At 38.1% G+C, this 144,179-nt stretch overlaps 6 protein-coding genes and 2 pseudogenes across 8 annotated transcripts; 2 read left to right on the top strand and 6 right to left on the bottom strand.

Moving 5' to 3' along the window:
- Window positions 1-11,736: 11,736 nt before the first annotated feature.
- On the top strand, window positions 11,737-19,721 carry LOC143614587 (two-component response regulator ORR26-like; annotated as a pseudogene). The gene is made up of 6 exons (XR_013150309.1): window positions 11,737-12,103; window positions 12,894-13,052; window positions 13,710-14,104; window positions 14,228-14,230; window positions 18,378-18,451; window positions 18,850-19,721. The product of XR_013150309.1 is annotated as a two-component response regulator ORR26-like (transcript).
- Window positions 19,722-20,130: 409 nt separating this feature from the next.
- LOC143614585 (uncharacterized) lies at window positions 20,131-31,857 on the bottom strand. Its single transcript, XM_077087980.1, has 13 exons — window positions 31,764-31,857; window positions 23,881-24,104; window positions 22,118-23,083; window positions 21,914-22,027; window positions 21,668-21,729; window positions 21,491-21,583; window positions 21,299-21,391; window positions 21,120-21,212; window positions 20,966-21,034; window positions 20,776-20,881; window positions 20,655-20,690; window positions 20,467-20,568; window positions 20,131-20,251 (listed from the first exon to the last, which is right to left on the bottom strand). The coding sequence occupies exons 2-13, from the start codon at window positions 23,965-23,967 to the stop codon at window positions 20,141-20,143; spliced, it is 1,932 nt and encodes a 643-aa protein (XP_076944095.1). The 5' UTR covers window positions 23,968-24,104; window positions 31,764-31,857; the 3' UTR covers window positions 20,131-20,140.
- A 36,704-nt stretch (window positions 31,858-68,561) lies between these two features.
- Window positions 68,562-72,528, bottom strand: LOC143614590 (protein Iojap-related, mitochondrial-like). The gene is made up of 4 exons (XM_077087986.1): window positions 72,152-72,528; window positions 69,069-69,156; window positions 68,879-68,971; window positions 68,562-68,799 (listed from the first exon to the last, which is right to left on the bottom strand). Exons 1-4 carry the CDS (start codon window positions 72,419-72,421, stop codon window positions 68,795-68,797), a joined length of 456 nt encoding a protein of 151 aa, XP_076944101.1. The 5' UTR covers window positions 72,422-72,528; the 3' UTR covers window positions 68,562-68,794.
- Window positions 72,529-75,852: 3,324 nt separating this feature from the next.
- LOC143614589 (uncharacterized) lies at window positions 75,853-81,696 on the top strand. 2 transcript variants are annotated; one of them, XM_077087984.1, is made up of 6 exons: window positions 75,853-76,468; window positions 76,986-77,094; window positions 77,301-77,421; window positions 78,115-78,753; window positions 79,466-80,765; window positions 81,004-81,696. In XM_077087984.1, the coding sequence occupies exons 1-6, from the start codon at window positions 76,273-76,275 to the stop codon at window positions 81,453-81,455; spliced, it is 2,817 nt and encodes a 938-aa protein (XP_076944099.1). In that variant the 5' UTR covers window positions 75,853-76,272; the 3' UTR covers window positions 81,456-81,696. The 2 variants fall into 2 exon arrangements, with proteins under 2 accessions (XP_076944099.1, XP_076944100.1); XM_077087985.1 differs by having other exon boundaries at window positions 76,363-76,468; window positions 76,990-77,094.
- A 707-nt stretch (window positions 81,697-82,403) lies between these two features.
- On the bottom strand, window positions 82,404-83,951 carry LOC143614581 (UDP-glucosyltransferase 29 pseudogene; annotated as a pseudogene).
- Window positions 83,952-87,613: 3,662 nt separating this feature from the next.
- Window positions 87,614-89,099, bottom strand: LOC143614580 (putative pre-mRNA-splicing factor ATP-dependent RNA helicase DEAH4). The gene is made up of 5 exons (XM_077087977.1): window positions 89,043-89,099; window positions 88,858-88,927; window positions 88,416-88,576; window positions 88,046-88,221; window positions 87,614-87,962 (listed from the first exon to the last, which is right to left on the bottom strand). Exons 1-5 carry the CDS (start codon window positions 89,097-89,099, stop codon window positions 87,815-87,817), a joined length of 612 nt encoding a protein of 203 aa, XP_076944092.1. The 3' UTR covers window positions 87,614-87,814.
- A 9,562-nt stretch (window positions 89,100-98,661) lies between these two features.
- On the bottom strand, window positions 98,662-102,777 carry LOC143614584 (65-kDa microtubule-associated protein 8-like). The gene is made up of 10 exons (XM_077087979.1): window positions 102,539-102,777; window positions 101,991-102,194; window positions 101,653-101,910; window positions 101,225-101,437; window positions 100,930-101,073; window positions 100,628-100,787; window positions 100,153-100,304; window positions 99,906-100,067; window positions 99,049-99,126; window positions 98,662-98,961 (listed from the first exon to the last, which is right to left on the bottom strand). Exons 1-10 carry the CDS (start codon window positions 102,620-102,622, stop codon window positions 98,662-98,664), a joined length of 1,755 nt encoding a protein of 584 aa, XP_076944094.1. The 5' UTR covers window positions 102,623-102,777.
- A 1,279-nt stretch (window positions 102,778-104,056) lies between these two features.
- Window positions 104,057-106,222, bottom strand: LOC143614588 (BIIDXI-like protein At5g11420). The gene is made up of 3 exons (XM_077087983.1): window positions 106,162-106,222; window positions 105,101-105,625; window positions 104,057-104,798 (listed from the first exon to the last, which is right to left on the bottom strand). Exons 1-3 carry the CDS (start codon window positions 106,220-106,222, stop codon window positions 104,203-104,205), a joined length of 1,182 nt encoding a protein of 393 aa, XP_076944098.1. The 3' UTR covers window positions 104,057-104,202.
- Window positions 106,223-144,179: the final 37,957 nt, after the last annotated feature.

Here is a 144,179-nt window from a genome sequence, read left to right as displayed (position 1 = left end):
TGGATCCAAACGCTATTAAAAAAAAGTTAATGAATATAATAGAATTTTGGTATTGATTTATATTAGAAAATAAGAGTGTGTTTGTTGGTTTGGGTGGGTTTGTTAAAACTTGTGATTTTTATTTATAAAAAATGATTTGTGTTTTTAATTAATTTTTTATAGTGTCTATATGTTTAAGGAATTAGGCTTTTTTTTATACATTTAAATAACTTAAGCCCCAATTGTTTTATAACATGTATAGGTAATTCATTAATCAGACTTAAACTTACGCTCGTAATACGATTTTGTTTATTGTTAATATAATTATTGACTATTCTTGACAAAAAAAAAAGTTATAAATAATGTTGGTAAAAAGTTACAATTTTTATGGATGTTTTGTTATATATTTATTAGATTTAATATATTAAAATGTTAAAATGAAGTTCTATTGCTAAATATCGTTTTCTTATCATTATTAAACACTTAATTGTGCGTGTGTTTTTATCATTTTTTTTCTTCTAAATAAAAGTGTGTGGCTTGGCTAAATATATACCTTGTGTATTTGGATTGTGTTAGTTGACAATAATTAATTAAGAAATAAGATGTCATTCATTGGGTTGGAATAAGATTTATACCACCACTTTTAATATTTTTACTATTTTTATTTTTAACTTTTACAATAAAGTAACAAAAAAAAAATTATTACTAAATTACTTTTGTCACTCTTTGATTTTTTAACCAAAAGTCCAAAACACTTTACTTTGGAAATAATACTAATATTTATTTATTTTTTTTTAAAAAAAGTCAAAATAATACAACTTCATTACCATTAATTTAAAACATTATATATATACAACAATTTGAACTGAAAAATAGTAATTATATTAAAACGAAGGCAATCGAGTAACAAACTACAACTATTAATTTAAGTTGGTTATAAGTGGTTGTAATTTGTGACTAAAATAGAGAGAGAAAAAATAATGCTCATGAGTAAATTTAGAGAAACAACATTCACACTCTATATTTTTTAATATTTGTAAAAATGATTGTGATTGAGGGAGAAAAAAAATGTAATAATGAAGGTAAAATAAATATTGTTTAAATGAAAAAAAGAGAGAAAAGATAGTGATTTCTAATAAGAAGGTTTATTAATAATGTAATAGGTATGTGTTATTTTTTTATATAATAACCCTGATATAATAAATACAATTAGAATGTTTAATAGTTAATATGATAAGTAACTTGTACATGTGAGCACTTAATGTGTCATACTTCCAAGTTTATAACAAAATAAAATAATTTTTACAACATATTCACTTAGGCTTACAAGTCTAGTAAAACTCGACGTGTAACACTTGATTCTCAAGTTTGTTTATCAAATAAGTTCTAACTTGGGATTGACTTGAACTCGAGGTCATTTAAGCTCAATCTCAAGTGTCTTACGAGAAATTCGACTTGTTTACACCAGCACTTACTCACATAATCAGATAAACCTTTCAAATATAAATTACATCCACTCTCAAAACTATTTATCTAATATAATAGGACACCTCAAACGTATTTGGCTTTCTTGCAAAAGTATATTATTTATTGGTAATAAAAATCAATCTGAAATATGTTGCTTTTAAAGCTATTATTACTTAAAATATGTAAGAATATTGAATGGATGCCCCACATAGCTATGTTTGGTCATTAGTTGGATGGTCCCAATATTTTCATCACAACTTTAAACCTAACCTCAATCATTTCCATCTTTTTTATAGTAACAAAAATAATAAATGGTATCATTGAACAAGTCAATATACCCATTCATTTCAACTCAAATAAGTTTGGCACTTCCTTAAACCTAACAACCAGCTAGATTTAATGTTAGTGACCTACATAATTTCATTTCCATCTGTTTTACTTTGAAAAGGAAATAATAAGGTTTATTTGGTTTTATAATTTTAATATTTTTTTTACCAAGTGAATAAATTGGTTGTAAACAAGTAGTTATTGAAATATGTTGGTTTATGCATTGTTAAGTTTTACCTTGAGGCAATGTGGAGTTTTCTTTATTAGATATGTACAAAACAGTTACGTTTAAAATGTAAAAAGAATAAAAGATGATGGCCGTTTCTTTTAATTATTTAAACTTTGCTAAAATTAGTCAACTAAGTTTATGTTATGGTGAAAAACACTTTTACGAACATATAAAATAAACGGGTTAAAAGGGTCAACACGTGAACAAGTCAAATCGACTCAAACATGACCGGTTTTGCTAAATGGGTTTGACTTTTAAGATTATGATTATAAATCTTAATTTAAAAAGAACAGGCTTAGAAGTGTAAAAAAACCGGTTTTAGGAAAACCGAACCGAACCGGTTTGAGTTTAAAACCGGTTTCACCCAAACCGAACCGCCAGTTTCAGGATCGGTTCCCCTTAAGATCTACCAAATCGGTTTAAAACCAAACCGGTAAACCGGTCGAACCGACGTGACCAGGTCGGCCTATCTTGCTTCTAAACCGGTTTATAAACCGAACCGGTTTGATTCAAACCGGTTTTGACCAGCCGTTGACCAAACCGGTTCGGTTTGGGTTTAAAACCGGTTTTGTACACCTCTAAACAGGATCATGGCATAATATCGGGCTCAAAATTAGGCCTAACTGGACTTGAGCACAACCATAGGCCATTGTTTAAATTCTTGGACTGAAATGACTGATGAATTTACCTTTGGGCCTTAATGGGCCTATTTTTGTGATCAGTTTCAGGCTCATTTGCTCATTTTTACATGTAAGTATAGTTTCTTGAAGTTAAAATTATGTGGATCACATGAACATAATATCAACTGTCAATTTCATGCCCATTTTGTAGATGAAGCTTAAATAAGGTGCACCCGGGAGAATTACGGGTTTTGACCCGTGGAAATTATTTGATTGATCCGATCACTCTAGCGCACGAGTAAAAAAAATCTTTGATACTTACATCAAGTCATCAAGAGCTTGCCATTTATCGTTCCATTTATTCTTGTATGAATATATGATCCATATCACTTAATAAATAAGCTAAACATTTGCTATAACTATATTGTTTCTTTGTTGGGCTTTTAAACATAACATAGCAACCACAACACAACATGACACATCTTAACATTATCATGGGCCATCATTTCTATTGTGGGCTTTTATGATAAAATAGAATTGGCAAATGGTGACGTCATGAGTCATGTAATCAACTCATTTTAATTTCATGTCAAATTTGAACACTACACTTAATGATAAAAATAAACATTTAAATCTATTTAGTTAATGACAAAATCGAGTGTTAAAAATCCTTCAAACGTGTATTCATTATAATATTATAAGTCAGGTTCGATATGAGGGTAAGTAGGGCGGGGAAATGGTGAAGTCCCTACTCAACTCTCATCGACGATAAAAGGAAACAATTTTTTTTCAGAATAATATGTTATATGCTTGTGTTATTTACTAGTTGACTCTTTTTAGAATTTTATATCCGTATTTTGTTATGATTTGGTGTGACTATTTTTATCCGATGTGTTATAAGTCTAGTAACAAGTTTATATAAATATATGTGTGTGTATTGTTTGTTTTAATATTTATTTATTTTTTGAATTTATATTTTTTTATTGTATGAAAGTTAATAATATACTTATGGTTTGATAATAAATTGTTTCACAAATAAATGAGATATTATAACCCGGTTTAAAAGCTATATGGTTTTGATGAGACCCAAGACCCGTTTATTTTTTTTACTATAAAATTGGTTTTTAATTATAAATAATATTTATGAAAGTTAATAATATACTTATGGTTTGATGAGACCCAAGACCCATTTATTTTTTTTACTATCAAATTGGTTTTTTAATTTAAATAATATATATATATATATATTTATTTAAAATAAATAAGATATTAATTTTTATTATATCCTATTTTATAGGATTTTTACATCAATAAATTGGTGAGAATAATTTTTAATTTAATGAGATGTTATAACCCGTTTAAGGAATATCTGGGTTTGGTAATACTCATACCCATGAATTCGGGTCAAATGCATGAGAAGCCTCCATTTAAAAATCAAGCAAATCTAGTGACTCCAAAAAAAGGGGGAGCGACTACATCGTGACATATAGGATTTTTATGTCTTCGTTTATATATATTATAGATGTGTATTTATTTATATATTGGTAAGTAGAGAACAAACACATGAGGACACAAAGACAACCATATAAAAAGGTTGAGAGATGAAATTCTAAATTTTTATTAAATTAATTAAAAGTGAATTCCACTTCACTGATGAGGAATTGTGTTCATCCTTTCAATTTGTTAACAAGTCCTCAATTATTCACCCCACCCTCATTTTTTTATTTGTTTTTAATAAATAATTTATTTTCAAGAAACAAAAAGGACTTTTTGATAGTGGGCATTTTCCCTTTAAAGCCAATATAAATGTCTTTTGAAAGTCCCATTCTCCATACCCCACTCTATAAAGTTAATCCCCTTAAAACAATCCTCCTATTTGCTTCAAAATCAATACTTATATCAAGAATAAGTAATTTATAATGTCTAATTGATTAAAAAATTTTCATAACTTTAAAATATTTATATTAAAAATGGACCAACTATTGAACTGGCAGCTATGGTGAACAAACTATTCTTAAAAACTAGTTGGCCAATAAAAGAAAAGGTAATCATTAACGAATTTGCATCAGGTTTACTTCGATTTTTACTGATTTTATTCGATTCACTCAAAACATTTTATCGGCTTTCAAAACGCCACTTTAACTTGTGTATTATATATGGAGAAAGCCATTGCATTAGGGGAGTGGGAAAGTAGTTGCATTAAAATTTGGAATAGTTATTTGATTATGGTACTCCCTTAGTGTAGTTATTGTGCTTTAATTTATTTCAAAGAAAATGTTATAGCTTATTACAACTTACAAGAACTAGTGCTTCTTTAAACAAAATAATAATGTCTATGTTTTTCTAATTTGTTCATATGCAAAAAATATATTTAAATAAAAACACACATGTTAGAGGTAAGAGTCCTTATGCTGAGGGGTGTGGGGGGCTCTAATGGGGGTGCGAGTGGGGGCTCCAGCCAATAATATTATGACGTGTGGCAGAGAGAGAAACTGGATAAGGGGGGTGTTGGAGCCCCCGTTGGAGCCCCTGGCCCTGGTGTGGAGGGGCTCCAGCAGGGGCTCCAGCGGATTTTTTTTTTATTTTTTTATAAATATATTCAAAAAACGTATTATTAAAAAAACTCATAAATTATTAAAAAAAACACACATTAAAAAAAATACATTAATATCTAAAAATAAAATAAAAATAAAAGTACTAAAAAAAACATTATTCTTATTCTTCGGCTTGGTCTTCTTCGATCAACCTCTTTCGGATACGTTCCTTTTGCTTTTCCATTAGCAATTGATCGACCGGATTTAGGTTACTAAAGTCTCTAGTAAGGAAGTCCAAATCTCTCATTCGACTTTTTTCCTTTTTGTCATTAGAGACCACCTCCATGGTTTTGTTGAATTTATTGAGGGATTCAACAAGATCGACAATGTTTACGGCTCCCCCCTCAGCCGGTTTTTTCCCCTTGGCGTCCCTTCCCAATGGCCGCCTCCTCGGCGGTGAAGACGTTTCCTCCCCCGCAATGTTTAGGTCGAATCCAACGCGGCAATCCGACCCGGCGGAAGTGCTATACGCTCCAGACGAACTAGTTTTAGTCCGTTTCGGCCCTACTTCCGCATCAAGGTCCGGCGCCACCAGCTCAACCCACTTGGAACACCTTTTCAACCTCTCCCACAACTTTAAATCGTCCCACGTCTTCACCATCCCATACCTCCGCAAACACTCCTGCCTCCACTCTTCGACCGTGAAATTGTAAACCGCCAAATCATCACTGCCACTTGGTCTCATACGACCGGCGTTCCTGTTGAAAAGATTAGTAAACAAGCCGACAAATTTTCTGATTTCGGACCACCGACCCGAAATCATATCGGCGTTTCGCTCTGTACTCCCAACGAGCGTATAGAACGTCTCACTAACCTTTGTCCAAAAAACCTTGCTTTTTTGGTAGTCGGCTGCAAAATAAATAATTAAATTAGATTTCCAGTTAACTTTTTTATTTAACTTTTTTTATTAAAAATCATTTTAAAAACGTTAAAACAATTACCGCAACGCCGATCCTCAGAAATGACTATCCAAGCCCGACACAAGGCTTCCTTCTCATCCGATGACCACTGAGTGGTTTTCCGTTTCGTCCTCGGAGTCGAAGCCGGTCCCGGCCCTTCCGTTGCAAGTTGTTTTTTCCGGTGGACGCGTCTTCTTGCTCCCGTAGCATCACCGTGTGATTCTTGTGTCTCTGGAACAACAAAGTTAGGAGACGGTTGTATGTTGGATGGTTGAAAGCCGGATGTTTCTTGCGGCCCCGAATAAAACATCGGTTGGTCTGGTGACGACCATAAATCGTCGTCAATATAATCTGAATCTAGGTTTGGGTACCAATTTCCAGACATTTTTTTAAAAAAAAGTTGGGAAGATGGGTTGAAATGGGTTTTATTTTTAAGTTGTGTTTTGATATGGTTGATATGAAGTTGTGTATTATATAGGACATTTTTTAAAAAAATCTTTTTTTAATTCTCCTCCAACGGCTCTTTTGCCTTCCAACGTTCACTTTTCTCTCTCTTCTCCCGCGACCACACTCACGCCTGCCTGGGGGCTCGCGCTCGCGCCCGGTTCGCGCCCCGGTTCGCGCCCCGGTTCGCGCCCCGGTGGTGTGGGGTTAGCGCCTGGGGGCGCGAGCGGAGGGGCTCTCGCGCCCAGGTTAGCGCCCCACACCCCTCAGCCTTACACGTTGACAATCCAAGCATTCAGATTTGAAATTGATATCATAGTACACCATTTAACGCAATCAGAAAATCAAATCAAATATGTTTTTTGGAAATGAAATAAATTTTACACAATAGACATAATAAAAAAATTCTCAAAATAAGTATTTTTAAAAACAAGTTTATAGTTTTAGATATAATTTGCAAAGAATTTCATAAATATGCATTTTAAACTAATCGTGACGACTAGATTTTTGGTGTCAACGAGTAGTTTACAAAACTAGTCATAACGACTATTTTAGGCTAAGAAAAATTCAGGGACGAATATTTTGAAGCACTAAACTTGTCGAGGTGATTATTTTAGGTAAAAAAAATATAGTTTAGACGTGTTTTTTTTTATGAATTTTTTGGTATTTTTCTTAATATTATATTATTATATGTAATTTTACTCATAATTGGTTTTCTTTTATAACTATTAAAATATAAAGTTTTACTAAAATCCAAATACAACGTTGAGACATGCTTTTTTTATCTATGCTCTGACATAAATTTTATTCAAAACCAAGCGGGTAAAAAAAACTTCGATATGAATTTGACCTGCTCAATTTTGATTAAATTATTATCTTAATAGAATAACCATTATTTGACAATAAAAGTGAATATAATGTGTTAAAAGGTCACTTCAATGTAGAAGCATGCTTTCTAATTTAATGAAAATTCATCTTAATGCACACTAAGTACGTTTGTGGCAAGTTTAAGCTCTAATCAATGTCAAATCATGTCGAGAATCCTCGCTAATGACACAGTTACGTCAAATCATGTTGGGGATCCCACAAAACGATTGAAATTATGTCGAATAGACGAGGAAACTTGCTTGGCCAACTTACTTAGACTAATATTTTTTTTTATAATTTATAAATTATGTATGAAAAGGTACGGAAATGCCTTAAATTAAATAATCATACATAAGAAGTTTGATTGTCATTGGCATTTATTTTATCCTTGGTACACCATTAAACACATTGTTAATGCCATTAATCAAGGATTATTTATTTTGGTTGGACTAATTAGAGCTGGAAACCTAGCTTAGCTAAAAGTTAATTATTCCCTAATTAGTGGATTATGCAAAGTGAAAGAGACAAAAAATACAAAAAAATATTATGCAACATAAAGTTTAATAAAAGGATCTCCTCCATTCAAGTTGGAAAAACCAAATAAATAAATCAAACTACAAACAAAATTGTAACTATACAAAAGAACATAGTGTGTTTTTCTAACGAACATCAAATAAAGCCCATGCCAAAAGGCGATTTTATACGCTTGCGATCGCAAATAACACTGGGTAGCCCAAACCAAACATCTCCTGTTTCAGGGAAAACCCACCGCACAAAGGACCACTGTGATAAAAGCCGGTTGGAATTGGATTCGAAGTTGAGACCTTGCAGTCTCTAGCTGAAATCAAATACAAGTTGGAAAAACCATATAAAGAAATCAAACTACAAACAAAACTGTAACTATACAAAAGAACATAGTGTTATTTTTATAACAAACATCGAATAAAGCCCGACTATCTGGCTAATGGCAAAAGGCGCTTTTATACGCTTGCGATTGCAGACAACACTTGGTAGCCCAAACCAAACATCTCCTATTTTGGGGAAAACCCACCGCCCGAAGGGCCACTGCGGTGAAAGCCGATTGGAATTGGATTTGAACTTGACACCTTGAAGTCTTTAGCCCAAGTCTTCACTTTCCCTCCTATGCTAGTTTAACTAAAACTCATTTATATATTTAATATTATTTAAGGGTAGGTTTTTCATTTATTATATGTAGTTATGTGATTGCATATACGTAATCACAAATTTACATATATATGTAATAATCAAGTTACAAATATGTAATCATAAAATTACTGTAACAAATGATAAAACTACCACCATATAGTATTAAGTATATAAAAAGAAAAAGAAAGATACCCATGAAAATAACTGAGAATAAAAATAATATATTAAGTTTTATTTAATAAGGTGTATGGTTATTGTTGCTAATAGAAATGTAGATAAAGATAGGAGTTGAATGTGTGAATGGCCATAGGCTTAGTGTGGGATAACATGACTCAACATTTCACTTTATTTAAGCATTGGAAACCTACTCTACTTACTTTTAAACCCAACATTAACCATGATTCGCACTCACCTTCATTAATATATAAACCCAATATTCAAAATGGCCATAAGGAATCAACACCAATGTTAATTTGTAATCCTGAAGTGACATATTGTTAGGAAAGTATGAACTTGTTATAATTTGTAACATAGCTATCTATGTAATTTCATGATATGAAAGTTTTAAAATCTTTACCATAATGATAAAAAGTTTTATAACAAAGCATAATATAAATTTGTTATAATTTGTAACATAACATAGTTTTAAAACCATATGCTAACTATACTTATATTCTACTTTTGTATGACAAAACTATGAATATGAATCTTAATGAAATACAAAGTGGTAGAACAACATATTACACGAATATAGCTCGTATACGTATCATCTACGTACCTTGATATAAAATTCAACACGATAAAAGAGAAACGTGGATAAAGAAGCGTTTTAATCACGTGTGATGACAAAGTTACATCATTCTTATCATTCTTATGTAGTAATATTAACACAATAGAGTATAACATTACCTTATAAATATTTTTATTGATTTTCATTTTATATAAAGACACATGTCAAATGTTTAATACCTACTAGTGTTGCTTGTCCATCTTAATTGTTATCACACAACTTTTAGGCATAGATGGTACTAGGGTAGCAACTAGTTGCCACAACTTAGATCTTGACACCTCAATGTTCTACACACCTTTTTTTAATGTTTTTTTTTTCCTAATAATATATATGAGAGAATAAGCATTTGGTGGTTGATCCATTTTGAGTTTTGATTTATGTCTAAAGCTATTTTTATTATAGATTACTCGCTTGAGCGTTAGATTGTGTTTTCGAACCTTCGGTCTCGAGCTTCCTTCTAACGAGTTCTTCATGTGTCGCATGTGACTTGACATCAAAACGACCCATTTTCCCTTGTATCTGCCAAGTCATCCCTATAATGAAATCTCCATTAACCCCTTCTTTATAATTTAATGGTTTTCATCTTTTTTTTTTTCACTTCATCCCGTTCTTTAAAATAGAGATGAGAATTAGGAACTCAATTTTTATTCTCCATAGTCCATATTTAAAAACCCATTGTTCATTCCCTATTAATCAAACACCATATTTTACGGGAAAGACAGAGAAAGGGAAATAAGATAATAATATATATATATTATTTAATTATATAGAATGAATATTGGGAATTAGAAGAAGAATATTTTTAAAAGATTAATAAAATTTTAAAAATCTAAGATTACATTATTATATATATTAAATAGGAGATTCAATCCTCCTCACAAAATTACTATTCAATTTACTATTCAATATTTTAATATTTTATTAATTATTAATAAATCATTAAACACTAATTCCCTAATTTTATAAATACAAATGATGGTTTTTATTTTTTTCATTTTACTTCTTTTTTAAACTAATTAAAATGTTTAACAAATTATATTTTGATACACTAAATTTGGGTAAGTATCGACGTTACATGTTTTATTTGTCGGTTGGTTAAACGATTTTCTTAAACTTTGATTACTAATATTTTATAGTAATTTTGTGCAAGTATCAGGTTGCATGCTACATACTAAATTTGGGAAGTATCGGCTTTACATGTATCGGTTTTACAATGACCGCAACTTTTTTCATTAGTTAAAAATATCCAATCGTTGCATGGTTTTCGTTGCAACATTTGATACCTCGCCTTAGAATATTTTTTCGGCTTACTAATTTATGTTTATGAATTTGTGTTGGTACCGATGATACTAACCTAATTTGTGTTAATTCACAACTGTAACGTGCAGGTTTTTTTGGTTCTACATATGATATGATTTGTTGTATTTTGGTATTGGCGAGTTTATTTCTTTTGTTTAACTTCGATGTCGTAACTTGATACAGACTGCTTCGCGTCAACTTGCAATGATTTTATAATTCTACTTATGTTTTTTGTTCGATTTAATGGTCCCGTCGCGAAGCGCGGGTCCCAAAATCCTAGTATATAACTAAAATACAACTTCTATTGTTTAGTTCTTTAGGGTTTTGTTGCATAAATTTTAAATATTTAACTTTTAACCCCTCAAATATAATTAAAAGACAACTTCTATAGTTTAGTTCTTTAGAGTTTTATCACAAGTTTTAAATATTTAACTTTTGACCCCTCAAATATAATTAAAAGACAACTTCTATAGCTTAGTTATTTTGAGTTTTGCCAATAAGTTTCAAACTTTTATCTTTTAGTCTCTCAACTTTGGTAATGAAACTATTTTTTATTCAACTTTTGTCACAAAACTTTTATCCTTTTAACTTTGGCCACAAAAATTTACACTTTTAAACTTTTAAGAACTTTTAGACTTTCAACTTTGACAACAAAAGTTTCATACTATTACAACAAAACTTTTAGACTTTCAACTTTGACCACAAAAACTTTACACTTTCACAATAAAACTTTTAGAATTTCAACTTTGACCACAAAACTTTTACGATAACAAATCGAACCAATACCAACCACCATTTTCCCGCCGCGTACCCTCCTCTACACGCACTAGCTTTCGATCATGTAATGCGCAAAACGCGGTCCACCGCAACGCGCGGGTACAAATACTTGTTTTAATTAAACCATATGGATGGTGGAATATATATTATTGGTAGTTTATACAATATGAAGGATGTAGATAGCACAAACCACAATCTTAAAGTGTGTAAATAAAATATTCTTTATTATTATTATTATTATTATTATTATTATTATTATTATTATTATTATTATTATTAACACAGGGGACCGTTATTAACTGCTAGCTTGCTACTGGCACCAAATATTCTTCTCCTTGTGTTTATTAATAATCTGAGCACAAACTTCACTTGATAATCTCCAAACTCTCAACACTCCCTCAGTATTAATCCGAGCTCGGGTTTGGAATAACTACCCGTTCGCTAAAGATCTTGGTGTTTATTTGATCACAAAGTTGTTATATACTTATATATATATTTGTCTTAGCTGATGACTGAAGGATTACATGGATTCTCATCGCCTAGAGCGGATGTTTTTCCCGCTGGTCTTCGTGTTCTTGTCGTTGACGATGATCCTACTTGGTTGAAAATTCTTGAGAAGATGCTAAAGAAGTGCTCCTATGAAGGTTCTTGTTTCTTCACTATTATTATTATTATTATTATTATTATTATTATTATTTTGATTTGTTTTAGGTTATGTAATATGTATACAAGTTTATATGAGTGAATCTGAATAATAGTGTGTGTGTGTGTTTATGCATACATCATTATAATTATGAATTATTTTTGGTTTTGATGTGTATGGAGCATAAATATTAAATACAACTCTAATTAAGTTTTGGACAAAAAAATGAGATTTTAGGTGTTATTATATGCATGATTAATAGGTGTATTATTTTATGAGTCAGTCAATCAATTTTTTTAATTTCTCATGCAAAGTTTGTTTTATTAAAGAAAAAATTTCAAAATTGATTAAAGATGATGAAAAAGTTTACAAAATGTTATACATAATATTAAGTTTCAATAATATTATGATCCTAGACACTCTTTTACATGTTACTTTTTCAATATGCTTAATTGCCTTCTAAATTATGATATGATGGTTTTACAATATATACTTACTAGTTTATGGTTGTCAGACACTATGATAACTTGATTGGAATGTTTTGAGGTAGACAAGTTTCTTTTTTGTAATATTGATGCTCTATGTTTTGAGAATTTGAGCATCTGATACATATTTGAGGTGATGTTTCCTCTATTGGGCTTGGGCTCACTTTGGGCCTAGCCAACTTCAGCCCATTAGTTTTCTAGGCATAACTTGTTATAGCATTTATGTTCACAAAGTTATATTATTGTTACTTTGTTAATATATGTATATGGTGATGTTTAATTTCTTGTTGATTATTGTTGTTTCAGTTACTACATGTGGACTAGCTATCGAGGCGTTGGATCTGCTTAGTGAGCGAAAAGACGGGTTTGACATAGTTATTAGTGATGTTAACATGCCTGACAATGACATGGATGGTTTCAAGCTTTTAGAGCATGTTGGACTTGAGATGGACCTTCCCGTCATAAGTCAGTTAACTCTATACATTAATACACAAATACACTATATTAATTATGACCAGTAAAATATACGCGTCGTATATGCCTATATGAGCTGTATAGAGCTATATGAGTCATATATTTATTACTTTGATTGTAACTTAATTTTAATAGGATTTCTTAACAAATCCTAAAAAATATACCATAATTTTTGTCATAGGCGTCTATACGATTTGTATAGGCCCGAGGCTCTATACAAGACATCAGGGCTTATACACTTCGAATAGAGCTATTCACCTTGCGTAGGTAACAGAATATGTTTGATACCTTTGTACCTATACGCCTTGTAAAAGCCTATACATGTTGTATACTTGTCCTTGAGAGCTGCATAGAGCTATATGAGTCGTATATTTATTACTTTGATCTTTTATAATTGAAAAAAAATTGTAACTTAATTTTAATAGGATTTATTAATATATCCTATAAAAATATACTATAATTTTTGTTATAGGCGCCTATACGATTTGTATAGGCCCGAGGCTCTATACTAGACTTTGTATAGAGCTATTCACCTTGTATTGGTGTAGGTAACACGATATGTTTGATACCTTTGTGCCTATACGCCTTGTATAGGCCCTGATAGGCTGGTGTCTGAATATGACATCCCTTTTAATAAATTCTATGCAGTGATGTCGGTTGATGGTGAAACAAGCCGAGTTATGAGAGGTGTACAACATGGTGCATGTGACTATCTTTTAAACCGATTCGAATGAAGGAGTTAAGGAACATATGGCAGCATGTATACCGAAAGAAGATACACGAGGTGAAAGATAGCGAAAGTCATGAAGGACTTGAAGAGATTCTAATGATGAGGAATGTATCTGAACAACAATCTGATGACGGATACTTGTTTTGCGGAGGTGATATGGCACCGGGTAGTAGGAAAAGAAAAGATTTGGAACATAATAAGTATGAAGAGAAAGACTTTGCTGATCATTCGTCGGTCAAGAAAGCGCGCGTTGTTTGGACCGTTGATCTTCATCAGAAGTTTGTCAAAGCAGTCAATCTTATTGGTTTCGAAAGTGAGTTCGGATTTTAAATTATTTTTTATATTATTGTTTTGTCCCGTTTAGGCCATTATACTGTAATATTTACAAGTTCGCTTAATGAACCAAACGGGACAAAAAAACGTATTATGTACTAAGAAAGTACAATGACTAAAATCGGACAAAATACATTGTTTTTTTATTTTTTTAAAAAAACCCTTATGGTTTCCATAAAACTTAAGGTATAAAATTGTTTGCATAATTTATGGCAGAAGTTGTGTCAAAGCACGAAATGAATCTAACCTGATCCATGACGATGCTTCCACGGATTTTCGAGATGAACGAACCACGTCTTGATCTTCTTCTTCCTCGGCTGCGCCTGAGACCTGCAATGCTGAGACCTGCAAATGGTTTCGGGGGTGTGGAGGCGACTGCTAAGATATCCTGAGGATTTCTTGTTCACAGACACAAAAATATGGTGATGGCTCTTACTGAGAATTTGCCAACCCTTGATAAGGAGATGGAGACCTCCTTATATAGGGAGCCTCATGGCCACCATCATGATACCCTAATGGGCCTAGCCCAGTTAGGGTTACCTCCACAAAACCCCCTCGGCCCAAAAACAAATGTATTAGCCCATATAATAAAATAAGCCAAACATAATAGATTTAGGGTCATAGAACCGGGTTTTAGTACCATACCCCTACAAGCCCCCCCAAGTCCAGTGTTGCTCCTGGGCGCGCAAGCGTCTAGGTGGAGCGCTGGACTTTATAAGGTGTGAGGCGGTTTTTTCCCTTTTCTTTGGCCTTGTCTTATTGTCTGAGTTTTGAGAGGTTTTCTTCATGATGGTGACATGTTGTAATAAAAGCCTGCGCGCGAGGCGACTTACAAGCTATAATAATAATGAAGCTCGCGCGTGAGGCGACTTACGAGCTATAATAATAATGGAGCTGGCGCGAGAAGCGACTTACGAGTTATAATAATAATGGAGCTGGCGCGAGAAGCGACTTACGAGTAAACTAATAATAATGCCTGCGCGCGAGAGGCGTCTTACGAGCTTAGAATAATAAAAGCCTGCGCGCGAGAGGCGTCTTATGAGCTTTGAGAATAATAATTGAGCTGGCGCGTGAGGCGACTTACGAGCTGTGAAAGTAATAAAGCTTGCGCGCGAGAGGCGTCTTATGAGCTATAAGAATAATAATTGAGCTGGCGCGTGAGGCGACTTACGAGCTGTGAAAGTAATAAAACTGGCGCGTGCGGCGACTTACGAGCCTGTAGAATAATGAGAGCCTGCGCGCATGGCGACTTACGAGCTGTAATAATAAAGAAGCTGGCGCGCGAGGCGACTTACGAGCTGTAATAATAAAGAAGCTGGCGCGCGAGGCGACTTACGAGCTTGTAGAATAATGAAGCTGGCGCGTGAGGCGGCTTACGAGCTATAATAATAGAGCCTGCGCGAGTGGCGACTTACGAGCTAAGAATAATAAAGCCTGCGCGCGAGAGGCGTCTTACGAGCTGAGAATAATAAAAGCCTGCGCGCGAGGGGCGTCTTACAAGCTGTAGCATAATAAAGCCTGCGCATGAGGCGTCTTACGAGCTAAGAATAAAAGCCTGCGCGCGAGAGGCGTCTTACGAGCTTTGAGAATAATAATGCCTGCGCGCGAGGCGTCTTACGAGCTGTGAAAGTAATAAAGGCCTGCGCGTGAGGCGACTTACGGGCTGTAAGAATAATAACAGCTTGCGCGCGAGGCGTCTTATGAGCTGTGAATAATAAAGCCTGCGCGTGAGGCGACTTACGGGCTGTAAGAATAATAACAGCTTGCGCGCGAGGCGTCTTATGGGCTGTGTGAATAATAAAGCCTGCGCGTGAGGCGACTTACGGGCTGTAAGAATAATAACAGCTTGCGCGCGAGGCGTCTTATGAGCTGTGAATAATAAAGCCTGCGCGTGAGGCGACTTACGGGCTGTAAGAATAATAACAGCTTGCGCACGAGGCGTCTTATGAGCTGTGAATAATAAAGCCTGCGCGTGAGGCGACTTACGGGCTACTTTATGTCACGCGCCACATGCAGATGTTGCATGCACGTGCGCGTAGACTTTGGTTTTGTGTTATGCGCCACGCGCAGATGTTGCGTGCGCGTGCGTGTAGATTGTGACATGTGCGAGCATGTGATGCGTAAGCATGTGATGCGTAAGCATGTGTAATATGCGTGAGCATATGTGATGCATGAACACATGGTATGAGGATTCCCAATCCCTAAGTTTGGCGTGTAGCCATATGGGATCTTAGGAGGATTCCCAACCTTGCAGTTTGGCATGTGTAATATGCGTGAGCATATGTGATGCGTGAACACATGGTATGAGGATTCCCAACCCCTAAGTTTGGCGAGTAGCCATATGGGATCTTAGGAGGATTCCCAACCTTGCAGTTTGGCATGTGTAATATGCGTGAGCATATGTGATGCGTGAACACATGGTATGAGGATTCCCAACCCCTAAGTTTGGCGTGTAGCCATATGGGATCTTAGGAGGATTCCCAACCTTGAAGTTTGGCGCGTAGCCATATGGGATATTAGGAGGATTCCCAACCTTGGCGCGTAGCCATATGGGATATTAGGAGGATTCCCAACCTTGACACGTAGCCATATGGGATATTAGGAGGATTCCCAACCTTGAAGTTTGGCGCGTAGCCATATAGGATATTAGGAGGATTCCCAACCTTGAAGTTTGGCGCGTAGCCATATGGGATATTAGGAGGATTCCCAACCTTGGCCCGTAGCCATATGGGATATTAGGAGGATTCCCAACCTTGGCGCGTAGCCATATGGGATATTAGGAGGATTCCCAACCTTGGCGCGTAGCCGTATGGGATATTAGGAGGATTCCCAACCTTGGCGCGTAGCCATATGGGATACTAGGAGGATTCCCAACCTTAGCGCGTAGCCATATGGGATATTAGGAGGATTCCCAACCTTGGCGCGTAGCCATATGGGATATTAGGAGGATTCCCAACCTTGGCGCGTAGCCATATGGGATATTAGGAGGATTCCCAACCTTGAAGTTTGGCGCGTAGCCATATGGGATATTAGGAGGATTCCCAACCTTGGCGCGTAGCCATATGGGATATTAGGAGGATTCCCAACCTTGGCGCGTAGCCATATGGGATATTAGGAGGATTCCCAACCTTGAAGTTTGGCGCGTAGCCATATAGGATATTAGGAGGATTCCCAACCTTGGCGCGTAGCCATATGGGATATTAGGAGGATTCCCAACCTTGAAGTTTGGCGCGTAGCCATATGGGATATTAGGAGGATTCCCAACCTTGAAGTTTGGCGCGTAGCCTGATGCGCGCATGCACGGCGATAGAGTGGTGACTCGCAAGTGCGTGTGCATGGCGGAGGTCTCTTGCGCAAAACCCAGATGGTGGATTCCGCGGCGGCACGTGCACGGCTGCGGAGTGAGAACCCCCGGGCGTGCGTACATGGCGGCGGAAGTCTAGTAACTTCTGGATCTGCAATTTAAGAGTCAGATCTGCAACTTTAGACCTAAAATCCAGGTCTGTAATCTAGACCTAGATCTGTAAATCAGATCTGGACAGATCTGAAGATTCGGAGCAGATTTAAAACCATCACAGATTCGGAGATCCTGAATCACAGATTCACAGATTCGGAGATCTGATCATTCGAATCACGGATTTTCCTTCTTGCCCAGATCTGGAAGCCTCTTTTTAGATCTATGGATCTTTTTGAGCTTTAAATAGAACAAGCTTTGAAGCCTTTTTCTGTAAACTTCCAGATCTGCGTTTTTCTTGGGAGAGATCTGACAGCCGAGATGAAGATCGAAGGGCAGTTCGTTGCCGTCCCACGGATGGCGCCAATGTCAAAGCACGAAATGAATCTAACCTGATCCATGACGATGCTTCCACGGATTTTCGAGATGAACGAACCACGTCTTGATCTTCTTCTTCCTCGGCTGCGCCTGAGACCTGCAATGCTGAGACCTGCAAATGGTTTCGGGGGTGTGGAGGCGACTGCTAAGATATCCTGAGGATTTCTTGTTCACAGACACAAAAATATGGTGGTGGCTCTTACTGAGAATTTGCCAACCCTTGATAAGGAGATGGATACCTCCTTATATAGGGAGCCTCATGGCCACCATCATGATACCCTAATGGGCCTAGCCCAGTTAGGGTTACCTCCACAAAACCCCCTCGGCCCAAAAACAAATGTATTAGCCCATATAATAAAATAAGCCAAACATAATAGATTTAGGGTCGTAGAACCGGGTTTTAGTACCATACCCCTACAAGTTGGTCCCAAGAAAATACTCGACCTGATGAACATGCCATGGCTAACGAGAGGAAACGTTGCAAGCCACTTGCAGGTATTTCTTCAACTCTTGGCAACTGTTATGCTTACACCTTTTTATTTGTTTTATTAATATATGATAATTTACGTGTCGTTCACTCAAGTATTCAACTTTTTTCATTAACGTCGCATATGCAATAAAATTTAAAACTTACTTTATAGGTCACCCAAATACGTATCGAGTTTGTAGACCACTTTATACTAAACTTGACCAAAAAAAATGGTAAATGACAAAAATATTTTTAAATTTTTTAAAAAGACAAAAATACCCTCAGTTACCAATCTATCAAACATTTTTCGGGTTTTTTTCATCATCTTGCATGGTTTTAGCAGCATATGGTATAAGTTGAATTATTAGGTAGCTTTCACAATATTATAACCGGTTTTCTCATAAATTGTTTTTAAATAGTGCAGAAATATCGTCTCTTACTTAACAAGATTACAAAAAGATGATCTTAAAACTTCGTCTAGCGGGCCAAAATATCCGGATATTAATCCACGAGATGCAACCGATAAAGGTTCAGAACCTATAAAAATTCAACAAAATGAAGCCGTTAGCAGCCACCGAACCACCAATCCTACAATCCATGAAGTTGATGTCAAAGGTAATAATGCTGCATTGCAGACAATAAAGCCCAAGAAAATAATAACCGGTTATGCAGCCAAGACTAGTATCCACCCGTTCGAGTCAACTCAGTACTCGCAGTTTAACTCAGTGTTACCGACTTAGTACTCTTGGGGTGGCAGTTTTAAAGAAATACAATTCAAACAAGAAAACAACAACAACAGCAACGCTCCACAGTTTCAAGTACACAACGGTTGTTTCACCGGGCCCGGGCTGCCAGCTCAACAGAACACGAGCATACCAAGTTTCCAACCGCCTGATCCGGTCATCGGTCCAACATGGAGCATGAAACAAGACCCTTGTACCGAACAAACTTCGATAAACACGATAAACAACATGGAACTGTCGCCTTTTTTGCTTCAAGGTCAACATTGTTCGTCGACAAACGTTGACCATCAAAACAAAGGCGTGACAATGACCGAGTTTAACGATCAAGATTTCATAAACGATGCAATAAAATTTGACTACGACTATGAGTATTCTGACTTATGGGAATATCCCGTAATAGGTCAAGGACTGTTCATAGTCTGATGACTTGCCAAGTCATCGTTCACGTCATCATATGAAACCGAGGTGTGCTACTAATTTTGTTTGGGGTACATAAATTGATGATCCTTTGAAACAAATTAAGATAGAAACTTGTTTGTTAAAAGATAGAATAATAATAATAATAATACTACTTTACACTTTGCATACAAAATATTAAAATAACCATTATATCTAACCCTTGATAAATGATGTTAAACAAGCAATATGTAACACCCTCAGTGTTTTAAAAAAAAATAGTGGATGTGATATTATTTCTTTAAACATTTTGTTATTAGTTGTTAAGTTCAAAAATACATGTTACGCGTATCTGCTTTTTATACTAGAGTTTTCTTCAACATTCTCGTAAATGCTACGTTTTGAAAGACTGTTGTTATATTATTTGATTATTTATTTAAAAGCCTACATATCTTAAAACATTAAGCAAGTATGCATCATCTTATTGCATTATAAGAAATATAACGAATTTCGGGTGTCGAACGCTCGACAAATCTCAACACTTGCAAAAAAAACATTATTTTTCTATGACATCAATCAATGTGATTTCTTACTTGGCAAACAAGCCATGGAACTACTTAAACTTTTCTTATTTATTTCTATAAAATTCTTTCCAAGCTTTTGTGGGCGCTTTCGTGTTGGTTCAACCTGCATAATCCAAAAAAACGGTTAATGCATAAACACAAAAACACTTATTGAGTGTGTCAATGTATAAAATAAGTTTTTTTTTATTTTAAACCGACTATTTTGTAAGACTGTTTAAAAACAACGGATTTAAAATTACCATTTTACCCTTAGGATGAAAATTTTAACCAATTTTCGCAATCAGATAATGGATGTATAGCCTTTTTTTGTTCTTTTACCTTCTGTAGCTTATTAGATGGACCTTTTGTTTCACTTGTACTCGTTTTAGCTTCCAGAGCCGTGCTCCAACGCAACTTTCTATCGTCACCCTTAGCTTTTTCCTGTAGAATAAAACTAATTTGTCACAACTGAAGGTTATTTTAGACATTTTACCAAACATGAGAGACTGTATATTGGTTTAAAATACCTTCAGTTTTGTTTTTTCTTCTAGCTTCTGAGAGAACTGTATCATAAAAAATAAATAAATAAAAAATCATGAACACAGAAATATTAGTTTTGGTTTAGTAATTATATGATTACAGACTAACCTGTTTTCTTTTTGCTGCTCTTTCATCACTTTTAAATGTAAATGATGATGGCACGGTAACGGATCTTGGTTTCTTTGTAGACGCGGTTAATGCTGCTTCTGTATGACTTGTATGACTGGTGTAACATATTTCTTGTTATTATTAGGGAATATTAAAGTATAAAACATGTAACATTGATGAAGGTTCTTACTTTGTGGAATGGGACTTCAAGACAACCTTTTTATTGCCATTGACCAAACGGTCAAGTAGCGGTTTTGACCTGTAAAAAATTATAGCAACTTTTTATACAATATTCAACTTTTTTTTTAAAGATTATTTTAGGATTTTGAAATGAATTAGTTTACCATTTGATTTCTGATCTTGGGAGTGGCTGAGTATTTTTCTTCAAGACAACTGTTTTGTTGGCATTGACCGAGCGGTCAACTAGCGGTTTAGACCTGTAAAATATTATAGTAACTTTTTATACAATAAAATTCAACTTCCTTTTAAGAATATTTTAGGATTTTGAAATAAATAAGTTTACCTTTTGTTATCTGATATTGAGAGTGGCTGAGTATTTTTCTTCAAGACAGCTGTATTGTTGGCATTGACCGTTCGGTCAAGTAGTGGTTTGGACCTATAAAAAATGTAAAAAAATAAACTATATTAAAATTTTAAACGATAAAATTCGACTTCTTTTAAGCATATTTTAGGACTTTGAAATAAACTATTTTACCGTTTGTTTTCTGATCTTGTGAGCGCCTGAGTACTTTTCTTCAAGACAACTGTTTCGTTGACGTTGACCGAATAGTCAAATAGTGGCTTAGACCTGTAGATTTAGTGTAAATTTTTATAAGATAAAATTTGACTTCTTTTAAAATATATTTTTGAATTTGGAAATGAATTACTTCACCTTTTCTTTTCTGATTTAGGAAGTGGCTGAGTGTTTTTCTTTACCACATTCACCGAAGACATCTGCAAATCAAAACAAATGATCCATTGATAATCATTAAGCGTGGCAAAATGGGTAGGTTGGTCAACTAACTGGTCAAACTAGGTTCAGGTCAAAATGGGCTCGCTTTGAAACGGACAGTAGTAATAATAATAATAATAATAATAATAATAAAATTAAAGTTTCAAAGAAAGAAAGTTATATTACCTTGGGATTGTGCTTAAAGATTTGATTTTTAGGGAGAATTTCAGGGATTAGCGCTTTTCTACTTGACGATTTAACCGAAGAAATATCAGTTTTTGTGTGCCCTGATATTTTATCCTACAAAAGCAACATCATTTAACATTAGCAAAAACATTAGTCAATATCAAGAACATAATGAGCATAGTGTATAGCATACATATTACATACCTTGATATGTCTTTTCTTATTTTTGTCCACATGACTAGACTGCTTTAAAACCTCTAAACAATGATTCTCCGAGGTAACATTCCCGGTTGATATATTTTCCTGTTCCATTTGTTCACCACTCGAGATGATGTCATCAATATTCGCAACTTCTGCGAAAACTAGATTAGTAGCACATGAAGAAAATTCTTTCTTAGATGTTATTTCCCCTTCTGCCCCTTTGTTACTCGACACATTTTCATCAACATTGTCAACTTCTGAGTAAGCATTCTCGGTTTCTACGAGTACGAGGTTGGTCAAAGGTGAGCGGACATTTTCGTTTGATGATACTTCCCGTTTTGCCCCTCTGTCACTTAATACTAAAGGTGAGGAAACATTTGCAGTTGATGTTTTTTCCTGTTTCATTCGTCCACCACTCGTGATAATGTCATCAGCATTCCGTTTTTCCGATAAAACTAGATTGATCAAAGGTGAGCGGACATCTTCGTTTGATGATATTTCCCGTTTTGCCCCTCTGTTACTTAAAACTATAGGTGAGGAAACATTTGCAGTTGATGCTTTTTCGTGTTTCATTCGTCCACCACTCGAGATGATGTTATCAACATTTCGTTTTTCCGAGAGAACTAGATTATTACTAGGTGATGAAACATCTTGGTTCGATGTTATTTCCGATGCTGCAACTCTGTTAGCAACCGTAGGAGACTGGTTTTCTCGTTTATTTGTTAGAGGGGGGTAATTAGGGCGTCGGTTTTCCTTGTTAAATGATTTTGAAGATTTTTTGGATGCAGATTTATTAAAGTAAGCCTCAAAAAAGGCTTTTCTTTCGGCAACAACGCCCGGTCTAGAGTGTTTTTGAACATCTTCTAGGATTCGGTTATGAGAAAATGAAGACCATTTTTCCCAATCCAATGGCTCGTTCACGAACCGCCCGAATGAAACCGAAGTTGTTAAAGCTCTAAGTGGGTCTCCCTGCATTCGGTAGTGATGTATTGTAGTCAATAACCGGTTTCATTGACCATCCAAAAAAAGTCAAAGTTGGAGTTTTTCACAAGAAAGTTGCAATGAATATTACATATATACGCACTGAATCTTGAGCAAAATCCAAAAAATTTTCAGCATTCGGATAGTGGTGCATCAAGTGGTGCAAACGAGCCGAGCCATTTTTCCTTTTGTTTTATTATTATTATAATAATATGTGTGTGTGTAATATATATGTATATATATATATACATATATATTACACACATATTATTATAATAATAATAATAATACAACAAAAGGCAAAATGGGTGACGAGAATTCATCGCCCCCCCACCCACACATGTCGCCGGGGGGGGGGGGGGGGGTTGTGTAACAAAAAAATCTCCCCAAAACTAACCATTTTGTTGCCCACTGCAGGCAGCCTAACAGATAATGCAAGAATCTAAATTCAGGCAAAAGAGCACAGGTATAATAAATTATAATTATATAATAGTCAACACTTAACAATTACAAATTACAACCTTTGACTCTAATAAAGTCAAATCCTCATAAACACTAGAAATTAAGAATCTTGATTTAAACCCATCAATTGTAAACCCTACAAATGAACTAATTTCAGTTTTTATATTTTCAATAATATCTTGACAATTCTCGATAATAATAATAATAATACATAAACCCTAACTCCAATTATGCTAGAAAAGAAAAAAACAATAAATAAAAACCAAGAAAACCCTATAAACAAATCAAAAATACCAAATTAATTAATTAATTAATGAACTAACCTCTTTGAACTCGCGAGAAGCGAATACCGGTTGCGAAACCGAACGCATTAAGCAAGGAGCTGCTGCTGGTTCTTCACCCATTGCCATTATTAAACAGAAATGAAACCAAATTGAAACCAACGTCTTTGTGTTTAATTTTCTGATTTGTTTGTTTTAAAGAGTAATTGTTAAATAAGAATATCTAGATTGATTATTAATTGTGGGACCCACTCATTTCACAACGGCTATAAATGTTTATAAAATTTAGAGATTTTGCATTCAGTCCATAACTTTTGTTTTAAGGTTAATTTTTAACATAACCAAGCTAACACCAATTAAATGTAAAGTAAGTATGTTGGGTTCTAAATTTATAATAAGTTTATAAAACTAGACTTATATTGTAACGGGTCTAGATACTTTAACTGAATATATAAGTGAACGCGAATGAACAAGCTAAACCAACGAACACGAGCATAAACGAACGTTCACGGACATAAATAAGTGAATGGTTTACTGCAAAGTATAGAAAAGATTTCGTTTATGCAGCTTTTTTATGTACATACTGATTGTGGTGTGACCTGATAATGATATCTACAAAAAGTTTTAAAGTTTCTACATCGTAAAAATAATATTATTTACCTTATTACTGCATCATTTTGCATACCTTTTTTTTTGTCAGAACCTTCAAAATATTATGTTTAAACGTTCTGAAACAAAACTAAAGTGCTTTAAACGTTCTGACCAAAAAAGAGAAACTTTAAACGTTCTAATACGTTCAACGAAGTTCTGGGTGTTCAAAAAACAATGAACATCTTTAAACGTTCTAAGAAGTTCTGGTTGTTAAAAAAAGTTTAGAAGTTCCGATAAAGTTTAGAAGTTCTGGGTGTTAAAAAAAGTTTAGAAGTTCTGGTAAGTTTAGAAGTTCTAAGAAGTTCTAGGTGTTCAGAACTTCTAAAACTAACAAAAAAAAATTAAATACCTGTAAACATGAAATTGAACACTGAAATCACTTCATATAATCTCATAATCATCAAACAATCGTCAATCGACCGTTAATTTGATATTGATTCGATCATATGAACAAAATATGGAACGTCTGCAACTGGGTTTCTGCAAATGGCGCTTAAAACTTTAAACGTTCAGTTAAAACCCATCACTCAAAACTCAAATTTGATCAATTGAAACTTCAAATTGATGATTAATTGGACCAATTTCAAAGTTTAATTGGTCAATTAGTTCAACAATTTCAATTTCAATTGGTCAATTTTATCAAACAGGTCGTGACGGAGGAAGATGGTGTACGGTGGACGGAATCATTGGATGGTGGACCGTGGACAGGATCGTTGGATGGTGACGGATTGCTGAACGGACATGTTGAAGGTGGACGAAATCGATGGGAGCAACGATTTGATGAATATAACAATATTTCCATCGCGTGTTATTTGAAATCGACGGGGATGCGAGTCGCGTACGTAATGTACGATTAGGGATTATTGTATTGGATCATTTATCTATATATATATATATATATGTATATATATATGAAGCCCATGCTCGTTTATTAAACAAGCTTAGCTCTAGCATCAAGTTTTTATTTGACTTGAAGGACTTTATCTGCTTTGACCAAGCCAGCTAACCCGAATGACCCGACTGGTTTTTTTGAGCAGTTTCTTGGCGTCCATAACCAACTCATTCAAGCGATAGCCAACATCGTGTCAATTAAAGCAGCAACCGAAACAACTAACAAAGAGTTAAAAGACACTGAGATATTTCATGAGAAAACAACCATCCTGCGAACGCAAGCCAACAAAAGTCAATAGTCATGGGAATAAAAGTCAACATCACCCGGTAGCTTGAACGATACGATTAAATTCGATTCATGGAGTTGTTGGAAAAGTCAAAGTCAAATGGGAAAAAAATACATCAATTATTATTCATTTGGGCTTTCGGTTTTTTTTTTATGGGTGTAGAGGTAGGGTCCCGAACCCCCGGTATGACCACTTACTTATTACATAAGTGTTATATTTGTTATGTTATTATTTGTTTACTAACTAAGGCCCAATGGGCCGGGGGGTTGTGGAGGTAGCCCCTAACCGGGCTTGGCCCATTACGGTTAGGGTTCATGATGGTTGCCATGGAGTCTCCTATGTAAGGACCTTCATATCTCATTTGAAAGGATCCTTTCTTGGACTCTTGGCCTCCACCAATATTTTTGTGTCTGAAAAAAGAGTTTACTCTTAGCAGTCACCTCCACTCCCCCCCGGTCTTTCCATGGCAGGTCTCGAGCTACAGGAGAAGAAGATTGAGATGCGGGTTCACATGTGTACCAAAACTGAAGAGAACATCCATCTGACCCAGGAGGGGTGAGATCTCATGTTCCTTCAATAACCCAGCGTGGGGAATACTTAACCATTACCCTCGGACTAACGTGTTAGACCTTGAGGGGTGGTTTTGTGTTTCTTCAATGGGTTTGATATTTTTCGGTACCGAAGACCGAAGGTTTTTGTTAAAAACAAACATAAAAAGCGGGGCGTGGGTTTTGTGTTGGGTTTCATGCAATTAAAATTTTTGTTTTATTATCATTTAGTTACGCGTATCTATCTATCTACACACTCGTTGTAACAGTCTAGGTTTGAATTTTTGTGAAAATTAATTAAATTAACATCGTAATATATATTAGGGGTGTGGAAGTTTCGGGTCGGTTCGATTATTAGCATTAGCCCAACCTAACCGATCATTTATCGGTTAATAACCAGTATGAAACAGAGTAAAAAATGCTTGAAAATATTTAAAAAAATGTTTTTGGTTCGGTTTCGGTTATTGCTCACCCCTAATTTATATTCGTTATTGAATGGTGGCATTTTGAGAACGAGCGAACCTGATCGAGCCCAAGTCCCAAATACGGATCACACCCGCGTCAATAACCGTTGTGTATTTTGAAGTCCACCCTCACCCTCACTCTCACGCTCACTCTACCTCTCTCACACACAAATCACAAATGGCCGAGGAAAAGCTATAAGCAGGGTTTGGGAAGGGTGGGATGTAGGCGCACCACACCCATATCCAATGGGATAGAGAGGTGGCTTTCAGAGAGACCCTCAGCTCTTGACTACATATGTATGCAGCAATAAAAAAATCAAAGTTCAACTATAGTATAATTGCAAACTAAACCACAGCTGCATGTGGACTTGTGTTAGCTGGATTTCTCGGAGGCGTTTTGACCTCACAACTTTTCAAGCTGATGATGGAATCTGATCCCGGTGAACTCCGTTTAATGGAGAAAGTGAAACTGCTTGAAGAGAAAGACGAGGCAACAACTGCTTGGATCCTAGAACTTGAGGTGAAGCTTCGGGACTTGATGGCTGCTGGTGTGCCAAGGAAGTAAGCCGTGGAGTGACCGAGACTTCAAGGTATCTTTTACTTACATAATTAAAATGGAAATTGTCTTCTCCGTAATTTCCTTAACTTGTATAAAATGTCACGGAATTGGTAGTTAACATAAATAAGTTTGTAATGTAATTGAACGATTTCTTGTATTTTAGACATGAAATTTGTACAAATAAGTTTGTAACAGAAAGTTTGCTGAAATTTAAATATAATTTACATGATTTGTATATTACTATGTCATAAAAGTAAGTTGAAATTTAAAGTTCAAGCAGAAATTACAAGAGTCAACTTGCTAAATCAGATTCAGTTATTTAGATGGTGATTAAATTATTTGAATTTGAAAAATCAATTAATTGAATAGCACATAACGCAAAAACTTTTGACCCTTTAAATAATTTGACAAGTTTTGTTATTTGAAAATGGTTTTTCCAAGGACTAAAACATTTGTATAAAACGTTACGAAATTTGCAGTTAACACATAAATAACTAAATAAGTTGACATTTAAAGTTCGAACAGAATTTTTGAAAGAGTCAACTTGCTAAAGTTAGAGATCTATAGTTGGTGTGTACACTGTACTATTTATAAATGATATTTAATTATATAAAAGGTCATAAAAATGAATTTGAGAATGATTTTAATTAAGTAGGGTAATAATGCTATAACACGTAACTTACTGCAAATTGCAATGAAATTAGATGAGCTCGGTATCATTCCAGTACCGAGCCTGAATTTATCAAAACTTGGTATCGGTAAGGGTATCGAAAATTCTTGGTTTGTACCGGTATCGTAGGCAATAATTTGGTAAATTCCAACACCGATACTGATTGGAACCGAACCCGAATTATTCGATCCTATTTTGTTAAATGGTTTATGTATCGGTACTGCAATACCCGTACCATTTGCTCATCCCTAATTCTAGGAAACAAATTTGGCAATTTGCTTATTAATAACAATTCATATGTATATTTTTACAAATTAAGATCATGGAAAAATCAAAATCAAAATCCAAATCATGTACGTGTTTACCATAAAGAGCACTCGTCAAGGTTTCTTGGGGGCGGTCTCCTTATCAGTAAAACCGCCTAGATCAAGGTCCGGAAAAGTTGTTCCAATATTACCAAGTGCAAGGGAGTAGTCAGTATCTACCCCCATAACACTAGCGCTTCGCAAGATGTGGTCTTGCAATTTCCACGACTGGGCCTGGAAGCCACAAAGGCATATGCAGAGACATCCTCAGCCGAGAAAATTCCTAAGCCTCCGCAACGCATAGTAGGGGTGTGCAGTTTTCGGGTCAGACCGAAAATACCCAATAACCGACCCGAATGTTCATAACCCGGTCCATAATCGGTTCTATATTATAAGAAAAATCGGTTTCGGTCTTGGGTTTGGTTTTAGACTGAAGAATTCACACAAAACCCGAACCGGACCGATCGTAAATCCACTTATAGCTCATCTGTAAATTGTATGAGGGGAGGGTAGATTGAAGGAGCCAGTTGTGAGAGAGGAATATAGATATTTTGTGATACTTGTTTGAAGAAAAGAAGCGGAGACCATTCTGTAAGTGAACCATGAGAACTGTGGCAAAGAAGATGTTTTAGACGGTAGTGATAACCAAGAATGTTTGGATAGAGTTGTTAAAGTAGAAGAAGCTAAAGAAACTTTGGAAAACATAACGACTGATTGAAACTTGATATAATAGTTAAAAGATGAAATTATTAAAATATATTGTAGGGTGACGTGCATTATGTTTGAAAATTGAAACACGCAATTTACTAAAACTCTTTAGAGCATTCTCATCCCACTCTCTATCCCAATCTCTATAATTAAACTAAAAAACACTATATTTCTCTCTCATGTTCAGTTAAATAATATTTTTTATACCTTTATCGTTACAGTTTTCTCTCTCCTTTACTCGCAACCAATCCAACAAATATTAAAAAATAAATAGAGGCAAACAATGTTCCTCAAATATTTCTCCAAATTTACAAAAAATCGCTACATTTTTCTCTCCACCCTATAATTTATACTCACAATCACTCAAAACCCCACCCTGTAATTTGCAAACTCCCCACACATGATTATAGGGGATGGGATGAGAATACTCTTAATACCCTACTTTTATGTCCACATATTTCAATTAATTGTAGTTGTAGATACTTTACAAAAAAAGATAGCTGAGGACTTGGATTCTAATATTCTTTTTTATTTTATAGTTTCACTAGTTTTTATCCCCAGTAGTACGGGGGTTGTATTTCTTTTTCGTGTCTAATATTTATATTTTTTGGATTTTAATTTTATTTACTGTAAGAATGTTAATAATATACTTAGGGTTTGATGATGAAAGAGTTTCACAAATAAATGAGATGTTATAACCTGTTTAAAAGATATGTGTTTGGTATAACTCATGACCCCACTTATTTTTTTACTATAGGATTGTTACTTAATATAAAAAATATAATTTTCTTAAAAAAATTAGATATTAAATTTTAGTATGTCCCTATTTTATAAGATTTTCATATCAAGGTGAGATTATATTTTAATATAATGTGATGTTATAACGCGTTTAAGGTTATCTGGGTTAGTGAGACCCATACCCGTGAATTCGGGTCAAATGCATGTGTAGTCTTCATTTATAAATAAAACAATCTGGTGACTTGAGAGAATGTATGAAGCAATTAGAGAGCATTTAAGGAATTCGTTTATATATATTTAAGATTAAAATTCTTAGTTATATAGTTTTTTATCCTTTTTTTTTGCGCGCAACATGTATTGCAAATTATTTACATCCTCATGTGTTGCTTTACATTATTCGTTTATAATATTTATATATTTTTTTTGATTTTAGTTTTATTTATTGTTAGAAAGTTAATAATATACTTAGGAATTGATGATAAAAGGGTTTCGCAAATAAATAAGATGTTATACTCGGTTTAAAAGTTATATAGGTTTAGTGAGACCATGGCCCATTTATTTTTTTTACTACAAAATTGTTTTGTTAATTATAAATAATATATATTTTTTAAAATGGATATTAATTTTTAGTATATTCCTATTTTATAGGATTTTTCATATAAAATAATTGATGAGATTAATTTTTAATATAATGAGATGTTATAACCCGTTTAAGGGCTATCTGGGTTTGGTGAGACCCATACCCATGAATTCGGGTCAAAATGCATGAGAAACCTTTATTTAAGAATAAAGAAATCAGGTGGCTTCCATAATAGGGGGGAGCGACCACATCGCGACACTTAGAATTTTTGGATTTTCGTTTATATATGTTAAAGATTTAATTTCTTTCAATGTTTACTTTAATTATTATAAGTTCTTATATGTAATATGGAAATAGTGATTTTATTTGAAATAAATTATCACGGAAGATAACATACACTTTATGTGAAACAAACCTAATTATATTATTATGTTACATTTACGTTTAAATAGAAATATAACAAATATTAATTGTATTAAATAGATATTTAAAAAGAAAAAAATGAAATTATTATGGGAATACATTTTGATATGCTAATTTTACAGCCTTTTTCTTTTGTGTTTTCAATGTCTTATTAAATTAAAACTTATCCCCCGTATCTCACTATTATAAAGTACAAAATTCATATTTTCTCTTTTATTGTTTATCACCTATTCACTTCTCTTCTCAACCACTACTCAAGAAACATAATCTGCTAGCCACCGATCTTGCAAAACCATTAAAAACCCATGGCAACATCGAACCAGGCCGGAAAGTCATTAAGAAACCTTAAAAGCCGTCATATTGCTTGTTCTTGTTATCATTCGATCTCTTCTTCTCAACTGACATTGATGCATGTATCATGTTTGAACCATGCACAAATCGGATCCTCATAATTCATCAGACGAGCTATGAGTGGGGATCTGATGTTTATATTAGATTGCACCATCACAAAGCTTTATACAATCGGTCTCGGTCATTTATAGGTAACCGGAGAGACCGTCATCGAAGTAACCGAGAAACCGGTTACAATATTAGGTCCAGCCATCGGTTCTATTTTTGCTGCCTTTTCGGGTACCGGGTCGGTTCGGTTATTGGTATTTGTGCAGCCCTAACGCATAGGGAAGGAAGCCAACCTCCACTAAAGGTCCCCAAAATACGGTCCTCCACACATAACAATATCTTCAATTGCCCCCGCAGGCCCGCATCAAAGATGGCCACAGCCTCTTTGACATGTTCAGGTTGACAGGTCCGGAGCCCAAACACTAACTTAGCAACCCTCATGCACGAACGCAACAAAATGAGCTCACTTTGGGGGTCCCTAAGGTCCGGCAGGCGTTTCATAAGTTCAACCGCCCTCAAAGCTCTTTTATTTGACAAAGACCGAATGAGTTATATTGTGAGAGGAAAAGTTTTATAAGTTACAATGTTATAACTTATTAACTTAATGAAAAGTTATAAGGAAGTAAAATAAAGAATTTCAAACACCCCTAAGTAACAATATCATGATTGATTATTAATTGTGGGACCCACTCATATCACAACAGCTATAAATTTATAAAATTTTGCATTCTAGTCCATAACTTTTGTTTAAGGTTAGTTTTGAAGAAAAATTGAGAGTGTATTTGTTCAAATTTTTTCGTAATATACGTGACAAGGGTTTAAATCATATAAGTGACAAAAAAAAATTGTGCAATTTAAGATATAAAATAATAATAATAAATAAAAATATTTGTTTATGTTGAAAAGAATATAAAGTTTTTAACTCGTTGGTATTCCACAATCCATGTTTAGTTTTATATCGATTACATTTGAAATGAACCGAACCGAAATGGTAGACATGGTTATAAAATTGTGGGCCCCACTCATATCACAACGGCTATAAATTTATAAAATTTTAGAGATTTTGCATTCTAGTCCATTACTTTTGTTTAAGGTTAATTTTGAAGACAAATTGATAGTGAATTTTAACATAACCAAGCTAACACCAATTAAATGTAAAGTAAGTATGTTGGGTTCTAAAATTATAAAACTAGATTTATATTGTAACGATACTTTAAATGAATATATAAGTGAACGTAAATGAACAAGTTAAACCAACAGATATGAGCATAAACAAACGTTCATAGACATAAATAAGCGAATGATTTATGCAAAGTATAGAAAAGATTTTGTTTTTGCAACTATTTAGGTACATACTAATTGTGGTGTGACCTAATATCTACAAAAAGTTTTAAAGCTTCTCCGGCGGATTTCTTCGACCCCGTACGGACGTCCGAGAGGCCGAGGCCGTCCGTCTTCACAGCCGGAACGGGGGGGGGGGGGGATGCTGTTCACCTTAGATCTCGGAGAGCTGTTCCAACAAGTGGTTCATGCTACAACTATGAGGAGGATCAGGAATGGTTAGTTTTAATTTAATACTTATTTTATTTAATTTAAACTTAGTTAGGTATTAATTAGGGTTTTCAATATGTATAGAAGCTTCTAAGGAGGAGGAGGTGGTTGTGTTACCAGTTCCTTCTGTTGCCGCCGGTAACAGTAGCAGGAGGTTGCCTATTGTCTCTGGAGGTAAGTAGTTTCAATTTTAATTTTAATGTTAGGGTTAATTATTATTATTATTATAAGCTATTCTAATTGCAAACTAAACCGTAGCTGCAGGTGGACTTGTGTTAGCTGGATTTCTTGGAGGCGTATTAACCTCACAACTTTTCAAGCTAATGAAGAAATCCCGGTTAACTCCGGTTAATGGAGAAGGTGAAACTGCTTGAAGACAAAGACGAGGCTACAACTGCTAGGGTCCAGGACCTTGAGGTGAAGCTTCGAGACTTGATGGCTGCTGGTGTGCCAAGGAAGGAAGCCGTGGAGTGACCGACCGACTTCAAGGTATCATCTCTACTTTTACTTACATAATTAGTGTAGGTTGGTTGTTTTGAGGATATGATTGATGGTTGACTTGATGAGTTGATTTACTACCTTTAGAACAAGTTAATAGCTCGTCGTGCGAGCCCTCCACTATGTCAAAAGCGAGAGAAACCCCATCCCTCTATTTCCTTTTTTCGTCCCCATGTCGCCGGTGTGGTGACATGGGGACGAAAAAAAGGGGGATCCTATCAACTTGTTCCGACTTGAGATAATAAGCTCATGAGCTTGGTCTTACTTCACTGTCAAGAAACGAAAGAAGACTTCCATCTCCAAATTTAACTCAAACGTAGCTCCCCTTTTATTTTGGTGTGAAGTAGTGTCAAACCAAAATACCCAACAAGCATTACCTCTCCCTGAAAAGGAGGTGATCCAGCCGCATCTTCCAGTACGGCTACCTTGTTACGACTTCACTCCAGTCACTAGCACTGCCTTCGGTATCCCCCTCCTTGTGGTTAAGATAACGACTTCGGGCATGGCCAGCTCCATAGTGTGACGGGGGGGTCTGTACAAGGCCCGGGAACGGATTCACCGCCGTATGGCTGACTTTGATAATACTGCATACTATAATAATGTTGTGTGGTCTAAACTGTACGTTAACAACTAAACTGGCTAGTTTTACGTTCAACAACGAAAATTACAAAAACCCTTCATACCATTGTTACTAGTAGAGCTGCAATTAGAGGTCATGATTGTCGTTTGATTATTTATTTATTTATTGTTAGTTGGATCAATGGCACACCGTTTTTTTTTGAAAGAATGAATGTATTGTTGATATTTGAATGCTCGTTTACATGCCACTTCATTGCACATTGTTTGGATGTTTTTGATTTGATTTTGAACGCCGGAAAAAAAACATGAAGAAACATTTTCCGGCAGCGGTGAGCAAAAGTCTAATGTGTTGTTACTTTTATGAAGTTGAATATAAATAGGAGTGAACACAAAGTACTATAGTACTATACTAATAGGGTTGAGTTATAATAAGAATATTAGTTTTCCTAGGAAAGATAGGAAATAATCTTGTCAATTCATTTGAGATTTGAATGGTTGAGATTAGATTAAAGATATCAACAAGTGTAAAACAAGGGTAAGGGCATAATAGGGATAACACATTTGTTGACTTTCTCTCTCCACATGCAAGACACATGTCAAATCCTCCCATCATTTTAAAACGTCCATAACTTTTTTATACGACATTTTTTTTTCAAAATAATTTCACCATAAAAACGAGTGTTTTTTTATCTTTTATATGAGTACCATATTGCTTTATAAAAATAAATAAAAAATTCGTGGGTTTTTACAAGGTGTGTTTTATCATAATTGTGTTTTACAAAATTGTGTTATACAAGTGTGTTTTATTTTTCATAGTGTTTTTTGCATTATGTTTTTTACATTATGTTATTTAATTGTGTTTTCATTGTGTTTTTGTCATTATGTTTTTATTTTCATAGTGTTTATTCCATTGTGTTTTTGGCATTGTGTCTTTTTCATAGTGTTTTATTTTTCCGGAGAAATTTCCGAAGACTTTTCCGGCAAGGTGGTGGCGGTGGGTGGTGGTAGTTGCAGAAGATGAGTGAAAATTTAAGTGACTTTTAATTAAGTGTGCTTTAATTAAGTACGTTTTTGAAATTAAATTAAGTGGGTTTCAATATTAAGGTAGTAGACTAAAATATCCTCCTTCCTAGCTTTTTTAGGAAAACCAAACTTCTTATTTGATCTTTTCTCTATACTATTATATGTATATGAATGTTGATAGGGTTAATTTATTTTTATTGATTGTATTCGTTTGTTTAAATAAAAATACATGTCCCTGCCACATTTTGTTTTCTACCTAAATGAAAAGTCCTTTACAAAGTCTCAAAAATGATGTGGACATGTAATAGCCACATAGGTCCAACTTTTGCAAAAGTAAGTTTCTTCATTTTCCTAATAATTATTATTATAAATTGATTTAAATTGTGTATGGTGGTGGTTTTACCATATTTTCTATTTTTAAATTATTACTTTACATAATTATTTTGTATTTTTATAATTTTATGTGGTGAAATTTATGTAAAGAAACATGTTTTTGGTAAAGAATCGAAATCAAGTATCAAGAATTCATCAAAGTCGTTTAAAATTAAAATACCAATAAAAGCATTTGAGAGCAAACTGAATATGTGGGTGTTAAAAATGTAGCATTTTTACGACAATTTCAATCTATGGGCCTTGTAGATTAAATTTTCAAGTTACTACATCAATTTAAAAAACTAATGACTTATGTACTTTAACGAAAATAAAACATATCTATTACGACCTCCAAAATAAAAAAGTTCTTGGACCCGGATAGCAATTCTGAAAATTTAATTCTTGGACCCGGATAGCACGATTATAAACAGTTGTTTGAAACTTCATTACTTTGGGGTTTTTTAAACTCAAAATCACGATTATAAACAGTTGTTTGAAACTTTAATTCTTAGACTCGGATAGCAATTCTGAAAATTTTCAGATATTTCGGATACCCGAAACTATAAATTAAGTTATTTTTAATGAATACATTTTTTATTTCAAGCTTTTTGTTAGAAATTTGTTTCTCATTACAGGTTCACTATAATGCTTTATACTCACATTTGATAACTTGGTCATAAACATTAGAGATTTGTTTGTTGGTTACATATTTGTTATAAGAATTTCAGATAACAATTTTACGATCCAAACATCCGAATTCAGATATCATAGATTTCGGATTTGGATTCGGGTAGTAAAGTTACCGTTCAAAATTATAGGATACCCGACTTTGAACTCCCTTACCTGTATAGATTTAGCCTATTCGATACATGTGTCGTTACCAAGATTTTTGGGATTCCGTATTCGGTACAATCGAGTATGGATACGGGTATTTGCCTATTTTGTACCCATCTTGAACATGTAGAGGTTTATTTGTTTTTTAGTATTATGTTTTGGTTGTGATATTATTTATGTCGTTATTGTACTGGTGTACCAGTTTAACACTTTAACCAATTTGATGCCCGTTATCGTACTGGCGTACCAGTTTAACACTTTAACCAATTTGATGCCCGCGTGCGTACCGATATTTAGAACGATTCAACTAATTTGTTACTCGTACCGGTACCATGGTCATTAGAGTTTTGAAAAAAAAAAAAACATATTCATATTTTATCTCTGTCTTGTACTTACACTTATCTTTATAGTTAGATTGTTCAATTACTAGTGATAAATCGGTCTGATCAAAACGTTTGTTGTTTTTCTGATAGACGGATTCAACAACAAATGCGGTTTATTAGGATTTGTCGAGCAAACCTACAATGGCGTCTTATTTAACATCATTCGAGGAAGGAGCTATGAATATATTATGATGTTTTACTAAGCTTTAAAAGGTGAGTTCAATACGGAATTGAAACTTAACTTTCTTGTCAAGTTGATATTTCTATCATTGGTAATACATGACTTGTAAATTAAATTTTTGGTACCGATACCGAAGACAAAAGTCAGAAAATACCGGTACCCGAACTATACCGGTACCAAAAACTCAAAAGGTTGGTACTGGTTCGGTACCGTTACTCGTTTCCTCGTCCCTAATACACCACGAATTAGTATAGCCTTAACGAGCCTAATGTGGGTTTTATGTTTCAACTTTCTTGGACTTCTAGTTCTATATATTAACTAGTATTTTAACCCCCTCGTTGCAGGGGTGGTGGCGGTCGAGTTGTGTGTAAAAAAAGGAAAAAAGTTGATCCTAAGTGACTCTTCCAAATAAGATACATAAAAATACAAATGGAAAGGTCTCCTAACATGAAAGGATATGAATCGGTTGTAACTATTAATCGACCCGTTAGTGGGCCCGTTTCAGGCCCGTCTTGATCTAGAATGCCGGTTAGACCGCGTTCTACGAAAGGTAGATGCCAATGAAGACATTAGCCGTGATCTCCAAGCAACGTTTCAACTGAATCTTTTTTATTTGTAAAACTTTAGTGTTTCACATAAAACCAACAGTTGTCAATATGGGCCTTTGAACCTAATGAACATAATATGGTGGTTATATCAACTAATTCCTTAGATAAACAGATTTCAATCCTTCCAATATACTTCTTGAATGCAATAAATTCCAATTGAAAGCAACTTATGTATTTGCATCTTTTAGAAGCAGCAAACTGCAAATTCAAGCTTTTAAGTATTGAGAAACTTGAAACAGCCTTTTCTGTTTAAACATAACCTTGCCACTAAATGTCACTTATCGCCTTCAAAAAATTTTGTTAGTAAAGGCTTAAGGTGACACATAAGAAAAAATGAAAACTAACATAATTTAACTGACACGCCCGCATTGTGGCGGTGGTGTTAGGCCATTACGAAAAATAACCTGTTTTATCAACACAAAATCTTATCTCTACGACCGAGAATCAACACAAACACACAAAAACTTATCTGTATGACCAAGAAACAACACAAACACACAAAACTTATCTGAATGACCAAGAAACAACACAAGCAGACACGTCATCATCATAGCCTTTATCATCCAAAATGATGTAATGAAAACCAAAAAACCAACGAACGATCGAAGTTCGTCTTTCAGATTCACATGGCTGCACTAACAAAGTACGTACAAAAAAATAAACATCAACCGACAGCACACAAAGTAGAGGCAAACCAAATCATATATCATTAAATTAACCAACAACAGTCAAAGAAGAGTCAAAACCAAATCAAATTTACACTAAACTTTGCGAAATCTTGACTCTAAAACGAACATCCAACACAAACTAAAAAACTTGACGCAGGGTTTAGTCGAGGCTCAGATCCGCTACACGGCTGCAACATAGGTTGCAGCACCAGAAACCGGAACATCATCACAACCAGAAACCGGAACATCATCACAACAACGTTCCTTTAGCGCTCTCGGCCCTGACGCGGTTCAGTTCCTTAAGCGGGTTCAGCAGGTGGTCAGCAGTAACTCTGCCCATGCTAAAGGGAACGTTGTGTTTAGTAGGGTAGGGTTTGCTATTCAGAAGGGGGTAACGGCACAGCTTGTTGCCCGTCTATCTGCCGTAAGTTTGTAATTGTCCCGGTGTAAATTTTAATTAATTTATGTTTTGTTCTTAAAAAAAAAAAACCATAGAGAACAATGACATATTCATCAACAAACATTGCAATCAGACACCCATTATAGACCCTGTCACCTCCAGCAAAAGTCACTGGGAAATCGAGTTACCAGCAAATCCGGTCGTCGTGGACGTCCACCGACATTGGTGAACATGAGGATTCAAACAGCAGGAAAAATCCACAATCAGACCACTGCCATCATGAGACAACCGTCACATCCCCCATAGTCTTATACATCAAAAACACTTACCACATCATGGAGATTTATATAATTACATTTTCGTCGGGGCTATCATATTAAGATTTCATAATTGAGAACCTTCTTGTAAAAGAGTCATACCTACAACTGATGATAGAAGAGAACATGCAGACACAATTAAATCTACGAAACAGGTACCATCATAGCCATATCCGACCACAGTCTGCCGTAACCATCGCCACCGCCACCAGGAGTTCGGAAATCGAACCCGGCAACAGTGACAATTAGTGAAGACGGTCCTCACGGTGGTGTGTGAAAGCGATGAAAAATATATATATATATTTCATACCGCAAAGTCTCGAGCCGATCATTGGCTCGTTTAAGATGATGTAAATGAGCTCGATAAGTTTTAAATATATTACTGTACATAATAAACAAGCCAAGCTTGAGCTTTAGAAAAAGATTTTAAAATGAGTTTTGTTGAATAAACATTTGTGTTTTGTTGAATTTAGTTTATGTATATAATGTAATAGGAGTATTGTGGGCATTTTAATATTTGGCAGGCCTAAAAAATCTCGAATCACTTATATTTTTCACGAGTCCAATCAAATCATCAAGTTTTACTGAAAAGGAAACATGTTGATTGTGTTAAACGGTTTGAAACTCACCCAACGTGTATATATAATAAATAAATAAATAAATAAATAAATACATTATTTTATTATAACATCTACGTTCTATTTAGCACGTTAATAATTATTAGCTATTTCTAATTGTAAACTATACCGCAGCAGCAGCAGCAGCAGCAGCCTGTGGACTTATGTTGGTCGGATTCCTTGGAGGCATTATGAGTTCCCACATTCTCAAGCTGATGACATCTGAGCCCGATAAAACTCCTGAAGAACTCAGTTTAATTGAGAAAGTGCAAATGCTTGAAGCGAGAGATGAAGCTACAAGTGCTAAGATCGAGGCCCTCAAGATGAAGCTCCGGGATTTGATTGCTGGTGTGCCAGTGAAGGAAACCATGGTGTGCCAGTTGCCCCACCAATGCCCCTGTTGCCCCTAGGCCTACCGGCAAAATGCTAGCTATTATGTTAAATATTGCTTCTCCCGTCAAATGTTTGCATAAGCACGGATATATTCATGGGGATTTAAATCCACTAATGTATACCTAATATGTTTCAACCAAGACAACCCGTTCGCCGATTATATTCATGGGGATGTAAATGCCACTAATGTATACCTAACATGTTTCAACCAAGACAACCCGTTCGCAATAATCGGAGAGGTTGGTATAAGAAGTATGCACCCGCACGATCGAGGCACGCTCGAATTTCGAGCGCTTGAAGTCATTAATGGAGCTTCTCCAAACAAAGCTTCAGACATGTACAATCTGGGATGTGTACTTTATTATTGCATCACTCGGGATGAAATGTTTTTTGGTAATCAACATTACATACGCGACTTCCATGCGGTTCGAAACAATTTTAGTCTTGACAAACTAAACATATTTCCAGAAGCACATCATCTCATTTTCAACATAATGTCTTATTATCAAGATGACATGTACATATTTACAATTTTAGTCTTGACAAGCTCGTTTAATAAACGAGCCCCCCGTGCCCGAGCTTCACTCATCAAGCTCGAACCGGCTCCCAAGCCCATTTATATAACCTTATACATATATATATACACACATATATATAATTATTAATTTATATTAATACATAATGTTATGAAAAATAACTAAATAAGATATTATGTTATATATAAAATTAATTTGACAAATAAATATAACAAAAAACATTTATATATATATATATAGAGAGAGAGAGAGAGATAGATTAATTAATTAATAGTAATTGAGCCGAGCTTGAGCTCTAGACCATTGACTTTTTGGTCAAAATTGACTAAAAAAAACTATCCAACAGAAAAATCAAAATTGCAATTATTTTTTTCCCCCATTTTTATAATTTTAAATGCGATTAAACTACCCTTTTCAACTGAAACTCGTTCTATCTTTTTGACTAGCCTTTTATCTGAACAAATTTGTTATACTTCTGAACAAATTGATATACCTATATGAATTAGGCTAGATTCCTCAAGAGCAGTAAAACATCCGATGTTTTGGGATAACAGCGAACATATGAAGTTTTGGATTTGTACTTCACTGACTGTTTCTCTACACATTTGGTGAATGTGTATCACTTCATGAAAGCTCATTTGGCAATTGAGATGAAAGATGAGGGATTCGAACTGTAAACAGTTGTTGTTATTGGAAATTATACGTAAATTAGGATATGTTGAGAAATGTTGTATTTAGCGGGGTTGACCTTTATAGTATGTTTGACCTTTTTTAGCAGCTTTGACCGATTGCAGAAATATGTGTATGACTTTTAGATATATTAGAGCATTCTCAGCCTATTTCGTATATTTGTGTGAGGAGGTTTTGTAAATTATATGGTATGATTATGAGTGGTTGTGAGTAGAGGAGAGAGAAAATGTTATATGGAAAGTTAAATTTGAGGTTTCACTGTTCATATCGGTATAATATTTTAATATTTTCTAAAAGTGATTGTGAGTGAAAGAGAAAGAGAAGATAATGATAAATGTATAAAAGATAATATTTAATTAAACATGAGAGAGAAAATACAGTGATTTTTAATATAATTATATGATATATATGGATATATGGTAGGGAATGAGCTTGGAATGCTCTTAGAGCCTTTTCAACCCACCCCCTAAAATGATGTGAGAGGATTTTGTAATTTATATGGTAAAGTTATGAGTGGTTGTGAGTGCAATTATATGTGTAGAGAGAAAATGTAGTGATTTTTGTAAATTTGAGGAAACTTTGTTTGTCGCTATTTATTTTTTTGATGTGTTGATATTGGTTGTGAGTAGATGTGAAAGAAACTGTAATGATAATGGTATAAAAAATTATTATTTAATTAAATATGAAAAAAATCTAGTGTTTTCTAGTGTAATCAATGGATTAGCGTAGATTTTCAGTTGCTAATGGTGAAATGGTTTCAACTATAAGTGAGTCTGAGCTTCACTTATGTTAAATGCTCCCTTAAGAACGGATTTCGATCAACTTATTCTATTTGTAACATTTTTTTACAACTTAATGTATTGTCAATCTTATCTTCAGATTTTAAGTTGCTCTTACCTTGGGACTGAACTACAAGTCATTTGACTCTTAAAAGTCAAAAGTGGCCAGAAAGAAGGCTTTTGAATTTTGATTACTACTATATAATCCAAGTCAAGTTGTAATCAATTACAAATTACAAGACCTTTAATGTAATTATATGATATATATGGATATATGGTAGAGAATGGGTTGGGAATGCTATTCCCTATATTTGTGTGAGAGAGTTTTGTAAATTATGCGGTATGGTTATGAGTGGTTGTAAGTAGAGGAAATAGAAAATGTTATATGAGAAAATTAAATTTGGGGTTTCACTGTTCATACCGTATAATATTTTAACATATTTTAAAAGTGGTTGTGAGTGAAAGAGAGAGAAAATATAATGATAAATGCATAAAAAGTATTATTTAATTAAACATGAGAGAGAAAATACAATGATTTTTAGTGTAATTATATGATATATATGGATATATGATAGGGAATGGGTTGGGAATGCTCTTAGTTCAGTTTTACTTACATTACCTACAATAAAAGACTTAATAGTTAAAAAAAGGTTTTTGATGAACTGGTTTGACATCCAAATTTATTTCTCCTTATGAATATCTCATAATTTAAGATAATCAAATCATCAAAAATGTTTTATTCTCGAGAAACTTACCAAAAACAACTTAATTATACTAAGCAAGCGTAACTTACCAATGTTTGAAAGGATTACACAGATCAGATCCCAATGTCTAACATATAGCATGTCATCCAACCTTTTCTGCATCAAAAAGTCGAACAATCAACTGTTAAACTACGGCTTTCTATTAGCCATTTAGATTTTTAAATACCTTTGCAACTGTTTCCAAGAATCTGATGTGTCATGACATAGTGGAGAACGCCATGCACCTCCCGTTTATTAGAATTGTTTGTCAAACAAGCAAACTATTTGCAATAGCATTTACGCGACCACAATAATGTTGATTGAAATTCACTAGTCACCAAAACTTATACAAGAAAGTGGCACCATTGTGAATGATGCCTAGAGCTACAAGGTGATTGATGGATTCATGTAGTGGCATGTCATGCCCACAAGTATAAGGCGGACCTTTTATTTTCCAAGCATCCATCTGTTCATTATAACAAAAAGTTACTCATTACTAAAACAATGATAGTAACAAAAAGATTTATAATTTTACACAAACGTTCCCGAGAAAATCATTAAAAAAAACAATGCACGCATTCAAGTTAATTGTGGTTAAAATGAAATTACATAATTACCCCTTCTTGTAGCGTAATTTTGGTAACATTACTCTCACATCACAACATCTTCTACTTACGGTGAGTGTTTATTAACTTATTATTACAACTTCACACAATATACACACAATGACTCGTTTTATCAACGGTCATTTAAGTCTCACAACTTGTAAGTTGTAACTGTAGAGGTAGGGTACCAAAAAGACCCAAATACCCTTAAGTACCACCCGCGGGCCACAGAGAATCCTCTTATAAACCACCCGCGGGGCACATGGACCACCCGCATATCACGAATGAGGAGGAACGTCCTCACAACATGCGCGGAAACATCCTGGCATCCTCAAAAGTCGTCCGCAGGACGGGACGTCTGTCCGCTTAAACATTCGGAAGACAATGCCAGAGGGACAGCTGTCATCACTCAATACTCTCTAGAAGAAAGTTCATGATTCTTACTTGGGGAATACGTGACTGAACAGCCAATAAATAAAGGACACTTGGCCAGTTTGTTATAACCGTGCACATGGCCAGGGTGCAATCCATCCTATCATTAGACGACGTGTGTCCAGGTTGTTATACCCATGCACATGGGACGTATAGCTCAACCTATCGCAAGAAGACACGTGTCCAGACAGTTATCAAAGATCTTCTAGAAGAAGACAGCTGGCCCAATCATCTTCCTACACCCTTCGGCTATAAACGCCTTGTCAAACGGTATGAGGTATTCATTCACTCACTTGCATTCTGACTACACTTAGTCTGTTTACTTCAGTACTTTCTTCATTTACGAACGTTACTGATTCTCACGCCGGAGGGTGGTTACAGGAAGACCCCCCCTCTTGTCATTCCTGTAACGAGACTCACGGTGTCTGTTTTGCAGGTTCTGGCCATTTGACTTTAGAAAGTCACACTCATATCATTGGTAGTAATTATCGTATCTTACCCTGTAGACTCATTGGATCCAGGAACCATACCCGGGGAGTGGATCCGTGTTTCTTCATTGGCGCCATCCATTTTTGGTGTTAGAACAACAATAATTTTCGTTGGTTTTTCGGTTCGTTTGATATGAGTGACATTCCTGAAGGGCCGACGGGAACCCCTGCACCAGATTCGCGTGTAACTAACACAGAAGCACCTCCGGGTCTCAGTGTTTTTGCACGGATTACGACTCCAAGTGGTCGTACTCTTGAACGTGTCACAGCTCCGGGGTCACGAATCACCAATGTAACACCTGGGGAGTTTACCCTAGAAAGTGTTACAGCACTGACCGGCCTCACTCCCACAGACATGGGACGTGCTTCGGCACCGGAAGGTTCCAATCTGGGTAACCTCAGACGAATTACAGAATAGACTTGCCGAAGCCGACCATTATTCGATCCAGAGAACGATACGGTCGATTCTGACAGGGCGAGATCTCAACAACGTAACTCTAGATCCAGAGGAACGTTAACCCCTGAAGAGTGGCTCCACGTGCAACAACAAAGTTTGATGGCTGAATACGAGCGTAGAAAACGTAACGAACGACTTCACGCTCGCACTTTGGATTATGAGGAACCCCCTACGAGATCTCCTTCTCCTCCATCAATAGTGAGAGGAAGTCAGATTCGTTACAGCCAACCGGCGGAGCCAGAGTTTGGCGAATTACCAAGGCTACGCCCTCGTCCTCGCATAGACATGCGGATACCATCTTATTTGGATGAGTTTGATAGTTACGATTCATCTTACCACCCGGGAGATTACAGTATGTATACTGGGGATAGTAGGATGAGCTCACAGGCGAGGAGCAGTCGTCCGCATGGCATAATCCGCCACACTGAATACCACAGCAATGCTGAACGTGACTTCACTAAACCATACCACCCTGCGGCTTTCGCTGAAAAGTCAAATTTCATAGCAAGTATTGCTACAACACCTTTTCATGTCAATGCTAAAATACCTACATCGGTAGGTAAATACAATGGTATGACTGATCCAAGTGATCATCTCCAGAACTTTGTGGCGGTAGGCGGTGTTAGTGGTTGGACGCTTCCCTATTGGTGTCACATATTCGCGTTGACACTAACAGGGGCAGCAAGAGAATGGTTCGAAAAGTTACCTGAAGGTGAAATTTCTAGCTGGGACGATTTGGTGAAGAAATTTTCTCAACAGTTCAGTCAACAGAAGAAACATACTCGAGACCAATCAGAAATTTTAGACGTCGTTCGTCGCGATAACGAGTCTATATAAGATTTTATCACCAGGTTTAATGATGAGAGCATGAACATCGGTGGTATAAGCAAAGACATGCTTCGGGGTGCCTTCCTAAAAAACGTCAGATGTGATGATTTAGTCTGCACACTTACGGGCAGAGATGGAATGCCAAAAGAGTGGGACGATCTCATGACTGCAGCAAAAGTGTATGCGAACACCGAGAAAACGTTATGAAGTGGTAATTCAAAGCAAAAATTTAAAGTCGAGTTTCAAACCCCGAGACGAAATAGACAGGTGAAAGGCCCTATCTGGTCAAGACTTCAGCCAAATACGGAAGCACCAAAACCATTTGATGCACGATCCCTCATAGGCAATAAAAACAAAACGGGACCCTCCAACCGAGGCCCCAATAATTGGACTCCTCTTTCAAAGACTCCCGCCGAAATTCTCACCACGGAGAATGTGAATTTTAAAAAACCGCAGCCACTGACGAGAAGATCATTCCTTGACCCGAAAAAGCGATGTTCGTATCATGATGACATTGGTCATAATATGAATTAATGCAGAACATTAAAAAATGAAATTGAAGCAGCTGTAAAGTCTGGAAAACTTGGACACTTGGTAAAAGGTGGAAAACCTGACAATGGTAAAGCTCCCGCACGGGATATCCAAGGTCCGAGTAAAAAGCAAGTCAGAGATTTAAACGTCCATATGATACAAGGCGGGTATGATATAAGAAAAAAGAGGAAGCAGTCTGATGATGAGGAATGGAAGAATGAGCCAGTGATTTTTCCTCGAATCAAAGGGGTCCCGAATAACAAAAACCCCTTGATCATCACTGCTCAATTCGGACATTATCGTTCCCAATACGTCTTCTTTGAAACCGGTAGTACTTCGGACATTATGTATGAACAATGTTTTGAACAGCTTGATGAGGACGATAAGGAAAGATTAAAACCCATCCACGCTCCAGTATCGGGATTCGGAGGGGAAATAATGCATCCGCGAGGGGTAATCTCATTCCCAGTCACCTTAAGTGATGGAATTCATTCTAGGACAGAAGAGGTCGAATTTCTGGTTTTACCAGCAACATCAAAGCATGACATTATTCTTGGACGAGAAGCGATTGGTGACTTCAATGCTCACCCGTCCACAGCACACGGTGCAGTAGGAGTCCCAACTCACACCGGCATAGCAATAATTTATGTTAATCGACACTGCTTTGCAACAGAGAGCTCAAAACCTAGCAAGATTCCAAAACAAACTATGAGGACTGAACCAGAGAAATGGGTTTTGAACAAAAAATTTCCTGATCAAACTGTAACAATAGGACCTGCTATTTCCGAGATAGTACGGACTTTCTTGAAACAGTTATTGTCAAAGAATGTTGATGTTTTCGCATGGCAACCCGCGGATATGACCGGCGTCCCGAGGAATATTGCGGAACACAAGTTAAGAGTAAACCCGTTGTTTACGCCAGTTGTTCAGAAACAACGTAAGATGGGTCCGGAACAAACAAAAGCAATGAATGAGCAAGTCCAGAACCTCTTACAAGCTGGAATCATCCGCCCAATTCGTTATCAGACATGGGTTGCCAATCCAGTTATTGTCCCCAAAAGCAATGGGTCATGGCGGATGTGTATCGATTTCAAAGATCTAAATAAAGCATGTCCCAAAGATTGTTATCCCTTACCCGAAATAGATCTCAAGGTTGATGCGGTGGCACCATTCAAATTCAAATGCTTCCTGGACGCCTACAAGGGCTACCATCAGATCCGCATGGCAGCGGGCGACGAGGACAAAATAGCATTTCGCACTGATCATGGCACCTTTTGCTACAAAATGATGCCTTTCGGACTAAAGAATGCGGGAGCCACATATCAACGATTAATGGACATAGCGTTCAAAGATCAAATTGGTCGAAATTTAGAAGTGTATATGGATGATCTCGTAATAAAAAGTGTTGAGGAAGACCAAATGTTGAGGGATATCGAGAAACTTTCGAAACTCTGAGGAGCATCAATATGAAGTTGAATCTGGCCAAATGTTCATTTGGAATGGAAGAGGGAAAGTTTCTGGAAGTAATTGTCATGGATGCGGGCTTCAAAGCTAATCCAGATAAAGTTCAAGCTATAGCCCGCATGCCTTCTGCATCTTCCCTCAAAGAAGTTCAGACATTAAATGGTCGACTGGTTGCTTTGAATCATTTTTTGGCAAATCATGCAGCTAAGTCCCATCCTTTCATTTCAACTTTAAGAAATTGTCTCAAAAAAACACAATTTAAGTGGACCGCAGAGGCCGAAAAAGCTTTTTTGGAGGTTAAAAAATGTTTGATGGAACTTCCCACGTTAACAGCACCCCACGCAGGAGAACCTTTAACGTTATACCTGTCAGCTTCAGACATTGCCATTGGGGCCGTTCTTCTGACCGATCGCAAGAATGTTCAAACACCGATCTACTACGTCAGCAGAACACTATCGGACCCAGAAACAAGATATTCCATGTTAGAAAAACTTGTTTTGGCACTAGTTTATGCTTCTCGACGCCTCCGCATATACTTTCAGGGACACCCCATCAATGTCTTGACTGGATACAGGCTCAAAAACGTTCTTAGCAAGCCTGAATTGTCTGGACGACTGGCCAAGTGGGCCATCGAGCTAGGTGAACACGCAATAGAGTAGAAACCTGGGCCAGCAATCAAAGGGCAGGTATTAGCGGACTTCGTGACAGAGGTCCCGCATCACAAAGAAAAAGAATGTTTGATTGAGCAACAACCCCAAGCACCCCCGGAATTAGGACAGATTTGGTCCTTATTTACGGATGGAGCTTCAAGCAGTGAGGGATGTGGCGCAGGCCTCAGGCTAGTCAATCCTGAAGGCCACGAGTTTACATATGCCATAAAGTTGGACTTCAAAAGTACCAACAACGAGACAGAATATGAAGCTTTCTTGGCAGGCTTGAGGATAGCTAAAAAGCTTGGGGTTAAGCATTTGGAAGCCCGAGTGGATTCCATGTTGATTGCGGGACAGATCAACGGCACATACGAAGCGAAAAATGATATCATGGCTTCATATGTGTCACAGGCGAAAGATCTGATGCTCCAATTCTCTTCTTGCAAAGTCATTCATATAAAGAGAAGTGAGAACGGATCAACGGATTCCCTCAGTAAATTGGACTCAACAAACTTCGAACACTTTGCCAAAGACATCCGCATCGAAACATTAGACCGCCCGTCCGTCCCGCAACATCAGGTCTTAGTGATCCAAACGGGAGTGGAATCCTGGATGACACCGATTACAGCATACCTGTCATCCGGAGCACTTCCAGAAGGAAAAACAGCGGCCCGAAAGATAAAGCACAAAGCCTTGAACTATCAGATACTTGACGGTGTCTTGTATCGACGTTCCTTCCTCGGACCACTACTACGATGTGTGGATGCTGAGGACGCGAATTACCTAATCAGAGAAGTTCATGAAGGCATTTGTGGTCTTCACGCTGGCCCGCGAATGGTCGTGGCAAAGTTAATGAACGCCGGATACTATTGGCCGGGGATGCACTTGGATGCTGTAAATGAAACCAGAAAGTGTGATTCTTGCCAAAGGCATGCCCCTAACACGCTACGACCAAAGAACGAGTTAGTTCCAGTCACTTCAGCCTGTCCGTTCCAAAAATGGGCTATTGATATCATGGGACCTTTCCCTGAAGCCCCCGGACGGGTCAAATTCTAAATAGTAGCCATTGACTACTTTACAAAATGGGTGGAGGCCAAACCACTTGATTCTATAACAGCAGCGAGTGTTAAAAAATTCTTGTGGGAATTCATCATATGTCGTTTCGGCCTCCCCCTAGAGATCGTTAGTGACAACGGAACACAATTCGCGGACAGTGGGTTACAAGAATAGCTAAAAGAATTACACATTTCTCAAACATTCACCTCTGTAGCTCACCCGCAAGCGAATGGTCAAGTTGAACGAACTAATCGGACCATCAAACAAGGAATCAAGGCTAGACTAGGAAATTAAAGGACGGGTTGGGTGGACGAATTACCCCATGTACTATGGGCTTTCCGCACTCAGAAAAATTCCAGCAACTCCGAAACCCCCTTTAGTCTAACCTATGGCACAGAGGCCATGATTCCGGCTGAAATCGGAATCCCATCCGCCAGAGTTCTCATGATCGAAGATAATGATCATGAACTCCGGATGAACCTTAACCTCCTTGAGGAAAGGAGAGAATTGGCATCAATTCGAGAGCATAATTATAAACGCCAGTTGCAAAAATATTATCACTCTCGGATCCAAAGATGTGAATTCGATGCGGGAGACTTTGTCTTCCGAAATAATGAAGCCTCCGGGCAAGTTGGCTCCTGCCTGGGAAGGACCTTATAAAGTCCAGAAAATTTTATCCAAAGGTGCCTACAATTTTGAAAGGTTGGACGGGACAGAGATCCCTAGAACCTGGAATGGGGCCCAACTAAGAAAATGTTACACTTAGTTGGTTTTTCTTTTGGCCTGCGTGCCTAACTGATGTTAAGAACATTTGTAATTTCGTTTCTTGTAATTCGGCTTATGCCTTAGTTATGAAAGTTTTCATTTCAGTCATTTGAGACTTGTATTATTACATAATCCTTTATTCGTACACAAAGAAGATCCGCCGAAAACACTTATATTATAAAAAAAAGAGATGTATACATAAACAAAGTGTGACGGATGCAATAAAAAGCCTTCTTTATTCATACAAAAAGGGACTACAAAAGAGATGGAGGTGCTTATCTAAAAAAAAAGAACAGAAAAATTTATTCATGGTGCAACATCATTATGCTACACACCCTCGCCTCCCGCATCATCAGCATGATCGTCATCTTCTTCCTCTTCATCTAGTTCAAGAAGAGTCCTTAGTTGCTGGATGCTATCCTCCTTATCAACAAGATCGGATATCTGATCCGTCAAAGAAAACTTCAACGAATCGAAATCCTTTGACTTATGCTTAAGGATGCCAACAGTATCCTGACCAGCTAGGATGTATTCTTCAGGAAGCTTAGAAGTTAAGCCGAATTGGTAACCTTCTTGGAAACCCAGTTGGCGACCAGCTTGTTTAGAAGCTTTTTGAAGGATAGCGACGCAATTCCCAAGCTCATCGCTAGCCCGAACATCGGAGATGACCTATTAAAACAACTATGTTTAATTGATCTTCAATACTTAGAATATTTATGGTGAAAAACAAAAGACATACCTTGGGAATAGCTTCTGCTAATAGCCACTTTTGATCCGCCTTGGCCCGGACAAGCTCCATCTTATGACCAGCGCACTCCAAAGCTTGGTCACGATTTTTGGCATTAAGATCAGAAAGACGCTTGTCTTTGGCCGCCGATTCAGCCTGCAGAGCCTCAATCAACTTGGCATGTTCAGCCATCGTTTTGGCTTGTTTTTCCAGTTGCTTTTGAAGAACAACCGCGTTTTCTTCAGTAGCAGATCGGGCAACTTTCTCCGCTTCCAGAGCCTGGCCGGCTTCTCTAGCTTCGTTTATAGCCCTAAGAGCTTCTTCTTTGGCATCGGAAGCAGAGGCCGCCAGTTCGTCCCATTCTTCATTCAACGCCAGCCAATCTCTGGTTATCTCATGGGTAGTGGAAATAGAATTTGCCACATAGTAAGTATGGGAGTTCAGCAACTCCTGGCGGACGCTGAGGCGACGTCTTTCCTTTTCACCATTCGGAAGACTCTCCCGCAAAAATTCATAACATGCATTCACGTCACGGAATGTCGAATCCCGACGTAAGGTCCAATTAGGTTGATGCGGGGTGGGGTCTTCCTCTTCAGGAGTAAGGGAAGTTTGGGAAGCATAAGGGAACGTGCTTATCCTCCCTTGATCCCTAAAATGGTAAACATTATAAGAGGGCGACACCTTGGCATGATCAGCCGTGTCGACCCCCTTACCCTTCAAAGGCGAATCATCCGCCACAACTACCGGGTCCTCGGCAGTATTAGGAGGCGGTGGTGGCGGACGAACAGAAGAATCCTTCAAACCGGAAATACCTTCAGAGAGGTTATCCAGGTTCACTGAAAAATATCAGCAAATGAGTTAGAAACATTCTAATCCACAACAACTAACAAGTGAAAAGATATAGCTTACCTAACGAAGGATCGTTAGCATCGAGTTGATCCAAACGAGCTTCTAAAGCAACAGGATTTGTCATTTTAGATTTCTTCTTCTTTAAGACAATCTTGACTGGATTAACCTTGCATTTTCCAGCCGCTTTGGAGACGCCCGCCTCACTCGCTTGACGATCACCCTCAGCAGTGACGTCATCAGACGCAGGCCTCTTGCCTTCCGCTTCAGTTGTAGAGTCATCTTGATCCGCTGTTTGGCTAGACGCAGCCCTCTGGCGAGTGAGACCTGCAGATGAGCCCACAGCTCTATTAACATCAGTTGGACAAGCTTCTTCACAAAGTGATGACTCCTCACTAGACGAGAAGATCACAATCACTCCGCTGGAAGTAATAACAGTCATAGGTTTGGGTTTCAAAATGCCCTCGCCTTTCTGGATGCAATCGTTAACATATGCCTCACCTTTGGCATATATCGCCTCGGAAACTTTAGGTTCCGGGCGGAAAGCTGTGTGGAATACAAAATTATGACGGGTGCTTTCAAGAAAAGGCGCATCCCTCTTATCGATTGGGCGGCGCACCATCATTCCCCTTTCGCGATCCAACAAAGTGCTAAAGGCGGAGCCTTCACCTACACAAAGCAAGAAAACAAAGTTAGAAAATACTCAATGACAAAACAGAGATAACAACAAACTTACTCTTGTTAGTCTCCTCGTAGTACGGTTCCAGACTTGGAAACGGCCACAAACGGCTCATCTTTGCACACACCATCGCCCCTTCATGAATTGGGCGTAGAGGAGTTGGCGTGGAGATCAGCGTTTTATACCAAGCCTGATCCTCGTGAGCGCTAGCAAGAACTACGGGCATGGGAGCGTCCGCCTTACGTTTCGTCATCTTGAACGGAATGACGTCCTCATGAATCCAGAAAAATTTTGGCTTCCAGCCATGAAGGCTATGGAGCCATTCCGTGCCTATAATCCTCTTCTCGATGGAGGCAAAACTGTACCATCCATCGCGAAAAGTCATCTTATAAAAAACGGCAAACATGCCAACAGTCGGTTCTAGGATACGAGTTTGGCAACAAAATTCCGATTGTCGAATTCTCAACATCCCAAAGGCATGGATCTGGGACAGATGAATCCCATAAGTCGTCAGGATCGATTCGAAAAACTTGGTCACCGGAATCCGGAAATTTCCTGTCGTAAAATGGTCCACGTAGACAGCCATTTTATTCGGAGGAGGGTTAGTGGCAATAGAACCACTAGCAGGACATTCTGGCTCCCACTCCGTCGTCAATCCATATACGTTAACAACGTCGTTATAATCTTCTTCTTTAAGACAGAAGACGACCTCACTAATTGTGGGGGTGTTTTTCTTTTCTTTCACTATTTTCACAGCAGAAAGATGAAGAAATCTCAGAAAGTGGAAAAGATCTCAGAGAAAGTTAGAAAGTCTAAAGCATTTGAGAGAAATTTGAAAGTGATAAAGATCAAATGGAAACTGCAAGGGTTATATTTATACCCATTGCAATTAATGCGATCCATACAGTGACAGAAGAGAGAGAAACGGCGGACCGCTAGATGGTTGACACTCAAGCGGGAAATTCAAGATAATGGAAACAGGCTGTCATAAGACGCCAGACACATCTTGTCAGTTGTCCTCAAGGGGTCTCTCTCTCCACCACGTCATCATAGTTATCCAAACGTTTAAACATTTCAAAAAAGGCTGTAAATTTCAAAAATATCTTTTAGAGATATTTTCTCCAAACAGTCGAATGTCCACAAAATTCAAAGAGGTTTTCTCATTAATTATTCAAAAGATAATTACAAAACGAGAAAAAAAATTACAAGTGATAAAAATCTAAGAATATCCTAAGGGTTCGAGCCTGATGGATCTTCCGGAGCCTTCTGAGAAGTATCTTCTGAGGAATCATCCTCAGATTCCTCCCCAAGGTAACTCTTCAAAAGTTGTACGCCCTCATATACGGAAGCAAACTCCGGAAGCGCATCTTGTAGAGGAAACACTAAAGTGTCATGCTCCTTGACCCGGTCCACACGATTTTGTTTGAGGTTTACACCGTACAGCGGATGGTCCTGAAATGTGCGGTTGCTTCGAGTATAACTCACTCCTTCATGAAAGCCCGCCACACGCCCAAGTGAAGAAGAGGCAGCCATCACATTAGCAAAGCTATCATTCAGCTCCTTACTTCCTTTAATATGGTGGACGACCTGTTGAGACAAAATCATAAGTTCCCAATATCAAAGAATAAGAGTGATATAATAAACGATAAAGATTGACTTACAGCATCAACTACCTGAGTAAGGAACCACTGACGGTCCTGCTCTGCACGCTCTGCCCGCGCTCGGAATTCCTCCGATTCCGTGATAGCTTCCTCATGAGCTTTGAGGAGGGAGTCATAAGCAGTCTGAATTTCAGCAGCGCTCTGGTCTTTAAGTTCGACTCGTTCCTTCTGCAACTTTAGCTCCGCCTCGAGATGATGGATACGTGCACCTTGAAGAGCCACTTGATCTTCCAAGGAAGAATTAGCTTCTTGAGCGTGGGCTAGGTCATCTTTTTCCTTTTGGGTCTTCGCCCGAGCAGCTTCAAGAAGAGAATTTTGTTTCTCACAAACTTCCTTCCATCGGCGAGTAGCGGCAGCATTACGATCTTGTTCACTTTTAAGGGCATTCTCCGCATCGATCTGCTTCCACTTAGCAGTTTGGGCAGTAATGCGATGCTCCTCAGCTTCTTTCTTGGCAGCCTCAGTGGCCCACCGGGCTTCTCCCACTTTCCCGCCTAAAGTACGCCATTCACTTAGGACTTATTGGCTACCGGCTAAAGCATTAGCCAGGTGGTAAGCCACGTTGGTATGCAGGTCATGGCGGGAAAGGTCTCGTTGAACTGCCATCTCAGCGGGTGGCGTACAATGTTCAACGAAATCCATACAAGTTCTAGGATGGGAGAACCGTGACCCGTTAGTAATTCCCCATGGAGGGACAAACAATTCGTGTGTATCACCCAGGCCGGTATCCCCATAGTAACGAGAACCCGAAGGTTTAAGGCGATTTGGGGTTGAAAAATTTGTTGAGGAGGAGGCCGAAGAGGAGACTCCTCAGTCCTGTAACCCTCCTCATTAACAGCAGGATTGCCATGCCGACCACCAGTACCACCCCCATCCTTAAAAAGATAGTTGAAATGATCATCAGTCTCAGACTGGACGTTAGCCCCCTCTATAGTGGCAGTATCAATCGGGGGGGTTGGCACTCTCTCCTCTACCAAAGGTGAGGATGGTTGATCCTCTGTGTTAATATTGTTGGGAGGAGTCGAAGGCTTATCCTCCATATTCTTCCCTGGAGAAGGGGATGGTCGCTGTTCAGTTTGAGGGGTAGGTGTAGGAAACTTCTCAGAGACATCTTCCCCAAAGATCAGCGGATCTACAAAAACAAAAGCTATTTTTAGATACACATTTTATGAAGTATAACACTTATAAGGGTCAATATATACCTTCCACCGTGTCAATACGATCGGCAAGACTGCACTGTGGCTTCTTAGGACGATGGGTTTTTTGTTTCTTCTTTGAAGATCCCGCCTCAGCATCCGCAGTCTTGCCACCCGCTTGTCCTGCTTGGAAAGCCATAAAAGCTCTCTTTTTCTCCAATTCTGCCAACAAATGGGAGACAGATGAAGGTTCAGATGTATCGTCATCAGATTCCCTCTCTCTTTAGGAGATCGAGAAATCAGAACTATCGCCGTCATCATCACTCGACAATAAAGTGGTGACCGTCCCGTCAGAAGTAATAGCAAAAGGCGGATGAGGGTTCAAAACATACGCACCTGTTTCAAAGGTGGCATTCGAGACAGTCGGCTCAGCCCGCACCTTCTTTGGAAAAAGGAAGCGGGACTTGGTTTTCTCGAGAATAGGCATGCCACCGGCATCCCGGATGCCATGTTGGACACAACCCCTGTCCTCAAAAAGGGCATTGAACATCGAACCCCGACCTGAGGAGATAAAAAAAAATAATTATAGAATACATCGCAAAAAGAAGAAAAAACAGTAAGAATAACTTACATTCATATAAGTCAACAAAAATGGGCTCCGTAAAATCTGAGGCCCATAAGCGACTCATGCCTGCCCACACCAGGGCTTCTTCTGGCAATGCTCGCATGGGTGATGGTTCCATCGTAAGTACACGATACCATTCTTGACCTTCATGATTAGCAGTAACAAGGTCCGGAAGGGCAGAATTCACCGGATGGCGAACCATGTTTAACGGCACCACGTCCTCAGAAATCCAAAAGAACTTATTCCGCCAATCTTTATATACCTTTTCAACCTCATATCCGATGCTTCGGTCAGAAAACCCCTGACACGTATACCAACCATCACGATTGGCAAGATGGTAAAAAACTAGAAATCGATCAATATGTGGCACCATGTCACGTGCTATGCATACGAATTCATAATGACGAATTCGCATCATAGCACGAGGATGCATTTGAGATAAATGGATTCCGTAGGCAGTTAACACCTTCTGAAGAAATCTCGTTATGGGTAAACGGAAGTTCCCATGAACAAAATAATCGGCATACAAAGCCATTTTCCCAGGCGGTGGGAAACTGGCTATAGAACCTATAGAAGGAAACTTTGGTTCCCACTCGGGTGGAATACCATACGTCTCCAGTAACTTTTCATATTCTGAGTACTCCCATGCAATCTCTATCTCATCAACTTCAGTCTGAACATTCGACACTTTAGGAAGATTTAAGGAAGGCATATAAGAAAGAATTCGATGCTTTATCAGAGAGAAAATAAGAAGATAATCAGAGAAAAAGAACGATAAAACTTCTAAGGAAATGAGTCTCTCCTTATTTATACCCATCGCAATTAATGCGATGGGATATGAACAGTAGAGAGAGAAAAAACATCACCCAACCAGTGACTGCCATGTCACGCGGGAAATTCGAAAAAGAGAAAAAGTTGTACAGTCGGGTACAGTGACAACCGTAAAAAACGTCCCATCACCTGTTCACGCGCCTGCGAGTGGTCAACTTGTCCTTTTTCATGATTATCCATACCATCAGAAGATATTTTCTACCTAATTTTTGAACAATAAAAATCCCCAAAACGCATTAAGTCCAGAATTTCACCCGCATAAAGATTTCACACGGAATAAAACACTGGACTGGGGGGACTTGTAGAGGTAGGGTACCAAAAAGACCCAAATACCCTTAAGTACCACCCGCGGGCCACAGAGAATCCTCTTATAAACCACCCGCGGGGCACATGGACCACCCGCATATCACGAATGAGGAGGAACGTCCTCACAACATGCGCGGAAACATCCTGGCATCCTCAAAAGTCGTCTGCAGGACGGGACGTCTGTCCGCCTAAACATTCGGAAGACAATGCCAGAGGGACAGCTGTCGTCACTCAAATACTCTCTAGAAGAAAGTTCATGATTCTTACTTGGGGAATACGTGACTGAACAACCAATAAATAAAGGACACTTGGCCAGTTTATTATAATCGTGCACATGGCCAGGGTGCAATCCATCCTATCATTAGACGACGCGTGTCCAGGTTGTTATACCCATGCACATGGGACGTATAGCTCAACCTATCGCAAGAAGACACGTGTCCAGGCAGTTATCAAAGATCTTCTAGAAAAAGACAGCTGGCCCAATCATCTTCCTACATCCTTCGGCTATAAATGCCTTGTCAAACGGTATGAGGTATTCATTCACTCACTTGCATTCTGACTACACTTAGTCTGTTTACTTCAGTACTTTCTTCATTTACGAACGTTACTGATTCTCATGCCGGAGGGTGGTTACAGGAAGACCCCCCCCCTCTTGTCCTTCCTGTAACGAGACTCACGGTGTCTGTTTTGCAGGTTCCGGTCATTGGACTTTAGGAAGTCACATTCATATCATTGGTAATAATTATCGTATCTTACCCTGTAGACTCATTGGATCCAGGACCCATACCCGGGGAGTGGATCCGTGTTTCTTCAATATCCAACTTATGGCTTTTGTAAACCGGGGAGGAATCAGAAGGAAAGCTCAACTCTCAAGGTTATTTTCGGATATGTTGAGGATGATCTTGTATCCACTGACTTTATTGGTGAAAACAGGTGAATGTTTATGACATAATTTCTCTAACATTAAAAAAGGACACTTGTTTTTGCTTTAGGTCTTAACTCTTAACCAGGCACTGTGAAGAGACTACGTCTGGACAGGCCCAAACAAGAGGCCCACGAAGTCAAGCCCAAGTCAGCCCAGTCCAGCTCAGTAGCATCACGTGCACTTTAGACAAGCCCGAGGTCAAACACCGACCTGTCCTTGTTAACCTGAGAAGTCCAGAGATGAAAGGGACAGAATCTTGGAGGGAAAACAGGATCCAGTGGATAATAGCTCGTCCCTTGGCTGGGTCAAAGACCCAGTGGATAATAGAGGGAGCCGAGGAACAACGGTTGGGAGTGAGATCCCCCCAAGACTTCTTATATATATATGTATACATTCCCTTTGTATGAGGAGGATGAAGATGCTCAAATAAAATAGACTTCTCATTTACATTTTTGTCTCACTAAAGCTCATCCAAAGTAAACTCATACACCCAAGCACACACAACACACCCATTCTTCTCTAGAATAACTCACGAGCCCTCACTTAACCATCCACGGTTCAAACTGGGTTTCAACATTGGCGCCATCTGTGGGACCTTCTTGATTGAAGGTCTCACCCAAAATCTTGGAAGAATGGATGATCAAAGCTTGAAGGGAATGTCACTATCGTTTCCTTCCGGCTCAGGCTATGTCCGCCACCAAACACACCGTTGTTGTCGTTGTCTCGCTGAAAAAAGGTCATTGGCGTTGTCCGTCTACTGTTTCGGTAAACAAGTACCAACCTAGTTCAAGCTGTCTCCGGCGTTTTTCTGTGGCCGGAATCTTTTTCCGTGGCCGGAGTTTTTCCGTTGCCGGAATCTTTTTCGAGTTTTCGGAATATGTCGTGAAGTCAAGAGTCTTGAATATTCCCCGGCATGCCTTGAAAAGTCAGATATGATAATTGCCTTCAACCGACAAGAAACATACCCATCTTCTTTTGTTGGGTTCAACTATGCTTTCGCCGCCGGACTTTTGAATATGATGTAGACATCGCCGGCTACCGGAGCTAATAACAGCTGGTATAGTCCAACCTGGTTATTATTAATAGACATGCTTTGATGAAACAAGGGTTGTTGGACCTGTTGCCTCGTCGGAGTCTAGTGAATCGGTTTAATGAGGCAAGTTGGAATGATGTGAGGTTTACGTTTGAACTCTAAAGATGGGATGAAGGTTTCATGAATGCTCGTAGGCATATCTTTGCAGTTAAGTTTTCGGGTTAGAAAGGGGGGTCAAAAGGGTCAACGACCCTATATGGATAAACACGTAAAAGGTATCATTAACCATGTATCTATTCAACTATGTTTTTTGTTCTTATACCAAAGAATGAGAAAGAACAATATCTAGGTGAATATAAGGTCAAAGGGTTACTTTAATATGGAGACCCTTTGGAATGAAATCTCATACAAAACAACTCATTCATAACAAATCCCCCAAAACTAAACAAGCCCCAAAACAACCTTTCCAGAACGAGGTCTTTCACATTGAAACCCCCTCACAGTATAATTCCTTTAGAAATAGGTCCCTTAATAAACCACTTTTTCAGAAGATCCCTTACTCTCCAGAACAAACTCATTTACCAAATAATTCCTCCAGAAAAGGGTCTTACTAGACCATCTCCCCAAGATAAAGCCCCTTACTGAACAATTGCCCCAGAATAAAACCCCCTCGCCCCTCTCCAGGGGGTATCCTGGGACAATTACTTTATAATGAAGACCCTTCGGGGGATTCGGAACAAAAGCCCTCGAGCCCCTCGCTAGTGGGTATCCTGGGACTTTTACTTTAATATGAAAGCCCATCCTGTGATTCAGAACAAAAGCCCCCGAGCCCCTTGCCAGGGGGTATCCCAGGACATTTACATTAATATGAAGGACCTTATGGGGATTCAGAACAAGGCTCCCGAGCCCTTTGCCAGGGGTGTCCTGGGATTTTTACTTTAATATGAAAGCCCATATTGTGATTCAGAACAGGCCCCCATGTAATATAATTCCTTTAGACAAAGTCCCTTACCAAACAATCATTCTTACCAAAACCCCTGCCGAGATAAGCAAGTCATAACAGGGTTTCCTTCCAAGTGGGGAACCTCATTTCAAGACAACCCGTATATAATGAGGCTCCTCCCAGAACAATCCCCTCATTACAAACATTCCTCCCATACAATCCCTATTGAAACCCCTTGCCATGTTACAAGAATCTTTTTCAAAGAAGAAGATTTCCTTTCCAAGGGAGGAGGTATTTAAAAATTCCCTCCAGAAAAGAAAGTATTGTTTGGGCAAGGGTTCCCTGCAAAGGAAAGCAACCTCTTCCAGATTTTTCTTCTCAAAAAGAGTAATCACTTTCCAGCTAAAGAAGTATCTGAAAAGTTTTTCCCCATGTGAGGAAAGAGAGCATTCTACAACAACTTTTTTGCATTACAAGAATTTTATTTGAAGGAGAATAATCCCCCTACAAGGGATGGAATGTTTGAAGGGGACGACATATGTGAAAGGTCAATTCCATTCAGAAGGAACCCTCCCCCCTACATCAACATGGAGCTGGGGGACTAATTTGACATTTTGTCATTGTGTCGTGGGTCTTCGTCATTGAGGTTTCTTTAATACGACAAGAGGGACCAGTTCATCAGCTTCTATGCATGAAGAAGTATCTTATAAAGAGATCACCATTTTAGAGAGACTTCCAAGGAAAAATAATTCCCTTCTAACGAATGAGTAGAAGAGTTCCCTTCTAAAGAGTGACAAAGTTGTTATGAAAGGAAAGAAGCCTCATGTGGTAACACTTCACATTCTAAAAATTTTCCATGGAGAAGAAACCTTCATATCCTTATTATCTTTTATAAGAAGGGAATGGGCCTCAACCAATAGCCCCTTCCATCATCTTTATGTGTAAGACTTCTAATAGGTATTAAAACTAATTATGCTTTTTATATTTATGATTAACAAATATAATAGGTCGACTGTACTTCTAATTCCCCCAAATGGGATAAAGCCCTCTAAAAGAGGCATCATACTTATAATTACCCCGGATGGGATAAAGCCCTCCAGAGGAGGCCCCATTCTTATAATTACCCCAGATGGGATAAAGCCCTCTAAAAGAGGAACCACTCTTATAATTCCCCCAGATGGGATAAAGCCCTCTAAAAGAGGCACCATACTTATAATTACCCCAGACGGGAAAAAGCCCTCCAGAGGAGGACCCATTCTTATAATTCCCCCAGATGGGATAAAGCCCTCTAAAAGATGCACCATTCTTATAATTCCCCCAGATGGGATAAAGCCCTATAAAAGAGGCACCATACTTATAATTACCCCAGACGGGATAAAGCCCTCTAAAAGAGGCACCATACTTATAATTCCCCCAGATGGGATAAAACCCTCTTTAAGAAGCACATCGCTTATAACTTCCTGTTAATATGACATCAATGCTCCTTCACAAGTGTGAAAGGAAGGCCCGGCTGAGGGGCTCGGATCCATATACAAAATTAACCTAATCCATTAGGTTCAATACTTATAATTACCCCTGTAAAAAATAGCCCCATCCATGAGGCTCAATAATCATAATTCCCCAGGGGAGAATAGCCCCTTCTAAGACTCTTAGAACTTGTATTACCCCCAAGTGGGATATGGCCCCTTGTATGAGGCTCACAACTTATATATTTCCCATTAAATGGGACACCATACATATACTCCCCCCTAAGGGGGAAAGACAATCAAATCTTCTTCACAACGAGTGAAAAGAAAGCCCGACTACAAATTGATAGCTAACCTACCACATCCACCTCACAGGTTGGAAACCTTATAATCCATCCGCATACAGATTGAAAACATCATGATACATCCGGGAGCAAGAGGAGAAACATATAGAAATAATTTAAATCATCATGATTATTGTCGGTGGTTTGATACATTTTCATCATATATTATCGCATTGGAAATTGTTTGTGTCTTCGTTCTATGTCCACTACTAGTAAAGCAAGAATAGCAAGATCATTGTTAGAGTCTGTTAATGGGCTGCTAACAACTTTGGGAGGGTTGCTTAATAAGAAGAAAGAGATTACATACTACCCAAGAGAGAAAACTTAACTTGTGCTTGGTTATGTTAAAGAAACTCGGGTCCAAAGTCCCTTATCCCAATCATAAATAATTAGCATAAGGGACTGGGGGACTTGAAGAGATAATTACATAACTGGGCCCATTGTGTGGGGATGAGTGCATAATGTTTGGTCTTTATTTCACCCCATGACTCCGCCATCTCAACCTTACTGGGTCCAAATCTGATGAGTCAAAATGAAATCAACCCATGGTGTTTATGGTTTACTCATCCTTTATTATATAGAAGAGGGGCTGTGTGTTTATGTCATGGTAGATTTAAACTACCAGGAGAACTGGGTCAGGCTCATGGAAACTAAATATCATCTACCTCAGCCAGGTATCGAAAAAAGATCTTGTCCAAAATTAGCCCAATGAATTAGTCTAGAAGGGAGGAACCTTCCCATATGTTATGAGAAAGGTGAGCTGGAACTACATTAGTCTTTTGTCTTTATCATAAAAATAAGGACCAGGGGTAAAGCCTCCTATGAAAATGGGTCTTTGTCCCATGATTGGGACCAAGTCAAGAAAGCCCAGGAGAAACCAAGATGCATGGAGAGTACTAGCTACTCCAACCAAACATCCTACTAGACAGATAAGGAGACATGAAATGTAAATTTGAAAGTGGGAAAAGGGAGCCAACAGTGCGGACGATCTGAAAGGTATCATGACATCTTGAGGGAAGTATGAGAGGCTTTTTCAAAATGTCGTCGGCTCAGGCGTATGCCAGTAACGGGCTGAAGAGGTTACATTAGAAATGGGTTCTCCGAATGATAAGAGAAATATGCCCAGTGGCAAACACGGGCCCAGGTTAAGTATGGCTAAAGTAAGAGAGCCCAAAAGAGAGTATTTAAAAGACCTCTCAAAGTAACTAAACGAAATTATAGGTTCTAGGGGGGGGGGTCAAGGTCTTATCCAATTGATCTAAACAAGTAGGTAGTATCAACCTAAAAGAAATGGGTAGAACAACACATGTCCTAGGCCATGTTGTTGGAACAGACGAGGCAAAGTCGAAGAGAACAATTGTTCCGATAGAAAGCACCTAGGTCAAGAATCAACATCCAATTGAAGTGTATGGCGGATCACGCAAGAGTTCACAACAAAGGTATAATAGAGACTTGTTGTAAGTCCATTATACTTGTCATAAATAATGAGCACAACAGACCGGGGAGACTTGAAGAGCCTACCTCGGGTTTGGGCTTCTGAGGCGGCCCCGATGGATGAAGAGGTTAGCATAAGACCAGTAAGGAAAGCCCACGGGACCCAACAAAAAGAAAAAAGGAGAAGGAAGGCGGACTTGAAACAAGTCTATTACCGTTGTCATAAATAACAACAATAATAGACTGGGGGACTTGAAGAGACTACGTCTGGACATGCCCAAACAAGAGGCCCACGAAGTCAAGCCCAAGTCAGCCCAGTCCAGCTCAGTAGCATCACGTGCACTTTAGACAAGCCCGAGGTCAAACACCTACCTGTCCTTGTTAACCTGAGAAGTCCAGAGATGAAAGAGACAGAATCTTGGAGAGAAAACAGGATCCAGTGGATAATAGCTCGTCCCTTGGCTGGGTCAAAGACCCAGTGGATAATAGAGGGAGCCGAGGAACAACGATTGGGAGTGAGATCCCCCCAAGACTTCTTATATATATATGTATACATTCCCTTTGTATGAGGAGGATGAAGATGCTCAAATAAAATAGACTTCTCATTTACATTGTTGTCTCACTGAAACTCATCTAAATTAACCTCATACACCCAAGCACACACAACACACCCATTCTTCTCTAGAACAACTCACGAGCCCTCACTTAACCATCCAAGGTTCAAACTGGGTTTCAACACACTGTATCTTAATTGGTTTCAGATCAAGCATTGGAATTGCGGAATTGCACTGAACGATAACTTTTTGACACTTGTGTCGTGGTATGACAATGATGGGGATACAAGTACTTTCTTCCGACTTACTTGACTTCAAAGTTGCTACTAAAGGCGGTAACAATGATTTTAAGTTGTAAATAGCTAATAAAGTTGGTTTGATTTTTGGTTTTGACATGTTTCCATTTTAGAAATTAATTATAAGGCGCAGGAGAAGGTTATATATTTGTCAAAAGCTACATAAGGCTATGTGTAGTAGAGGGGCTACAATTGGAGGCGAATTGTGACACGTGGCGCCCAGTCAGCATGGAGTGGAAATTTGTTTTTGGGGTGTAATGGTGTAGGGGCTACAAGTTGGGCCCACAGTATGTTTTTTTTATTATTTTCTTTTTATAATTAACTAATTAAATAAAAACCAATTCATTTAAATAATTAAATAAAAATGCATTAAAATTAAAAAGAAATACAAAAAAAACATAACTAAAAAAATACATAACTAAAAATATTAAAAAGACAGAATTACAAATTTTGTCCTTTGAAAATAAAGTATTTTTTATAATTGATCATTTAGCAAATTATAATGTTTAAGAATAAACTGCATTCTTCTTCACAAATCAAACAAAATCAATTATCAGCACATTTTTGAAACCCTACTTCTACAAACTATAATGTTTAACAAATCATCTTTAAAATAAGATCTAAAGATCATAAGAAAACAATATGGATCTTTGGAGGTATCGGAAGCCAGGTAGGCATGTAAGCAACTGAACGAACACATACACAAACAAAACAGGTAATCGAACAAATCTTTGTGTTCATGTTCTATCTAAACGAACATGAATGAACGTAACTGAACAAGCATAAATAAACATACACACACATAAATGAACACAAACAAACATAAATGAATGAGCATACACAAATGTTCACAAACATAATTGAACGAACAAGCATGCGTTCATGTTCGTTTGTTTAATTAACGGAACAAAAAGTTTTGTTCATGTTCGTTCGTTTATTAAATAATCGAACTTCCCACCTAACAGTTCACGAACAGTTCGTTTACAGGCCTGAAGCAAGAAAATGGAGTACTTTTTTTAAACTTGATCATCCAGCAGGCAAACAGTATGTAGGGGCTACAAGTTGGGCCCACAGTATGTTTTTTTTATTATTTTCTTTTTATAATTAACTAATTAAATAAAAACCAATTCATTTAAATAATTAAATAAAAATGCATTAAAATTAAAAAGAAATACAAAAAAAACATAACTAAAAAAATACATAACTAAAAATATTAAAAAGACAGAATTACAAATTTTGTCCTTTGAAAATAAAGTATTTTTTATAATTGATCATTTAGCAAATTATAATGTTTAAGAATAAACTGCATTCTTCTTCACAAATCAAACAAAATCAATTATCAGCACATTTTTGAAACCCTACTTCTACAAACTATAATGTTTAACAAATCATCTTTAAAATAAGATCTAAAGATCATAAGATAACAATATGGATCTTTGGAGGTATCGGAAGCCAGGTAGGCATGTAAGCAACTGAACGAACACATACACAAACAAAACAGGTAATCGAACAAATCTTTGTGTTCATGTTCTATCTAAACGAACATGAATGAACGTAACTGAACAAGCATAAATAAACATACACACACATAAATGAACACAAACAAACATAAATGAATGAGCATACACAAATGTTCACAAACATAATTGAACGAACAAGCATGCGTTCATGTTCGTTTGTTTAATTAACGGAACAAAAAGTTTTGTTCATGTTCGTTCGTTTATTAAATAATCGAACTTCCCACCTAACAGTTCACGAACAGTTCGTTTACAGGCCTGAAGCAAGAAAATGGAGTACTTTTTTTAAACTTGATCATCCAGCAGGCAAACAGTATGTAGGGGCTACAAGTTGGGCCCACAGTATGTTTTTTTTATTATTTTCTTTTTATAATTAACTAATTAAATAAAAACCAATTCATTTAAATAATTAAATAAAAATGCATTAAAATTAAAAAGAAATACAAAAAAAACATAACTAAAAATATTAAAAAGACAGAATTACAAATTTTGTCCTTTGAAAAAAGCCAAATTACGGTTCGTGTCCTTTTTTGAGTTTCCTTGCAGGCGGTGTCCTTTAAACATTTTTTTCCTACACGTTATGTCCTTTACGCTAACTGGGTTAGAAAAACTCAGTTAAATGACAACATGTGCATGGCATGTGAGGGCTTTTTGGTCATTACAACGAAGTAGTTCAAATATACACACACGCTCTCTCTCTCTTCTCATCTTCTTTCTCTTCTCATCTTCTTCTCTCTCTACACCACCACCACCACTACCAACCCCCTTATCTCAGCCGTGACCACCACCAAACCAACCCCCTTTCCCGTCGTTGTCTACTTAGATTGAAGGCACAACCTCAATCGTTAAATTTCGTGGTGGTTCGAGATCTACCCGGAGCTCGACGGAAAATCAATGGTGGTTCGAGATCTGCCCGGATTACCACCACCACAAATCTCAGCAACGGTTTCCATTAACACATCCTCCTCAGCAACGGTTTCCATTAAACACATACCCGTTATTAACCACTGCCCGCCGTAAAACACTGGTTCCGGTGGGTAAATTGACCGATAAGTTGACCAATTTTGACTTCCACCCGTCGGATGAAAGCTTGAAGAACATGGCGTCAAACTTGTTAATGTGACGGACCCACATGATTCGTATACCCAGTCGGATAATAACCGGAGTGATGACTCGATTTGGGACTTGGATAGTATTTAACTCGGGGGGCTTTTTGGGGATTTTAGATTCGTATACCCAGTCGGATAATAACCAAGCTCCTTTGCCTTTGATTGCCTTTGTACGGACTATTACGAGTCCTTCGTATCGTTTGGTGAGTGTGTTTGCCGCCGTTGACTCTGTTGACTCCGATGGTGGTGGTGGTGACTGTTGTGTCGCCGTGGACATTATTATCTAGAGGTTGAAGACTTTTTGATTCCGACAAGGTGTAAGTTTTTTAAGTTAGCGCAATTGAAAAGTGAAGGTGGCCGGAATCGGAAGAGACGGCGGAGAACCATGGTGGCTCCGACGGGGTGAAGGTGTGGTGATGGTGGCTCCAGCGGAAAAGGGTATGTTGGCCGGAGTGGTTAATGGAAACCGTTGCGGAGGATGCGGAGGATGTGTTAATGGAAACCGTTGCTGAGATTTGTGGTGGTAATTTGCAGGTGATGGTGTGGTGATAGTGGTGGCTTAGAGAGAGAAAGAAGAGAGAAATGAGGGGAAAGTGTTATAAATTTGCAGGTACTGACGAAAGGACAAAAATGCCCTCACATGCGTCTCACGTGAGGGTATTTAACTGAGTTTTTCTAACTCAGTTAGCGTAAAGGACATAACGTGTAGGAAAAAAATGTTTAAAGGATATTGCCTGCAAAGAAACTAAAAAAAGGACACGAACCGTAATTTGGCTTTTTTTAAAGGACAAAATTTGTAATTCTGTCTATTAAAAAACATAACTAAAGAAAAAAAAAACATAACTAAAAAAGAAACTAATATCCGTAATATTCGCGCATTTTTTCACGTCGGCATTGCATCAATAATTCGGCATCCTCGTGAAACCCCTCCGCTTTGAGGGATTCGTAGTCGTCTTTCATTTGTTTTAATTCGAATGTCTGGTTCAGCTTTTCTTGTTGTTTGTTGGATGCTCGAATGTCGGCTCCAATTACGGTGGCATTTGTTTCCAAACGACCGACCAACTCGTTTATTTCAACGGGCTCCGGTGTGAATCGTGTTGACGACGAACCTTCCTCCTTATTTTTCCTCGATCTCCCGCGTGGTCGAGGCAACTCCTCTACCTCATCTTCGTCGGGTATATTCAAATCATCGGCTAAATTGACCGTGTCGTCGAGGAAGAAGCTATGAGCATCGGAGGGTGTGTTTGGTGTGCTTGGATTTGTCGACGACGATGTCTTCGACCTTTTTGAAGGCTGGGATGAGCCGGCTCGTCGGGCGGCCGGAACGGTTGGTACCACATTCCATTTCGAGCAACGACGTAGCTTTTCCCAAGAACTCAAATACTTGAACGGTTTCCCGGGCCGCTCAACAGTGTGACCCTGAGCTTGAAAGTCGCTCAAGGCTTGACCTATAATGTCGACGTCGTTATTTCCGCTACGCCAGCCGGACCCCTTCAACCGGTTAATTATCTCGGCAAATTTTTGACAATCGGCGTTAAGCCCCTTCCAGTGGGCTTGAACCGCTTCTTTTCCCCGGTAGTCTTCGGGTTTACCGGTTATCACGAGCCAAGCTTCAAATACTTTCTTCCAAAACACCCCGGTGGCTTGAAAGTTGGCTACAAATTAAATTTATTTGTAACAATTAGTATATATTTTAATAAACACTAAATACATTTTTAATAAATACTTAATATTAAAAAACTTACCGACGTCGGGATCCTCTAAAATGTTAATCCAAGCCCTTGCAAAGGCCACCTCCTCCTCCCCGTTCCAATGCTTGTATGGATCACGTTGTGCCATCGTCTCCCCCGATTGTTTTTTTTTGTGTTTACGGGTCGGCTTTTTGCTTGAACCGGAGGCCCGTGACGTTTGCGTATCTGGTACCCGACTCCGGTGGTGTAGACCCGAACGCCGGCATTGTGTTTTGGGGGCTGAGAAAGTTGGCGTACATGTTTAGGTTCGGGTCGGAAAGTTGATACGGATAGCTCGGTTGGTTCGGTTGGCTCCATTGTAAGTTCGGTTGGTTCGGTTGGCTTGATTGCGAACCATACGTTTGACCGAAAGCAGGGAATTGGTAGTTCGGTTGGTTCGGTTGGCTCGATTGCGAACCATACGTTTGACCGAAAGCAGGGAATTGGTAGTTCGGTTGGTTCGGTTGGCTCGATTGCGAACCATACGTTTGACCGAAAGTAGGGAATTGATAGTTCGGTTGGTTCGGGTTGTTTCTAGGATTCATTTTGTTTATTTTTTGTAAGAAATTGGTTATGATTTGTGTATAAAATGGATATAAAATGGAGAAGGGTGTATGTTTATATATATATATATATATATATATTGTTTAATTTTTTTTATTTTTTTTTAAATTTGACCCTTTCACAACGGTCATTTTATTAATTTATTATTATTTTCAAGTTCAACGGGCGACAAATATATGCCGCCCCCGCCCATTTTCGCCCAATTATCGCCGGGGGAGGGGGGGGGGTGTTCCCTCAAAAAATCGCCCCATTTTCGCCCAAAAACTCGCCCAGTACACTCGGCCTAACTGCACAAAACACTTTCATATCTAACAAGATATAAAAAAGGCTAGAGATAATGTGTTTTTTTGACGATATAAAATAAAATTATGAACCCGAAAAATGCATCAAGTTCGCTACAATCTGGACTTAAAAGACCAAATACAAAAACATTTCTTATTAATTTACAAATCCTTCATTTAACACAGCTTGATGATCAAACAAATTACTTAGCTGGTTTTTTGGAATTGTTCTTCCGGCGAACCTTCACGAAAGCTTGACCCAAGTCCTGATTAACACATCAAACTTGGTTACTATAAAATAATTCAAAACAAGGTAAAAATGTCAAAAAAAAAACCTATAAACAAGGTAACCTGAGTTTGACTTTTGTCACTAGTTGACTCTTTTGAACTCCATAGCTGCTCCAAGTTGTAATAAGCTCTTGCTTTCTCATCAAGAGCATGGACTACTAATGAACCTGAAAAGTGCAAAAGATAACCACCATTTATTCTTAAACTTCTTTAAATAAAGTATAAAAGATAGATCAACGGTTATTATTTCCATATAATATATACCTGAATCAATAACGATCCAGTTTCCTCCTTCTTCACCTTCCACACTTGGCAGCAACATTCTCTTAGCTCCTGTTTGTTTTTGCTTCACCTGATCCAAAACACAAATAACCACTTGTAAATATTCAGAGTTAACATTGGAATTATACGTTATAGCAAGTCAAAAAAACACCTGGGTATAGTAGATCAAGTGCACCAAATGATAACGATAAACAAATTTATTACACCAAATGGTAAAAGAGACAATAGTTCGTTACATAAAACAAGAAAATTGTTTTTATATCATGTTGTAATGAACCCATTCATACCTAACATTTGTTTTACAACATTTCCCGCTTGTGTTAAACACTGGAAAGCAGGGTGCCTCGTTTGGCTTTGTAATGTAGTTACATAAGGTTTACGGTAGACTCAGTTTTTTTATCAAAAAAGTTGACAATTTTTCACAGCCTCCTTAAATGGTACAGATTAGTTATAAAGTCAATGAGATTTACATTTCCACTTGTAATAAAGTTTAAAATACGATCTAAAGATCATAAGATAATTTAATTGGGGCTTCTACATTTTAACAATATGGATCATTTGAGGTATTGGAAGCCAGGTAGGCCTGCAAATGAACCGAACGAACACGAACACAAACAGGTAATCAAACAGATCTTCGTGTTCGTGTTCGTGTCTAAACAAACAGTTCACGAACATAACTGACAGACATATGCAAACATACACACACATAAATGAACACAAACAAACATAAATAAATGAGCATAAATGAACAAACAAAGCACGTGCTCAGGATCGTTGGCTTATTAAATAATTGAAGTTCCCGCCTAACAGTTCACGAACAATTCGTTTGCAGGCCTAAAGCCGGAAAATAAAGTATTTTTTATAATTGATCATTTAGCAAATTATAATGTTTAAGAATAAACTGCATTCTTCTTCACAAATCAAACAAAATCAATTATCAGCACATTTTTGAAACCCTACTTCTACAAACTATAATGTTTAACAAATCATCTTTAAAATAAGATCTAAAGATCATAAGATAACAATATGGATCTTTGGAGGTATCGGAAGCCAGGTAGGCATGTAAGCAACTGAACGAACACATACACAAACAAAACAGGTAATCGAACAAATCTTTGTGTTCATGTTCTATCTAAACGAACATGAATGAACGTAACTGAACAAGCATAAATAAACATACACACACATAAATGAACACAAACAAACATAAATGAATGAGCATACACAAATGTTCACAAACATAATTGAACGAACAAGCATGCGTTCATGTTCGTTTGTTTAATTAACGGAACAAAAAGTTTTGTTCATGTTCGTTCGTTTATTAAATAATCGAACTTCCCACCTAACAGTTCACGAACAGTTCGTTTACAGGCCTGAAGCAAGAAAATGGAGTACTTTTTTTAAACTTGATCATCCAGCAGGCAAACTATAATGTTTAACAAATAATGTGCATTCTTCACACTTCACAGAACACATGTAATTGATAGTACCAGCACATTTCTGAAACCCAAATTCTACAAACTAATCTAAAGTCTAACACTAGATTAATTACTAAATCAATGTGTAGCACATTTCCATTTGTGATAATCTTATAAACATGATCCAAAGATCATAAGATCATTTCATTGGGGCTTCTAAATGTAAACAATATGAATCTTTGGTATACGAATCCAGGTAGCCCTGTAAACGAACCGAATGAGCACGAACAAGGGCATGTTCATGCTCGTTCGTTTAACTTTAAATGAACACGAACATGAACAGCATAGATATCAAAAGCAACCGCTTAAGGCACTTAAGCACATTTATTGGGCGAAGCACATTTACTGCGATTTCAATGCATCTGATATTAAAAGCACTGACTTGGTTTCCCATGTTTATTAAATGGCATTATCCCACCTGTTCATATTCTCAAGTAAAACCTAAAACTCCCACTATTTAAGGGCTGCATAATCTGTATAATTAATTAAGGGCTGCATAATCTGTATAATTAATTCATTTCAGAGCTAGCTTCTTGATTATAGGCTGTTATTAGAGCTGACAGCTTGGATCCATTTATTTATAAATTACCGGTTTATGCTGCCTCTAGAGGATCAAAATAGTGAAATTACAAAAATATAGCTTAAAAAGAAAATGGTACCATCGAGTCTAAAGTCACATAAATGATAAATGTATATTTAATACATATAACTTCCTAAATCTTATTATGAAAATAATTATTACTGAAATATATATATTTATGTAAATCATATTTAGACCAACCAGTTATCAAAAACATTTACACAAAAATATTCCAGGTCTTAACATTTACAGAAAAATATAGGCTGTTATTAAGATGTACCTGGTACTTCATGTTTTGGTTTTTGGTTGAACTGTTTCAAGAATGAATGTTTGTTTTCTTATTAAGATGTTCTACTTTAGTTAACATTTTGTTTTTTTAATGTGCGTTTTTTTCCTAAATATCGGGGGCTTTTTTCGCGCTTTTATCCTGGGCTCTAGGCAAAGCCTCAACGCCTTTGAGCGCTTATCACATTTGATAACTATGATGACCAGTTAATTGAACAGATAATGAATTAATGTTCGTATATTTCAAAAAAATGAGCATGTTCGTTAAAAATCTAAAACAAACTGTTCACAAACATAAACGAACATAATTGAATGTATATGAACAAATGCAAACGAACACCAACAAACATAAATAAACACAAACGAGCAAAATACAGAACACAAATTACATAAACAAACATAAATAAACAAATGTTCATGAATGCAAATGAACAAACAAAGCATTTGTTCATGTTCATTCATTTAACTAAAGGAACAAAAACTTTTGTCCACGTTTATTCTTCGAACGTAAACGAACTTCCTACCAAACAATTCACTTAACATTCGGTTCACAGAACACTTGAAATGAATGTACATAAGGTTCTCAAATCTAATAAACTGCAGGTATCAGCACATTAACTAATAATCACCAACTTAATCGGTACATAATTATAATAATAATAATAATAATAATAATAATAATAATAATAATAATAATAATAATAATAATAATAAGCACATGCCTTGTAAATTAGGGCTTGAGCGATATTACGAACGTGCCATTGCGACTTGCCGGTGGCAACCACCACAAAATTGGTAAACGCCGACTGATTATTATTATTATTAACAGGTATGACTCTGACGTCATCGGCTCTAACGTCACTGAGTATCTTCTCCACCTCCTCTAGCTTCAGCAACTCACCGCTAGAACAAACGGACCAGTTAATAAGAACACGTGATTTGAACTGGCGGACGGCGTCGGACAGAACTCGGTGTCGTACGGACGGCCACATGATCGAACAACGGCGGTGGTTACGGTGGTCGGTTTGGTTAGGTGGAGGCAGTTACGGTGGTTGTGGAGTGAGATTTGAGAATGAGAAGATGGTGTCAGAATTGGGCTGGGCTGGGCTGGGCTGGAAATGAATAAGATATGTCATTTTAGAGGTGCACAACCCGAGGTAAACCGAGGTATTTTAAGTAACCGGAATTAGGTATGATCAACAAAAGTCAAAACCGAGTTAGGTAGAAATTAGTTTCTGGTATAATCGGGTATTTGACCAGTTTTTTTGGGTTTTCGGGTAGGGTTTTGACCGGGTATTTCCAGCTTTGGATCTTGCGAGTTTGGGTCGGTTCCAGTTCCAGGTACGGTTCCGGAGAAAAAGCTATTATATTACCAATTTGAATTTGTGGGTCGAGTACGGGTAGGAACGGGTTCCGGGTCTGGTCCGGAATGAGGTATGTTGTGCACCTCTGCCGCTCGGAGCAGGAGGTCCCTGTTTTCAAAAGAGACTAACCGGTTATACTCCCCCTGAGAGGTAATTTCGGGAACTGCTTCCGGTGGTCGACAAAAGTCAAAAACCGGTCGGGTAGGAACCAGTTCCGGGTATAGTCAGGTATTTGACCAAGTTTTCGGGTTTCGGGTAGAGTCAGGTTTTGACCAGATTTTTCTAGTTTCGGTCATAGTGGGTCCGGAGATAAATCCAATACGAAGTCGTACCCATGGGTCGGGTATGAAACAGGGTATTCTGTGCACCTCTATGTTAGTTGAAGAATATATACTTTCCCAACTATTAGTGAAACATGCTTGGTCACTTTAATACAAATTAAAATAATCATTATCAGGTTGAGTACTAACCAAGATTATCGTGGTTGAAATATACACTAAATATGTATTACTTAGTTTCTAAATAAGTCGATTAAAATAATTATTTGATTCAATCAGCCATATATCGTTCATACGACTCATCCGGAGTGCGATAACAAGAACCTCTCTTGGGGTCGGGTAGCTACAATCACTCACAGTTCCTGCAAACAATAAGAGAGTGGCACCAGTAGCAATTGTGGCGTAAGATGATCACTCTCACACACATAGTTTAAATAATGTTTTGTTGGTTCAACAAGTTTGAAACATTAGGTAGATGGTCTAGCTACCCAACTTTAGTTGTCGTAACCACATCGTGTACCTCTTTAGCTGGTAGCCACTAGCTAGTGGGTAGAAAACCTCGCCCATCAACTAAAAAGAGCGATTGAGAGTTGATTTTAGGTTCAATAGTGTCGAGAAGGTATTAGCTAGTTGTGAGCATATATTCGTAAAAGCACCACTGAGCGATGGTTCCTCTTATATCCTTCCTTTCGGTATTTGAACATAAATATGTTTATTATATAAACGAATAAATGTTAAATGGTTATTTTAGCTTGCGTTCTCGTTTTCACGTTTTAAGATGAGTTAAACCATTAAACGTTTATCTCGGTTTTAATGGTTCGTTCTGTTTAATTGAGTATTCAAAAACCACATAAGCATCATCAACTATACTTGATTAATTGTATAAAAGATCATATAAATTAATTAATGTATCTTTTTTAATGAAAATATGCTAATTATAAAGTATTTTTTCTAGTTGCAAAAAGAAAATAAGTTAAGTAAGCATTCGCCATCTTTGGGTGTTGTTAGGTTTAATGGAATGTCAACTTTTTCTGTTTTTTATTGTTTTTAAAGAGAATTCCATTATCGAATTATTTGACCAAATTTGATTATTCATCATTAAAAACATTAATATTAGTTACGTATAGTTAATGTCCACATAATAATGATAAAAAAATCATTAATTATAGTTAAGGTCTCGTTACAAGGAATGTATACCTGAAATGGAATCAGAACCAATTTGTTGTATTTTATTTTTAAAAAGTTTTATAATTTTGTAAATTATATAATAGGAAGAGGTAAATTCTTTATGTTGCCTTTTCTATTATTAAATATACTAGTCTCATTGTGTTTTTATAAGTCATATAAATTTTATATACGTTTTTTGTTTTTTTTTTTATTTCAAAGGTACCTCATAAAATTTATTGTTTTTATCTTTTTTATATACGTATAATATTGTTATATTTTCATAAAAATATAATAAATGTAATGCATTATAAGATATAAGTGTGTGGTTATACCATTTACCCATTTACACGGTATAGTTAGGTCATTTTACATGGTATCGACACATATTAGGAAAATTTCGACGGTACAGACACGTGTCTAAATTTGAAGTCAGTCTTGATTACACATATATAGATCATTATTATGCCATTTTGCACGATAATGATATATGTATCGTAAATTTGTGTATGCAGATGAACGCAAATACCCATCGCCATTAAACTCACTCATGTATGTGTTACGCTTCATCATGCGAAATTCATTTTACATATTTAAAAAATGTTGCTTTAGATGATATATACATATTTAATGTTCCTAGTCACATCAAAATATATTTTAGTCACAATTTATTATAAATTTGAAAAGTTTTACCCACCGTAGACACATGAGGAAACTTGGGGCACATCTTTCGCTATTCAAATTTTTGTAATTTATAAATATTTCAAACAATTACTCAAAGACAATTCAAAACTACCAAAATAACCGTCCCAGTTGGGAAGGTGTCTGACATCCACAAAACTATATGTGTGAAGTAACAATCAAATAACATTCCACATAGTCTCTCAACAACCCTCGTCCTCCATCGGGTAGTACAACTTGAAAAAACAAACCGTATTAAGAAGCTAACCTGACGGTGACGTCTCGACAGCGTTACCGAGCTTACCAACCCAAGTACCCTATGTGACAACAAAATATTTAGTACTCACCACTCACATTTTACAATACAAAAAAAGGTATAATAATAGTAATAATAATAATAATAATAATAATAATAATAATAATACCTATAGAAAAAAAAAGATACGACAAAATTGATGAACATTAATACGTACATATAGACTAATAACTTTATGATATATATGATCAGATTCCATTAAAGAATTACAGTAGTTGAATGATCAACACCTGCTCTCTTACTTCTGTCCTGTTATCTTCTTCTTCTAATTCTCAATTTCTTTCACATCAATTCAATTCAATTGGGTTTCTTTAGGGTTCTTGATTTCATCCCACCGACAATTAACCTCCATGATCCACCAATCCCATCCAGATCCGGCTAATTCACCCCATTTCTGACCTGGGTTTGTGTTCAATTTCTCATTTTGGTGAGGTTTCAGTTATGCCCACCAAGTGTTCGATGAAATGCGTTTGCTTTTTTACCGGTAATTGAGTAAGTTAATGGTTAATTACTCGCGACTTGTGGTTGAAGAGGTGTTTTAAGTTATAATTTGGGGTTTTTCTGCTGTAATTGCGATTAGGTGTTTTAGTTTTGACGACTTAGGGTTTAGTACTGGAAATTGAAGTGGTTTCTGATTTTGTTTTGGGGGATTTGTGCTTAAAGACATTGTGATTGAAGCTGCAATTGGGGTTGTTAGTAGTTTCTTGTTTTGGTGGTAATTCGGTTTGGCCCACCAAGTGTTCGACGAATTGAGCTTCGGTTCGGTACGGGTAATTCTGTAAGTTAACGATTCTTTACTCGCGGGTGTGTGCTCGAAGAGGTGTTTTAAGTTAAAATTCTCCGAATTTGGCTTTAATTTGGGGTTCTGTTCATGAGCTCAATTGTATGGGAAATTGAAGTGCTTTCGACCGAATTTAGGGCTATTCGTGCTTAAAGGCATCGCGGTTGAAGGAACAATTGGAGTTCGTAAGGTGGGTAAATGTGTTTGATGACAATATTGAGTTCAAGTTGAGTGGTTACCGGAATTTTGGGGAATCAGAATGCCGCCGTCACCGGCGATTAGATGTTCACCGGGGAGGGAACCGAGAGGTGATAATCACAAACGAGGGCGTAGTCTTGAGAGTGGGATACCGTTAAAACAAAGAGACGATGATCTTGCTTTATTTAATGAGGTGCAAAGCAGAGAAAGAGATAATTTCTTGCTTGATGCCAATGATGATTTTGAAGACATTTTCAGTAATGTTTATTTGATTTTTTTGTTTTAAGAAATTTGGGTTTCTTAAGTTCTAAGCAGTTAATGCGGAAAAATATCGGATATCAGTCGACTGATATTTGAGATATCGGTTATCGTGGTGGGATATCGGTAGTTATTAATATCATGCAAAATTTATATATATAGCACTTTTAACACTAACAATTCGGGATGCGCTTCCTACTATTAACAAATTATCCTTTTGCAACTTGCAAAACACTAACAATTGTAGCAAGTAGGAATTGATTAAGACTCAAACACTAACATTAAATACTAAAAGTTGAAAATTAAGACTTAAAACACTAATATCGGGAATATTGGTGAAATGTAGATCAATATTGCCGATATTATTGGTACCGATATTCTGACCGATATTTCACACGAGGACTGATAACCGAGATACCACCGATATTGACTGCATAGCTTAAGTTACATATAGAAAAATAGAAAGTAGTAATACTTAAGTGATTAGTTTCTAATTTTGTTTTTGCATTTTTGCAGCAAGTAAGTTGAGACAATTTTCAGAGTACAAGCTTGGGATAAACATTCCGGCTCGAGGAGAAAGCAGTGATCTCCTTCATGCAGAAGAAGAGAAGAATGATTATGAATGGTTGGTAGTTATTTTGTTCTTAGTTTTATATTTTAAAGAACGAATTTTTGAAAATATTTTACAATTCTCTAGCAAGTTTTGGTATTCAAGAATTGACATAAACGAACGTTAGCTATGGAATTATTGTTTCTTTTTTGTTTAATCTATGATGGTTGTTTTCTTAGTTAGTTCGCGTCTGATACTTTTTTTTCCCCATATAATTAAAGGCTATTAACTCCTCCCGATACACCTTTGTTTCCATCATTGGACGATGAAGTGCCACAAGCTAATGTTGCACAAAGAGGTAGAGCTAAGACTCAACCGATTTCAATTTCAAGATCATCAACTGTAAGTTATCTTTATTGTTTATGCATGTCGATATTTGCTTTGAATATATAAATATATAATGATATTTGTAAAAAGAAAATATTTCTTGGGAAAAAAAAATAAAACACTTTATAGGTGACTTATATGTTTTTTTTCCGTATATATGTTTTCTTTATAAAAAATAGTGTGTGTTAATAATGGTTACCAAAACAAATAAATCTATGTGAAAACAATTCAAGAGTTTGTATACACAACTAGACATTGGGAGCTTAGTTATTTTATCCGTTTGAGATAAAACACAACCTAAATCTGCCCGTTTTAAGTAAATGGGTCAAGTATAAGTGTTTAACACATATTTTCTATATTTGCATGCCCACTTTTATTGTGTCCGGACTATAAGTATTATGAACAATTTACGTGTTAATTATAATCACAAATACAATATTGTTACAATGGTAATAATCTAAGCTTTTGAACAATAATGATTTAGGTGGCTGTACACACTAAAAATAATCTTTCAACATGTTTTATCCACCTGAGATAAAACAAAACCCAAACCGACCCATTTCAAGTAAATTGGTCAAGCAGCCTCTACCTTTTTAATATATACATTTCCATTATTGTCCACAATCTTTCTTTCTTGATTTTTTGCCAACTATAATTTTTTGCAATAAAACATCACGTACTAATAATTCGTGAACTATACAACTTTAGATGGAAAAGAGCCGAAGAAGCAGTAGAGGCAGTGCAAGCCCGAGCCGTGTGAGCATATCTCCCCGGTCTAATAACAGTCCGTTTGAATCCAGAGGTGCACGGGCCATGTCAGCACCTACTGCTAGTCCACCTACCATCTCGAGATCATCTCCACCATCTCGAAAACCCGTAACACCCATTCCACGGGTTTCCACTCCAAGTCCACGGAGATTAAGTGTGGGCTCTAATAACAGTACCCCGGGCTCAAAAGGCAGTAGAGGAAATTCACCTTCACCAAACGTCAAGGCATGGCAGTCAACCATTCCCGGTTTTCCCTCCGAGGCCCCACCAAATCTCAGGACCTCATTGGCGGATCGACCTGCTTCGTATGTATGCGGGTCCTCACCGGCTTCTAGAAACAGCAGACAATCGATGTCCCCCACGGCTTCTAGAAGCATCAGCTCGTCTGATGACGTGGAATCTTTTTCGTCTGTTGTTGTCAGTGGTGGTACACAAAGGTTAAATTCAAGAAGAGTTGGTGGCTTACAATATAATAATAGTAAGAAGAAGCCACTTCAGCAATTTTCAAAAAAACCGAGTAGCACGGTTTCTTCTAGTTCAGCTCCAAAGAGATCTTTCGACCTTGCCCTCAGACAAATGGTATTTTTACTTCTTAAATTTGTTATAAAAATAATTGTCCATATTTTATTAATCTAACAAGTTTAGAACTTTAATGTATCAAAACTTGGTTGAGTACTTTTTCATACAAAATGAGAATAGTATGTTAACGTTAATCATAAATATTTTCTAGGGCTGTAAATAAGCCGAGCTAGGTGGGCTCAGGATTTAGCTCGAAGTTAAACGAGCAGCTTTAACAAGCAGAAAAGTCGAGCTCTAGCTCGGCTCATAGAAAGCTCGAGCCAGGTTGTGGCTTGTTAACGTTTCTTAGACATTAATATATACAAAACAAAACAAAATAATTTTCTAACATACACAATGAAAAATGTAAAACTAGAGAAATTGAAATATTATATGTATTAATTTGTTTTTTTTCCATTTTTTTTAATGATCGAGAGGCTGATATAAAATACGTTATGTATTATTTTTGTTTTTTCAGTATATTATCTGTTATTATTATTATAATTATTATTGTTATTATCATCATATATATTGATTTAAATGAACCAAATGAGTGAAACAACTAGCCGACCCTGGCTCAGACTCGTCTACAAATCGAGCCAGCTCGGCTCGGCTCGTTTACTAATGAGCTTTTTCCGAGCGAGTCATGAGCTTTTTGAACAAAGCTAGGACTTTCATATGATTTTAAATTCTTTTTGTTCTTATTTCTTAATTTTTTTGTTGTTACTTGTAGGATCATAGAAAAGGCCCTCAAAATATGTTCAGACCGCTACTTTCTAGTGTTCCGAGTTCAACTTTTCACGTTGAGATATCAAGTTCCCCTCACAATACCAGAAATTCTCCGGTTATTACTAGTGGTAATGCAAGTTCTGGCGTAGGGTTACACGAGCCCAAAACAGGCCCGGATGATGTAATTAGTAGGCTCGTGAAAATTCAAGAGCCTGATGTCAGTGATGAAGTGTTTGCGATGGAGAAAGATGATGCTGGTTTGAATGAATCAAGTGATCCAACAACTTTGACTGGTGGTTTGACTTTTGATGGTCAATCGGGTTTGTTAATCTGTTCGAAATGCGGATGTTCGTTTTCTCCAAATGGGTTAGAAAATGACACTACTCTTTGTGGAGAATGCATAGAGTCGTATTTGCCTTTGACCACTGTTGACCCGTTAACTGAATCAGTTACAACACCCCAAGTGGCTGTAGTTGAAGTCAAACCTCAGTCTAGTCAGCATGATGATTTAGTCAAAGACGGTCAAGGTACATACGGAGAACCAATCTGGAACTTTTTATCGCAGAATTCTCTTTCTCAATCACGGTCAGAAGAATGTGAGACAAAGCAAGTCAACCATGACACAATTGACTTTTCAAAGTCAAAGGTTAAGTCTTTAGAAGCAGCAGGAATTTCATTACTGCTTAAAAGGTCAAATAGCACCAAGGGTACGGTTGTCCGAAACATGACATTTTCAGCAAGCAGTATCTCATATGATGATTTTTCGTATGTTAGAGACAGTACTAATAATAGCATGAGAAGCATGTCGGTTTCATCTTCCGCTGACTTTTCTGGTGTCAACCGACAACCCGGTACCTGTTTACAACGTCAATCAAGCAGCACGAAATCCGAGATCGAAACTTACAAATTCGACCTTAATAACGCAAAGCATAAGCGCAGCGTATCAACTTTCTCTGGTAACGGAGAAAATGACACTTTTACCCCTGAAAACAACAAAGGGGATGACTTTGAAATGGGCCCGAGTCAAACCCATGTTGATTCTGGGGAATCTTTGTTAACCGAGTCTTCCATAATTGAAGAAGCTTCTGAATTTCAAGAAATTGAAGGATCTGGATGTGATGATACTATTGGTTTAGAGACTTGTACACTAAAAGATTGTACTGATGTTGATAAAGTACAACCAGATGCGGTTTCTGGAGAATTTGATCAAACGGGTCGGGTTTCTCCCGGTTTAAAACGTGACGGGTCATTAAGTTCTACAAACAGCATAGATGATACTGGTGATCATACAGCCAACATTGTCGGTACGCATTTCATGAGTGAATAATAATTTTTTTATGAATATTTCATGAATAATAATAAGTTTGTTTTGTTGCAGAAGAGTCAACGGTTTTGGTCAAACAAAACGGAAGAAGTTTGACTTTAGAAGAAGCAACAGACACAATACTCTATACAGCCAACATTGTCGGTACGCATTTCATGAGTGAATAATAATTTTTTTACGAATATTTCATGAATAATAATAAGTTTGTTTTGTTGCAGAAGAGTCAACGGTTTTGGTCAAACAAAACGGAAGAAGTTTGACTTTAGAAGAAGCAACAGACACAATACTCTTTTGCAGCTCAATAGTTCATACTTTGGCACATAATGCTGCAACAATCGCCATCGAGAAGGAAACCGAAACCGAAACCAGTTTGGATCCCGTGGATGACATCGGTTCTTGGCCGCTCATTCCCGCTACCCGGAAATCTGATATTGGGAAACCTGAGTTCGTAACTCAAAGTCAAACCATAACCAAACGCGCATCAAAATCTCAACGCTCTCGACAGAAGAAAGAGGCTGAAACCGACCCAACAAAAGCCCCAAACACCGCGGAGACACAAAGTCAAACGGGTCAACCAAAGACCCGTATTGTCGGGGTTCGGGACTCGAGTAACGGAGAGAGTAAGAAACCTCCAATACTGGAATCTAAATGCAACTGCACAATAATGTGAAGATGCAAGTTGCCGAGCAGTATGCTGTAATGACTTGTACCGTGTGCATGGAAAGTTGTATATTGGTGAATTGTAAAGGTTGGGTAGGCTGACCGTTGACCGATATTCGTATTAGTATTGTCGTATAAACAAGAAGCCCGTTGTTGATTTGTTATTCGTGTTGTATATTCGGAATGCGCTTGTTCATTTCTCGGGCTATTTTTTTGTAATTTTATTCAGATGAAAAGTATTAATAATTTTTCTGTTCTTTTATGGCTAATTACTTATGAATATACTATAGAGGTTGGTTATACACAAAGTTAATATTGCAGTGTGAAGTATTTGTTTTGCTACAGTTGTATCCGCAGAGTTCGTTCAAGCGTGTAAGATCTTGACAACTCGGATGCATAATAACAACTGGTTAAAACGCGCTGTTGTAACTAATTAGACGCTCGGTTTTACCAGGCCAACTTAAATGCACCTTTGTAGCTAGTTTAGACGTGCCATTAGAACCAATAGATTATCAGAAAACTAAGGGTGTGTTTGGGATTCCTTATTTTCCTTTCCTTATGACTTATGAGAAAAGTGGACAGAAATGGAGCGTCAATCTGGCATTGACTTTAAAGTCAAAGTAACAAGTTTGACTCTAAAAGTCAACTGTTTTAAAAATTGACTGTTTCTGTAATCAAAATCTAAGTTTGACATATAAATTAATAACTAAAAATATGAAACATGCACTCAAAATATTTCATAACAGTCATATATTAATTGATATAGGCTACACAAAAAGAGGGTAGCCTTTCCCCTTAAACATCTTATAACACAAAAACAAAAACACCAGAGTTTGAGTTTGTTTTAATGAAAATAATTTAAACATATTTTCAAAAAACAAACCCGAGTTACGGTTGCTAATCGATACTCAGAAGAAGCAGTACTATAATAAAACTCGCTCTTCGGTACCATTTTAAACTAAACTTCAGTTTCCACTGCAAAATACGAGTCAAGAGCAAACGTCTCGCTTTTCGTCTTCAGAAGCCCCTTCGGGCTATCATTACCGCGACCGCTCTGACACAGTTTCAACAGCTCATCCACCACCGCATCAATCTCCATGTCACCGTTTTCCATCAAACCGACACTCATTTTCTTGGCTTTTTCTCTAACCACTCGTCCTAACTCACTAACCACCACACGCTGCACAACCGCAGCCACTTTCTCACACATTAACCGCCCGTTTCCATCTCTAATCCCCTCCATCCCAACCCCAACTTCCACCACCAACCGAGCGTTGACCGGCTGGTCAAGATGCATTGGCATTGCTATTATTGGAACACCAAGTTTCATTGCTTCCATTACTGAACTCCATCCACAATGACTCACAAATCCACATATGTTTTTATGTTTTAATATTTTAGTCTGTGGGGCCCACCCTTCGACCAATAAGCCTCTATCTTTCACTCTTTCAACAAATCCTAATGGCAAATGTTGAAAAATATCAACTTTTATTTCACTTTTTGGAAACCTCAACACCCAAATGAAGTTCACATTACTCATCTCCAAACCATAAGCAATTTCCTCCAAATCCGCACTCGAAAGAAAATACTCGCTCCCAAAAGAAACAAACACAGTGGACCCAGTTTCCTTCCTGTCAAGCCACTGCATCACACTGTCCTGTTCCCCATCTTTATTACAACATGGGTCCACCACAAATGGACCCACCGGTACAACTTTTTTACCAGTCAGCATAGAAAGATAATCAGCATACTTACCTTCAACCTGTTCAACAGACTTAACCAGCACAATACTTGACGACTTCCCAACACCTTCCATCACACGCTCTTTATCTTTCCGTCCATTCGCCGAGCTCTCAAGAATCTCATGCACATGCTTATACTCATACGTCCAAAAGTATATCTTTCGAAATGGAAAACCAATGCCTTTAGAATAATTTAAGTAAAGATGAAACATTGTAGCAGCCATAGTAGCACTAGTAGTGACAAACACCGCCGAAGGGATTCCAAGCGCAGCAGCCGACACCGGGGCCCACGACTGGATCATATCGTAAATTAACAACTTGGGTTTTAATGTTTTCAAGATTCTTGAAAACTTTGTGCTTGACATGTCAAAGGCTTGTTTAAGAGTAGGCATGAGATGGGATGGTAAACCATTGGTGGTGTGAAAGTGTGGTGGTAAGCCGGGTAGTGTCGGGAGGTGTAGTTCGATGAAACCAATGGACTCGCACTCGGTTTTGTTGATGGAGTTGAGGTTAGCAGGGGTGGAACATAAGTAGATGTTGAAGAGGTTTGTTTTGTTTAGTTTTTTGGATAGTTCTAGGAAAGGTGATATGTGACCATGGCCTAACCATGGGAACATCAAGACAGTTTGTTTTCGGTTCATCGACATGTCGAAAATCGATAACTGCTTCAAGTTATGGTTAATGTTGTTGAGGTTGTTTGTAGAAGATGTTGTTATACATACATATATATATATATAGGTGAAGATGGTAGTTTATTTCATTATTTGCATAATTAATTTGCATGCATGATTTACTTGAGATTTTCAGTTATATTATTATTTTTGGATGATATTTGGTTATTTCTATATAATATATATACGTATTAAAAAATAATAACTTATTATGGTTTTGGGTAATAACTGCCATAACTATATATTTGATTTAGTTTGGGTAATATTGCATGTGATTTTGGGTATTAGTATGTCATAAAATGATTGCAGTGAGACATAGATATATCTTTTAAAGTTATAATGAATCAAATGTAAAAAAAAATGCATTACAACTCAAGTAAGACGAAATGAATGTGTAAACCCTCTTATTTTACAAGATTAAAAGGATGAAAATATTTGTTTCCCCTTATGTTTTACATGTGAGATTGTGAGTCAACCAATTGAGATATTAGTTCCTCATCAATAATAAAATATTGTACATATTTGTTGTAAGGCCCCGTTACCGATAGTCATACTTTGGTGTTGGATTTACTCATAAACGTAGTTCTAAATATCAGAGTTAATTAAAACTTTTGCGGAATAACATAAAACATCAACCGTCGTTACAAACATTCATAATTTGTCTTTAAAACATAACTTAAAACATATCTTTTAGTTCAACATTAACAAGTAAAACTTCAGATGCCAGCTTCTTTATTCATCCACCATGTGTCTCCCTTCAAGCCAGCTGTCTCATCCTACTCGCCTGCGTGCATACTAAAAGTCAGCTACGCTGAGTGAGTTCTAGTTAATCATACAACATACAACATATTCATAATTACATGCTTTCATACGTACCCCATGCTTTCATACTTTCATTTATACATACTTACTTACTCTTTTCCTTTCATATTCATACCTTACGTTATAAAGAGCATTTCGCCCTATAACCTTCGCATATATTATTGGAGTATGCAACCCTTTAACCTTCGCATATATTATTAGGGTATGCAACCCTTTAACCTTCGCATAAATTATTAGGGTATACAACCCTTTAACCTTCGCATAAATTGTTAGGGTATGCAACCCTTTAACCTTACCTTACCTTTAATTATCATCACCATTATCATATCCATACATTTAACATCCTACATATCATAGTCGTACTTATTCACATACACATAACATACATACTACACTTTACTTGCCTTAACGATACGTGCAATACCCGAAGGTCGTTCACGTACTGTCAAGCATACATTCATAGCAATCACATATGTCATTAAGACATACACTTACCATTTAAGGTATGCGTATTAACATTCACATCGAGTATGCACACAGCCCCGAAAACATAACAAGGAAGTTGGGCTAGAAACTCACCTGAAGTCGGTTACGTTCACTGTTTATGGTAATCCCTTTCTTGAGTTGTGCACGACTAACTGTATAACAATTACACGTATCAATTAACTATTACTACTCGTATCGTATTTCTATCTTTATATGACCCACAACGAACGGGGGTCCGAGGGCAGCGCCCCTGGCAGCAGGGTTCTAGGGGCGGCAGCCCCTAGCGGGGTCCAAGGGGCAGAGCCCCTGGCTAGGGTTAAGCTGCCAGGTCAGCTTGGAAAAATTTTATTTACATCAACTGTCTTAACACATCTTTCACTAGGATTTTAATTCATGTCTCAGCGAACTTAACTTTTGGCGAACTTAATATTAAGCGAATTTAACATTTAGCGAACTTATATACACGCGAAGTTATATACAAGTGAACTTAGCATGTAGCGAAGTTGGCCACCAGTGAACTTAAGTAAGCGAACTTGCATTAAGCGAAGTTCACAGCTTGGCGAACTTACCACTTAGCGAAGTTCTCATCTAGGCGAACTTACGACTTAGCGAAGTTCTCATCTAGGCGAACTTACAACTTAGCGAAGTTCTCAGCTAGCGAACTTACGCTTAGCGAAGTTCTCAGCTAGCGAACTTACGCTTAGCGAAGTTCTCATCTAGCGAACTTACGCAGGGTTTAGCTGCAGGCGAAGTTGCCCAGTAACAGCCCCTGTTTGACCTTAACCTCCATAACCACTTTCGTTTCAGTCGATAACCCTCTGATATGGCGTTAACCATCCCCGCGAACAGTCTCATGGTCATTTTCGGGTAAAAACTTGGCCCGAAAATATGTAAAGTTGGGACCTTTAGGCTTTAAAACGTTTAGTAACATAACTACGGTTTATCCTAAACGATCCGTTTATGTTTACGGGTTCATTAGGTTTGTTTTATCATCAAGTTTACATCTTTACGTTTCCTTCATACCGATCCATTCTCGATCTAAGTTTCAAGGTTAAAAGCTTATGAAAACGTAAACCTTAAAGGTAAACGACATACCTCTACGAGCTCGGGCTATCGATCTTGTACTTATCTATTGTAATAAAGATCTTCTTGAACTAGCGTGTAATCGATCCTTAATTTCGCTCAATCTCACGGCCGCATATATGTGTGTGTGTGTGTTTGGAGTGTGTAGAGATTTGGATGAAAGGAAATAAGGATTTAGGGTTTTAGGGTGGTTTAAGAAGGTATTTATACTCCTTAAGACCCATGGACCTAAGGCCCATTACCCTTAATCCATCTTAATTAATCCAAGTCCATGATCTTTTCTTGTTAGTTAATTATTTAAACCTAATAACTAAACGCGACTTTCTTTTATTAAATACGAAAATTCTAGGATGTTACATTTGTTATATTTGTAACTTTTGTTAGACCACTCACAACGGGGATTAGATACGGCACACGTGGTGACGTGGACAGTGAACTCCAGGCATGCAGCGATGAGGTAGACGGATAAATGCATCTTTTGGTGGGTCCACTGCACCACTCAAATCATATTCTTTTTTTAATTATAATAATGATAAATATCAATAAATAAGAATAATTAACATAATACCTAACAATAATAACTAATAAATAAGTAATATTTTAATAAATACCGTTATAAATAACTTATTTAAGTTTTATCTATGCGATATTTTTAAAGTTAACGCCAGTATATTTATGTATTATTTTAATTTTATTTGATAATTTTACAAAATACAACGCCATTTAGTTGATAACTTTAAAAAAATCCAACTGCTAGTTTATTTTATACCTTTCCAACGACTATTTTTTAAAAAAATAATATTATAATAAAACTTAATAAATTTTATTTAGTTACTTGAAATTACCTTTAATAAAAATAATATGTTTGTTAAATAAAAATATAAACGTAATAATGTGGAAATAGTAAGGTTGCATGTTGAAAGAATGAACATGGTAACGTTGAAGCTAAAATGTGCATGTAAGAAGAATAGGTGAAAAGCTTATGTGACATGCTTACTAGGGTAGTATATTAGAAGTGTATCTGTTACGGACAGTGTGAAATTCAATTTAATAAAACAAATTTCTTTGAAACTTCTAACACTCACACTTCGATTATCCCAAAAAGTTGTCAACAAAGAAAACATAAACATAAGGTTTTAAGAATGTATAGTGGAGCTGAAGGAGTGTATTTGACTTTAAAAGTCAAAAGTAATATGTTTGACTTTAAAAGTCAAATGGAATGAGTACATTTATCAAAACATTCTTTTGATAATTGATGTCGTAATTGAGCATGTTCTTCAGTAAATACTAAAACATCAGTTTCTCTTTCCAAAAGATTTCCGTCACGAAACAAGATGATAAAAAGATCACCGCCACATATGTCCCTAGATCACCATGGCTCGTGTTGCATGTACATCATGCGGTTAACCATTAGCGTGCTAATTAAACGATCAAAACTTCAAAAATTTTTAATAACTACAATGTTAGTTAAATACAGGTTACATGTGTAAAAAACTCTGTTACAAATCGAATGTTTATGTACTGCATTTTGGGGTTATAAAATGAGTGTACCAAAAGTGTCCATTTTATTTGCCTGCTTTACGAGCAAGAAATCGGTCACGGGCTGCTTGTATTCTACTGCTGGAGTCATCTGCGGGCACCGCATTGTTAACCTCTTTTATTGGAATATTCGGGTTTTCTTGTGTGTTCTCCATGGGCTGGTAGGCTCCACCACTGCTTAAAAGATAGTAATAGAATTATCAAATGGACATATACATGTCTGCATATATATTATATATAGAGAGACAGTTATGTACCTGAGTTTGTTGACATTTATTTTGTCAAGCTTTTGCAATATTGGAGTAACCCATCGCATCTCTACTTCACAAACATTACGCATAAACGGGCGTGAAGTGGAAATAAGTTCATGGTATACAACATAATTTGGAAGCATTCCTTCGTCATCCGTTCGCAATACAGAAGACGGATGTACCTACAAAACCAAAAGATAAAAATATAAAAAACAATATAATCACAACCCGTTTTCTTTTCTTTTTGCTTATTTTTTTTTATAACTTGATTGCTAGAATCAACAATATAAAATGCAAATTGGTTTCTGTTTTGCGCCTAAACTGTAGTTGAATGCTATTATCAGGAAAAACTATAAAAAAACCCTTTTATTATTACCTGAACAAGCTGAGACTTGAAGCCAAGAGTTTGATAACCATTGTGACGAATCATCCGCTCAGCCAGCTGACATGCATATCCAACACACAGAGACTTCCTTAAACTCTTGTAATCATGTTCTCTATCTCTCCGTCTTTCCTTTCTCTTTACATCCAAGCTCCCTGATGCATATACATACAAAGATTAACTACATATAGATCCATCCAAAATTTCAAAAATTCTTGCACGTATTTCTAAATTTTCGATATCATATTTTTTTCCGAAACATATAAAAACATCCTTTTCATCTTCTGTAAAAGTGGCCATTCAGGAAAAAAAACTGCAAAAGTAAATGAGTGAAAAATGTTGTTATCGTGAATCATCTTGGTGCATGATGTCTGCTTTTGTTTATTTAACATCTTATAATATTGAAAAGTGAGTAAATATATTTTCTGTTACTAACCTTTTGCAATCTTCTGCATTATTTGAGACAGCTGTTTACGGACATCTTTGGCGAATAGCATCCCTCGTATCTGAATATACATATAACAAAGTATATTGTTTAAGTCTATGCTTTTGAGCAAGAATAGCATACACATTAGTTCCCCTTAATGATTCTTGGTTAAAAAAAATAAATATAAAGAGTACCTGTAAGTTGTTATCTTTGCACCAGTCAATACTTAGAAAGAATGAAAACTGGATCATAAACACTCCTACTAAAAAAGCTTTATTTTTGTATGACTATGTGTCTTTGAAACAATTACATGTTTGAACTTTTCAACTTGTTAAAGTACAGTTCTATCAATGTGCTTAAGTACGTCCGTATCACTAAAAATAAAAATAAAAACTAAAAATGTTTAGCGACTAGCTGACTGTTATATCTCCGACTCATTATATCACATCTATATAACGATTAAACTAATGACCAAGTTTAATGTGCGATCAAACCACATGGTTTTGAATGCAGCACGAGAGTAAGAGCTATAATCATTGGCTATCATATTTAGACTTTGAAACAATAAACAATGGATCATGTGTTTTTTTCTTTAGTGAAGAAAATACTTGTTATATTTATGATAAAAGTCCACTAGAAAGAGCATTTAACTAATACTTGCTATGTGTCACTTGTGTTATCGTACATCTTGTGAGTCATGTATATTGTTTTATATCAAAATAGAAATAAATAATTGAGTGTAGAAAACTATTACCATGTGATTGTAACTTTTTATGTGATAATTTATCAAGTTTACTTCTATAAAATGCATGTAGAATTCAATGTGACATTGGATTATAAAATTAAATATGGCAAGATTTATATAAAAAATACCTTAATGTCGGGTATTTAGAGCATGTTTGTGATTGAGTTTGAAAAATGCTTATTAGCTTATTGTTGTTTTCAAAAAGCAAATAAGTTAAAATGTGTTTGACAATCAGATACATCTTTTTTATTTTAGTTTTTTAAAAGGACTAAAAAACAGTTTTCAAATGCCCAAAATCATTGTTTTCAAAGTAGTTTTTTGAAAAAACCAATAAATCAATAAGTATTTTTCAAATTCAATCCCAAACATAATCTTATATCATCACTGGTCATCGCTAATTGAAATATAAAACATATTGCCCATGCATTTTATTTTATATAAATGAATAAATCTGGCACTTTTTAATTTTAATTTTATAAATTATATGCAATTTAATGAAACATATTGCATGTTCATTTTTCCATTTTGAACACGCATGCTAAAAGGGGTTGTATAGTAGGTCCAAATGTAACATAAAGGGATGATAATAATAATAAACTAGGTTATTGTCCCGTGGGTGTCACGGGTGGAAACATATAAATCGTCTAATAAACACATATAATATCAAACGACAATATTTCCCGTCCTCGAAAGTAAGTTAATAGAACTTGTCTAAATTCGAAGGATAGACAAAGTCTATTAAATCAGATATTGGATATAATGAATTGTTAATTAGAAGATTATTGGAATTTGTACATTCATCTGTCGTCATTTGAACCCCCCCCCCCCACATTCCCTTCACCTATATCCAATAGTCAATTCGCAAATTATTTTATCTCTTAGACATGTAAGGATTGACATCTAACTGTGAGCCTCGTGTTTTTTTGATAGTTTAAGTACCTTGTGCTTTTACAAGGTGTATGAAGAACTACTTGAAGTGTAATTTAAAATAAACATGAAGAAAATTCTATACAATTTAACTATTTATTTAACAAAAGTATCATAAATTTAGTATCTACAACTCCCTAAATACTTCCTTGTATATAAGGTTTATACCTTAATTTGTAATTAATCAATTTAAATGTCAAAATTAAATTAACTACGTAATTGATGAATATAAAGTAAGAAATTACCTTGTATTCAAATTCCACTGTCAAGCTCCTGGTATGTAATTATAATAAAAATATAGTTTATAAAGCTTTCGATAAATAGAGTAAAAAACCTTATGCAACAAACACCAAATAAATTGAGGCTTTTGCCTAAAACCCGATTAGAGATTGAGATGATAGTTTATATAGCCTTTTGATATCTTATTTTCTATTAGTAAGATACTAATAATGTATTCATTTTTTAATACATACAAAAGGTGAATAAAATAATTTTTAGTGGTTCATAAATATTTAGTAGTAATTGAAGCTTACTATTGTATAATAGTATTATTCCTCCTAATCATTATACCTCCACATGGGGCGTCATCACCACAAAACTGCCTCAAAAAAGCTTTTAATAATTCCTACAAAAGTAAATGATATAAATTTAAATAAACATAATAAATAAATTAAATATGAAAATATGTTATTAAGCTTGGTATCAAATGTTGTGAAACTAAATCTCTTAATTTCTTAAAATTAAAAAAGTCAACACATTTTCCCATTTATATAGAGAATAATTATATATTTTAATTATAGTTAATTCATAAACTGATGATTTTGCATAATTATGGTAAATTGAATGATATGTGGTTTTGGTAATTGAATGTGATTTTAATCGGGTTATTCAAATGATTTTGAATTTTGGGATATTTAATAATATTATAAAAGTTAGTCTCATCATTTTTATTATAGAAAGTAATTAATTTTAATAAATGACTATCATAAAGTAAATTAAGAAAACTATTAAATGATTTATCATAAAGTAAATTATCCCTTCTTTAGTAACATCATTTTAATAAAGAAATATAGTATATACATAGGTTTAATTAATTGTATCATATCCCGTATAATAAACATCCTTTGAAGTTAGTTTATACATTTATTTTTAATTAGTTGACTCAATTAAAATTTTCAATTTCATATCCCGTCTCTAGTAAAAATTATTTTAATATATAGGCTTAATTAGTATACATTATTTGTTTATAAAGCTAAACAAAGTTATATTCTAGGCTTAACTATTTATATTATTGTTAATTGGGTCTAATTTTAGATGTATGGGAATTGAAAATTCATACCAGTTACCAAAATTCGTTTAATTGATGTGATTAATTATATTAATGGTAATAAATATCAATTTGCAAGTCCCCCCGCGCGGGGCGTCGCCGATCGATACGAGATCTGCACGAGGTCTAGGAGTGCGGAATCCTCATAGACTCGTTTATTGGTGTAGAAGACGAAGAACACGATTACACACATACACACACACGAACAAACACACGAACGGGATAAACAAATCTGCAGATCTTTTATAATAATAACCATAACTCGTTACATACCAAAACATGAAAACAAAGACGGTCGACCCGAGGTGAGCTCTACCTCGGGCCGTCCCATACGGCTCTCTCTCTCGGTTTCTCTCTAGCTACTTGAACTGGACACAAAACTCTCTAACTTTCCGGATCCCCCAAACCTAACCAAGACACACACATATATATATATAAACAACTTCACGGGCTTGGGCCTTTACAACTTCGCCTAAAGCGAAGTTGTTCTAACTTCGCCTATGGCAGAAGTTGTTACAACTTCGCCTATGGCGAAGTTGTTCTAACTTCGTACTTCGTTTCCGCTGAACAGAATTGCATAGCGACGGTCACAAAATGCACCAACAGACTCCCCTTTGACCGTTGCTCTCAATTCTAACAAACACAAAAGATCATCTGTTACAAAACATGCACCAACAGACTCCCTCTTAACTGATGATCTTCTGTTTGTTCTTCAACCAGCCGTGTTTGAAACTGCCGTGTAGCTTCACAAATCTACCAATCACCCAGCGTCTTCCATATCAGATCTCCCCTTCAGTGTAAGCTTCTCCGACTAAATAGATTGAGGTCTTTGAAATGCATGCATCCCCGTGCCTAATTGATCATCTCAACCAATCACGTGAGTCCTTCTGACTTCACCAACACGTGAAGTTGGGCTCCCTCAACAACTTCACCAACACGTCGGCATACGATAAGGTTTAATCTTCAACTACTCAACATCAAGTGATCAATTTCATCACAAAACCACCTTGACAGAATCTAACACACATGACCATTAATTAATCCGAAGCATCTTCAATCACCAGGGATAACGATCAAGAACATAAACACTTTAATTCCCGATTAAATCCAACTTGTTCCAGAATTTTCACTTTAATAAATAAGCATCACGTTTCGGGATCCAATTCTCGAACGCCTTGAAAATAACATAAATAATATGCTCTGACCGCAATCCAGTAATGACGAAAACCTTCAGTTCAATTTGACTTTCTTCAGTTGGTCAACCTCGAACAACAACTATTTCATTGCCCACAAACACCTAAATATGTGTCAATATCCAGTTTCAATCAATATCCCATTCACAAACTCAACTCCATATCCAGAGTTGACACGTATTTGTTCACACGTAAGACCAAGAGATAACAAGTTTCACTCGTTGACGGAACAACGTCTTCGGTCTCACAATAATCGTGTACACCTGGCCATACAGACGAAAACTCCAAACACTTTTTTTTTTTTTAACTTCGCCTAAAGTCAACTCGCCTGTCCATAACTTCGCTTGTCCAAAACTTCGCCTGACAGATAACTTCGCCTGAGATAAGCGAACTTGTGAGGTAGGCGAAGTTGTGAATAACTTCGCTTAACCTTATATCTTCGCCTAAACCCTAAAATTTAAGCGACAACTTCGCCTGATCCCCATAACTTCGCCTGCGGCGCTGATCGGCCAGAAACGATCAGAAACGTGCCAGAAACACCAAAACGCAGATCTCGAACCATAGCATAAGAGCCTAAGGCTCTGATACCACTTGTAAGTCCCCCCGCGCGGGGCGTCGCCGATCGATATGAGATCCGCACGAGGTTTAGGAGTGCGGAATCCTCCTAGGCTCGTTTATTGGTGTAGAAGACGAAGAACACGATTACACACATACACACACACGAACAAACACACGAACGGGATAAACAAATCTGCAGATCTTTTATAATAATAACCATAACTCGTTACATACCAAAACATGAAAACAAAGACGGTCGACCCGAGGTGAGCTCTACCTCGGGCCGTCCCATACGGCTCTCTCTCTCGGTTTCTCTCTAGCTACTTGAACTGGACACAAAACTCTCTAACTTTCTGGATCCCCCAAACCTAACCAAGACACACACATATATATATATATATATATATATATATATATATATATATATATATATAAACAACTTCACGGGCTTGGGCCTGTAGGCGAAGTTGTTACAACTTCGCCTAAGGCGAAGTTGTTCTAACTTCGCCTATGGCAGAAGTTGTTACAACTTCGCCTATGGCGAAGTTGTTCTAACTTCGTATTTCGTTTCCGCTGAACAGAATTGCATAGCGACGGTCACAAAATGCACCAACACAATTACTAACTTATTCTTGTACATTACTAATTTTATGCTCTAGCTTGAAATATGGTGTAGAGTTAAACATATCAATTTTAATTATATTGTAATTAATCGTGTTTAAAACATTATATCACCTAACCTAACGAAAACACGTATTATAACAATCTTTATAAAAACGTAAATACATTAATTAATTAACAATAATAATTTATTAGTTTCCTTAATTAAAACACGGTAATTAAAAAATTATAATAAAGACATATTAAATTGGTCAAATGTATTAAAGATTCCATAATGTACATGAGCACCGGATTATTAACTATATAACCTATTTTTGTAAGTGGTCAAGAATTCGAATTTCAAAATGGTTCAAATAAATAATTTTTATTATTAACTTAAGGAATTTAGTTGTAACTGACATTAAATTCACAATAGCTTGAAATATTTAGAAGAAACTAATATTTTTTTTATTTAATACATGAATATTGAATAATTATGAAGTGAGTTTATATTTATGGATGATATTCAAAAAAAAAAAGGGTTGAAAAAAATTAGTCATATTAGGAATGAGAATTATGTTTATATATGTAAATTTTATTTAAACCTATTCAATATAAATGGTCAAATTGAGTCAAATCGCTAATTTATTCAAATTGTTGTTATTTAAACCTATTCAATATAATCAAATATGTAAATGTTATTTAAACCTATTCAATATAATTGGACTTTGACCAACAACAATATAAGATTGATTATCTTACTATTGATAATTTAATGTATTATAGAATAATCAACTAAATTTCATTTCGGGATTATATAATAATCAATTAAATTACATAAATTGTGAAAAATAAATAAATACATGAATACTAACATAAATATAAATCAATATTAAACAAAAATAAAAGACATCTTATCAAACAATTTTCAATCAATGAAATTAGCTATACTAAGTTGGGGACAATAACCTGAAATGATAAAATTAAATACTAATATTAATATCACATAATAAATATATTACAAATTATGGAAGATTTGAATCATGTGAAAAAATATAAAATTGATGTTATAACTTACAACCGGAAAATTTGAATCGCGTTACCGGAAAAACGAAATAGTGAAGATCTCCATTGAATCTTCGATTTTGATATATAACCTAAAAGGATTATAAGAAAAAATCATAAAAATATTAATATAAATGCAAACAAAAATGAAAATTATCAGTTTAATCTTGAATTTTGATATAGAATCTAAAGATATTATAACAAAGTAATATAAAAATTAAAATAAATATAAAACCTTACCGGAAAACGCTACCGGAAGACCGTAATAACTTCAACATATTAATTCAATCTTGGATTTTGATTTACAACCTAAAGAGATTATAAAAAAATTATATAGAAATTAAAATAAATATAAAACATTACCGGAAATATGAATACAAAAATGGGCGATGTAATAAAAACAACACAAAATAAAAACCTTTGGCACAAGGCTAATCGTTTTTGCTAAAGAGGGTTTGATGGTGTAAGAATTACACTATCAAAGTTACGTATTTATACGAAATGAATCATGGGAGACTCATTTATAGAAGGAAGGTATGTAGCTAATTGATTAGAAACAAAAATTTAGGAAATTTCAAAAATTTTCAAATAACTTTTAGTAAGAAGAATAAAAGGGAAATCATAATTAATGGAATTTTCAAATTTTGAATTTAAATCCGTAATATAAATCTAAATGTTGACTATATTTAAACATTTAAACATCAATTATAAAACTATATATTATGTAATGTAATTTATATAAGGTGTGAAAATAAAAGTTACTAATTTTGTTTTTATGTATTAACATTAACAGAATTTGAATACAATTGAACACTAATTATCAAATCCAATATAATCAATTAGAATATTTAAAATTAACAAGTATTTAAATCAGTCAATAGGTCAACATATACATTTATAATAAATCTTAAGGATGGTTAATAAAATATTTGATTAACTGAGACGAATTATGGGAGACTTTTTACTCTAGGAAGGTATACAGGTAATTGATTAGAAACAAAAATGTAGGAAATTTCAAAAATTTTCAATAAACTTATAGTAAGAACGAATAGAATGGAAATCGTTTAATCTAGGAAGGTATACAGGTAACTGATTAGAAACAAAAATGTAGGAAATTTCAAAAATTTTCAAAAAACTTATAGTAAGAACGAATAGAATGGAAATCGTAACTAAAATGCAATGTTATAAAATTAGATTAGCATAAATGTAATATTATTTAATCTAAAAGTTGACTATATTTAAACATTTAAACATCAATTGTAATGTAATTCATATAAGGTGTGAAAATAAAAGTTATTAATTTTGTATTTATTTATTAACATGCGCCGGATACTATGATGTCTAGTGTTTTAATTTATCCAATATAATCAATTTTGTTATTTTAAATCGCCAATTATTTAATTCAGTCAATAGGTCAAATCACCAATCTGTATATTATTTGATTTGATTATTTGTTACGTATATTTGTTATGATTAACCATCATTAAGTTTTACTATATTCACTAAAATCAATTATTGTATGTTATTTGATTTAAATCCAATATAATCAATTAGAATATTTAAAATCACCAATCTCTAAATTAAATCCGTAATCTCTTCTGTTGATGAAATATCAAGTAATTATCTAAATTATATATTATATATTAAATCCGTAATCTCTTATATATTAAATCCATATATTATATATATCTATATCTATTATATAAAAAAAATTAAGCTTGATGTAAAGAAAAAAAGGTTGTGAATGAAATAAACCAAAAATAATAAAATAAATTAGTTATAAAACATAATTATATGGAGAATTATTAATTTCAAACATAATTATAAAATATTCAAAATTCAAAATTAAACATTAAATGAAAATGAAAGAAAATACTTTAATTGCATTGATGAATCTTATTTAAATATATTTTTGATTTATTTTATTAAGATAAAAAATAGAGAAGTCATTGATATACATGGTAAGTATAGTCACCAACCAATAGGAAGGGTAGATTTTGGCATAAAGCCTATTGTTTTAATAGTATAGTTAGATTAATAATAGAGTTGTGTGTATTTATAGAAACCGTTAACTTGGTTCTATAAATTATACAATCAATAAAATTAACATTCCTTCCACACATAAATAATCTCTGTCACGTCTAACAACAATGAATGCTAAATGCGTTTTTATGATGTTCATGATCTTGCCAATATGCATGTCATGTATACAGATAGTACCCACGACCACCAACTCTCGTATTCAAGTTGATGTTCGTCTGAAATTTGTGATTAGCGGGTTTAGGTGGGCTTCTCGGATATTTGATCTACCTCTCTTCTTCCGCGTCTCTCTGGCTCAAATGTTGAGGTTCGATCGTTTGGTTTGTTAGTCTTTCTGTTTGTGTATCCTTTGCTTTTCTAAGTTATTTTGGGTGATCCAGTTTGTTAGTTCGTTGATTTTGGGGATTATTCCTATATTTTTTTTATGTTTAAATATGTTTTATTCTGCCTGGATTTTTTTTTTGGATGTCATCTCTTCAAAAAGATTCAAGTTTTTACCATATTGCATGTTTTTTTTGCCATTTGTTAATTACCGCCTTATTTATAATGACATCTTAAGGGTTGTTAGGGATTTCTTGTAAAACCTTTTATAACTTTTCAATAAGTTAATAAGTTACAAAAGTTTAACTAATTAACTTTTTCTTCTCACACAAAAAACAATCCCAAACACCTTATTACTTTTCAAAAAGTTAATAAATTATAAATTGGTGAAAATAAGCAATCAAAACACCCCCTAAAAGCTAAATGCTTTCATTAATAGTTTTTTTTAGATATTAATCGGTTCATTTTTAGGGTTTAGTATACGACCGGGTCGCAATTTTGAATTCTTAGCGGGTTAAAAAAAGTTTTTAGTTAACCCGTTACTAATAACTTATAAAAAACATTAAAAATTTTAGACCCATCAATAATTCATAGTTACGACAACTAAACCATTAAAAAATAATCAAGTAGCATATAAAGAAACCGTTAATAAAAAAATGCTCTATCAAGTAGCTAATGATATGAGTCATATGACCCCTTTAAAAAAAAATTATATTGACCTCATTAAGAGTTAAAAGTTATGAGCTATGCATCGTTCACCCATCAATGCGGAACTTAGAAATACATCAATTGTTAATATACACACTATTATGCATCATATTCAACATATAAATTAATCCAAATGATCCGATCAAATAACATAAATAGTCAACTTTGCAACATCATATATATGCATTCTCTTTATGATATCATATCGTATACAAAATACACAATAATATTTAATTTGTCTATTTACATACCCTCTAATCTTTACAATCATAAATCATTTCTTTAACCAATCGAATATAATCATGATAATTAACAACATATGGATCTTGTCAAGGAGATATAGGATTAAAAGATGTCGACGCAACCGCGGCTTGTTCGTCTCTAAATTGACGATCAATACGACTTCGTGGAAACCTCTTTGGTCCTTGAGACCCCCATCCATCCTTTACATAAGGTGCGTTATGAAAAGGGGATCTTACATTACTCGATCCTAGTTGTACGCATGCTGAACCCCTTTTGAACTCCCCATCGTGACTTTGTTCTAGTCGGCCACGAGAGCTCGTTGTTGGTCGGGTTAACATTGCTCTTTCATGCAAAACCGCGACTTTACTTTGTGTCAACTTCTTTTCCTACAAGAAGAGATCATAGATGTTAACTAGTTATATAGTTATGAAAAATAAAACGTGTTTATTTTTGTTAGCAAATATTGTACTCACACGTTGATGTCGTAGTTTCTCTTCTTCTTTTTCTCGTCTTGACATATTGTACTCTTCCATCAATGCCAATAAAGGCACCTACAAAGCCAAACGTACATGGAGTGATCGGTGGCAGATCCAAAAAATTACAGACGTCATCATGTTTCGTTATGCGAGTGTACGAGGATTAAATTTGGGATAGTGACCAAAATGACACTTTTTACCAACAACATTCCCTTACTAACCCCCCAAACCAAAAATACCCAAAATGACCACTTTCGAAACTGTCGGTTCCAACGAATTAGAATTGATATCCGACGGATCTATATGAAACCCTTTTGTTTTTTATCTAACCACATCTAGACACGTATACACTTAAACAGTCGTCCATAGATCTATTCCGTCGCACTTCATATTTATTATGCCGGACTTCATTTTTATTCTCTCGGGCTTCATATCTATTCCGTCGAGCCTGACGGAATAGTATCACATACAAAAATGAAGACCAGCATAATAAATCAGAGGCCCGGCATAACAGATATGAAGCCCGACGGAATAGAACCACGACCGACCGTTTAAGTGCATACCTGTCTAAATGTGGTTGATTCAAAAACGAAACGGTGTCAGATGGATCCGTTGGATGTCAATTCTAATTTGTTAGATCCGACAATTTAGAAAGTGGCCATTTTAGGTATTTTTGTGTTTGAGGGGTTAGTTAAGGAATGTCGTTTGTATTTTTGATCATTATCCCATTAAATTTACCAGGCGAGTCAACAAAATTAACCAACATTCTAATAACCAAAATTTAAGTGTGAAAATATATGTGAAAAATATACTTAGCTTTCGTCAAATATCTATGAACGTTCTATAATTTTTACCTCGTCGTAGAAGAACACTTTCTTTCTTTCTTCTTCCCAACTCTTTGTCTTGACAATCAACAACTCCACCAAAGCTGGTAGTTTGTTGACCATCGCACGGGCCCGCTCGGCCCGCTTTAGGTTCTTGTGAGCGCCTCGAGTAACCGAGTACCTATTGTCATCCTAGATAACAAACAAAAAAAACATGTCTAATTTCTGAACATATAATGTTAATAAAAACAACCCAATAACTAGCTAGCTAACTAACCATGCTATACTCTTCTAGCCATCGTTCCTCATCGCGCGCTAACACCCATTTCTCAACCTTCTCCATAATCGTTTTCCTACTCAACGCTTCATCTCCGGCTTTTGCTATTTGTCCGTCCATGCTGTTTAGAAGATTGGCATAGTCCATCTCCCCTACCATCGTGTTTTAAGGTGGATTATTAGTATTTTTAACTTTTGTATGAGAGTAAATAGACGGGATAATGACCAGCGTGTCCATTTGACCGTTTTACGTTGAAAAAGTGCCCATTTGTTTAACCAATTCCTAAAATGTTCACTCTTAATTGTCAGGTCGCTAGTTTCTTTTTAAATCGTCAACACGACATGATTATTTTGGCTTCCCATGAGATTTTTTTTCAGGCTGGATGTTATAGGAATTGGATTGGTCAAATGGATATTTTGTCGACATTGACCGGTCAAATGTCCATTTAGTTCATTTTCCTAATGTGAAATCTAACCGCGATTTTTTGAATTAACAACATGGTCCATCTCCGACAACGGAGGGATCTCCATATGCGACCACCTGCAAATGTTTTCGAGCTCGGTCTGCCTCTTTAAAAGAAGCTCTTTCATTTTGCTAGCTTTTAGTTGGTCTAACTTTTCCACTTCAGCCTTTGCCTGCCACATTTCAACAAACACGACACGTTAAAGTATTGATACCGAAGTTGATAGTTGATCATTAAGAGGTTACCAAACAACACATTGCTTTGTTTAGGAAGGTTCGGTCAGTTACAAGTTACAACACACACGTAATACAAACCTGCTCGATCATCTTGACGGCTAGGCTCCCAGGAGTTGAGATATTCGTCGTTGAGCTAGAAATGTGCGAAAATAATTGTCGGTCGTTGTAAGGAGTGTCCAACAAGTCCCATAAGTTTTTCAAAGAGTTTCCAAGATTTTGAAGCTGTGAAAACATTAAATAGTTAACTTTATATAATATACAACTTGGTATCTACATACATACATACATACGTACGTACGTACGTACATAAATACATACATGTGTTGATATTTGTTTGACATAATAAAAGTTAATGTATAGGACAAAAATTTACCTTTTCAATACGCGAATGCTTTTCGGCTTCTAGGGATTCAACTGTGCTATCGAGTTTAGCCAAAACACGGTCACTCATGTTCTTAGAGAGCCCTGATAAGTCTTTTAAGCTCGGGTGGACCTTTGTGATGATCATTGATGAATCCATTCCTAATGTAGCAGATAAGTTTTGAATCTTGTTTATGTAGTTTTTCACTCTTTCAAGCCTGTCACTCTTTATTTTCATCACAAACTTATAAGAACTTAATTAAAATTCTTATTGAAAAAATATCTATTTACTTATTGTGTTTTGAATTTTGATATAAAGTTTTAATATTATTTGTAAAGTTAGAGATGAAAATTCGATTGTGAGCTATTCAAGATTGTCTCGATAGTAACTTAACGAGCTCGAATCTAAAAACAAGCTCGTTTAATAAGAGTTTGTTGTACCTTGTCATCATGAAGTCTTTGAAGCTCCATTTGATATTCTTCAAGTCTCTTTAATGAAAGATCATTTTCATTTACAACAACACGAGGTAACAAATCGTCGTATTCAGACTGGCCGGCTAATTCTGCCGATATTTTTTGAATTTCTGATTGTATAGCTTCAAACTGTTTCATTCTCTCAGCCTTTTTAGTTTGCAACCTTTGTAGCGCAGGTGCAATCGCCCCGAGTTGTTCTTTAAGTGTTCCAGCCATTTTCTCCGGCTACGGAAATTAATTAGACATTTGGTTACAATATGTCAATGTAACATTTGAAAAAAATGGAATTAATAAACTGAACTTACCCTAGTATGAAGCGATCGTTCATCGAGTGACAAAAGCAAATGAGTAAACTGAGCTTCAGAGTCTGCCAACTCTTGATGCAACCGTGCACGTGACATATTCGCATTGTCGACTTTCCTTCTATAAACTTGAAGACACTCGTGCTCGAGATCAACTAAAACCTTTTCTCGTTCGAATTCATCTTCCCCAACTTCATCCCAAATCATCTATACTCACAAGTCATAAAATGACATTATGCAACATTAAAAATTATGCAATGTGTCAACTATACACACATTGTTTGACATTTAATGATTTAATCCCACACAGTTTCAAACAGTAGTCCGTTTTGACCAAAGAATTTCAAAGTTTGACCATCTTTGGTCAGAATGGCCATCCAGATATTATTCAAACAACCAACAATAAATTTCAAAGTTTGTCTTTTTTTTTACCCAAAAAGTAGTCTTAGTGTTTTTGTGGACAGCCGTTTGATGGTGTGAAATCAGATGAGTGCATGACACATCATGCAAACTTACGACATTACAAGTGCACAAAAGAGAAAAAAACTAGCCTGTAGTTCTTGTAGCAAATAGCCGCAGGATGTCTCGAGCATTGCTGCGGATCGAGCAGCCATTGGTGAGTGAAGAGAACCCATTTGTGGATGGCGATGGAGCTAGCTTTGAAGGTTAAATGATGGAAGTATGTGAGTGGGTTTTGCTTACAAAACAATTAAGGCTGCATATACTATAGAGTTGGTGGTGAGTACATGAAGCTTTGGGTTTAAGAATTCATATTTTGCTATCTTATTATTTTTTTAGGTGTAGATAGATATCTTCTTTTATTATGATTTTATAAAATAATATGGTTATAACTTATTACATAGTTTTTCTTTTTCTTAAATTATTTGGTGAACATGAATATTTGGACGAATCTCCAAGTGACAAGTGGTTTTACGACATAAGTGAACGAGAGCGTAGGCCCCTTCAACTTGCATTCTTCCAACAAGGATACGTGTGTCGTAAGAGTGAACGATTAACGTGATTCCATCACTTTTATTTATTAAAATTGGGTGGTGTCGCAAGTATAAGCATTAGCTAGTCTCGTAACCTCTACCCAGTAACTTTTGGACATTTGTTGCAATACTATTGGATGAAACTGACGGGTTCAATTCAAATGTTGGGTTTATGGTATACATGCGCATATTGTTATTAGATGAAAGTGATTAAGCGAGCTTAAATGTTCACGCGCCCTTGGTATGCATGCGCAAGTTGTATGTCTGGTTGTGCCCAATCGAGCAACTTTTCATCCTCAAAGCTGGATTCGATATGACCTAACGACTTCACCAAATTGTTTTCTGCGTATTTAATCCGAATCTAATGGTTTTATATAGAAAATAACTGGTGGCTAGCACAAACTTTTATCAATAGTAACAATAGTTATAAGTTATAATATTGTCACATATTTTATTGATTAGTAGTATGAAGAAACTTATAAAATAATATTAACATATTTGCTTATAAAATTCATGGAATGATAATACTGTTGGAAGGTCAAAGTCAAAATAGTGACATCCTATGCAAGGTATGACATATTTGTTAACTCCAAATTTAGAAAGGGACAGTTCAATACTCTATTTAGGTACATTTCTTAGAAACCAAGTCTATGCAATGCAACCTTTTTGTAATAATATTAAGTTTTCTAGAGGGCTTAAGTGATTCAAATTATGCAAGGTGTCCTAAAATAGTAAAATAAACTATTTTACTATTAATCGTAATATATATAAAACACACACAATGTTTTAAGCTAATCATATATTCTATTAGGTAAAATATAACCTAAATATGATTCATATGCTAAGTTAAGTGAAAATTAATCATCAAAACTTACACTTTATGCAATTATAAGATATAAAAGTTAACATGGTCGTTTTAATCATCTATGATCATTATCGCCTATATAGACACATATAAGGATGAAAGATTGTTTTACTGGAAACGTGTATTTGTATGATTGCGCCCAATCGAGCAACTTTTTATCCTAATATTTGTCCATATAAATATGTAACACCTCATGCAAATGCCACGTATTTGGCTATGCTCACATGAGAGATAGCGGTCCATAAAGAAATCATCGTCTCAAATATCATAATGTGTTTTGGGCTTAATAATAGTAATGATAGATAAAATACAAATCATTAAAATAAGAAACCATGTTCATTTAATTAGTACTTTTGATCTATGCCAGAAATAGAAATATCAAAACCAAAACAAAGCAAAAGATCATTGGTCCGAAACGCAATCTCTTTGAACGTAAGCCGCTAGAAAACAGAATCACCGTGCTATCAATTACGGGTCCACACAATACTTGGTGATCACTAGTTCGAGTCTCGTTAAAGCTATAAAAACTAATAGGAACCGATTCAGTGTTGCTAAATTCCGCTTTAAACGTCACCGAGTGACTCATACTTGATCCAACACCAAGGCTCCTCATACTAAAGTTCCATATCATGTTTCCCACTTGCAAATAAACCATAAAATCTCCCACGCACGAATCGTTAGCATCACCCATGATAAAATCTATAGTAACTTTTCCGTGTTTTAAAAATCTTTGGTTATATAAGATACCCGATGGATTGCCCGACACTAGCATGATTGCGGCACGACCTCGTGGGACCGTGTAGTGTTTTGAGTCTATATACTTTACTATACCTAAAATGTTCCATTGTTGGAGAACTTTGAAATCCTCGTCGTTGGCCTCGAGTAGGATGCCCTGAGACGAGCTATCGAGAAAGGTTGGTCCCACTTCGAACCCGCTGTTGGCAAACCCATTGCCTGCCAAAAATTAGTAAATGAGAGTGTCACTCGTCACAAGTTTGTTTTATGTTTTTTTGTAATTTCTAAATCTTTATTAGTATCATTTACTTTTTAACATTCTCTTTCTTCACCTGATAAGATTGTTTTCCACTTCTCTATATTACTTTTAAATCTTTATTGCTAACTATTAACTATTTAGTATGTTCTTTTTGCAACATGTATAATACACGGGTTTCTAGCCTAGTAGATGAATATATACATCACAAACGTGACAAAAACTGTCACGTACCAACTCATGAACACATGACAAAACGACATACCTGAATATAAGCGTGGACTCCCAATTCCCGTAACGAGAAGAGTATCAATAATAGGCCAACAATTTATATCACCATGATTGCTATTTGCAACACTTTGAATTTGTATTCCCATAATACCCTTTCGGATCTCGCGACTGCCAATCGAATAACCATAAGTTTGCCACATTTCACTCCCAAGTGACTCTTTATAAAAGAATACTTTTGACACGCCAGGACCAGAAACATTAACAAGTGTGGAGTTGTTGGCACAATTCAGGCTGCTTGGTGCAAGGGTGAATGTGAGGGTATAATAGTAACTTCCATCGCTTTTAAATGTTTGGTTGATCACACCATTTGGACCTAGTTGCAACCCGTGGCTGTTACCTGGAAAGGAAACGTTTCCAACAGCTGTCACGTACCAAACCGTACCATTATATGACCAACCGGGAATTATGTTTGTTTTGGTATCGAGGAGCACGAATTGAGAGGTGGAATTCGTTGTTAGGTTTGTTGGTGGAGACTCAAAACCCGAATTTTGAAGTGTAACTGCATGATTTATAATGTTATTCAGTTAAACATAGTAAAATATTAAATCAAAAGAAGTCGTTACATATAGTACAAGAACGGACCGACTATATAAGGTGTGGGGTCAACCGACCCCACAATTTTATTACCAACCCTATAGATCTTTGAACGCGGACTCCATCATTTTTTGAATGTCGACCCTACGAATTAAATTTGCGACCCTTATAACTAAACACATATATTTTTTTTTATAAATGTTTACCCATCAAAAGGTAAGTTATGAGTCAATTTGAATAATATTTCTATCAATTAAAGTTCATTTAAAAAAAATCTCAAAATTTTACCAACGACGTTTAATAGAAAACTAGTTTTAAGTAGATAACTGTAAAAATCACACAAATACTTGTATCATTTGATTCAAATATGACACATAATTTACGTATCAAAAAGCATTACACGTAAGGGTATTATATGATTCTCTATTTAAAAGTAATTTTGTATTGCACACAACACTGACATTATTATACATACAAAGTGATCGATGATCGAGAGCATACCTTTAGAAGATACTATGGAGACCAAGAAGACAAATTTAAGGATGATAATGGTGAGAGACATTGTGCACAATGCAATAAGGAGATACATTTAGGTTTAGAAAGAATGAATATATATAGATAAACACAAATGATGCCTAAGTCAACCCCCTTTGGTCAACTCATATCTTAGGCAATCAGCTTCAAAACATTTTTTTTATTTCACTTATTGTTAGTTTATAGAATAATCTAAAGATTAGAGTTATCTTATTTGTGTTTGAATTGAACTTGTATTAACAATTTATTAAAATATTTGAGATGTAACAAATGTCTTGTGTTTTTAGAAATGTATAAGCTTAGTTAAAGGAATGATGAATGGATTTGGATAATGTAAAGATATGGTTGAATAATCATTAATGATTTTTTTATTTTATTTTTTTTATCTATACTGGCTTTACGAAAACACTAAATGTTTTTGAGATGTCGAATCTAAGCATTTCGTTATACCATGAAGTGATCTCAAGGGAGATTCGATAAGAACTTTAAGGTTTGCTCGGTGTCGAGCCAATTCAGGCTTTTCATTCACAAGAGAAGCGATTTCAAGCAAATTTGCCTTTGTGGGAAGGGAATACCAGCCATATGTTAGTATGGGAGGCAGATTCATGAAAAGAGAGAACTATAATAGCTTATTATAGAACTACATGGTGGCATGCAAAGGAGGCCAAAGGGAGCAAGAATTAGCTAGCTAGTCCAATAAACTTTAATAAGGTATATCTATGCATTTTGCACTCCTTGCCTCAAATTCCAATGATGTGTCAAATCAAATCCAATCCTATCTTCGGGATTTGGAGTGCTTAAAACAAGTATAAAATGGATCTTGTATAAAAAAATCTTTTGGGGCCTTTTTCACTTGTTACTGGCCACTTCTTTTAAGTTTTTTTTTTCGGCCGAAGTAAAACATAAACAAACTAAACAAAGCATTTTTTCCATATATTTTGCCCAATTTCACTTTTCACTATGTCATTTTTATTTTTCATTTTTGGCCCAGTTATATTTGTTAATGTTTTAGAAAAACTTATATACGTTTGTACTCTTGACTGAAACCGTGCCCTAGCACTTTGTTCCCAAGTTTCATTTAATAAGAGAAAAGAAAGGAAAGAAATTGGAAGAGAAAAGAGAGGAAAATATGAGATTTTATTTCGTGTTCCCAAGTTTTATGAAAATGAGAGGAAAAGAAAGGAAATTAAACAGTTTATGTGTTCCCGAGATAGAAAGAAAAGAAAAGAAAATGACATTTTTACTTTTATACCCTTTAGATGCAAGTGGAAGTTGTAAACACACTCAATACCATACAATGTACAGGTAATCAGGTATTATATAAAAAAACAAGAAACATAAGCAAATTGGGTTAACTTGTAACTTGTAAGACATATGTGAAGGTTTATGTGGCATGGGATCAATCACCAAACCACGGTTTACTTGTATGTGTGTTGGGTCGGTTGTTGACCCATTATCAGAACATACAGCAAACTTAAACATGGAATCTTTTGAGTAGTCATTTATTTAAAAATCTGGATTTTGTTTGTTTAAAAATCGGTTGTTGACCCATCATCAAAACATACAGCAAACTTAAACATGAAAGCAAACCTAATAAAAGAGGGGTTGAGAAGCAACTGTAGTATGTGGGTGTGGGTATGCTTGGGTCGTCGCCGGCATCGGAGTACCGTGATGGTGAATGACCGGTTAGGTTTTGTTTTTGGTAGAAAAAGGAACACAACTTATAAACTGCTATTGATAATTGATGAGGGGCAACATAGTAATTGAGTATGATAAAAGCTTTTCTTCTTCCCTTTCCGTTTGATTCTTTCCAATTTGGAAGGAAAAAGAATCTACCAGTTTTCTCTTCATTTTCCATTGCCTTTCATTTAAAAAAAAACCGTGGAACACCTTTTTTTCTTAATTCTCCTTACTTTCTTTTCTTTTCTTTTCTCTTGGACTCTGGAATAGAGTGTAAACGTTCATCCCCCCCTCTCAGTCAAACTTGATTCCCAGCCATCCTAAAAAAACAAACTTGACTCCCACACCTGTAAAACCATTTATATGGTTTGCTCTAAGACAGAACAAAATCAGGATGGTTCATTTAATAATCAGACTTAAAGTAATTTACACCGCATGAATTAAAAAGATTTCTTGTGAGAACTCAACCAACAGCTTAGCGGCTAATAAAAAATTATGCCCCGACGCCACCCCGGGGGCCTGTTCGAAATATTGCCAGTATTGCCAAAAGGGTATGCTCACTGAGCCGGAGAAAAAACTGAGTATGGTTCGAACCACTAAATCAGATCAGAAATTCGGTCTTGGAAACTTCCATACATTATTTCATAAACATATGAAAGAATCAGATCAATAATTATGCCATGACGACACCCCGGAGCCCAATTCAAAATTTTCCAGTATTGCCAAAGGGGTATGTTCAACGAGTCGGAGAAAAAACTGAGTGGGTCGAACCACTGAATCAGATCAGAAATTCGGTCTTGGTGACCTCCATACAATATTTTATGATCCTACGAAAGAATCGGATCAATAACTATGCCCTTACGCAACCTCGCGGCCCGTTCGAAATTTTGCCAGTATTGCCAAAGGGGTATGTTCACTGGGCCGGAGAAAAAACTGAGTATGGGTCGAACCACTGAATCGGATCAGAAATTCGGTCTTGGTGACCTCTATACAATATTTTATGACCCTACGAAAGAATCGGATCAATAACTATGCCCTGACGCCACCCTCGCGACCCGTAGTAAATTTTTCCGTAATTGCAAAAGGGGTATGTCCACCGAGACGGAGAAAAAACTGAGTATGGTTCGAACCACTGAATCGGATCAGAAATTCGGTCTTGTTGACTTCCATACATTATTTTACGACCCTAAAAAAGAATCGGATCAAAATCTATGCCCTGACGCCACCTCGCGGCACGTTTGAAAATTTGCCGAAATTGCCAAAGTGGTTTGTTCACTGAGCCGGAGAAAAAACTGAGTATGGGTCGAACCACTGAATCAGATCAGAAATTCGGTCTTGGTGACCTCCATACAATATTTTATGACCATACGAAATAATTGGATCAATAACTATGCCCTACCACCACCTCGCGGCCCGTTTGAAATTTTGCCGTAATTGCCAAAGGGGTATGGTCACTGAGCCGGAGAAAAAACTGAGTATGGGTCGAACCAATGAATCGGATCAGAAATTCGGTCTTGGTGACCTACATACAATATTTTATGACCCTACGAAAGAATCGGATAAATAACTATGCCCTGACGCCACCTCACGGTCCATTCGAAATTTTGCCAGTATTGCTAAAGAGGTATGTTCACTGGGCCGTTGAAAAAACTGAGTATGGGTCTAACCACTGAATCAGATCAGAAATTCGGTCTTGGTGACCTCCATACAATATTTTATGACCCTATTAAAGAATCGAATCAATAACTATGCCCTGACGCATCCTCGCTGCCCGTTGGAAATTTTGTCGGAATTGCCAAAGGAGTATGTTCATTGAGCCGGAGAAAAAATTGAGCATGGGTCGAACCTTTCAATCGAATCATAAATTCGGTCATGGTGACCTCCATACAATATTTTATGACCCTATGAAAGAATCGGATCAATAACTATGCCCTGACGCCACCTCACAGACCGTTCGAAATTTTGCCGTAATTGCAAAAGGGGTATGTTCATCGAGCCGGAGAAAAAACTGAGGATAGGTCGAACCACTGAATCGGATCAGAAATTTTGTCTTGTTAACCTCCATACATTATTTAATAACCCTACGAAAGAGTCGGATCAATAACTATGCCCTGACACTACCTCGCGGCCCGTTCGAAATTTTGCCGTAATTGCCAAAGTGATATGTTATCTGAGCCGGAGAAAAAATTGAGTATGGGTACAACCACTAAATTGGATCAGAAATTCGGTCTTGGTGACCTCCATACAATATTTTATGATCCTACGAAATAATCGGATCAATAACTATGCCCTGACCCAACCTCGCGGCCCGTTCGAAATTTTGCTAGTATTGCCAAAGGGGTTTGTTCAGTGGGCCGGAGAAAAAACTGAGTATGGGTCGAACCACTGAATCGAATCAGAAATTCGGTCTTGGTGACCTCCATACAATATTTTATGACCCTACAAAAGAATCGGATCAATAACTATGCCCTGACGCAACCTCGCGACCCGTTCGAATTTTTGCCAATATTGCCAAAGGGGTATGTTCACTGAGCCAGAGAAAAAATGAGTATGCGCCGAACCAGTGAATCAGATCAGAAATTCGGTCTTGGTGACCTCCATTCAATATTTTATGACCATAAGAATGAATCAGATCAATAACTATGCCCTGACGCCACCTCACGGCCCATTCGAAATTTGCCATAATTGCAAAAGGGGTATGTTCACCGAGCCGGAGAAAAAACTGAGTATGGGTCGAACCACTGAATCGGATCAGAAATTCGGTCTTGTTGACCTCCATACATTATTTTATGACCCTACGAAAGAGTCGGATCAATAACTATGCCCTGACTCTACCTCGCGGCCCGTTCGAAATTTTGCTGTAATTGCCAAAGTGATATGCTATCTGAGCCGGAGAAAAAATTGAGTATGAGTCGAACCACTGAATCGGATCAGAAATTCGTTTTTGGTGACCTCCATACAATATTCTATGATCCTACGAAATAATCGGATCAATAACTATGCCCTGACCCAACCTCGCGGCCCGTTCGAAATTTTGCCAGTATTGCCAAAGGGGTATGTTCACTGGGCCGGAGAAAAAACTGAGTATGGGTCGAACCATTAAATCGGATCAGAAATTCGGTCTTGGTGACCTCCATACAATATTTTATAGCCCTACGTAAGAATCGGATCAATAACTATGCCCTGACGTAACCTCGCGACCCGTTCGAATTTTTGCCAATATTGCCAAAGGGGTATGTTCACTGAGCCAGAGAAAAAACTGAGTATGGGTCGAACCACTGAATCAGATCAGAAATTCGGTCTTGGTAACCTCCATACAATATTTTATGACCCTACGAAAGAATCGGATCAATAACTATGCCCTGACGCAACCTCGCGACCCGTAGTAAATTTTGCCGTAATTGCAAAAGGGGTATGTTCACTGAGCCTGAGAAAAAACTAAGTATGGGTCGAACCACTGAATCGGATTAGAAATTCGGTCTTGTTGACCTCCATACATTATTTTATGACCCTACGAAAGAATCGGATCAATAACTATGCCCTGACGCACTGTCGCGACCCGTTCAAAATTTCGCCGTAATTGCCAAAGGGATATGTTCACTGGGCCAGAGAAAAAACTGTGTATAGGTTGAACCACTGAATCGAATCAAAAATTCGGTCTTGGTGACCTCGATACATTCTTTTATGATCCTACGAAAGAATTGGATCAATAAATATGCCCTGACGCAACCTCGCGACCCGTTCGAAATTAGGCCAGTATTGCCAAAGGAGTATGTTCACTGGCCGGAGAAAAAACTGAGTGTGGGTCGAACCACTGATTCGGATCAGTAATTCGGTCTTGGTGACCTCCATACAATATTTTATGAACCTACGAAAGAATCGGATCAATAACTATGCCCTGACGCAACCTCGCGACCCGTAGTAAATTTTGCCGTAATTGCAAAAGAGGTATGTTCACTGAGCCGAAGAAAAAACTAAGTATGGGTCGAACCACTGAATCGGATTAGAAATTCGGTCTTGTTGACCTCCATACATTATTTTATGACCCTACGAAAGAATCGGATCAATAACTATGCCTTGACGCACCGTCGCGGCCCGTTCAAAATTTCGCCGTAATTGCCAAAGGGATATGTTCACTGGGCCGGAGAAAAAATTGTGTATAGGTTGAACCACTGAATCGAATCAGAAATTCGGTCTTGGTGACCTCGATACATTATTTTATGATCCTACGAAAGAATCGGATCAATAAATATGCCCTGACGCAACCTCGCGGCCCGTTCGAAATTTTGCCAGTATTGCCAAAGGGGTATGTTCACTGGGCCGGAGAAAAAACTGAGTGTGGGTCGAACCACTGAATCGGATCAGAAATTCGGTCTTGGTGACCTCCATACAATATTTTATGACCCTACGAAAGAATCGGATCAATAACTATGCCCTGACGCAACCTCGCGCACCGTAAGAATTTTGGCCAGTATTGCCAAAGGGGTATGTTCACTGGGCCGGGGAAAAAACTGAGTATGGGTTGGACCACTGAATCAGATCAGAAATTCGGTCTTGGTGACCTCCATACAATATTTTATGACCCTACGAAAGAATCGGATCAATAACTATGCCCTGACGCAACCTCGCGACCCGTTCGAATTTTTGCCAGTATTGCCAAAGCGGTATGTTCACTGGGCTGGAGAAAAATCTGTGTATGGGTCGAACAACTGAATCGGATCAGAAATTCGGTATTGGTGACCTCCATACAATATTTTATGATCCTACAAAAGAATCGGATCAATAACTATGCCCTAACTCCACGTCGCGGGCCCTTCGAATTGTTTCCAGTATTGCCAAAGGGGTATGTTCACTGGGCCGGAGAAAAAACTGAGTGTGGGTCGAACCACTAAATCGGATCAGTAATTCGGTCTTGGTGACCTCCATACAATATTTTATGACCCTACGAAATAATCGGATCAATAACTATGCCCTGACGCAACCTCGCGACCCGTAGTAAATTTTGCCGAAATTGCAAAAGAGGTATGTTCACTGAGCCGGAGAAAAAACTAAGTATGGGTAGGAACACTGAATCGGATTAGAAATTCGGTCTTGTTGACCTCCATACATTATTTTATGACCCTACGAAAGAATCGGATCAATAACTATGCCCTGACGCAACCTCGCGCACCGTTCGAATTTTGGCCAGTATTGCCAAAAAGAGTATGTTCACTGGGCCGGGGAAAAAACTGATTATGGGTCGAACCACTGAATCAGATCAGAAATTCGGTCTTGGTTACCTCCATACAATATTTATGACCCTACGAAAGAATCGGATCAATAACTATGCCCTGACTCCACCTCGCGGCCCGTAGTAAATTTTGCCGTAATTGTCAAAGGGGTATGTTCACTGAGCCGGAGAAAAAACTGAGTTTGGGTCGAATCACTGAATCGGATTAGAAATTCAGTCTTGGTGACCTCCATACAATATTTTATGACCCTACGAAAGAATTGGATCAATAACTATGCCCTTACACCATCTTGCGGCCCGTTTGAATTCTTGCCGTAATTGCCAAAGGGGTATGTTCACTAAGCCGGAGAAAAAACTGAGTATGGGTCGAACCACTGAATCAGATCAGAAATTAGGTCATGGTGACCTCCATACAATTATTTATGACCCTAAGAAAGAATCGGATCAATAAATATGCCCTGACGCAACCTCGCGACCCGTTCGAATTTTTTCCAATATTGCCAAAGGGGTATGTTCAATGGGCTGGAGAATATACTGAGTATGGGTCGAACCACTGAATCGGATCAGAAATTCGGTCTTGTTGATCTCCATATATTATTTTATGACCCAACCAAAGAATCGGATCAATAACTATGCCCTAACTCCACGTCGCGGCTCGTTCAAAATTTCGCCGTAATTGCCAAAGGGATATGTTCACTGGGCAGGAGAAAAAACTGTGTATGGGTCGAACCACTGAATCGGATCAGAAATTTGGTCTTGGTGACCTCCATATAATATTCTATGATCCTACGAAAGAATCGGATCAATAACTATGCGCTGACGCAACCTTGCGGCCCGTTTGAAATTTTGCCGTAATTGCCAAAGGGGTATGTTCACTGGGCCGGAGAAAAAACTGAGTATGGGTCGAACCAATGAATCAGATCAGAAATTCGGTCTTGGTGACCTCCATTAAATATTTTATGACCCTCTGAAAGAATCGGATCAATAACTATGCCCTGACGCAACCTCGCGACCAGTTCGAATTTTTGCCAGTATTGCCAAAGCGGTATGTTCACTGGGCCGGAGAAAAAACTGTGTATGGGTCTAACCACTGAATCGGATCAGAAATTCGGTCTTGGTGACCTCCATACAATATTTTATGATCCTACAAAAGAATCGGATCAATAACTATGCCCTGACTCCACGTCGCGGCCCGTTCGAATTTTTGCCAGTATTGCCGAAGGGGAATGTTCACTGAGCCGGAAAAAAAATTGAGTATGGGTCGAACCACTGAATCAGATCAGAAATTCGGTCTTGGTGACCTCTATATAAAACTTTATGACCCTACGAAAGAATCGGATCAATAACTATGCCCTGACTCCACCTCGCGGCCCATAGTAAATTTTGCCGTAATTGCAAAAGGGGTATGTTCACTGGGCCGGAGAAAAAACTGTGTATGGGTCGAACCACTGAATCGGATCAGAAATTCGGTCTTGGTGACCTCCATAAAATATTTTATGACCCTACGTAAGAATCAGATCAATAACTATGCCCTGACGTAACCTCGCGACCCGTTTGAATTTTTGCCAATATTGCCAAAGAGGTATGTTCACTGAGCCAGAGAAAAAATGAGTATGGGTCGAACCGATCAGATCAGAAATTTGGTCTTGGTAACCTCCATTCAATATTTTATGACACTAAGAAAGAATCAGATCAATAACTATGCCTTGACGCCACCTCACGGCCTGTAGTAAAATTTGCCGTAATTGCAAATGTGGTATGTTCGCTGAGCTGGAGAAAAAACTGAGTATGGGTCGAACCACTGAATCGGATCAGAAACTCGGTCTTGTTGACCTCCATACATTATTTTATGACCCTACGAAAGAATCAGATCAATAACTATGCCCTGACGCTCCCTCGTGGCCCGTTCAAAATTTTGCCGTAATTGCCAAAGTGATATGTTCATTAGGCCGGAGAAAAAACTGTGTATGGGTCGAACCACTGGATCGGATCAGAAATTCGGTCTTGGTGACCTCCATACAATATTTTATGATCATACGAAAGAATCGGAACAATAACTATGCCCTGACGAAACCTCGCGACCCGTTCGAAATTTTGCCACTATTGCCGAAGGGGTATGTTCACTGGGCCGGAGAAAAAACTGAGTATGGGTCGAACCACTGAATCGGATCAGAAATTCGGTCTTGTTGACCTCCATACAATATTTTATTATCCTACGAAAGTATCGGATCAATAACTATGCCCTGACGCAACCTCGCGGTCCGTTCAAAATTTTGCCAGTATTGCCAAAGGGGTATGTTCTCTGGTCCAGAGAAAAAACTGAGTGTGGGTCGAACCATTGAATCAGATCAGGAATTCGGTCTTGGTAACCTCCATAAATATATTTTATGACCCTACGAAAGAATCAGATCAATAACAATGCCCGGACGCAGCCTCGCGACCCGTTAGAATTTTTGCCAGTATTGCCAAAGGAGTATGTTCACTGTGCCGGAGAAAAAACTAAGTATGGGTCGAACCACTGAATCAGATCAGAAATTCGGTCTTGGTAACCTCCATACAACATTTTAGGACCCTACGAAAGAATCGTATCAATAACTATGCCCTGACGCAACCTCGCGACCCGAAGTAAATTTTGCCGTAATTGGAAAAGGGGTATGTTCGCTGAGCCGGAGAAAAAACTAAGTATGGGTCGAACCACTGAATCGGATTAGAAATTCGGTCTTGTTGACCTCCATACATTATTTTATGACCCTACGAAAGAATCGGATCAATAACAATGCCCTGACGCACCGTCGCGGCCTGTTCAAAATTTCGCCGTAATTGCCAAAGGGGTATGTTCACTGAGCCGGAGAAAAAATTGAGTATGGGTCGAACCAGTGAATCAGATCAGAAATTCGGTCTTGGTGACCTCCATATAATACTTTATGACCTTACGAAATAATCGGATCAATAACTATGCCCTGACTACACCTCGCGGGCCATATTAAATTTTGCCGTAATTGCAAAAGGGGTATGTTTACTGGGCCGAAGAAAAAACTGTGTATGGGTCGAACCACTGAATCGGATCAGAAATTCGGTCTTGGTGACCTCCATACAATATTTTATGACCCTACGTAAGAATCGGATCAATAACTATGCCCTGACGTAACCTCGCGACCCGTTCGAATTTTTGCCAATATTGACAAAGGGGTATGTTCACTGAGCCAGAGAAAAAATGAGTATGGGTCGAACCGATCAGATCAGAAATTCGGTCTTGGTAACCTCCATTCAATATTTTATGACCCTAAGAAAGAAACAGATCAATAACTATGCCCTGACGCCACCTCACGGCCTGTAGTAAAATTTGCCGTAATTGCAAATGCGTTATGTTCGTTGAGCTGGAGAAAAAACTGAGTCTAGGTCGAACCACTGAGTCGAATCAGAAATTCGGTCTTGTTGACCTCCATACATTATTTTATGACTCTACGAAAGAATCAGATCGATAAATATGCCCTGACGCAACCTTGCGGCCCGTTTGAAATTTGGCCAGTATTGCCAAATGGGTTTGTTCACTGGGCTGGAGAAAAAACCGAGTGTGGGTCGAACCACTGAATCGGATCAGTAATCGGTCTTGGTGACCTCCATACAATATTTTATGACCCTACGAAAGAATCGGATCAATAACTATGCCCTGACGCAACCTCGCGACCCGTAGTAAATTTTGCCGTAATTGCAAAAGAGGTATGATCACTGAGCCGGAGAAAAAACTGTGTATGGGTCAAACCACTGAATCGGATTAGAAATTCGCTCTTGTTGACCTCCATACATTATTTTTTGACCCTACGAAAGAATCGGATCAATAACTATGCCCTGACGTACCGTCGCGGCCCGTTCAAAATTTCGCCGTAATTGCCAAAGGGATATGTTCACTGGGCCGGAGAAAAAACTGTGTATGGGTCGAACCAATGAATCGGATCAGAAATTCAGTCTTGGTGACCTCCATACAATATTTTATGATCCTACGAAAGAATCGGAACAATAACTATGCCCTGACGCCACCTCACGGCCTGTAGTAAAATTTGTCGTAATTGCAAATGCGTTATGTTCGCTGAGCTGGAGAAAAAACTGAGTATGGGTCGAACCACTGAATCGTATCAGAAATTCGGTCATGTTGACCTCCATACATTATTTTATGACTCTACGAAAGAATCAGATCAATAAATATGCCCTGACGCAACCTCGCGGCCCGTTCGAAATTTGGCCAGTATTACCAAAGGGGTATGTTCACTGAGCAAGAGAAAAAATGAGTATGGGTCGAACCACTGAATCGAATCAGAAATTCGGTCTTGTTGACCTCCATACATTATTTTATGACTCTACGAAAGAATCAAATCAATAAATATGCCCTGACGCAACCTCGCGGCCCGTTCGAAATTTGGCCAGTATTGCCAAAGGGGTATGTTCACTGGGCTGGAGAAAAAACTAAGTGTGGGTCGAACCATTGAATCGGATCAGTAATTCGGTCTTGGTAACCTCCATTCAATATTTTATGACCCTAAGAAAGAATCAGATCAATAACTATGCCCTGAAGCCACCTCACGGCCTGTAGAAAAATTTGCCGTAATTGCAAATGGGGTATGTTCACTGAGCTGGAGAAAAAACTGAGTATGGGTCGAACCACTGAATCGGATCAGAAATTCGGTCTTGTTGACCTCCATACATTATTTTATGACCCTACGAAAGAATCAGATCAATAACTATGCCCTGACGCTACCTCGTGGCCCGTTCAAAATTTTGCCGTAATTGCCAAAGTGATATTTTCACTGGGCCGGAGAAAAAACTGTGTATGGGTCGAACCACTGAATCGGATCAAAAATTCGGTCTTGGTGACCTCCATACAATATTTTATGATCCTACGAAAGAATCGGAACAATAACTATGCCCTGACGCAACCTTGCGACCCGTTCGAAATTTTGCCACTATTGCCAAAGGGGTATGTTCACTGGGCCGGAGAAAAAACTGAGTATGGGTCGAACAACTGAATCGGAGCAGAAATTCGATCTTTGTGACCTCCATACAATATTTTATTATCCTACGAAAGTATCGGATCAATAACTATGCCCTGACGCGACCTCGCGGCCCGTTCGAAATTTTGCTAGTATTGCCAAAGGGGTATGTTCTCTGGGCCAGAGAAAAAACTGAGTATGGGTCGAACCACTGAATCAGATCAGGAATTCGGTCTTGGTAACCTCCATACAATATTTTATGACCCTACGAAAGAATCAGATCAATAACAATGCCCTGACGCAGCCTCGCGACCCGTTAGAATTTTTGACAGTATTGCCAAAGGGGTATGTTCACTGTGCCGGAGAAAAAACTGAGTATGGGTCGAACCACTGAATCAGATCAGAAATTCGGTCTTGGTAACCTCCATACAACATTTTATGACCCTACGAAAGAATCGTATCAATAACTATGCTCTGACGCAACCTCGCGAACCGTAGTAAATTTTGCCGTAATTGGAAAAGGGGTATGTTCACTGAGCCGGAGAAAAAACTATGTATGGGTCGAACCACTGAATCGGATTAGAAATTCGGTCTTGTTGACCTCCATACATTATTTTATGACCCTACGAAAGAATCGGATCATTAACAATGCCCTGACGCACCGTCGCGGCCCGTTCAAAATTTCGCCGTAATTGCCAAAGGGGTATGTTCACTGAGCCGGAGAAAAAATTGAGTATGGGTCGAACCAGTGAATTAGATCAGAAATTCGGTCTTGGTGACCTCCATATAATACTTTATGACCTTACGAAAGAATTGGATCAATAACTATGCCCTGACTCCACCTCGCGGGCCATAGTAAATTTTGCCATAATTGCAAAAGGGGTATGTTTACTGGGTCGGAGAAAAAACTGTGTATGGGTTGAACCACTGAATCGGATCAGAAATTCGGTCTTGGTGACCTCCATACAATATTTTATGACCCTACGTAAGAATCGGATCAATAACTATGCCCTGACGTAACCTCGCGACCCGTTCGAATTTTTGCCAATATTGCCAAAGGGGTATGTTCACTGAGCCAGAGAAAAAATGAGTATGGGTCGAACCGATCAGATCAGAAATTCGGTCTTGGTAACCCAATTCAATTTTTTATGACCCTAAGAAAGAATCAGATCAATAACTATGCCCTGACGCCACCTCACGGCCTGTTGTAAAATTTGCCGTATTTGTTAATGGGGTAGTTCGCTGAGCTGGAGAAAAAACTGAGTATGGGTCGAACCACGGAATCGAATCAGAAATTCGGTCTTGTTGACCTCCATACATTATTTTATGACTCTACGAAAGAATCAGATCAATAAATATGCCCTGACGCAACCTCGCGCCCCGTTCGAAATTTGGCCAGTACAGCCAAAGGGGTTTGTTCACTGGGCTAGAGAAAAAACCGAGTGTGGGTCGAACCACTGAATCGGATCAGTAATTCGGTCTTGGTGACCTCCATATAATATTTTATGACCCTACGAAAAAATCGGATCAGTAACTATGCCCTAACGCAACCTCGCGACCCGTAGTAAATTTTGCCGTAATTGCAAAAGAGGTATGATCACTGAGCCGGAGAAAAAACTGAGTATGGGTCGAACCACTGAATCGGATTAGAAATTCGGTCTTGTTGACATCCATACATTATTTTATGACCCTACGAAAGAATCGGATCAATAACTTTGCCCTGACGTACCGTCGCGGCCCGTTCAAAATTTCGCCGTAATTGCCAAAGGGATATGTTCACTAGGCCGGAGAAAAAACTGTGTATGGGTCGAAGCACTGAATCGGATCAGAAATTCGGTCTGGGTGACCTCCATACAATATTTTATGACTCTACGTATGAATCGGATCAATAAATATGCCCTGACGCAACCTCGCGGCCCGTTCGAAATTTGGCCAGTATAGCCAAAGGGGTTTGTTCACTGGGCTAGAGAAAAAACCGAGTGTGGGTCGAACCACTGAATCGGATCAGTAATTCGGTCTTGGTGACCTCCATATAATATTTTATGACCCTACGAAAGAATCGGATCAGTAACTATGCCCTGACGCAACCTCGCGACCCGTAGTAAATTTTGCCGTAATTGCAAAAGAGGTATGATCACTGAGCCGGAGAAAAAACTGAGTATGGGTCGAACCACTGAATCGGATTAGAAATTCGGTCTTGTTGACATCCATACATTATTTTATGACCCTACGAAAGAATCGGATCAATAACTTTGCCCTGACGTACCGTCGCGGCCCGTTCAAAATTTCGCCGTAATTGCCAAAGGGATATGTTCACTGGGCCGGAGAAAAAACTGTGTATGGGTCGAACCACTGAATCGGATCAGAAATTCGGTCTGGGTGACCTCCATACAATATTTTATGACTCTACGTATGAATCGGATCAATAACTATGCCCTGACGTAACCTCGCGACCCGTTCGAATTTTTGCCAATATTGCCAAAGGGGTATGTTCACTGAGCCAGAGAAAAAATGAGTATGGGTCGAACCGATCAGATCAGAAATTCGGGCTTGGTAACCTCAATTCAATTTTTTATGACCCTAAGAAAGAATCAGATCAATAACTATGCCCTGACGCCACCTCACGGCCTGTAGTAAAATTTGCCGTATTTGTTAATGGGGTATGTTCGCTGAGCTGGAGAAAAAACTGAGTATGGGTCGAACCACGGAATCGAATCAGAAATTCGGTCTTGTTGACCTCCATACATTATTTTATGACTCTACGAAAGAATCAGATCAATAAATATGCCCTGACGCAACCTCGCGGCCCGTTCGAAATTTGGCCAGTATTGCCAAAGGGGTATGTTCACTGGGCTGGAGAAAAAACTGAGTGTGGGTTGAACCACTGAATCGGATCTGTAATTCGGTCTTGGTAACCTCCATTCAATATTTTATGACCCTAAGAAAGAATCAGTAACTATGCCCTGACGCCACCTCACGGCCTGTAGTAAAATTTGCCGTAATTGCAAATGGGGTATGTTCGCTGAGCTGGAGAAAAAACTGAGTATGGGTCGAACCACTGAATCGGATCAGAAATTCGGTCTTGTTGACCTCCATACATTATTTTATGACCCTACGAAAGAATCAGATCAATAACTATGCCCTGACGCTTCCTCGTGGCCCGTTCAAAATTTTGCCGTAATTGCCAAAGTGATATGTTCACTGGGCCGGAGAAAAAACTGTGTATGGGTCGAACCACTGAATCGGATCATAAATTCGGTCTTGGTGACCTCCATACAATATTTTATGATCCTACGAAAGAATCGGAACAATAACTATGCCCTGACGCAACCTCGCGACCCGTTCGAAATTTTGCCACTATTGCAATATTCACTGGGCCGGAGAAAAAACTGAGTATGGGTCGAACCACTGAATCGGATCAGAAATTCAATCTTGGTGACCTCCATACAATATTTTATTATCCTACAAAAGTATCGGATCAATAACTATGCCCTGACGCGACCTCGCGGCCTGTTCGAAATTTTGCCAGTATTGCCAAAGGAGTATGTTCTCTAGGCCAGAGAAAAAACTGAGTATGGATCGAACCACTGAATCAGATCAGGAATTCGGTCTTGGTAACCTCCATACAATATTTTATGACCCTACGAATGAATCAGATCAATAACAATGCCCTGACGCAGCCTCACGACCTGTAGTAAAATTTGCCGTAATTGCAAATGCGTTATGTTCGCTGAGCTGGAGAAAAAACTGAGTATGGGTCGAACCACTGAATCGAATCAGAAATTCGGTCTTGTTGACCTCCATACATTATTTTATGACTCTACGAAAGAATCAAATCAATAAATATGCCCTGACGCAACCTCGCGGCCCGTTCGAAATTTGGCCAGTATTGCCAAAGGGGTATGTTCACTGGGCTGGAGAAAAAACTGAGTGTGGGTCGAACCACTGAATCGGATCAGTAATTCGGTCTTGGTAACCTCCATTCAATATTTTATGACCCTAAGAAAGAATTAGATCAATAACTATGCCCTGACGCCACCTCACGGCCTGTAGTAAAATTTGCCGTAATTGCAAATGGGGTATGTTCGCTGAGCTGGAGAAAAAATTGAGTATGGGTCGAACCACTGAATCGGATCAGAAATTCGGTCTTGTTAACCTCCATACATTATTTTATGACCCTACAAAAGAATCAGATCAATAACTATGCCCTGACGCTACCTCGTGGCCCGTTCAAAATTTCGCCGTAATTGCCAAAGTGATATTTTCACTGGGCCGGAGAAAAAACTGTGTATGGGTCGAACCACTGAATCGGATCAAAAATTCGGTCTTGTTGACCTCCATACAATATTTTATGATCCTACGAAAGAATCGGAACAATAACTATGCCCTGACGCAACCTCGCGACCCGTTCGAAATTTTGCCACTATTGCCAAAGGGGTATGTTCACTGGGCCGGAGAAAAAACTGAGTATGGGTCGAACAACTGAATCGGATCAGAAATTCGATTTTGGTGACCTCCATACAATATTTTATTATCCTACGAAAGTATCGGATCAATAACTATTCCCTGACGCGACCTCGCGGCCCGTTCGAAATTTTGCCAGTATTGCCAAAGGGGTATGTTCTCTGGGCCAGAGAAAAAACTGAGTATGGGTCGAACCACTGAATCAGATCAGGAATTCGGTCTTGGTAACCTCCATACAATATTTTATGACCCTACGAAAGAATCAGATCAATAACAATGCCCTGACGCAGCCTCGCGACCCGTTAGAATTTTTGCCTGTATTGCCAAAGGGGTATGTTCACTGTGCCGGAGAAAAAACTGAGTATGGGTCGAAACACAGAATCGGAACAGAAATTCGGTCTTGGTGACCTCCATACAATATTTTATGATCCTACGAAAGAATCGGATCAATAACTATGCCCTGACGCAACCTCGCGGCCCGTTCAAAATTTCGCCGTAATTGCCAATGGGATATGTTCACTGGGCCGGAGAAAAAACTGTGTATAGTTCGAACCACTGAATCAGATCAGAAATTCGGTCTTGGTAACCTCGATATATTATTTTATGATCCTACGAAAGAATCAGATCAATAAATATGCCCTGACGCAACCTCGCGGCCCGTTCGAAATTTTGCCAGTATTGTCAAAGGGGTATGTTCACTGGGCCGGAGAAAAAACTGAGTGTGGGTCGAACCACTGAATTGGATCAAAAATTCGGTCTTGGTGACCTCCATACAATATTTTTTGACCCTACGAAAGAATCGGATCAATAACTATGCCCTGACGCAACCTCGCGCACTGTTCGAATTTTTTGCCAGTATTGCCAAAGGGGTATGTTCACTGGGCCGGAGAAAAAACTGAGTATGTGTCGAACCACTGAATCAGATCAGATATTCGGTCTTGGTGACCTCCATACAATATTTTATGACCCTACGAAAGAATCGGATCAATAACTATTCCCTGATGCAACCTCGCGCACCGTTCGAATTTTGGCCAGTATTGCCAAAGGGGTATGTTCACTGGGCTGGAGAAAAAACTAAGTGTGGGTCGAACCATTGAATCGGATCAGTAATTCGGTCTTGGTAACCTCCATTCAATATTTTATGACCCTAAGAAAGAATCAGATCAATAACTATGCCCTGAAGCCACCTCACGGCCTGTAGTAAAATTTGCCGTAATTGCAAATGGGGTATGTTCACTGAGCTGGAGAAAAAACTGAGTATGGGTCGAACCACTGAATCGGATCAGAAATTCGGTCTTGTTGACCTCCATACATTATTTTATGACCCTACGAAAGAATCAGATCAATAACTATGCCCTGACGCTACCTCGTGGCCCGTTCAAAATTTTGCCGTAATTGCCAAAGTGATATTTTCACTGGGCCGGAGAAAAAACTGTGTATGGGTCGAACCACTGAATCGGATCAAAAATTCGGTCTTGGTGACCTCCATACAATATTTTATGATCCTACGAAAGAATCGGAACAATAACTATGCCCTGACGCAACCTTGCGACCCGTTCGAAATTTTGCCACTATTGCCAAAGGGGTATGTTCACTGGGCCGGAGAAAAAACTGAGTATGGGTCGAACAACTGAATCGGAGCAGAAATTCGATCTTTGTGACCTCTATACAATATTTTATTATCCTACGAAAGTATCGGATCAATAACTATGCCCTGACGCGACCTCGCGGCCCGTTCGAAATTTTGCTAGTATTGCCAAAGGGGTATGTTCTCTGGGCCAGAGAAAAAACTGAGTATGGGTCGAACCACTGAATCAGATCAGGAATTCGGTCTTGGTAACCTCCATACAATATTTTATGACCCTACGAAAGAATCAGATCAATAACAATGCCCTGACGCAGCCTCGCGACCCGTTAGAATTTTTGCCAGTATTGCCAAAGGGGTATGTTCACTGTGCCGGAGAAAAAACTGAGTATGGGTCGAACCACTGAATCAGATCAGAAATTCGGTCTTGGTAACCTCCATACAACATTTTATGACCCTACGAAAGAATCGTATCAATAACTATGCTCTGACGCAACCTCGCGAACCGTAGTAAATTTTGCCGTAATTGGAAAAGGGGTATGTTCACTGAGCCGGAGAAAAAACTAAGTATGGGTCGAACCACTGAATCGGATTAGAAATTCGGTCTTGTTGACCTCCATACATTATTTTATGACCCTACGAAAGAATCGGATCAATAACAATGCCCTGACGCACCGTCGCGGCCCGTTCAAAATTTCGCCGTAATTGCCAAAGGGGTATGTTCACTGAGCCGGAGAAAAAATTGAGTATGGGTCGAACCAGTGAATTAGATCAGAAATTCGGTCTTGGTGACCTCCATATAATACTTTATGACCTTACGAAAGAATCGGATCAATAACTATGCCCTGACTCCACCTCGCGGGCCATAGTAAATTTTGCCATAATTGCAAAAGGGGTATGTTTACTGGGTCGGAGAAAAAACTGTGTATGGGTTGAACCACTGAATCGGATCAGAAATTCGGTCTTGGTGACCTCCATACAATATTTTATGACCCTACGTAAGAATCGGATCAATAACTATGCCCTGACGTAACCTCGCGACCCGTTCGAATTTTTGCCAATATTGCCAAAGGGGTATGTTCACTGAGCCAGAGAAAAAATGAGTATGGGTCGAACCGATCAGATCAGAAATTCGGTCTTGGTAACCCAATTCAATTTTTTATGACCCTAAGAAAGAATCAGATCAATAACTATGCCCTGACGCCACCTCACGGCCTGTTGTAAAATTTGCCGTATTTGTTAATGGGGTAGTTCGCTGAGCTGGAGAAAAAACTGAGTATGGGTCGAACCACGGAATCGAATCAGAAATTCGGTCTTGTTGACCTCCATACATTATTTTATGACTCTACGAAAGAATCAGATCAATAAATATGCCCTGACGCAACCTCGCGGCCCGTTCGAAATTTGGTCAGTATAGCCAAAGGGGTTTGTTCACTGGGCTAGAGAAAAAACCGAGTGTGGGTCGAACCACTGAATCGGATCAGTAATTCGGTCTTGGTGACCTCCATATAATATTTTATGACCCTACGAAAAAATCGGATCAGTAACTATGCCCTAACGCAACCTCGCGACCCGTAGTAAATTTTGCCGTAATTGCAAAAGAGGTATGATCACTGAGCCGGAGAAAAAACTGAGTATGGGTCGAACCACTGAATCGGATTAGAAATTCGGTCTTGTTGACATCCATACATTATTTTATGACCCTACGAAAGAATCGGATCAATAACTTTGCCCTGACGTACCGTCGCGGCCCGTTCAAAATTTCGCCGTAATTGCCAAAGGGATATGTTCACTAGGCCGGAGAAAAAACTGTGTATGGGTCGAACCACTAAATCGGATCAGAAATTCGGTCTGGGTGACCTCCATACAATATTTTATGACTCTACGTATGAATCGGATCAATAAATATGCCCTGACGCAACCTCGCGGCCCGTTCGAAATTTGGCCAGTATAGCCAAAGGGGTTTGTTCACTGGGCTAGAGAAAAAACCGAGTGTGGGTCGAACCACTGAATCGGATCAGTAATTCGGTCTTGGTGACCTCCATATAATATTTTATGACCCTACGAAAGAATCGGATCAGTAACTATGCCCTGACGCAACCTCGCGACCCGTAGTAAATTTTGCCGTAATTGCAAAAGAGGTATGATCACTGAGCCGGAGAAAAAACTGAGTATGGGTCGAACCACTGAATCGGATTAGAAATTCGGTCTTGTTGACATCCATACATTATTTTATGACCCTACGAAAGAATCGGATCAATAACTTTGCCCTGACGTACCGTCGCGGCCCGTTCAAAATTTCGCCGTAATTGCCAAAGGGATATGTTCACTGGGCCGGAGAAAAAACTGTGTATGGGTCGAACCACTGAATCGGATCAGAAATTCGGTCTGGGTGACCTCCATACAATATTTTATGACTCTACGTATGAATCGGATCAATAACTATGCCCTGACGTAACCTCGCGACCCGTTCGAATTTTTGCCAATATTGCCAAAGGGGTATGTTCACTGAGCCAGAGAAAAAATGAGTATGGGTCGAACCGATCAGATCAGAAATTCGGGCTTGGTAACCTCAATTCAATTTTATATGACCCTAAGAAAGAATCAGATCAATAACTATGCCCTGACGCCACCTCACGGCCTGTAGTAAAATTTGCCGTATTTGTTAATGGGGTATGTTCGCTGAGCTGGAGAAAAAACTGAGTATGGGTCGAACCACGGAATCGAATCAGAAATTCGGTCTTGTTGACCTCCATACATTATTTTATGACTCTACGAAAGAATCAGATCAATAAATATGCCCTGACGCAACCTCGCGGCCCGTTCGAAATTTGGCCAGTATTGCCAAAGGGGTATGTTCACTGGGCTGGAGAAAAAACTGAGTGTGGGTTGAACCACTGAATCGGATCTGTAATTCGGTCTTGGTAACCTCCATTCAATATTTTATGACCCTAAGAAAGAATCAGTAACTATGCCCTGACGCCACCTCACGGCCTGTAGTAAAATTTGCCGTAATTGCAAATGGGGTATGTTCGCTGAGCTGGAGAAAAAACTGAGTATGGGTCGAACCACTGAATCGGATCAGAAATTCGGTCTTGTTGACCTCCATACATTATTTTATGACCCTACGAAATAATCTGATCAATAACTATGCCCTGACGCTTCCTCGTGGCCCGTTCAAAATTTTGCCGTAATTGCCAAAGTGATATGTTCACTGGGCCGGAGAAAAAACTGTGTATGGGTCGAACCACTGAATCAGATCATAAATTCGGTCTTGGTGACCTCCATACAATATTTTATGATCCTACGAAAGAATCGGAACAATAACTATGCCCTGACGCAACCTCGCGACCCGTTCGAAATTTTGCCACTATTGCCAAATTCACTGGGCCGGAGAAAAAACTGAGTATGGGTCGAACCACTGAATCGGATCAGAATTTCAATCTTGGTGACCTCCATACAATATTTTATTATCCTACAAAAGTATCGGATCAATAACTATGCCCTGACGCGACCTCGCGGCCTGTTCGAAATTTTGCCAGTATTGCCAAAGAAGTATGTTCTCTAGGCCAGAGAAAAAACTGAGTATGGGTCGAACCACTGAATCAGATCAGGAATTCGGTCTTGGTAACCTCCATACAATATTTTATGACCCTACGAATGAATCAGATCAATAACAATGCCCTGACGCAGCCTCACGACCTGTAGTAAAATTTGCCGTAATTGCAAATGCGTTATGTTCGCTGAGCTGGAGAAAAAACTGAGTATGGGTCGAACCACTGAATCGAATCAGAAATTCGGTCTTGTTGACCTCCATACATTATTTTATGACTCTACGAAAGAATCAAATCAATAAATATGCCCTGACGCAACCTCGCGGCCCGTTCGAAATTTGGCCAGTATTGCCAAAGGGGTATGTTCACTGGGCTGGAGAAAAAACTGAGTGTGGGTCGAACCACTGAATCGGATCAGTAATTCGGTCTTGGTAACCTCCATTCAATATTTTATGACCCTAAGAAAGAATTAGATCAATAACTATGCCCTGACGCCACCTCACGGCCTGTAGTAAAATTTGCCGTAATTGCAAATGGGGTATGTTCGCTGAGCTGGAGAAAAAATTGAGTATGGGTCGAACCACTGAATCGGATCAGAAATTCGGTCTTGTTAACCTCCATACATTATTTTATGACCCTACGAAAGAATCAGATCAATAACTATGCCCTGACGCTACCTCGTGGCCCGTTCAAAATTTTGCCGTAATTGCCAAAGTGATATTTTCACTGGGCCGGAGAAAAAACTGTGTATGGGTCGAACCACTGAATCGGATCAAAAATTCGGTCTTGGTGACCTCCATACAATATTTTATGATCCTACGAAAGAATCGGAACAATAACTATGCCCTGACGCAACCTCGCGACCCGTTCGAAATTTTGCCACTATTGCCAAAGGGGTATGTTCACTGGGCCGGAGAAAAAACTGAGTATGGGTCGAACAACTGAATCGGATCAGAAATTCGATTTTGGTGACCTCCATACAATATTTTATTATCCTACGAAAGTATCGGATCAATAACTATTCCCTGACGCGACCTCGCGGCCCGTTCGAAATTTTGCCAGTATTGCCAAAGGGGTATGTTCTCTGGGCCAGAGAAAAAACTGAGTATGGGTCGAACCACTGAATCAGATCAGGAATTCGGTCTTGGTAACCTCCATACAATATTTTATGACCCTACGAAAGAATCAGATCAATAACAATGCCCTGACGCAGCCTCGCGACCCGTTAGAATTTTTGCCTGTATTGCCAAAGGGGTATGTTCACTGTGCCGGAGAAAAAACTGAGTATGGGTCGAAACACAGAATCGGAACAGAAATTCGGTCTTGGTGACCTCCATACAATATTTTATGATCCTACGAAAGAATCGGATCAATAACTATGCCCTGACGCAACCTCGCGGCCCGTTCAAAATTTCGCCGTAATTGCCAATGGGATATGTTCACTGGGCCGGAGAAAAAACTGTGTATAGTTCGAACCACTGAATCAGATCAGAAATTCGGTCTTGGTAACCTCGATATATTATTTTATGATCCTACGAAAGAATCAGATCAATAAATATGCCCTGACGCAACCTCGCGGCCCGTTCGAAATTTTGCCAGTATTGTCAAAGGGGTATGTTCACTGGGCCGGAGAAAAAACTGAGTGTGGGTCGAACCACTGAATTGGATCAAAAATTCGGTCTTGGTGACCTCCATACAATATTTTTTGACCCTACGAAAGAATCGGATCAATAACTATGCCCTGACGCAACCTCGCGCACTGTTCGAATTTTTTGCCAGTATTGCCAAAGGGGTATGTTCACTGGGCCGGAGAAAAAACTGAGTATGTGTCGAACCACTGAATCAGATCAGATATTCGGTCTTGGTGACCTCCATACAATATTTTATGACCCTACGAAAGAATCGGATCAATAACTATTCCCTGATGCAACCTCGCGCACCGTTCGAATTTTGGCCAGTATTGCCAAAGGGGTATGTTCACTGGGCTGGAGAAAAAACTAAGTGTGGGTCGAACCATTGAATCGGATCAGTAATTCGGTCTTGGTAACCTCCATTCAATATTTTATGACCCTAAGAAAGAATCAGATCAATAACTATGCCCTGAAGCCACCTCACGGCATGTAGTAAAATTTGCCGTAATTGCAAATGGGGTATGTTCACTGAGCTGGAGAAAAAACTGAGTATGGGTCGAACCACTGAATCGGATCAGAAATTCGGTCTTGTTGACCTCCATACATTATTTTATGACCCTACGAAAGAATCAGATCAATAACTATGCCCTGACGCTACCTCGTGGCCCGTTCAAAATTTTGCCGTAATTGCCAAAGTGATATTTTCACTGGGCCGGAGAAAAAACTGTGTATGGGTCGAACCACTGAATCGGATCAAAAATTCGGTCTTGGTGACCTCCATACAATATTTTATGATCCTACGAAAGAATCGGAACAATAACTATGCCCTGACGCAACCTTGCGACCCGTTCGAAATTTTGCCACTATTGCCAAAGGGGTATGTTCACTGGGCCGGAGAAAAAACTGAGTATGGGTCGAACAACTGAATCGGAGCAGAAATTCGATCTTTGTGACCTCCATACAATATTTTATTATCCTACGAAAGTATCGGATCAATAACTATGCCCTGACGCGACCTCGCGGCCCGTTCGAAATTTTGCTAGTATTGCCAAAGGGGTATGTTCTCTGGGCCAGAGAAAAAACTGAGTATGGGTCGAACCACTGAATCAGATCAGGAATTCGGTCTTGGTAACCTCCATACAATATTTTATGACCCTACGAAAGAATCAGATCAATAACAATGCCCTGACGCAGCCTCGCGACCCGTTAGAATTTTTGCCAGTATTGCCAAAGGGGTATGTTCACTGTGCCGGAGAAAAAACTGAGTATGGGTCGAACCACTGAATCAGATCAGAAATTCGGTCTTGGTAACCTCCATACAACATTTTATGACCCTACGAAAGAATCGTATCAATAACTATGCTCTGACGCAACCTCGCGAACCGTAGTAAATTTTGCCGTAATTGGAAAAGGGGTATGTTCACTGAGCCGGAGAAAAAACTAAGTATGGGTCGAACCACTGAATCGGATTAGAAATTCGGTCTTGTTGACCTCCATACATTATTTTATGACCCTACGAAAGAATCGGATCAATAACAATGCCCTGACGCACCGTCGCGGCCCGTTCAAAATTTCGCCGTAATTGCCAAAGGGGTATGTTCACTGAGCCGGAGAAAAAATTGAGTATGGGTCGAACCAGTGAATTAGATCAGAAATTCGGTCTTGGTGACCTCCATATAATACTTTATGACCTTACGAAAGAATCGGATCAATAACTATGCCCTGACTCCACCTCGCGGGCCATAGTAAATTTTGCCATAATTGCAAAAGGGGTATGTTTACTGGGTCGGAGAAAAAACTGTGTATGGGTTGAACCACTGAATCGGATCAGAAATTCGGTCTTGGTGACCTCCATACAATATTTTATGACCCTACGTAAGAATCGGATCAATAACTATGCCCTGACGTAACCTCGCGACCCGTTCGAATTTTTGCCAATATTGCCAAAGGGGTATGTTCACTGAGCCAGAGAAAAAATGAGTATGGGTCGAACCGATCAGATCAGAAATTCGGTCTTGGTAACCCAATTCAATTTTTTATGACCCTAAGAAAGAATCAGATCAATAACTATGCCCTGACGCCACCTCACGGCCTGTTGTAAAATTTGCCGTATTTGTTAATGGGGTAGTTCGCTGAGCTGGAGAAAAAACTGAGTATGGGTCGAACCACTGAATCGGATCAGAAATTCGGTCTTGTTGACCTCCATACATTATTTTATGACTCTACGAAAGAATCAGATCAATAAATATGCCCTGACGCAACCTCGCGGCCCGTTCGAAATTTGGTCAGTATAGCCAAAGGGGTTTGTTCACTGGGCTAGAGAAAAAACCGAGTGTGGGTCGAACCACTGAATCGGATCAGTAATTCGGTCTTGGTGACCTCCATATAATATTTTATGACCCTACGAAAAAATCGGATCAGTAACTATGCCCTAACGCAACCTCGCGACCCGTAGTAAATTTTGCCGTAATTGCAAAAGAGGTATGATCACTGAGCCGGAGAAAAAACTGAGTATGGGTCGAACCACTGAATCGGATTAGAAATTCGGTCTTGTTGACATCCATACATTATTTTATGACCCTACGAAAGAATCGGATCAATAACTTTGCCCTGACGTACCGTCGCGGCCCGTTCAAAATTTCGCCGTAATTGCCAAAGGGATATGTTCACTAGGCCGGAGAAAAAGCTGAGTATGGGTCGAACCAATGCCAAAGGGGTTGCCAAAGGGGTATGTTCACTGGGCCCGTTTGAAATTTTGCCGTAATTGCCAAAGGGGTATGTTCACTGGGCCCGAGAAAAAACTGTGTATGGGTCGAACCTCTGAATCGGATCAGAAATTCGGTCTTGGTGACCTCCATACAATATTTTATGATCCTACGAACGAATCGGATCAATAACTATGCCCTGACGCAACCTCGCGGCCCGTTTGAAATTTTGCCGTAATTGCCAAAGGGGTATGTTCACTGGGCCGGAGAAAAAGCTGAGTATGGGTCGAACCAATGAATCAGATCAGAAATTCGGTCTTGGTGACCTCCATACAATATTTTACGACCCTACGAAAGAATCGGATCAATAACTATGCCCTGACGCAACCTCGCGACCCGTTCGAATTTTTGCTAGTATTGCCAAAGGGTATGTTCACTGGGCCGGAGAAAAAACTGTGTATGGGTCGAACCTCTAAATCGGATCAGAAATTCGGTCTTGGTGACCTCCATGCAATATTTTATGATCCTAATAAAGAATCGGATCAATAACTATGCCCTGACGCAACCTCGCGGCCCGTTTGAAATTTTGCCGTAATTGCCAAAGGGGTATGTTCACTGGGCCGGAGAAAAAGCTGACTATGGGTCGAACCAATGAATCAGATCAGAAATTCGGTCTTGGTGACCTCCATACAATATTTTATGATCCTACTAAAGAATGGGAACAATAACTATGCCCTGACGCAACCTCGCGACCCCGTTCGAAATTTTGTCACTATTGCCAAAGTGGTATGTTCACTGGGCCGGAGAAAAAACTGAGTATGGGTCGAATCACTGAATCGGATCAGAAATTCGGTCTGGGTGACTTCCATACAATATTTTATGACCCTACGTAAGAATCGGATCAATAACTATGCCCTGACGTAACCTCGCGACCCGTTCGAATTTTTGCCAATATTGCCAAAGGGGTATGTTCACTGAGCCAGAGAAAAAATGAGTATGGGTCGACCCGATCAGATCAGAAATTCGGTCTTGGTAACCTCCATTCAATATTTTATGACCCTAAGAAAGAATCAGATCAATAACTATGCCCTGACGCCACTTCACGGCCTGTAGTAAAATTTGCCGTAATTGCAAATGCGTTATGTTCGCTGAGTTGGAGAAAATACTGTGTATGGGTCGAACCTCTGAATCGGATCAGAATTTCGGTCTTGGTGACCTCCATACAATATTTTATGATCCTACGAAAGAATCGGATCAATAACTACGCCCTAACGCAACCTCGCGGCCCGTTTGAAATTTTGCCGTAATTGCCAAAGGGGTATGTTCGCTGGGCCGGAGAAAAAAACTGTGTATGGGTCGAACCTCTGAATCGGATCAGAAATTCGGTCTTGGTGACCTCCATACAATATTTTATGATCCTACGAAAGAATCGGATCAATAACTATGCCCTGACGCAACCTCGCGGCCCGTTTGAAATTTTTCCGTAATTGCCAAAAGGGGAATGTTCACTAGGCCGGAGAAAAAACTGTGTATGGGTCGAACCTCTGAATCGGATCAGAAATTCGGTCTTGGTGACCTCCATACAATATTTTATGATCCTACGAAAGAATCGGATCAATAACTATGCCCTGAAGCAACCTCGCGGCCCGTTTGAAATTTTGCCGTAATTGCCAAAGGGGTATGTTCACTGGGCCGGAGAAAAAGATGAGTATGGTCGAACCAATGAATCAGATCAGAAATTCGGTCTTGGTGACCTCCATACAATATTTTATGATCCTACGAAAGAATCGGAACAATAACTATGCCCTGACGCAACCTCGCGACCCGTTCGAAATTTTGTCACTATTGCCAAAGAGGTATGTTCACTGGGCCGGAGAAAAAACTGAGTATGGGTCGAACCACTGAATCGGATCAGAAATTCGGTCTGGGTGACCTCCATACAATATTTTATGACCCTACGTAAGAATCGGATCAATAACTATGCCCTGACGTAACCTCGCGACCCTTTCGAATTTTTGCCAATATTGCCAAAGGGGTATGTTCACTGAGCCAGAGAAAAAATGAGTATGGGTCGAACCGATCAGATCAGAAATTCGGTCTTGGTAACCTCCATTCAATATTTTATGACCCTAAGAAAGAATCAGATCAATAACTATGCCCTGACGCCACCTCACGGCCTGTAGTAAAATTTGCCGTAATTGCAAATGCGTTATGTTCGCTGAGCTGGAGAAAAAACTGAGTATGGGTCGAACCACTGAATCGGATCAGAAATTCGGTCTTGGTGACCTCCATACAATAATTTATGATCCTACGAAAGAATCGGATCAATAACTATGCCCTGACGCAACCTCGCGACCCGTTTGAAATTTTGCCGTAATTGCCAAAGGAGTATGTTCACTGGGCCCGAGAAAAAACTGTGTATGGGTCGAACCTCTGAATCGGATCAGAAATTCGGTCTTGGTGACCTCCATACAATATTTTATGATCCTACGAACGAATCGGATCAATAACTATGCCCTGACGCAACCTCGCGGCCCGTTTGAAAATTTGCCGTAATTGCCAAAGGGGTATGTTCAACTGGGCCGGAGAAAAAGCTGAGTATGGGTCGAACCAATGAATCAGATCAGAAATTCGGTCTTGGTGACCTCCATACAATATTTTACGACCCTACGAAAGAATCGGATCAATAACTATGCCCTGACGCAACCTCGCGACCCGTTCGAATTTTTGCTAGTATTGCCAAAGGGGTATGTTCACTGGGCCGGAGAAAAAACTGTGTATGGGTCGAACCTCTAAATCGGATCAGAAATTCGGTCTTGGTGACCTCCATGCAATATTTTATGATCCTAATAAAGAATCGGATCAATAACTATGCCCTGACGCAACCTCGCGGCCCGTTTGAAATTTTGCCGTAATTGCCAAAGGGGTATGTTCACTGGGCCGGAGAAAAAGCTGAGTATGGGTCGAACCAATGAATCAGATCAGAAATTCGGTCTTGGTGACCTCCATACAATATTTTATGATCCTACTAAAGAATGGGAACAATAACTATGCCCTGACGCAACCTCGCGACCCGTTCGAAAATTTTGTCACTATTGCCAAAGTGGTATGTTCACTGGGCCGGAGAAAAAACTGATTATGGGTCGAATCACTGAATCGGATCAGAAATTCGGTCTGGGTGACCTCCATACAATATTTTATGACCCTACGTAAGAATCGGATCAATAACTATGCCCTGACGTAACCTCGCGACCCGTTCGAATTTTGCCAATATTGCCAAAGGGGTATGTTCACTGAGCCAGAGAAAAAATGAGTATGGGTCGACCCGATCAGATCAGAAATTCGGTCTTGGTAACCTCCATTCAATATTTTATGACCCTAAGAAAGAATCAGATCAATAACTATGCCCTGACGCCACCTCACGGCCTGTAGTAAAATTTGCCGTAATTGCAAATGCGTTATGTTCGCTGAGTTGGAGAAAATACTGTGTATGGGTCGAACCTCTGAATCGGATCAGAATTTCGGTCTTGGTGACCTCCATACAATATTTTATGATCCTACGAAAGAATCGGATCAATAACTACGCCCTACACGCAACCTCGCGGCCCGTTTGAAATTTTGCCGTAATTGCCAAAAGGGGTATGTTCGCTGGGCCGGAGAAAAAACTGTGTATGGGTCGAACCTCTGAATCGGATCAGAAATTCGGTCTTGGTGACCTCCATACAATATTTTATGATCCTACGAACGAATCGGATCAATAACTATGCCCTGACGCAAACTCGCGGCCCGTTTGAAATTTTGCCGTAATTGCCAAAGGGGTATGTTCACTGGGCCGGAGAAAAAGCTGAGTATGGGTCGAACCAATGAATCAGATCAGAAATTCGGTCTTGGTGACCTCCATACAATATTTTAAGACCCTACGAAAGAATCGGAACAATAACTATGCCCTGACGCAACCTCGCGACCCGTTTGAAATTTTGCCGTAATTGCCAAAGGGGTATGTTCACTAGGCCGGAGAAAAAAACTGTGTATGGGTCGAACCTTTGAATCGGATCAGAAATTCGGTCTTGGTGACCTCCATACAATATTTTATGATCCTACGAACGAATCGGATCAATAACTATGCCCTGACGCAACCTCGCGGCCCGTTTGAAGTTTTGCCGTAATTCCCAAAGGGGTATGTTCACTGGGCCGGAGAAAAAGCTGAGTATGGGTCGAACCAATGAATCAGATCAGAAATTCGGTCTTGGTGACCTCCATACAATATTTTATGACCCTACGAAAGAATCGGATCAATAACTATGCCCTGACGCAACCTCGCGACCCGTTCGAATTTTTGCTAGTATTGCCAAAGGGGTATGTTCACTGGGCCGGAGAAAAAACTGTGTATGGGTCGAACCTCTGAATCGGATCAGAAATTCGGTCTTGGTGACCTCCATACAATATTTGATGATCCTACGAAAGAATCGGATCAATAACTATGCCCTGACGCAACCTCGCGGCCCGTTTGAAATTTTGCCGTAATTGCCAAAGGGTATGTTCACTGGGCCGGAGAAAAAAACTGTGTATGGGTCGAACCTCTGAATCAGATCAGAAATTCGGTCTTGGTGACCTCCATACAATATTTTATGATCCTACGAAAGAATCGGATCAATAACTATGCCCTGACGCAAACTCGCGGCCCGTTGAAATTTTGCCGTAATTGCCAAAGGGGTATGTTCACTGGGCCGGAGAAAAAACTGTGTATGGGTCGAACCTCTGAATCGGATCAGAAATTCGGTCTTTGTGACCTCCATACAATATTTTATGTTCCTACGAAAGAATCGGATCAATAACTATGCCCTGACGCAACCTCGCGGCCCGTTTGAAATTTTTCCGTAATTGCCAAAGGGGTATGTTCACTGGGCCGGAGAAAAAGCAGAGTATGGGTCGAACCAATGAATCAGATCAGAAATTCGGTCTTGGTGACCTCCATACAATATTTTATGATCCTACGAAAGAATCGGAACAATAACTATGCCCTGACGCAACCTCGCGACCCGTTCGAAATTTTGTCACTATTGCCAAAGAGGTATGTTCACTGGGCCGGAGAAAAAACTGAGTATGGGTCGAACCACTGAATCGGATCAGAAATTTCGGTCTGGGTGACCTCCATACAATATTTTATGACCCTACGTAAGAATCAGATCAATAACTATGCCCTGACGTAACCTCGCGACCCGTTCGAATTTTGCCAATATTGCCAAAGGGGTATGTTCACTGAGCCAGAGAAAAAATGAGTATGGGTCGAACCGATCAGATCAGAAATTCGGTCTTGGTAAACCTCCATTCAATATTTTATGACCCTAAGAAAGAATCAGATCAATAACTATGCCCTGACACCACCTCACGGCCTGTAGTAAAATTTGCCGTAATTGCAAATGCGTTATGTTCGCTGAGTTGGAGAAAAAACTGTGTATGGGTCGAACCTCTGAATTGGATCAGAAATTCGGTCTTGGTGACCTCCATACAATAATTTATGATCCTACGAAAGAATCGGATCAATAACTATGCCCTGACGCAACCTCGCGACCCGTTTGAAATTTTGCCGTAATTGCCAAAGAGGTATGTTCGCTGGGCCGGAGAAAAAACTGTGTATGGGTCGAACCTCTGAATCAGATCAGAAATTCGGTCTTGGTGACCTCCATACAATATTTTATGATCCTACGAACGAATCGGATCAATAAACTATGCCCTGACGCAAACTCGCGGCCCGTTTGAAATTTTGCCGTAATTGCCAAAGGGGTATGTTCACTGGGCCGGAGAAAAAGCTGAGTATGGGTCGAAACCAATGAATCAGATCAGAAATTCGGTCTTGGTGACCTCCATACAATATTTTATGACCCTACGAAAGAATCGGAACAATAACTATGCCCTGACGCAACCTCGCGACCCGTTTGAAATTTTGCCGTAATTGCCAAAGGGGTATGTTCACTAGGCCGGAGAAAAAACTATGTATGGGTCGAACCTTTGAATCGGATCAGAAATTCGGTCTTGGTGACCTCCATACAATATTTTATGATCCTTCGAACGAATCGGATCAATAACTATGCCCTGACGCAACCTCGCGGCCCGTTTGAAGTTTGCCGTAATTGCCAAAGGGGTATGTTCACTGGGCCGGAGAAAAAGCTGAGTATGGGTCGAACCAATGAATCAGATCAGAAATTCGGTCTTGGTGACCTCCATACAATATTTTATGACCCTACGAAAGAATCGGATCAATAACTATGCCCTGACGCAACCTCGCGACCCGTTCGAATTTTTGCTAGTATTGCCAAAGGGGTATGTTCACTGGCCGGAGAAAAAACTGTGTATGGGTCGAACCTCTGAATCGGATCAGAAATTCGGTCTTGGTGACCTCCATACAATATTTGATGATCCTACGAAAGAATCGGATCAATAACTATGCCCTGACGCAACCTCGCGGCCCGTTTGAAATTTTGCCGTAATTGCCAAAGGGGTATGTTCACTGGGCCGGAGAAAAAACTGTGTATGGGTCGAACCTCTGAATCAGATCAGAAATTCGGTCTTGGTGACCTCCATACAATATTTTATGATCCTACGAAAGAATCGGATCAATAACTATGCCCTGACGCAACCTCGCGGCCCGTTTGAAATTTTGCCGTAATTGCCAAAGGGGTATGTTCGCTGGGCCGGAGAAAAAACTGTGTATGGGTCGAACCTTTGAATCGGATCAGAAATTCGGTCTTGGTGACCTCCATACAATATTTTATGATCCTACGAAAGAATCGGATCATAACTATGCCCTGACGCAACCTCGCGGCCCGTTTGAAATTTTTCCGTAATTGCCAAAAGGGGAATGTTCACTAGGCCGGAGAAAAAACTGTGTATGGGTCGAACCTCTGAATCGGATCAGAAATTCGGTCTTGGTGACCTCCATACAATATTTTATGATCCTACGAAAGAATCGGATCAATAACTATGCCCTGAAGCAACCTCGCGGCCCGTTTGAAATTTTGCCGTAATTGCCAAAGGGGTATGTTCACTGGGCCGGAGAAAAAGATGAGTATGGGTCGAACCAATGAATCAGATCAGAAATTCGGTCTTGGTGACCTCCATACAATATTTTATGATCCTACGAAAGAATCGGAACAATAACTATGCCCTGACGCAACCTCGCGACCCGTTCGAAATTTTGTCACTATTGCCAAAGAGGTATGTTCACTGGGCCGGAGAAAAAACTGAGTATGGGTCGAACCACTGAATCGGATCAGAAATTCGGTCTGGGTGACCTCCATACAATATTTTATGACCCTACGTAAGAATCGGATCAATAACTATGCCCTGACGTAACCTCGCGACCCTTTCGAATTTTTGCCAATATTGCCAAAGGGGTATGTTCACTGAGCCAGAGAAAAAATGAGTATGGGTCGAACCGATCAGATCAGAAATTCGGTCTTGGTAACCTCCATTCAATATTTTATGACCCTAAGAAAGAATCAGATCAATAACTATGCCCTGACGCCACCTCACGGCCTGTAGTAAAATTTGCCGTAATTGCAAATGCGTTATGTTCGCTGAGCTGGAGAAAAAACTGAGTATGGGTCGAACCACTGAATCGGATCAGAAATTCGGTCTTGGTGACCTCCATACAATAATTTATGATCCTACGAAAGAATCGGATCAATAACTATGCCCTGACGCAACCTCGCGACCCGTTTGAAATTTTGCCGTAATTGCCAAAGGAGTATGTTCACTGGGCCCGAGAAAAAACTGTGTATGGGTCGAACCTCTGAATCGGATCAGAAATTCGGTCTTGGTGACCTCCATACAATATTTTATGATCCTACGAACGAATCGGATCAATAACTATGCCCTGACGCAACCTCGCGGCCCGTTTGAAAATTTGCCGTAATTGCCAAAGGGGTATGTTCACTGGGCCGGAGAAAAAGCTGAGTATGGGTCGAACCAATGAATCAGATCAGAAATTCGGTCTTGGTGACCTCCATACAATATTTTACGACCCTACGAAAGAATCGGATCAATAACTATGCCCTGACGCAACCTCGCGACCCGTTCGAATTTTTGCTAGTATTGCCAAAGGGGTATGTTCACTGGGCCGGAGAAAAAACTGTGTATGGGTCGAACCTCTAAATCGGATCAGAAATTCGGTCTTGGTGACCTCCATGCAATATTTTATGATCCTAATAAAGAATCGGATCAATAACTATGCCCCCTGACAGCAACCTCGCGGCCCGTTTGAAATTTTGCCGTAATTGCCAAAGGGGTATGTTCACTGGGCCGGAGAAAAAGCTGAGTATGGGTCGAACCAATGAATCAGATCAGAAATTCGGTCTTGGTGACCTCCATACAATATTTTATGATCCTACTAAAGAATGGGAACAATAACTATGCCCTGACGCAAACCTCGCGACCCGTTCGAAATTTTGTCACTATTGCCAAAGTGGTATGTTCACTGGGCCGGAGAAAAAACTGATTATGGGTCGAATCACTGAATCGGATCAGAAATTCGGTCTGGGTGACCTCCATACAATATTTTATGACCCTACGTAAGAATCGGATCAATAACTATGCCCTGACGTAACCTCGCGACCCGTTCGAATTTTTGCCAATATTGCCAAAGGGGTATGTTCACTGAGCCAGAGAAAAAATGAGTATGGGTCGACCCGATCAGATCAGAAATTCGGTCTTGGTAACCTCCATTCAATATTTTATGACCCTAAGAAAGAATCAGATCAATAACTATGCCCTGACGCCACCTCACGGCCTGTAGTAAAATTTGCCGTAATTGCAAATGCGTTATGTTCGCTGAGTTGGAGAAAATACTGTGTATGGGTCGAACCTCTGAATCGGATCAGAATTTCGGTCTTGGTGACCTCCATACAATATTTTATGATCCTACGAAAGAATCGGATCAATAACTACGCCCTAACGCAACCTCGCGGCCCGTTTGAAATTTTGCCGTAAATGCCAAAAGGGGTATGTTCGCTGGGCCGGAGAAAAAACTGTGTATGGGTCGAACCTCTGAATCGGATCAGAAATTCGGTCTTGGTGACCTCCATACAATATTTTATGATCCTACGAACGAATCGGATCAATAACTATGCCCTGACGCAACTCGCGGCCCGTTTGAAATTTTGCCGTAATTGCCAAAGGGGTATGTTCACTGGGCCGGAGAAAAAGCTGAGTATGGGTCGAACCAATGAATCAGATCAGAAATTCGGTCTTGGTGACCTCCATACAATATTTTAAGACCCTACGAAAGAATCGGAACAATAACTATGCCCTGACGCAACCTCGCGACCCGTTTGAAATTTTGCCGTAATTGCCAAAGGGGTATGTTCACTAGGCCGGAGAAAAAACTGTGTATGGGTCGAACCTTTGAATCGGATCAGAAATTCGGTCTTGGTGACCTCCATACAATATTTTATGATCCTACGAACGAATCGGATCAATAACTATGCCCTGACGCAACCTCGCGGCCCGTTTGAAGTTTTGCCGTAATTCCCAAAGGGGTATGTTCACTGGGCCGGAGAAAAAGCTGAGTATGGGTCGAACCAATGAATCAGATCAGAAATTCGGTCTTGGTGACCTCCATACAATATTTTATGACCCTACGAAAGAATCGGATCAATAACTATGCCCTGACGCAACCTCGCGACCCGTTCGAATTTTTGCTAGTATTGCCAAAGGGGTATGTTCACTGGGCCGGAGAAAAAACTGTGTATGGGTCGAACCTCTGAATCGGATCAGAAATTCGGTCTTGGTGACCTCCATACAATATTTGATGATCCTACGAAAGAATCGGATCAATAACTATGCCCTGACGCAACCTCGCGGCCCGTTTGAAATTTTGCCGTAATTGCCAAAGGGGTATGTTCACTGGGCCGGAGAAAAAACTGTGTATGGGTCGAACCTCTGAATCAGATCAGAAATTCGGTCTTGGTGACCTCCATACAATATTTTATGATCCTACGAAAGAATCGGATCAATAACTATGCCCTGACGCAAACTCGCGGCCCGTTTGAAATTTTGCCGTAATTGCCAAAGGGGTATGTTCACTGGGCCGGAGAAAAAACTGTGTATGGGTCGAACCTCTGAATCGGATCAGAAATTCGGTCTTTGTGACCTCCATACAATATTTTATGTTCCTACGAAAGAATCGGATCAATAACTATGCCCTGACGCAACCTCGCGGCCCGTTTGAAATTTTTCCGTAATTGCCAAAGGGGTATGTTCACTGGGCCGGAGAAAAAGCAGAGTATGGGTCGAACCAATGAATCAGATCAGAAATTCGGTCTTGGTGACCTCCATACAATATTTTATGATCCTACGAAAGAATCGGAACAATAACTATGCCCTGACGCAACCTCGCGACCCGTTCGAAATTTTGTCACTATTGCCAAAGAGGTATGTTCACTGGGCCGGAGAAAAAACTGAGTATGGGTCGAACCACTGAATCGGATCAGAAATTCGGTCTGGGTGACCTCCATACAATATTTTATGACCCTACGTAAGAATCAGATCAATAACTATGCCCTGACGTAACCTCGCGACCCGTTCGAATTTTTGCCAATATTGCCAAAGGGGTATGTTCACTGAGCCAGAGAAAAAATGAGTATGGGTCGAACCGATCAGATCAGAAATTCGGTCTTGGTAACCTCCATTCAATATTTTATGACCCTAAGAAAGAATCAGATCAATAACTATGCCCTGACACCACCTCACGGCCTGTAGTAAAATTTGCCGTAATTGCAAATGCGTTATGTTCGCTGAGTTGGAGAAAATACTGTGTATGGGTCGAACCTCTGAATCGGATCAGAATTTCGGTCTTGGTGACCTCCATACAATATTTTATGATCCTACGAAAGAATCGGATCAATAACTACGCCCTAACGCAACCTCGCGGCCCGTTTGAAATTTTGCCGTAAATGCCAAAAGGGGTATGTTCGCTGGGCCGGAGAAAAAACTGTGTATGGGTCGAACCTCTGAATCGGATCAGAAATTCGGTCTTGGTGACCTCCATACAATATTTTATGATCCTACGAACGAATCGGATCAATAACTATGCCCTGACGCAAACTCGCGGCCCGTTTGAAATTTTGCCGTAATTGCCAAAGGGGTATGTTCACTGGGCCGGAGAAAAAGCTGAGTATGGGTCGAACCAATGAATCAGATCAGAAATTCGGTCTTGGTGACCTCCATACAATATTTTAAGACCCTACGAAAGAATCGGAACAATAACTATGCCCTGACGCAACCTCGCGACCCGTTTGAAATTTTGCCGTAATTGCCAAAGGGGTATGTTCACTAGGCCGGAGAAAAAACTGTGTATGGGTCGAACCTTTGAATCGGATCAGAAATTCGGTCTTGGTGACCTCCATACAATATTTTATGATCCTACGAACGAATCGGATCAATAACTATGCCCTGACGCAACCTCGCGGCCCGTTTGAAGTTTTGCCGTAATTCCCAAAGGGGTATGTTCACTGGGCCGGAGAAAAAGCTGAGTATGGGTCGAACCAATGAATCAGATCAGAAATTCGGTCTTGGTGACCTCCATACAATATTTTATGACCCTACGAAAGAATCGGATCAATAACTATGCCCTGACGCAACCTCGCGACCCGTTCGAATTTTTGCTAGTATTGCCAAAGGGGTATGTTCACTGGGCCGGAGAAAAAACTGTGTATGGGTCGAACCTCTGAATCGGATCAGAAATTCGGTCTTGGTGACCTCCATACAATATTTGATGATCCTACGAAAGAATCGGATCAATAACTATGCCCTGACGCAACCTCGCGGCCCGTTTGAAATTTTGCCGTAATTGCCAAAGGGGTATGTTCACTGGGCCGGAGAAAAAACTGTGTATGGGTCGAACCTCTGAATCAGATCAGAAATTCGGTCTTGGTGACCTCCATACAATATTTTATGATCCTACGAAAGAATCGGATCAATAACTATGCCCTGACGCAAACTCGCGGCCCGTTTGAAATTTTGCCGTAATTGCCAAAGGGGTATGTTCACTGGGCCGGAGAAAAAACTGTGTATGGGTCGAACCTCTGAATCGGATCAGAAATTCGGTCTTTGTGACCTCCATACAATATTTTATGTTCCTACGAAAGAATCG

This window comes from Bidens hawaiensis, unplaced genomic scaffold (genome assembly GCF_021521415.1).
Source record: "Bidens hawaiensis isolate Kalapana, Puna unplaced genomic scaffold, B.hawaiensis_p1.1 tig00040540_1, whole genome shotgun sequence".
In the NCBI taxonomy this organism is placed as follows: Eukaryota; Viridiplantae; Streptophyta; class Magnoliopsida; order Asterales; family Asteraceae; genus Bidens; species Bidens hawaiensis.
This window is presented reverse-complemented; position numbering and strand designations above follow the sequence as displayed.

What these genes read in the sequence shown, in the direction of transcription:
- LOC143614585 (XM_077087980.1), bottom strand. Translation starts at nt 23,967, where the DNA reads ATGGCAATGGGTGAAGAACCAGCAGCAGCTCCTTGCTTAATGCGTTCG. An exon ending in TCTTTAAGCACAATCCCAAG is followed by an intron (nt 21,730 to 21,913) that starts GTAATATAACTT and finishes TTTGATTTGCAG; the next exon opens with ATGTCTTCGGTGAATGTGGT. An exon ending in CATCTAATAAGCTACAGAAG is followed by an intron (nt 20,252 to 20,466) that starts GTAAAAGAACAA and finishes TGGATTATGCAG; the next exon opens with GTTGAACCAACACGAAAGCG.
- LOC143614589 (XM_077087984.1), top strand. Translation starts at nt 76,273, where the DNA reads ATGCCGCCGTCACCGGCGATTAGATGTTCACCGGGGAGGGAACCGAGA. An exon ending in CAATTTCAAGATCATCAACT is followed by an intron (nt 77,422 to 78,114) that starts GTAAGTTATCTT and finishes ATACAACTTTAG; the next exon opens with ATGGAAAAGAGCCGAAGAAG. An exon ending in TCATACAGCCAACATTGTCG is followed by an intron (nt 80,766 to 81,003) that starts GTACGCATTTCA and finishes GTTTTGTTGCAG; the next exon opens with AAGAGTCAACGGTTTTGGTC.
- LOC143614584 (XM_077087979.1), bottom strand. Translation starts at nt 102,622, where the DNA reads ATGGGTTCTCTTCACTCACCAATGGCTGCTCGATCCGCAGCAATGCTC. An exon ending in ATTTGCTACAAGAACTACAG is followed by an intron (nt 102,195 to 102,538) that starts GCTAGTTTTTTT and finishes TTGTGAGTATAG; the next exon opens with ATGATTTGGGATGAAGTTGG. An exon ending in AAGTGTTCTTCTACGACGAG is followed by an intron (nt 99,127 to 99,905) that starts GTAAAAATTATA and finishes TTGGCTTTGTAG; the next exon opens with GTGCCTTTATTGGCATTGAT.
- LOC143614590 (XM_077087986.1), bottom strand. Translation starts at nt 72,421, where the DNA reads ATGTGGCCGTCCGTACGACACCGAGTTCTGTCCGACGCCGTCCGCCAG. An exon ending in CTCAAGCCCTAATTTACAAG is followed by an intron (nt 69,157 to 72,151) that starts GCATGTGCTTAT and finishes GTTTTGGATCAG; the next exon opens with GTGAAGCAAAAACAAACAGG. An exon ending in CTGGATCGTTATTGATTCAG is followed by an intron (nt 68,972 to 69,068) that starts GTATATATTATA and finishes TGCACTTTTCAG; the next exon opens with GTTCATTAGTAGTCCATGCT.
- LOC143614588 (XM_077087983.1), bottom strand. Translation starts at nt 106,222, where the DNA reads ATGTCTCTCACCATTATCATCCTTAAATTTGTCTTCTTGGTCTCCATA. An exon ending in CTCCATAGTATCTTCTAAAG is followed by an intron (nt 105,626 to 106,161) that starts GTATGCTCTCGA and finishes TAAATCATGCAG; the next exon opens with TTACACTTCAAAATTCGGGT. An exon ending in GAGTCCACGCTTATATTCAG is followed by an intron (nt 104,799 to 105,100) that starts GTATGTCGTTTT and finishes AATTTTTGGCAG; the next exon opens with GCAATGGGTTTGCCAACAGC.
- LOC143614580 (XM_077087977.1), bottom strand. Translation starts at nt 89,099, where the DNA reads ATGATCCAGTTTTCATTCTTTCTAAGTATTGACTGGTGCAAAGATAAC. An exon ending in TCAAGTCTCAGCTTGTTCAG is followed by an intron (nt 88,222 to 88,415) that starts GTAATAATAAAA and finishes TTGGTTTTGTAG; the next exon opens with GTACATCCGTCTTCTGTATT. An exon ending in ATAAATGTCAACAAACTCAG is followed by an intron (nt 87,963 to 88,045) that starts GTACATAACTGT and finishes TCTTTTAAGCAG; the next exon opens with TGGTGGAGCCTACCAGCCCA.